This window comes from Passer domesticus, chromosome 1 (assembly GCF_036417665.1).
Source record: "Passer domesticus isolate bPasDom1 chromosome 1, bPasDom1.hap1, whole genome shotgun sequence".
NCBI lineage: Eukaryota > Metazoa > Chordata > Aves > Passeriformes > Passeridae > Passer > Passer domesticus.
In genome coordinates this window covers 83,259,252-83,403,430 of record NC_087474.1, presented here as the reverse complement: position 1 = coordinate 83,403,430, position 144,179 = coordinate 83,259,252, and the positions used below count along the sequence as shown (strand labels likewise).

General features: G+C 34.8%; 1 protein-coding gene and 2 long non-coding RNA genes across 10 annotated transcripts; 2 read left to right on the top strand and 1 right to left on the bottom strand.

Moving 5' to 3' along the window:
• The first annotated feature begins 21,030 nt into the window (after positions 1 to 21,030).
• Positions 21,031 to 27,701, top strand: LOC135304791 (uncharacterized). 2 transcript variants are annotated; one of them, XR_010366033.1, is made up of 3 exons: positions 21,031 to 21,516; positions 24,442 to 24,995; positions 27,440 to 27,701. It is a non-coding gene; the product is annotated as an uncharacterized LOC135304791 (long non-coding RNA). The 2 variants fall into 2 exon arrangements; XR_010366031.1 differs by having other exon boundaries at positions 24,442 to 26,593.
• Positions 27,702 to 36,740: 9,039 nt separating this feature from the next.
• Positions 36,741 to 131,522, bottom strand: CDH10 (cadherin 10). Of its 6 annotated transcripts, XM_064427489.1 has the most exons (13): positions 131,379 to 131,522; positions 130,958 to 131,172; positions 92,956 to 93,333; positions 70,982 to 71,276; positions 60,485 to 60,604; positions 59,697 to 59,864; positions 54,513 to 54,700; positions 51,393 to 51,646; positions 49,722 to 49,858; positions 47,329 to 47,450; positions 40,831 to 40,939; positions 38,704 to 38,955; positions 36,741 to 37,815 (listed from the first exon to the last, which is right to left on the bottom strand). In XM_064427489.1, the coding sequence occupies exons 3-13, from the start codon at positions 93,184 to 93,186 to the stop codon at positions 37,322 to 37,324; spliced, it is 2,370 nt and encodes a 789-aa protein (XP_064283559.1). In that variant the 5' UTR covers positions 93,187 to 93,333; positions 130,958 to 131,172; positions 131,379 to 131,522; the 3' UTR covers positions 36,741 to 37,321. The 6 variants fall into 6 exon arrangements, with proteins under 6 accessions (XP_064283559.1, XP_064283579.1, XP_064283570.1 ...); XM_064427509.1 differs by lacking the exon at positions 130,958 to 131,172; XM_064427500.1 differs by lacking the exon at positions 131,379 to 131,522 and having other exon boundaries at positions 130,958 to 131,361.
• On the top strand, positions 47,444 to 60,962 carry LOC135304771 (uncharacterized). 2 transcript variants are annotated; one of them, XR_010366017.1, is made up of 6 exons: positions 47,444 to 49,535; positions 51,378 to 51,481; positions 53,768 to 54,207; positions 54,623 to 54,780; positions 58,456 to 58,539; positions 60,503 to 60,962. It is a non-coding gene; the product is annotated as an uncharacterized LOC135304771 (long non-coding RNA). The 2 variants fall into 2 exon arrangements; XR_010366016.1 differs by lacking the exon at positions 53,768 to 54,207.
• Positions 131,523 to 144,179: the final 12,657 nt, after the last annotated feature.

Below are 144,179 nucleotides of genomic sequence, written 5' to 3'. Positions count from 1 at the left end.
CTTGGTAACCTGTGCCAGTGTCTCATCACTCTCACAATGTAGAGTTTCTTTCAAATATCTAACTTGAAGTCACTGGCCCTTGTTCTATCACAACATATGCTTACAAAGAGTTCCTCTTCAGACTTCTTTTGGGCCCTTGCTGGAGACCCTAGACTGGACATAGCACTCCAGGTAGGCTCTCACTGGAGCAGAGTGGAGGGGCAGAATCTCCTTCCTCACCCTGCTGGCCACAATGCTTCTGATGCAGCCCAGGATCCAATTTGCTTTCTGGGGTGAGAGTACCAGTTCCTGTCCAGCCTCTCATCCACCCGCACCACTAAGTCCTTGCAGAGCTGCTCTGGATTCATTCATCCCCCAGCCTGTGCTGACACTGCAGGTTGCCCTGACCCAGATGCTGCAGGGTGCACTTGGCCTTGTTGAAGCTCATGAGATTCCTATCAGCACAATTCTCAAGATAGGCCAGATCCCTCTGGATGGGATCTAATTCCTGAGGTGTGTCAACTGCACCCTTCAATTAGGGGTCATCTGCTGAGAGTGAACTTTGTCCCTTTGTCTATGTCATTGATGCAGCTATTAAATAGCACTGGTCAGCACTGCTGAGGGACACCTGTCATCACTGATATCCATCTGAACTGAGCCATTGTCATCAATACTTTGTATGGATGTGCACCAAGTTAGTATTTGTAGCTGATATATGGAGCCCTTTACTTCTTTGCTGCTTTTCTTTTTCTTTTCTTCCGCCAAGTCTTTAGAAGCAGCTCAGAAAGAGGATAGTTCAGAGCTAGAAGAAAAGACCTATTGCATTAAAAACTCCATTGCTGACCTCCATTCTAACCAACAAGCTGTCCCCATTTAAGGGAAAACTGTTTTGTCAAGGGGAGATTGTCAACAAATTAATTAAATCTAATAAAGATTCACTTCAGGTTGCCAATCAAGCAAAGGAAGAGGAATGACAAAAAGGACTGGAAATGGACCTGTTTGATTGTTCAGCAGTTAAGGCTGAGGAACTCCATCTGTATCCAGAAGAGAACAGAGGAAGGATCCCTAGACCAGTCACAACACCAGTGCACACACAGAAGCATGAAGCCCTTTATCTTTGAAGGGTTCTTGCATTCTTGCCATCAGGTGAAACAGAATAAACGTGTCCTTCACTAGCAACCCTTCAAATGGCTACTGCAAGATACTCCACCATATTTGCCCTGCTAGTCTTGTCTCTTTATTCATTAGGTTTCCAGGTAATACTAGGTAGTTATTTGGTTTGGATCAGAGATAGTGATGCTAGGTGCTGTTGGAAATATTTTATAATTATGTCCATTTCCAGCTGTCTTAAGCTGCTGCCTTCTTTTCTCTAATTCTCACACATAACTTGTTTTCCCACACGCATCCCCTATCCCATCATGCAACTCCTTTTGTTTTCAGTTTTCCCTCTCTATCTCCTTGATAGACTTCCTGTAAGTGTAGGATCTGCAGACTAGTATGCACCAAGCACGACATCAACTGAATGAGCACAAGTCATGTCCATCCTGGAATAATATTCTGATGGTTCATAAATAGTGGTATTGCCAGAAAAAGTGCAATTTGCATTGATTTGTCATATAGTGAGTAGTTAAATTGAGTGTATAATAAGTGAGCAAGAGATGTTTTCTCAGGAAATGCAGCTGACAGGAGGAGGTGAAATAATCTTCGGAAGGAAGTGCTAATTTTTTACACACTTATCTCCATTTTTCCATCATCTGCAACTCTAGGATCCAATTTATAGCTGACATTACTGTTTGCCATCCAAGTTTTACTATAAAAATAAGCAATTTCCATTTTTTTCTTAGCTGCTATATTAGATCAACATTAAATTCAAATGTTTTGTGGACCCATGGAAATATGAAACAGCCACAACTTTTTCTATACTGATCCCCAAGCCTTGTCCTTCCTTTTAATGCACAGATGTAGCATATTGCTTTTATGCATCTGAGTTGCTTAATTTAGTTTAATCGCAGTGAGAAATTTTTAGATATAATAGAGATGCTTGCCATTGATGATTGTAGGTTTAAACTCTACCAAATTTTGAGTTGAAGATATAGTAAATAAAAAAAAAATTAAAAAGTGATAAAACTATAAATTCTTATTTTTCCTGATTCTTATCTGAGTAGTGAGTTGAACCTGGCTAGTGCCCAAACACACTTGCCACCTCCTGATCGCTCTCCTCTCCATTGGGCTGGGATGAAAATCAAAGGAAAATGATAGGTCATGGATTGAGAAAATGACAGTTTAATAAAGAATGAAAAAGCTGTGTTTGCAAGCAAAAGAAAATAAGGAATTGATTCACTATTTACCGTCCCAGCAGGCAAATGTCCAGCCGCTGCTGGGAAGCAGGGATTCTGCATCTGTAAATGTTTCTTGGGAAAAGAGCAGACCTTTGAAAGTCCTGCCTTCCTTCCCCTTTCCCTGAGCTTTTGCTGCTGAGCACATTTTGTAGTTTGGAATATCCCCTTAGACAATTTAGATCAGCTGTCCTGCCTGTGTACCTTCCTGACATCTTGTGCCCGAGTCCGTTTGCTTTGGGTCAGAAAGTGGGAAGGCAGAAAGCCTTGATTTTGTGTAAAGACCACTGACCCAAAATACTGATGTGTTATCAACAGTTTTAGCCACAAAGCACAGCACCATATGGGCTGCTATGAAGAAACTTAACTCCATCACAGCCAGACATAGTACAGAGCATATTTTACTGCTGAAATTCTGTATACTTACTCTGTAGTTTGTGTCCATGATGACAAAAACAAGAGGATGGTGTTTCAAGGCAGCCAGGACAAGTTTACTTGCAAATTGTTTATTCCTTCCAAGTAAAGTATTCAGTAATTTTATGTAAATATGTTTCAAATGTACTAATCATACTCTTGCTATGTGTTTTGCAATGCAGGATTAGATTTTGTAAAAAACAGTGTCATTTACTACATTTCTTTATAATGCATTTCCCAATGCATGTTATATTCATTTGAGCTTGTTAGGTATGTTATTATTTGCCTACCAGTTAATGTAGAAATTGCTCAGGAATTTATTTCTATTTTGAGATTAAAGCATTTGTCTTATGTTCTTGATTTCCAATTATTATTTATCACTTTTTATCTATTTCAAATATATGAGAAGCAACATTTTGACTTCTTTTCTTAAAGACCATAACTATTTAGCTCATACTGTATGAGAATAATCCCCTTAGTAAATTGGCAGCTTCATTCTATATTAACATTCCCTCATTTGAAACTGTACATATTTTACATCTTTTAAAGCAATCTAGATGACAGTATTATTTCACAGAAATGTATCCTTTACTTCTCTGTTGTTTTCATAAAACTGTGAGCGCAAATTTGTTTCTCTGAGAAAAATCATGTACTGAATATTGTTCTCATGTTCTATAGAAAGAGGGGGGTTTCTTAAATTTGTACTTCCACTGCAAGTAAAAATAGTCATATTAAGAAAAAACTCCTTCAGTGGAGCAGGACAATGTATTATAGAGACACAGTCTAATTTTAATGTGTTCTGTGGAATATTGGAATCATTTTATCTAATAAATATTCTATTTTTTTAAAGTCAGCAATAATTACCTATAACTAGCTCTTGTGATGCTTATTTAATTTTTTTCAATTTTTACTGCCATTAAAGATACTCTGACTGAAAATATTCAGCTTTAACACAAAACAGCTTTCAATAACATACCATTCTCCCTCCTTCTCTTTCATGTTTAAGTCACCAGCACTTTATGGACTGGGCCTCATAAACTGTGTATAACTGGACCTTATTGAACAGGAACAGATTGAGGGTGAAGGGAATTTTCAGTATCAACTCTGTTGCCAAAGAAAACGTGTAATTTAATTAGCTCCATAGAATTATTATCTCCAGATAATATTTTCAAAATTCTTAATTTCAGTTCTTTCTTTCTTGAATACTTACTATTTTTATTACACAACATTTTAATTTTCTATATCCATAAAATACAAAAAATATAGAATAGATATCAGAGTGCTATATATATCTGTTACATGACAGAAGACAATATTAATCAGCTTAGAGAAACTTTAGGCAATTATGAGGACTGTGATTGGGCCATAACAGGGAGTATTCAAAAAGATGTTGATGTCTGTTTCTTTTTTCACTATTATGTCTTTTTTCGCTATTCTCTCTACAACTCCAAGTATGAGCTATGATAACAGTAGGGGTTTTTAAGCTGGATTATTTTTCTTTTTATTTATAGGTTCATACATAGGTTCATGCATATGTTTTTATAGATATATAGGTATACACATGTGTTTAAATACATAAACATCTATTTATATGTAAATGTATATGTATAGATGTATACATATACAAATACATCTGCATGTATACATATATAGATATCAAGGATAGAGTTAGGCTTTTTTACTAATAATTATATGCATATATTATAAAGACCAATTTTGGGAAAAGCATAAAGTTGTCCTTCTGAAGAGAGAAAAATGAAAATTATTTTTTATATCCATTTTTAAAATATAAAATTAGAAAGTTGTTAGGGACACTATCTATTTGCTGTGCATTTATTAGTTTAGTCAGGATTTGTTTAAAAGGTCAAAATCATAGTTATCCCTGAAATATGGTTTAGGTGCCTGAAAGTACCACAATCACTGCTCAACATTTTGATTCAACCATCTCTTGATATTCATGTCAGTTTTCTGTAGTAGCAGTAGCATCAAGACTGAACATTACTCAGTAATAATTCAGTAAGTAATTATATGTTGGTTCAGTTATACTTTTGGAGAGATTTTATTTTGTAGGAAGAAGGGTCAAAGTTCAAAAATCAAAACAGGGTGAGCTCTTGTAAGCCATTGCAACCCACTGTTCCACAGGGGATGTATACTCAGATGGGGCAGATGGGAACATTTCTAGAAACATCTGTTGTCCATCATTCTTCTGCTCAGCCACCCAGATGCTGTTGACAAGTTGTATGTAAATCATGCTGACAATTTGTTCAATGTCTGTCCTGCTGTGACTGAGGTTGTTCTGGTGATACCATCTATCAGATATACAAGACATTGTGGTCCTGAGAGAACAGCTCCAACTGTTTTGTTGGTCAATGAGCAATGGTAGTCATTAAATCAGTGAAAAACTTTCCCTACCTAGAATATGTCTCTATCTTTCAGAAGGAATTGTTATCTCTTTCCCCCATTCTGTGTGAAATTGAACATTAGTTACTGGATGTTATGCACACTAGAAAATTCTAAATTGCTTTCTCTGCCTTTTTCCTCTACCTTTTTAGTGACATTGGCAGATATTTCTCTACTCTTGTGTTTTAAAATTATTTGCATCTTAAGCATGTGACATACAAGTGGGAAATTATGCATACATTATTGTATAAATGTCAGGCTTCTTAGTTTGGAAATGCTGCTATAAAATCTTTACATTGATAGAAAGATGATTTATACTCCTTATCAGGCTTAAATTTACATCTTAATTTTTTACCCTGAATGAATCAAAAAGATTTTGATATGTGTTAGGGTCAGGGAAGGAAAGAATGTTAAATGTTTGGGGATTTTTTAAAAGTAGGTTCCCCAAATAATGAACTAAACCAGTGGATTTTAATAGCTCAATATAGAACTGCTGTAGATTGCTTAAAATCTCCTCTGTTGTGAGTGAAAAAAAAAAAAGGTGTCAAATGTTATTCTACTTAAAGACATGGGGATATATTTATGGACTTTTTATAGGATGGGTAATGCAAAGTTCTCATGTGACAAATAAAGCCTTGAAGATTAGTTTTCATTGAGTTTAGTATACTGACATTAATGGCTTGGTGGTTGGACTCCCAGGGTCAAATGGGAATAAATACAAGTTTCACAGGATGGTCTGAAGAATCACAGAAAAAAACATATAATGATCTCTGAGTGCTCCCTGAGAAGTACTACATATACTGCTAAAATTATGTAACCCTTAATGCATAAATATTCCAACAAACTTGCAGGAACATGTAGAAGAAGAAAGACAGAAAACATTTTATAACTGCAGTCAGTCTCTCTATATTGAATGAAATCTATTCTTTATAATTAAGTTAAACTTATGTCAATTGGACCATGCTTTGAATAATGTAAATTTGCAATGCTTCCCATTTAATGATATCAAAAAAAATTTGCTCCATTCAGAAAGATATTCAGAAGGCCAGAAAAAATAATCACAATGGTAACATTGTCCCTAAAACTTCACAGCAACATCCTTTAAGAATGCACATATATAGGACTAACATATATTTTAATAAATGCCTTGTAGTTATTTACAAACTTTATTTCAGTTTGTTGAAATCTTTTAAAAAGTTAAAAATTTACTCATTTTAGTCCAAGTTTCTCTATTTTTATTTCCTTTATGTACTTTTGTTACTAAAAATCTTTTTATCATCAATAGCAGATGTACTATTTCCAAATAAATATTAATCCATTCTAAAATAATTCTAATTAGAAAGGTAGAAAATAATGGTACTTATTCAGAAGCGCCACTATGTATTGGTTTTCACCATGATTCTAATGGATTTTAAATATCACTAAAATTATTTATTTTGCAAATCAAAAATCAATAATGATTTGGAGCCTAACTTGCAAGAAGATTAGAGGTAAAAAATCAGGCACTTCATATTTTGTGACAGATATTTTTCATAAATTTATCCTTTTAATAGAGTATTTCATCACACCGAATAATAATATGTATTTGTAATAAGATACACAACAGGAATAGCTCTTGAGATGGAAGATTAATGCAGCATTATGGTTCTACATCTTGGTTCTAGGTCTGAATGACATGCATTATCAGGAAACTAGTAAGACGTCTGCATTCTGCAAACTTTTCTGAAATTAGGAAACCACGATTTCCTATGTTTCCAGCTGCAATCAGAAATAATAATTAAACTACAATAATACAATAATAATAACAACAATAATTACAATAATAATTATAAAATTGCAAAGGAGATTGAAAATAAACTGCATGGAGCAATGAAGCCCTGGTTTATTAGATTTATGTATATCATATAGTGTACTTAATTTCTGTTAAATGGTGCAGAATACCATGCAATAAAAACATTCATTCATTGAAGAAAGTAGAAAGTGCAGTAGGCAGATAATAATTTGTAAACTTCTGTCCAGTAATATACCTAAAAATAATATGATAGTTATGTCTGGGACGATAAAACCCAAACATCAAAAGCTTAACCAACAAAAACAAAACAACAATAACAAAACCACAAACAAACAAACAAAAACAAGCCAGAAAAACACCCCAAAATTAGAGTTTATTAGTGTGTGCTTCTAATTAATGAAAAGTGGCTCTGAAAGATTTCACAGGTTTTTTTTTTTCTGTTCCAAAAACTGTAGTTGGCACATTTTATTTCTCTACTGCCACTCATCTAACCTCTTCAAATGACAGGGCTAACGTATTTTTACAGTCTTTTTAAGAAAGCAGCAATACCTTATGTGTGCATATTGGGTTTGTGTGGCTGGATTTTGGTAGTGGAAGGACTACAGGAGTGGCTTCTCTGAGAAGCTGCTAGAAGCTTCCCCTGTGTCCAGTACAGACAAAGCCAGAGGGCTCCCAGGCAGACCTGCCTCTGTGATAACACCTTTAAGAAGGGGAAAGTTATTGCATCAGAACAACTGGAGCCAGAGAGGAGGGGAATGAGAATATGTGACAGAAACAACTGCAGACACCAATATGTTAAAGGCGTAAAGCACGAAACAGAGAGCTCTTTCAAAGGTGATTCTGTCACTTCTGTATTCTGATGAAAGGGTACTCAATGAATGTTATCAACTGCATACATAGCACCTATAAACTCTTTGTAAATGTGGACTAAGAAAAACATTGTGATTTTATGTACCTTCAAGTAAATAAAATTCTATAGCACCTGCAGACTCTCTTGGAAATATGGACTAAGTTAAAATGTTGTAATTTTATTTACCTTCAGGCTTCTGCTAACTTTTAAACATGGCCACGAACTGTTACTTTCTGAGCTGAACAGCTGCAGTACAGGCACATCCTTCAGCAGAGTGGAGATGAATTTCACAGCAAGTACAGCAAACTTCTGGAGCCAGGGGATCTGCAGGAGAGCACTGAGACCCCCATGGAGACAGCAGCTTGCCCTAGGGTGGTGTCAATGTGAGCAGAGCCAGCCCTGATAGCGGCTGCACCCACTCTGTCATATGGGGCCCATAGGGAGTGTGAGTGCCCAGGAATGTGGTGAATGGAGCAGGCAAACAGGGCATGGTGCAGCAACTTGCTCAAGTTTGTGCAACAGGGAGGGCTCGTCTCTCACCATCTGGGAACATCTAACAGAGGCAGTGACCAGACCCAGAATTTTGTGACAAAGGGCACAAAGGAGGTCTTTTCATGACCAGTCTCATTCCTGTATTCTTTGTCAGCTCTGGTTTTGGCAGGCTGAAGGGTTCATTCTCCTGTCCACTGCACCAGCTGTGTCAGAGGCCTCCAGACAGATCTTCTGATGGTAGATGTAGCTCTCTAGATCTCAGGTTGCCCAGCAAGCCTGATGTCTCTCTGGGCTGACAATCATTCCTTTTTGCAGAAGGTGTGCTGTTGTTGCTGAGCTCTGCTGTCAGGTGAAGGAGCTACAGAAGGAAGAGAACAGGCTGTGAAGCATTCCTGAGAATGAGTAAGAGAAAGGTAGCATATCCAGGGAAATACTACAGTCTCAGGAATCTCAGACTGCCACTGGAGACACATCTAAACTTAGAAGCCTGACAAGTAGTTAGTCAAGGGTCTGTTTGAACATGAAGGCTGGAAGCTGGTCACTGCCCATACTACGAGGAGGACTCCTACTGCTGAAAACTTAGAATCATAGATTCACTTCTTTGGTACCTGCACAGAAGTGCAGTAATTTTTGTTTGAAAACTGCAAAAAACCACTGGGATCAGGATCTAAAATATAGGTCTTCCCATCAAGGTGAACAGTTAGTTACAAACTAAAATCCTTTATTTTAAATCACATAAATCTTGAATTTCTCTCTATACCATGATCAAGTTTCACTAGGCAAGGAGAAGAAGAGACTTAACCTATAACTGGTTCAAAACCAAATAAATTCTTTTTGTACCTTTGCATTTTGAAGACTTTATGTTTTCTGAGAAAATTCACTCAGTGTTGAGGAGTTGCTGTAGTTCCAAAACATATTATTGCTATTTCTTTATAACAGAAAAGGTAATGAAAATAAGTCACTGCTTGAAGCTCAGAAATCAACTAAATTTTGTTTGGAGTCTTCTAATGACTTATTTCAATTATGTTATCTAAATGTTGCCCAACTCTATGGCAATATCTATGCTACTTCCTCAGAAAGACTGAAAAGCTCCTATAAATACCCAGTTTGGGATGCACTTGTGGAGCAAGTCAGTCCTCAAGTTATTTCGAAAAAAAACACATGGCTCTTAAAATGGATTAAACTGCATAATTTCTGCCATGTTGAAAGTATTTTTGTTTCAAAAACAACAAAAAAAAGGAAACTTGAAATGTTAATATATTACTTAATATTTTTGCAAAGCAATGACAAGTTCCATTTCCTTCACCCCAAAATGTAGGGCAGTTGAATCAAGAAAACTTACCAGACATGTTAATGTCTATAAAGACATACTAATGCTGATATAAGCTAGAATGTCAGCAAGTTTATAAAGATACTGACTGGCATGAAATAGTTCCAAATTGTTATTTAATATTCAACTTTTTGGCTCATGTTTTTTTGCTAAATTCCTAACATCTCTTTTTAAAATTATTTGAAATAGCTTTCATATAGAAGTCAGAGCAATTTTATAATCTCAGGTGTTAATTTCATGTTTTTAAGATATTAATGTTAGTTCATGATTCATTTCTTCAATATAGCCAATGCCAAGAACCTTTGCAGGAGTGAGAAGCTTTGCTTGCTTTTTTTATAAGTATTTTTTCTTTTGTCCCATCATTTTATAGTTCTTACTATAATCTGTTAATGCCTTTAATGAATCAATTCTGTGTATGACACAGTAAAAATAAAACTATGCTGCAAAGGAAGAAAATATGGGAAAGAATATATACCTATGGAAAACGGGTGAAATAAGGTTACTTTTGTTTTTTAAACTTATATTTCACAGGTGATATAGACCAAAGCTTTGGAGTAATATTCCAGACTTGATTTTGGTATGTAATTCATTTGCTTACTTTTTTTCCTTCACAGTCCTTTACCTTTTAAAATTTTCTTACTATAATACCATTTAGTATTTAGGCAATTGGTCTTGCAGCTAAATTTGAACCCAGAGTGCTTCTTACTCTGCAAAGCATTTATGCCTGGATTTGAATATGATAGGTTTGAATTTGTTTTCTAGTTTAGACCAGGTCCATTACATTCAGATTACTTCATATTTCTGCTGTGACATTAAATTCTTTGCTGTAATGGTGCTCATTACTTGAAACAATTTATATAAGTATCCTTTCAGCAACACTGTTTTTAATTTCAGTAATGTATTTTTTTTCCTGGAGATGAATGCCAAAGTCTTTATTTTGGTTTGTTTTATTGTCCCTGTGAAGGAAATGAAAGCATTTGGGAAATCATTACAAGTAGCCAAACATTTGTCGTAACAGCGTGAACAACAGCAAGGTTTCCATCACTTGTTCTCTTTCTAAAATATTTAGAAGAGTTTTGGGGGGACAGTAATATTTTTAGCCCAATAGAGGACATAAATTATATAGGGCTAGTCAGAAAACACAAAATTGAGGTTATAGATCAGTACTGATGACAGTAATAAGATTCACAAAAGTGAATTTTCCAGCTTTGTATATATAAATGGGAGGAAAAAAGTACTATTTTTAGAGGCATAAGTCTATTTCCACATTTGGTAGGTACTGGAACATGAATACTTCTTATTTCAATTTGGTATGGGATTTTTATAAGTTTTCCTCTGAAAAGTTTGGTAAAAAGGATGCTCCAAATGAGTTACAGTCAGATTGTCACAACTATTCCTATCAGGCGATGTACAGTGAAAACAATTTCATGCAGATCTTCTTTCTATTATTTTTTTTTTCAGGAATGACTCTGAAGAAACAGATGGAAATATCAAAATGGATGGAAGTCCATGGACTGATTTAGTTCTGCAAGTCTTACTGCTTGATATACTGAAGTATGATTCACAATACCAAAGTTCTCCAGAAACTTGTGATATTTTTGCTGTCCTCTTGATGGGGAAGGAAATCCCTGTAGTCATGTGTAATTCAAATTGAGTGAACCTCCCACCAAATAAGCCACAAGGTCAACAGCTTTCTTAATAAAGATAACTTTTTTGTTTGTTGTAGGGTTTTTTTGTCATATTTTACTTAGGAAAGCACAATTATTGCTATAAAATGCAATGAGGTAGAAGCATGTTATTTGTGAATTATTATCTGTAAGATAAGCAGAGCAATTTTAATCCAGAAAATGGATATTTAAAACTTAGAGATAATTAAACTTATGGTATTTGTTATAAGTTCTGTTTAGAATGGTTTCAAATTAACTTTTGGTGAGAGGCTGCTATTATCAGAATTTTTTTATGAATTTCTAAAGGAAAAAGAATTAAGACATCAGTGTCAGCCTTCTTCCTTTCAGTTCCCATTATAGTTTTTTAACCTATGAACACTCAGAACCAAATTTCTCAGAGATGCAGAAGTCATAGAATTAACTTCACATGAGTTAGACAATTGGAAGACAAGTAAAAAAAAAGAGGAGAAAGCCTCTGTGACCTCCAGAATGCCTGTTACTTGGTGTCTGTTGTTCAGGAAAGAAAATGTGGATACTTTGATAGAAATGAGTCGAAGAGGTATTGGAAGAAATACAGGAAATATAAGTAGGAGGGACAAGGTCCCTGAAAAAATGAAGAAGAGAAATATGAGCAACTTTTTCATCTCTAGGAAATTAGGTTTAATTATTCCATATGCCCTTGCAACAGCTTCTTTATTGTTAGGAAAAAAATGTACTGGAGCTGCTCTGAAAAGTGAAGTCAGTTACAAGAAAGGTCAAATAAGACAGGTACCTTCCATTTCATGAGAATCATTTTATGACCCTGCCCATCCAACCATGATTTTCAGCAGTGATTATTCATGTTATGATCTTTATTCTTCTAATAGTCAATATGAGATGCAAAGGACCTAATGGTCAGCAATTACTAAACACAGCCTTTGAAATGTAGAATCTTCTTTTTTTTTAACTGAGAGATTATAGGTAGAATGCTTCTTCCTTTCAGCCACTGCCATAAGAAAATTAAAAAGGCTGGTTGCTGTCAGATGAACGATGTTGTGCTTTTGTTTTCATTCTACAACTGTCTTGTTTAGTAATTAGGATTCTTTAATTGGTGAAATATTCCCCAGAGACATGTACATTATACTACCTAGAGCTACACTTAACAGTTATCTTCACAGTGTTTTCTTCCTGATTTTTTTTTTAAATTTCTGTAATAAATAATTAAGTAGTGCTGAGATTGCCAGTGTAAGGACTCAATAGTGTAAGCTAGAAGATATAAACTTGAAATGCTGTTTGTAATATAGATGGGAAGAGAAAATAAACTAACTGGGATTTCAATATGCAAAAAAATAACAAAGACTGAAAACATTACTAGGGTCATCATACCTAGTCAATTATCTATCAGTCTATAAAACTGCATCATAATTTTCATAAATCTCATTAAGAAAAAAGATACAAAGCTATATCAAAAGTAATGCATTATTAAATGAAATGCAGTACTGTCCTAGTTTCAGCCAGAACAGGGTCCATTTTTTCAGTAGCCAGGAAGGATGCATGGTCAGACCCAAGCATTATTTAATGCCTTATCATGTGATGAGATGCAAGGGGCAGGAGTAAGGGACTTACTCCAGGTGTGAGAAATCAGGATGTGGTGGGGAAGAGCCAGTCAGTATTTTGTCACGGTTTTTCTATGTAAATAGTGTCTTACCTCTAATAACTTTGTAATAGTGTTGCTGTTTCTGATTTTATCTTATCTGATTGCTGTTTCCAGTAAATTGTTCCTGTCTCAAGCCTTAATTTTCACATTTTAGAGCTTCCAGTTCTCAACTCCATTCCTGGAGTGTGAAAGTGGGGAAGAATGGGTGAGGAATGTGCAAGCAGCATCTGGTTTGGGAGAGCCTCGATTGCAGGGGGCACTAAGATGCAAAATGCCATTCCTGAACCATGACAAGCACAAACACTGGAAGTGTCATCTTACAAGTACTGGAAGTCTAAAGTTCATGTCTACTAGTGCCATGTTTTTTGTCTGTAACAATAAATAATGAGGCAGGTTGCTAAAATGTGCTACTGCTCTCTAGTCTCACCCACTTGTCTACTTTGACTGTCAGAAAAAGTTCTCATGGAACTTCAATATTTTAATAGCTTGAGTTTTGTGTATTATTTTGTATAATATTTCATACATTACATATGTATATTTTATTTCTGCATACATACAGACTAATAGAGAGAGAAGCAAAACACTATATAAATATGTATAAAGGGAAATAAAAATTTGAAAAATCAATAAAATCAATAAAATATTAAAATTATTTAAATAATTATTAATCAGATTAGACTGATTATGCTTTTATTAATTATATAGACTTTGATCATAACTATGATGAAGCCAAACTGTTCCATATATGTTGTTGAAAAAGGTATACCCATAAGATACTTCAAGGTGTTCTGAATATCTCTATTTTATTCTTAGTCTGGTGATTGTGCTTTAATTTTCAAGTAATTTCATTTCAATATGTCATTGTTGTATAATGCATGTCTAGGAAATAAATGCATTTCCATCAAAAATCTGGTTTTGGAAACAATTACTGGAGAAAAGGATTTTTTTTTGGAGGATAGCTTTTAATGGAACTTTATGCCCTGAATACAGATCAAGTAAGTGTTTTGACCAAGCTGAGTGAAGGATATGTGCTATTCTTAGGATAATCCCTCTGTCCCCACCTTTATAAAAGGAACCTTAGAAAGAAACACATCTAGGATGTGTGATGCGGAAATCTGTTTAACACCTAGCCTTGTAATTGTGTAGCCATTATTCAATCACCCATTTTTCCTCTAGAGACACAAGAAATGGGTTCCTACACATCCATTCAGGAAGGATAATTTTGCCAGGAAGACTCTTGTGCTATATTACCATTACACTATATTACCATTACACTATATTACCATTTTATACGAAGAAATATTGCAAAAGATAGGCTTAATTCTTAGAAATCTGGAATCTAAATACTTCTAATCTGTAATAAACTAGTAGGCTTTATAGATCTGTTAAATGTTTCTCAACATTTTATTTTTGGATTTTTCACACTTAATAACAAGATTTTGTGCAACTGCAATTTTTGTTGCTCTTATTTTCTTCTCTCTGTGAGTCTTGTTCATTGCTGTCTACAAGTCTCATTTTTAAAAGCTGTTAGGGCATTAGTTATTGATGTTTGTTTTAAATTGGGCCCTTCTGGGTGCTCCCTGGATGGGGGAAACCCTCTTGTAGCAGTTCTGTGCCAGGAAAAAGGAGATGCACAGGACTTTTTCGGTCTTCAGCTTCTTGTTTGTTGTTATCTTGTCTAAAGTCTTGCATGTTGTCCACATCATGCTTAGCGCGCTGGAAAAGCACTGCAAAATGGCCCTGAAATGTACAGTTTCAAGGTCTTTTAAAGTTGTCCCATCCAATTAACTCCTAAAACATGAATTATTTCTCTTTATCTACCAATAACTCATCTCTTGACTGTTCACATAACCTTTGCACTGTGCTTCCTTTGACCAATCACCCTGTGCCACTAATACTGCAGAAAATGGAGTAGATGAAGAGGAAGACAGGGACTACACCCAAATTGCTCCATCTTGCTTCTTATCTACACCATACTAAAAATCCCAAAACATAGATTTCCCACCCAAGTGACATACTATACTACTTTCTATTATCTATTTCACACTTTGGTAAATTCTGGTCTATCTCAAAGCCTTAGAAGCCCTCTCCAGGGGTGAAGGTTAAAGGCAGCATTTCTCTGGTGGTCAGAACACCTCAGAGTAGACAGAGAAATATTCCCTGTGCCCTAGATTCCCACAAAAGCCTGCTTTTTTATTTTTTTTGTTTTGTTTGTTTGTTTGTTTGTTTGTTTGTTTTTTAAATTATTATTTAAAGCTTTTTTTTGTTGGTTTGGTTTGGTTTGGTTTTTTGTTTGTTTTTTTTATTAAAAGCATATTATATCATATTACTTTTTTACAGAAAAGAAGTTAGAACTGTATTTGAGACTGAAGAAAATGTTAAATTATTTTCTTGTTATTATGAATAAAACATGCATGAAGAAAATTATTTAAAAATTAATAGCCTAAGCATTCTTATAGTACAAATATTCAACAACTATAAGGATGCTGTATGGCTCTCATTTATTATACATAATCACTAACATCTCTATGCTGTGCTCATTGTTACAGCCTATTATGTAGTAAGAAAAGTTTATACTACCTTTCCATCATTTAAACATCTTCTATATTGTCTTGGTCACCCCATGACATATATGTCTTATTGAAATGCAATGACTCTTACAGAAATGTTGTACATCTGTTATTAATATTGTGATAATAATTTGAAATATTATTTCTATTATAGATATGTAATTAATATGTCCATAATAACACCTTTGGCCATGGACAGTCCTTCCTCTAGAAGATGGCTGCTAAGAAGACCAGCACCTATTCAGGCATCATGTAATTAGCATAACTTTAGTAGCTGTTACACATCCAACACCTTCTCTACAGGCAGTTTTGGACATGGACTGTCAATTCAAAGATTTCCTTGATGTAAAGTTTTTGAAGATGTACTGAAGAGGTGACAAGTGGAAACGTATATCCCACACAGTGGAAGAATAAGTAATATTTCGTCCTGACTTCACATTTCATACTTCTAAAGCCTGACAGAATATAAAGATGTATTGAAAAGCGCTTGCAGGTAATTGAGAACTACCTGACAGTACTGAGGAGATTAGGTCAGTGAATATTTGATTTCTAATCTAAAATATGCATTTTTGTAATAATACTAAGGAAACTGTAATCTTCCCACTCATATATATTAATATTCTGATGCTGGCAAACTGTGTGAAATATATTTTTGGCAGACAAGGGATAGTAGAGATCCCATGAATGGATAGTTGCAGAAACTTCCTTAGAAGATAATAAATGAATCTAATTTTAAAGAGATGTTGTGATGATCCTAAGTAAGGTACAAGCTTAGCCTACTTTTTCTCTCACATTTTACTTAGAATGTTTTGTGCTAGCTAATCAACTGATATTAATCATTCAAGTACCATGAAATACGTACAAGCCCTAGGGGCAGTACTGTTACATTTATCTTATTGTGACAGAACTGGTGCAGAACTGCCTTAAGATATCTGTATTCCTACAGTGTGTGTAATGTCACCTGGAGCTACCCCATGAACATGTGGCAGACTAATCAATTCTGTGAGCTTGCTCCTTCTCACTGGTGCAAGGAGGGTAGAATGGAGGCAGAAAGAGAGGAAAAATTATTACTTTAAAGTAAATGTCTCTGGAAGGGTGGAAAAACATGGAGAACTCCCATTTGTGCAGGAACTGTCATATTTCTACCCTATGTCATAAATGAAAAGCTAGAGGTCTTTCTTTCTTTCTTTCTTTCTTTCTTTCTTTCTTTCTTTCTTTCTTTCTTTCTTTCTTTCTTTCTTTCTTTCTTTCTTTCTTTCTTTCTTTCTTTCTTTCTTTCTTTCTTTCTTTCTTTCTTTCTTTCTTTCTTTCTTTCTTTCTTTCTTTCTTTCTTTCTTTCTTTCTTTCTTTCTTTTCTGTTGATCATCAAGCACTTCCTAAAATAATTGTTCTTTTTCATTTTCCACTTGATGCTTTTTTGTGAAGAACAGGCAGGTGAGAGGGGTTATATTTACTGAGTAAGGTTGGCAACGAAAGGTTTTCACTACCTGGATAATCCATTTAAAGTTTTAATGCATTTTTTACAGCCTCTTCCTCCATATTTATTGAATGGGCCAAAGTACATGGAAACCATTCCTCAGCTACAGTGTGTCAAAATGAAAAATGTAGCTTGACATAAGGCACATGAAAACTCAAATGTTAGTGGTGTTTTGATATTTGTTTGACTGTTTGCTCCATTTAATTATTATTCACAATAAAAAAATGTAGGTATGTGGTATTTCTCAGGCTTTTGCCAGATGAAAAGCTGTGGCCTTGTTCATATCAATTCTAGGTCAATACTATTTTGTTTAGAGCCTGGCAAAATATTATTTGATGTGATTTGATCTTCATGGGTTAGAACAGTGTTCTGACCCCTTGTGAAGGTTGTATATTTATTTTGTTCTTCTAGTACAACTTCTTGTTTCTAAATGTGTTTCTTCATAGACACACAACAAATTTGCCAACTTTTAAAAATTCTCAATAACATTGGAAAACTGAAGATGGATTAATCTAGAGTCTGATTTTAACATTCTTTTTTCCTTTAAATGGGACTTGAAAATCAAATTACAAGTTCTGTAACCCTCCTTCTGTTATTTGTTTGTTTGTTGGTCATAATAATATGCACTTACTGCAGAAAATTATAAGTCAAGAGAAATCTTCAGACTTGTAGCTCTAGAAATTGGTTTGTACAATGATAGAAAAATCTTGGTGAAGAAAAAAATTCAGGATTTATTTCACAAGAATGAAACATGTAGAAAAAAGCTGAAAGAAATAAGAAACTGATTTCCCTTGCAACAGGTTTATGCTACTCTTTTAATCCCTATTTTTTTAAGCTTTAGCAGAATTAATCCTGATATGTAGTAATTTAAGGGTAAGCAAAAATCATATCCTAAGATATCCTTTCAAACAATAGCCTGATGAAGGTATACTCTGGCACTCTTAGCTTCAAGCAAGTAAAGATTTGTAAACAAAAGTATCAAATTCCTTAAAAAAATATATCTATTTCATAGGGAAACTAGCATTCCTTCTTATTCAAATAATGTGCATCAATCACATGAAAATTCAAAACTCTTTTGACTGTTCTAATTACATATACTGTTCCTATTCAGATTAATGCTTCAAGGAAATATTTAGATGCTTTTGCTTTTAAATTATTTGATTTAAGTGAAAAACTGAAGGTTCTTCGCCATATAACAATCTCATTGCTATTCTTGGATCCACACAGCATAGGAAGGAGTGGTATGGTTTAGTAAAGACCTGCAGTCAGTGGAGTGGAAAAGAAAGTGCATTAGACCAAAAATAGTAGCCTCTAAAGGAATTGTGCCATCAACACAAAATGTATTAATGTCATATACAGCAGAGTATTTGAATTTCTCCAATACACTTTGTACGTACAAACATACAAAACCCGAAATATTGTGAATGTACACATATAAAAACAGAGTTTAGAATAGAATATAGCTGTTCATGAAGAGATGTTTAAAGTAAATTACATCCAAATAGCTAACACATGCTACTTTTCCCCATAGCAAAATGAAAGTTTTCCCTGCTAGGCTTAAAATGGGTAATGACTTATTTTCTAATGGTTTATGCAAATAGATTAACCATCCAAAAATTTCTCTTGATTCTTGTGATGACCTTAGTCTAAGTCAGAGCATCCTAATCCTTTTCTGCCACCTTTTCTGTTGTAATTTCAATTCACCTAATTTCTTCATACTTAAATATTTCTACAAAGTTTTTCTTTACCTACTGTAGGAGTGTAGGAGAATGCCCCCTAATGACAGAGTGGCAAACTAGCCTTTGTCCTCCAAAAAAGGAAAGAAGCCCAGAAGTTTCTCCCAACGATCAGGTGAAAAGCCACCTTATGAGACCCCAGAGACTTCACTAAAACCTTGGGGTCACCTAATTGAATAGAAGCCAAAAGGTCCCGCCTGGGCCATAAGGTAGAAAAGGAGAGAACAAAAGAACTACGAGGCTTTTGTGAATGTGTTTTCTAGAAGGAACAGACCTCTGTACCTGGCTCGGATTTTCTGTTTATTATTTTGCCTTTTATTAAACCTTTTTGTTTCAAACACTGCAGCAGAAGCCATCCTGCTCATTCTTCGCCTCCAAAGGTAACAGCTAAGCTATCCTTGGGTGTATTAGGTTCCCTTTTGAGGGCTCATAAAACCCTGGCCCAACAAAACAGAACCTAATAACCTACACCTGGATAGAAAAATTAAATACTCCAAAACATACATCAAACTCAAGACTCGTTTTGAGATTCTTCTTGAAAAGTCAGCTTCTCTTCCAAGTAAGTCTCTTTGTATTACACATATCTCAAACATTAACTGGGTATTTTTGCATTGCATTGCATCTTATGTGAGCTGCCAGATCAGGTCCTGAGTTCATCCTAATCTTCATATACCTGTTTTCAGATATAAGCTTGCTGCCATTAAAGTTGCTTTCCGACAAAAGCAAAGCACGTTTGCTTACTTCTGCTTGCTACCTTTCCAATTGTTCTATTGATCCTATGATTTTTTCTGACCCAAATAGGAAAAAAAGGTTCTGCGAGACTGCTGTGATTAATTTACTCTTTGTTTGTTGCATTCCTCAACAGTCAAGTTTAAGTGTCAGAGTTGTCATGGAAGCATAAGAATGTTGCAGAATTTCAGGAAATTTCAGGCACAAGAGAACCTTGTGAGGAATAAAACCTCTGGTTTTGGTGTCAGGAAGCTACTAAATGGACTCACCTGTATTTTTTAGCCATGATTCATTTCCCTGTTTACTAGGCAATGATTTCAATAGTCTTACATAAATAAACATTTGTGGTGTGGTTCAGACTTCTTGTTTGCTCTACCTGTGGGTTTGAAAGGTTCTCATAAACACATCTGTGATTTCATCAGACAGAAGAAAACCACACACCAAACAATTCAGTACCTTGCCTGTCTTGATAACACAATGATGATACTTATATTGACATATTTCCTGTGGTCATTATCACTGTCATTCTCCTGAAAGGTTAATGACTTCACAAACTCATTTGGACTCATTTAACACACAAAAAAAAGCATTCTTCACTTCCATCTGTGCAATAAAATTAAATCATAATATACTCAAATTATGAGGTCTGTGTTAAAAAAAAAACAAAACCCAAAACAACAACAACAAAAAAACCCCAAACAAACAAACAAAAAACCCAAACAAAAACAAACAAAAAAACCCCACCAAAAAAACCCCAAAAAACAAACCAAAACCAAAACAAACCAAAACCCTAAAACTAATTTCCATTGTTTTTCAGAGTTCTGATTTCCATTTGTGTCTGGCCATCTTCTCCAGAGTAGACTAAAAGCAGACATGTTAAGGGGAAAAAGAGGAGCAGAAGCTATTCCTGTCCAAAATCCAAACAAGAATATGCTCACTGGGTTCCAGATCATGAAAAAAGCATTGTTTAATTAAAAGCTGTATTTAAGAGAATACTTTTATTGTGGTAGCTGGAGCTGTGTGCTTTAATTCACCACCTTAAGGACTCTTCTGGTCCAGTTATTAATTTGTCAAAGAGATACAATGAAGAATGAAGAATGTACCAAAAAAAATGTGTTCATCACCTATCATGTAAAGCTGCTTTGGACTGATACATTATTTCCAAGTTTAATGCATCTAATAATGCTTTATTTCCTATTTTTAAGCATGTTAAGTTGGCATTTGGACAACTTTGAGGATACTTCTTGTATGCCTCTCATTAAGAGGATAGGTACTTTCCAAGGGTAAACACGAAAGCTGATAAAATTGACACTAGAAGCAATGTATAATGAGCTAAGAAAATTCATAGGGAATGTTAGGATTGTCTCTAGGACCCTTGAGTAAGACGTTGTCAGCTGAAAATGAGCTAAGAAAATTCTTCTAATTGCTGAAGGGATACTTTGGAGATTTGCAAGTTATCACCACAATTTCTTTTTCAATCTATGCAAAATGCATGTGTGAAGTGGTACATGCACATTAACTTGCTATATCTAACGAGAATACAATCACTATATATCTGGCTCGGAGCCCCAGCTATTTGTTCTGGGGCCAGCTATTGCTGGTCACTACCCACAGAGCAGAAGCCCAGTGGGGAGAGCCGGAGGCTGGAATAGCTCAGGGGGAGCTCAGGCAACCTAGGCAAGCTATAGTGATTTGCAGCTCTTAGTGATAATCAGCTCTTTTGTGATCTCCAGCTCTTTTAGCTTACGAGGTGCCGCGGCAGCAGACACAGGGGAGAGAGGAGAAAAAGCTGTATAGGGTTCCACAGGATTCTTTTATTCCGGTCTCCACGAAGGGTCCAGTGACAGCTCTTCTGCCGAACCGGGCAGAATTAGGGGTTTTTTATACCCTACAGGGGTTTTAAAAACTGTCCAATAGTAAGGGTCAGGGGAAAGTGACCTATGGGCTTACAGGGAGATAAGCAGGGTCCGAAAGGCGGAAGAGAGGGACTGCTGGGTCATGCTGACTTGGCATTTCCTAGCTCTTAGGCCTCTGATCGCCAAGGCCTTGCAGGCCCTGTGCCTGCTACAACTATATGGCAGTTTTCCATTACTTCCAGCCCTAAATAGGTAAGTACAATTCTACCCCTCTCTGCTGAAAGACTGCTCACAGTTGGAAAACCAAAATGATGTGAAAAGAAAGGCTGGAGAGATGGGACTCACAGCTGAAGAGCCTGAAGAGCTTGAACCTGAAGAGCTTGAAAAACACCAGGTTGAACCCAGTCAGTTTAACTACTGAGTTACCTATGTTTCATACTTGCAGAAGGTATCTTTGTATCAAGAGTGATCAATGACTTTTTATTCAGTAATAAAACCCAGAAGAAATCAAGAAAGATGGAGCATTTTTTCTTATAAATAAAACCAAATCATAGAATCATAGAACCCTTAAGTTTAGAAAAGATCTCCATGATCACTGAGTTTGACTGTACACCATAATATCAATTGAACCACAGTGCATGTCTTGTACACCTCCAGTGATGGTGGATCTACCACTTCCCTGGGAAGCCTGTTCCATTGCTTAACCACCCCTCCAGTAAAGAAATTCTTCCTGATGTCCAATCTGAACCTCCCCCTGGAACATCTTGGGACCATTTACTCTTGTCCTGTTGCTAGCTGCGACTGAAAAATGGCAACTCCCACCTGGTTATGGCCTCCTTCCAGGGAGTTGTAGAGAGTGGCAGGCCCTGAGCCTCTTTTACTCCAGGCTGAACAATCTCACCTCCCTTAGATGCTCCTCACAGGACTTCTTCTCCAGACTCTTCATCAACTCCATTGCTGTTCTCTGGACATGCTGCAGCACCTCAATGTCATTCTTTTTTTGGTGAGGGACCCGGAATTGGACATAGGACTTGAGGTTCAGCTTCAGCAGCGCTGAGTACATGGGGACAATCACTGCCCTGGTGCCGCTGGCCACACTGCTGCTGACACAGGTCAGGATGCTATTGGTCTTCCTGGTCACCTGGGCACTTGCTGGATCATGTTCAGCCAGCTGTTGACCAAGCATCCCCAGATTCTCTTCTGCTAGGCCACTTTACAGACACTCTGCCTCCAGCCTGTAGTGTTGCATGGGATCATTGTGAATCAAGAGTTGGACCTGGCACTTTCCTTATTGAACTGCACACAACTGGCCTCGGCCCATGAATTCAGCATGTCCATACCCCTCTGCAGAGCCTTCCTACCTTACAGCAGATTAACATTCCCACCAATTTAGTGCCATTCCCACCAATTTAGTGCCATCCTGTATGGATGTGCTCGATCCCATCAAACAGATCATTGACTGGCCCCAGTCCTGAGCCAATCCTGGGGTACACCACTTTTGACTGGTAGCCAGCTGCATGTAACTCCATTCACCAGGTAGACTAAAGCCACAATTTTCGTTTATCCACTGGGTGGGTCATGAAGTTTTGTTTACTTAAATTCTTCCAAATATCTATTCCAAACTTTGTCAGCTGTAAACAGTATGTTGGAACATATACTCGTTCTGTTGTTTTGCTTTGCATTTAAAAACAAAACAAAACAAAACAAAAAGCAACTCAAAAAACCCCAAGCCTGTCTACAGTGTAGTGTCTCAGAACATATTTTATGCATAAATGATAATGACCCAATTTTCACATTCCTATCTGGAAAAGTTTTTCCACCCTCACCCTGGCAAAAGAGCAAAAGTGTTAATGTGAATACCACAGAATAACAGACAGGTTTATGAGACCTCTGGTCACCAACATTTCTTGTCCATACATTTAAGACAAGGAATGTTGACCAAGCACCCCCAGACAGACACTGTATTTAATCACAAGTAAAGAAAACTTCTCACAGGAGTATTGTGGTCTAATAAAAACAAGTCTGGAGGAAACATTTCATATCAGCGTTTTATATTTTTCTCTATGCTAGCACTGTATGTTGGTGGACTCCACGTGCAATTGATCACAACTGTCTAATTCTTTGCCAAAATCCCACAAATTACCAAGAGAAAAGAAAACAGCATGCAGAGAGTCAAGTCCCGCAAGACAGCATACACAGCAGTGAGTGTTTCAGAGAGTCAGAATTCAGGTTTTGACTTTCATAGAGAACTCCTACCTCACAAGAATATGCCAATCACTTTATAGTGCAAACCCTCTCACAGTCCCTGGCAAATAAAGACCTGTGAAAAATGTGTGAAATAACTAATTAGCATGAAAGTAAGGAGCAGTTCAGAAGTTATAACATCTGCGGAAATGAGGTGTGAAACACTTTTTCAGAAGGGTTAAATGAAATAATAAATGATTTTCAAAGAAAATTGCTGGCTATTTCCCCCTACCCTGAATTTTGCCAACAAAAGATATTTTTAGAAAAAAACCCACTCAATGTTTATCTGAAAAAAAGTATGCCAAAATTTGATTTTTTTTCCTGTTAAAAACCCAAAGAAAATAATTGAAATGTGCTTCCTTTCCTTCAAAATTTGCATGGGAGGAAATTAGATCAGTTTCACTGCTGTCAATGTTATGAAGGCAGAAGCTGAATTGGTGAAATCAGGTATTTTATTGCCATATTTTAGAAAGTATTTTAGAAAATATGAAATGCTATACAAAATTGTATTTTTTCTCAGCCTGAAAAATGTGTTCCATAGCCTGCAACAGCTGATGTAGCTTCCTTAGAGAAATAATATATCCTAACTTTAGTATTGCAAATGCCATAGTAAAGCATGCTTCACATTTAATCAGAAAAGAATAAGACTTCAGAAAAGCTTTGAAATCATTGCATCTTCATACTTTGTTGTTTAAAAAAGCAATATAGGTCCTTTAGACATTAAATGAACCTGCCCAAAGGTTTTCCATGGAAAGAATGAATAGTTACAGCCTCTGGCATTGTTATGAATAAAAAGTTATCTATTTTTTTTTAAGGTTGTAGAGTTAAAACAAGTTGGACCTGTTGCTGTTATGTTAGCTTAATTGTTAAGAGTTCTTCTTCAATTACCTGTTAATGGTTGGTGATTAACCATTGTCTCCCTGATGCTTGCAGGGAATGACACCCGGACCCTGCAGGTACCAGGAGAATGGGAGTGGCATCAGAGCTAGTATGCAGATGAGAAATACATTGCACCAAATTTTGCAGTTTTCCAGGAAAACTCCTAAAAATAACGAGCCAACATAGAACTAGGGGACCTAAGTGATGTCTAAGGATGAGAGTATAGTCCAGTGCCTGCTTGGATCCTTTTTGCTTCTCATCCTAACCTCAAAAGATGTTGACTAGAAAGAGGACCAGAGATGTTGGACCGAAAAGGTGGAATCTCCTAATCTCTCGTGAGGACAGAATCCCCAGCTCTGCCTGCAGACCAGCGGACAAAGCTGCATCCTCCTCCTCCTCCTCCGTGCGTCGTGGGGGCGACCCGTCGATTTCTCCCCACCTGAGCTGATTCTTTTTAATAAAGGCATTAAAAAGGAGAAAGATCTCCTGCCCATTTATTTCAGGCATCAGACATTGAATTTGACCAAGAATGAACAGCCAAGTCATGAGCAGGATAACATGCCAAAAAAGAGCTAAAAGTGTTCTGAGACTTCAACCCAGAAGAGATGGTATAGACCCACTTTATTTTTTTTTTTTTTGCCATATTTACAATGGTGGTTCTTAATAGAACATCACTCAAAGTTGTAGTATGGGGTTGAGATATGAGATTTATTTTCTATGAAGATAGTATTATGTAATATGAACAACAACAAGCAGAAAAAATGAAGACCATTCTAACAGATATTTCTTTAGTATGTAAAACCACTAAACGGACACCTGGATTCATCTTTTTCTAACTCTTCCTAATGTTTTAGGTTTTGCATTGATAACATTACTACAGGACATCTAGTTTTGAGTATATTTTAAATAAAAATCTTAAAATAATAGAATTGAAAAAAAACCAATTATTACAGCAATATAATCTTCCATGAGGGTTCAGTTTATGCCATCATTATGTGATTGAGTCCAAAACATTAAGGTGAAAGAAGTTTGGCAGCATTTTTGCATAATATGCCTCTGTTTGAAGCATCAATCCAGTTGAAAAAAGATGATGTTTGAAGGGGGTGGGAAATGGGGGAAGGCAGATTAAAGGCACAAAAATCAGAATAGGAGGATTTGAAGCCCATTAAAAAAAAAAAAAAAAAGCTTTTCATTTCCAAATATAGAGCATCAGATTTATTTCTTTTCAGTTGGCACATCCTACTGAAAAGCACTAGAAATGTTTCACCATGTACTGATGCATTATCCTAAAGCAAAGCCTCACTAAATTAATAAAATGTACAATAACAGTTTTGAATATGTTAACATAAACATATTTTAATTCTCAATGTAACTCACTTTTTTCTCCCACAAAACAGTGTTGAAGGCAAATATTCTATATGGGAAGTTGTTCACTTGGGCATGAGGATTAGTTGTCATTAATTCAAATAATGGCTGATTTTGTATTTGTAAAACAAGTTTGTCTAGAGAAGAAATTTCAAATACTCTAATTTACAGTTTGTGAGCCATTTCCTATTGATCTATTAGTGAGATAACAATATGCATGTCCTGTGTAGTCAGAAATCTACATGACGTTACTTGAGCTGTTCCATCTTTGTGAAATTGATACTTCTAATGATGTGCTGAAATGTGTCAGATATGTTTCAACAGAGAGACATAATCAGAGCTCTTTCATCAGAGAGGAATGATACACCTTCATTGTGAAAATGTTATGAAATATACTAATACTTGTGAAAAATTATTTCTTTTATTCCTGTACACTTTTAAAATGTATCTTCCTAAAACAAAATGTGCAGTTAACATGGGAGTCAGGAGTTCAGTTTATACAAGCTCTTGGTGATATCATAAGACCTAATTTTAAGTAGCTTTATTTTTTTCATGCTGTAAAAATATCATTGTTGCTTGCTGAATATTTGGCTTTCTATTTAAGTATACTCAAGATGATATAACTGAAATATGCTGATATTTGCATATCATCAAGAAAACAGATGACAACTTGCAGAGACATTAGAAATATAGAGCTTGTCATTGAAAGTCAGAAGTATTTGGTTGTATAGAATGTGTTTTAGACAGCTGTACCTTGAATCCCTCCTGAATGGCTTAGGTGATATTTTTGAAATGCATACATTTCAGCAGGAGCACCAGCAAAGTTCAAAAAATGGAGCAGGTTTGTATAATTCTTGCTGTTCTTCATAAGTCTTCTGGTTAAGAAGAACATGTAACCAAATATGTTAGAATCAAGTAATAGCTGTGCTCTGCTATTAACATATATCTGATTCTCAAAGTTACTGTGAAATATTAACAACAGAATTTCCCTGAAATATAGAAATAACAGGAAAAGATACGGGTCATCTTCAGTCACAGTAATGCCAGGCAGAGATATAGAAAATTTTAGGTCTCAGTTTTCTGAAAGTAATAAGTAAAAAGAAGAAAAAAAAAAAAACTCAAAATATTTATATTGCTCCTAGTTGTTTTTATGAATCAGGGAAGGGTCATAGACTTTGGACTTGAAATTGTCTTTTCCCTAGACCCATTTTGCTCCTTATGCATCTGGAACTCAGGCCTTTAAAGGAAATTAATGATGCTTCTCTCTAGAACTGCACCAGGATATAGTAGTAGAATCTACTACAGCTTCTTTTCAAATGCAATCCCCTTCATGCCCAGTACACAGCTTAGTTTATGCCCATGTCCAATGAAGAAGAAAGTTAAAAAATCCATAGCCCATTGTTTTTCTTTTTAAAACTCAGTGACTGTTCTTCTTTACTGAAGTACTAATGAGGGAAAAGTAGACTTTTAGAATTAATAAATAAGCTGATTTTACTAGTACATACTGGTTTCTCAAAACAAATTTGTTTTAATAGATGGTTTTATTTATTCATATGTTTTTATCTTTGCAAGTTCTACTTCCTTGATTGTGCATGATAAATCCCACAATAGTTATGAAAGAGATGAAACACTCAGAAGTCATAAAGTAAATGGTCCTGACTAACTCAAACTGGATGCTTCACTTTAGGGTTCTACTTTCTTTAACATCAGCAAGGAATATCAAGGTGCCAACAGGGACAAAGACCTAAAAATATTCAGTTAGGCTGTGAATGGATCATTTGTGCTTATCTGAACAGAACTGAACCTGTTAGAGGTACATTCACTGGAAGAAATAAAGGTAAGCTAATGATAGCAGGAAATTCACGATTTTTTCAAGTAATACAACAATATTTTATTGCTACATTATTTTAATACTTTTTCCTGTAATAACACTAAAAAAAAAAAAAAACCAAAACACACCCAAAACATATTTATCTTTCACTATTTTATAAATAAAAATTAATTTATATTCAACTTCTGTGGCAGCATGAATTGCTGTTAATTCATTTCACAGAATTTGGGTGCTAGAAAAAAACTAGACTGCTTCCCTCTCCTGACATTTTACTTTTAAACATAAAATGTTTTTCCTTTAATATCTTATGTAAGATAATTGTGCATTAAATGGCTTAGATATATATAAATAGCTGACAGTGGCCAGGAGTAGTTATTTTCAGGAGGCTTAAAGATATTTTATCTGCACTTATGAATGTTGATTGCTATTGCTTTTACTTATATTAATTAAATTAAGGGATGTAATCACAAAAATATTTTTGTTTTCATTGAAATGGACAGACCTGACAAATAGCTACGAAGCTGAATCTTAACTGTGCAGATTCTCGTAAGCTGTGTAGGTTGATTTGTTTTTCCTTATATGAACTTTGAGAAAGGTTTCCTCTGTTTTTCAGTTACAGGTCTTCAAACTTATTCTCAGTTCTGGTTTTAGGCACCTTCAATGAAGATTACTGGTATTCATTTTAATAGCGTTAAGGCATTCTTTGTGTGGTTCGTAACATGATGTACTTGATGCTGAAAGAAATGACATCCTTCTGTAATAAGCATAATCAGGCAGGTTTGTAGCTCTGGAACTACAAAGATTTGAATTTAGAAAGCAGATACACAGGACTGCTTGCATGCTGTCTCAGTAAAAAAAAGCAGTTTCAGTTAGCAAACATGTATTACATCTACAAAAATGTGTATTGAACCAAAGGTAGAAGACTAGAGCAATTTATAAGAGCAATTTCACATTACATATTTGATTTTATTCTGACAGTTCTTAGGAGTAGGGGTAAGGCCTATGGTATTAATCAGACCATGCCTGTGAATAAATATGACAGCAATAAGTCATACTTGAGGGTTTCTTAATGTGTTATCCGAAAGCACCAAATACTGAAAAGATTGTTAAATCTACTTTATAGAATGTTTACAATTTATTATTCAATCATGTTTTATCCTATGAACTGGAATTTTGGGGAAATAGAATTTGCTTTTATGTCTCTGCTGATAAAAAGGCTTTTAAAAAAATGCTTTATTGTTGAAGGTTTAGGGTGTGTTTTTTCTATTTTCCTATATGACAGATAAGAACTCTGAAGTTTTACTAATATTAATAAAAGATTCTATTTTTTGCAGGAAAAAATAATCTGGCAGGCCCTTATTTACAGTAAGAAAAACAAACAAAAAACAACTTTTCCTTACATTTTAAATAAGCTAAAACTAAAGGGAATTTTAAACCAGTCACAATTTCCAATTTTATGTATGAAATGTTTCCTCATACATTACAATACCAGTATAACTGAATTTGTAAGGAAAAATCTGATTAACTTTATCACATAGTAATGGAAATAAAACTCCAACTTATTATTAGTTAACAAAATTAAGGCTGTAAAAGCAGCTCAGAAAATTATTTTCTGTTATTGAGGCTGTGCTTCTTCCTTTGTTTTATGTGTGTGTTTGTGTGTTATAGGTGAGTTTTAACCATGTGGTGGTTTTTTCAGGTTGCTTTTTCTCTGCTGAAGGAAAGCTGGCTTGCAATTCATAAGTCAATTTCAAAGTCAACTATTGACTTTGTCCAATGAGTAGCCAAATATTTAACTTGCCTTATTCTCCTTGGGAGGGGCCAGCAAGTATTTTGCTTTGTTTTGGTTGGTTTTTTGATTTCTTTTTTTTTTTTTTTTTTTTTGGAGGGGCAGTGGGGTGGTTTGTTTGTTTGTTTGTTTATTTTAGCACACTTATTGTGCTTGCCACTACAGAAGATCAGTGTTAGACAATTAATTGAACAATAAAAATCCTCATGGTCTAAAAGGCTTATTTATATGCCTTTTACAAATAAGACCTGAGGAATAACTATTAAAGTAAGAAAATACCTCCCAGCTGAGATATGTAGCTGTGAATTCCAGGTTTGAAGGACTGATGGTTTTGTCACAAGCTTGGAGCTCAGAAGTTCAAAACTATATAGGTTATGGTTCTCAATATTTATTTTATTTTAAGACTCTCCAGTAGAAGTAGAAATAGAAGACTGCTTCCTTGGGAAGTGGTATTTTGTTGGAATATTTTTACTACAAATGACAATCTCTGTGTGAAATGAGGCAAATCTCTACAGAAAATAGTCATTTTACAGTAGCCTCTAACTATTCCCAAAACAATTTTACCCAGTGTGGAACTGTGGAAAATAGAGCAAGCAGAACTAAAATAGGGGAGCATAAGAGTTACCATAATACTTGGAGTACATGGAAATTTGCAATAAGGGAGAAGATTTTTCTCTCTCTCTCTAGTGCACTAGTATGGAAGAAGGCCAGACCGAGGCCTTAGCTACAAAGGAATATTTCTTTACAATAACTATTTTTATATTATATAATTAAAGGTCAGAAGACAACCTTCATTATTTTCTTTTTTTCTGTCATCCAGCCTCATTTGTGCCAAGGCTGCTCAGGTCACTGTTTTGAGTTGGTGATGCAGGAAGGTTTATATATCCTTGGTATAATAGTGCATAGCAGTTTCCTAAAGTTTCTCTGCTGGGAGTGTCATTCAGAAAGGTTACTGTGACATTTCCAAAACTGTGTCTTATTAATAGGAATGAAACATGGTTGTTTCCTTTTTCATGCATCAGTATTGTATATACATTTATCTATGTTGTGATATGTTTATCTAGAACATTAATACATACTTGTATATATATATATATGGAATATTGATGTTAGAAATAGTATTTTCTTTGGGTTATATTTTGCTTTGAATGTAACATAAAGAGTAGTAAGCAAAACTATTTCTCAAACATGAATAATTTGGAGAGGAGAAAGAAGTTGGGCAACAGTTTCCTTCAAATAATACTTTTCAGTAGTGCCTGAGGTATGAACAAGGTTTACCAACTTCCATTATTAAATAAAGTCATGCTTATGGCAGCTCAATTAACTATAATATCCTTGACTATGCCTGACGGAATTTCATGTAGAGGGAAATATTTTAAATTGCAATTTATATATCATCTCATTAAACCTACTATTTGCTAGCTGTTATGCCAGCCATGTCTTAGAAAAGTACCCACTAAATTTTCTTAGAATAAATTTATATTTTGGCTCCGCTTATATTAAAGTGCAACTATAGTGAAGGAAAGGTGAGTTTAGCTGAGTAAAGGTAAAACAGAGCTCTTCTGTCAATGCCATCTAGCATTTTCCTGGTCTACTCCTCTTCTGCATACACTTTGCGGCATGACAATTTAGCAGCAGTTCGAGTTGTATTGAAAGAATTTCAAGGCTTTTTGATCCATTTGATCCATTGAGAATTATATGGTGGGATTTGTTTCTGGGGACAGAGGGAAGGTCATAAAAATGAGACTATGTAAAAGAAAACCAAATGTCTAGGTCATCAAAGCCTGTCTTTGGTGGTGGCCAGCCGTGGATGTTCAGGAAGAGTGAAACCATAAAGAAAGCATGTAGTGATAATTACATACAGAAGTTTCTTCTAGGATCACTTGCAGTGTAAAATTGTGGGGCTTCTTGGTTGATTATAACTTACATGGAGGGGCTTTTGAAATATTTCCTTCAACACTTTTGTAATCCATTTAAGCAGCTGGCATCTACAAAATCTTGCAGCATGGAAATGCACAGTTTAAAGTGTGTTTTGTATCTGAAAAATAACCTCCTTTTTTTTTTTAATTTCAAAGCTGGTATTTTTTGTTTTTATTACAGAATTCCTGATTGTGTTATTGAAAAACACAGTGAATATTAGATCCTGCATATAATTCATGTTTTCATAGACATCAATTTCATCAGCTGGAAAATCCCAGCCTGCCTTCTCCTTCATAGAGAAACCATTTTCTGACTTTGATCACTGCTTGTCCTCTTCTTTATTTTTGCTAGATGGAGAATACCTTGTCTGAGGGAGGACATGCTAATGACAACAAAACCTTCACTATAAGGACATGACAGTTAGTAGCATAACATTTTTTTCTTCTTTTCCTAATAATTCTTAATACATTATTCCCTTTATTTACTTAGCACTGAGGTAATACTTTCCCACAATTAGCTATTACAACTACAGGATCTCATTTGTGAGTAATCATGTTGTACCACTTCATCAGTTCACATTCTTTTGAATGGCCTTTTTATTTACTCATCTTAATAACAATCTCAAATAAGCTCTCATACCAATTATTCATTTCCTTTGCCAGATCAAAAGATCGGATCTAGAAGAATTCTACTTTTGCCTATCCTCTATTAGGATCATTGAATATTTACTTTAATTAATTTTTTCTGTATTTTGTTGAGGAGAAGATTTTCTAGCTTAATTTCTTTAGAAATGTTGATCATAGATCCTGTCAAATATTTTCTGGAAAGCTCAGCAGAAACTCCCTGTTCAGATGTAAGAAGTGTAACTGCCTTGATTCATAGCATGCTAATGAAATTCCTGAGAGTGGTCAAATCTTAATTTCTGTCCTTGTGAACAAGCAGGATACCACACGATCCAGAAACCAGCCAAAATTAAGAAAGTTCATTGATTCTGTAATGTTTTACAATTCTGAAATTAGTAGGATGAGACAAACAATAGCAACATGCAATATGATGGAGATATTTCTTATGCACCTATGTTAAATACACTGAAGTAAATTAAAGTTTTTTAACAGCGTCATGACTTCCAAATCTTTTCAGGTGTTACTGATCAATTAATTTGTATTTTCTGAACTTTCTGTGATGGCAAAGTTGGAAATCATGCTACCTGTTTGGAACATAAAAGATACTTTCTAGATTCAGCTACTGACTTTCCTCTGACCTTTTAGTGAATATAATAAATTAGAATTTGTTCTGCTTCCCTCAAAAAGTTTTTATAAAAATTTCCACACACAGTAGCTAGACATGGGTGAAAAAATACTTATAAAGTGCTTACCTTCCAAAACTTAATTAATAAACAAAATACCATTCAGCAAACATTAATGGAAATGTACAAAATTATTTTGCCAATATAAGTTCAAAATGTATATGATTTCTGGTTTGTAGTCAAAAAAGAAAGGAATATTTCATATTTCTTTCTAAATATATATTTTAGTTTTTCCTTGTTGATCAGTGTTTACATCAATTTAAAGACAATGAATTTTCTCAAAAATTAAATTCTTGTTTTGATTTTTTTGGTGGGAAAAAAATCAAGAGAAACTGACATTCTGAAAAAAAAATTGGTTTAAAGACTGTCATTTTGATTTCATGTTTGACTATATTCGTTTAAAATGAAAATAAAAATATCTGTGAAGAAGGAAAAACAAAAGAATTTAAAAAAATAAATTCTGCCTGGCTTATTTTATTTGTGAATTCCCATGTTACTAGTTCTGTCATGTAGAAAGTGACTTTTCATCCAGCTTAACCTTATTAGAATAGAGTTTAAATAAGCCTCTCAAAAACTGGAGAGACAATAGAGAAGCCCAGAATACTTTGTTGGAAAAATAAAAGTTGTATTCACATGTCTCCTTATATTTCCAATTATCTCCTTATGTTTACTATTTATAGGATGGCTTTGAATGTAATAGAAAACACTATCATGAATGAGTGAAATTGTTTTAGATTGAACATCTATTTGTGCATCTTGCTATGAACAGATTACAGCTGAGTGATTTCTGTGCTGTTCAAGTGAGCTGGATAATGATAACACAGTGTTTGAAGACTTCTGATAACTTTTATTTCCTGATCTCCAGTTCAACTTACTTGACACAAAGTAAGGAGACCTAAACTCTTTATATTCTTATATAACATGTATGTCACTAACCAGCTTCTTGACAGGTTCATAAGTTGTTCTTTTTTTTGGTTTGAGTAGTTAGTGATGGGCCAAAAGAGAGTATTTGCTTTTTACTCAATATTGGACAAACTTAGATGAACATTGTAAAAAATTTTAATTCTGAGAGAATAAGGGCAAACCAGTCTGAAACAACCTAGAGAAATTATTCCATTTCATTTTCTCCATCATTCATGATTATTCTTGTGGATCCCTTCCAACTCAGAATATTCTGTTAATAGCATAACAAGCAGGTCTGTAGCCATTAACAAATGTTTATGTACTTAACCCAGTAGGAGCAAATTATAATAACAGGTTTGAAGGGAAATAATGTAGCAAAATTGGTCCTCTTTCTTCCAACTCTGTGTGACAGGTAGCACAGGAGGAATTTAAGAAGTCATAGGAACATGTGATTCAAAGGCAAAAGAGTCACACTGGACAATGAATGAGAGGAATGAAGGGTAAACTCTTGACAGGCAGTAATGTAATTGATAACTAGTTTGACCTGGGAACATTATTACATATGATTGAAGGAGAAATTATGGAAATATGATATGCTGTAAGAGTGAAAAACATCTGCATATACAGAGATGGAAGTGGGTGGATATTACCCGATGTTTGCAATGTGAGGATTTTGTTGGTTTAAGTGCTTGTTTCGTACTCTGGTGTTTTTTTACTTTCCTTAGACTGTTCTTCCTATCAACTACTTTCCTGAAGGCCCTATGAAATACTACTCTTTACATTGTTGTCATTAACACAAGGTCTTGTGCACATCTGTTTCCATAAAATCCCTTTAAATGTACTTTTTTTGCTACAGACTCTAAGAACTCACCGTCAATTGCATGTCCAGTGGCTACAATAGTTTTTATATACTTCTGACTTTTTAAACATTCTTAAGGTGTCTTGTTGTAAATAACTTGTAAGCTCCAACTGAAATGCAATATCAGTGTATTTTCTTTGTTTCTGTGGTCGGGTGGCAATTTTGTCTGAAGAACACACAGAAAATTCATTCAGACTAAACAATACCATGATTTTGTTTACTACATGTTGGTATGTTTTGTTAATTTTAATCCGATTTCATGTGGCTAAGCTTAGCAGGTACTGCTTGGGAAGCAGGTATCCTGCTTTACAATTTTTCCACTTTGAGTTGTCTAGGAGTTTCACTTTCCAATTCCTCACTATTTTATGCATGCAAGAAGACATTGTAATAGTGCCCTTGATTCATAAAATTTCCTAAAATGTACTGAGAAATAAATGTCCAAGGATATGGTAACAAATAAAAAAAATATATACTATTGATATAATAATATTAGTAGCATGTTTATATATGGTTATATACTTTCACAATGTATAATAATATTTTATTTAATAACACACACAGGATTAAATTTTAAACATCAGATTCAGATTCTGCTGAACAGTTATAAAATAACTTCCTCCAACACAGTAATAGAAAAATATTTCCTTATAGTTACTACTTGGAAATTAGTACTGTAATGTAAATCAAGGTCATAGAGTCTTACATGATGTTTACTGATATAGGAAGATGTGTGTATTTGTTTTTTCTTTGTGGAAACAAACCAGAGATTTTTACTGAGTTATATGTAGAAGTGTTCTCTGGACCTGTTCAACCTTTTTTTTTTTTTTTTTTGTAAGCAAAGAGGTAAAAAATCCAGATGTTTTGCAGCCTACTTCATCTCCTGCCCTAGTATGTACTCAGTGAAATACATACCATATCACTGATCTCAGTGTTGCTGTAGACAAAATTAGTTTTGGAAGAGTGCCTTTTGTCTATTGCTATATTTAATGGCTGGATATTATTTGTTTGTTTCCTCTTATTGCATGCTGTTGAAGGATTAATGGGGATTTGGAAGAAAAAAATTTGGTCCTCTTCACTAAGTGATCATAAAGAAGATCAACTGTTTGCATCACCTGTAAGACTTTTAAAAAACTTTGTAATGCTGATTATGTAAAACATTTCTCAATATTCTTAGATTAATATTCTACAAAGGAATATAAAAATTCATTAGTTAATTAAAGTACTATTGGTTGACATGAATAAAATTCCATAATATTCACAGTTTGCTAATAGATCAAATAGTTTAACTTGATATCAAGTCAATAAAAATTTGGTCTCCATTGCACCAAAATAGTGTTTAATGGTAGTGTATTCAGCTTTCAACTTCATTGGGTTTTATCAGCCCATTAAGGAGAAGAAATATCCAACTAAAATTGAATGCAGCATTTCACTTTTCAAAGGACTAATATATTTCCAATATCTCTTGGTGTTATGCCAATAATTAGCTAAGAGAAAGTGAGGAGAAATAAACCTTCAGGTGTTTTTCTCCCACAGTAGCTAATACAGACCTTTTAACATACTGCTTTGGCTCTGAAAATATTTAATCTCAGCAGTATTTCAAAATTGTCTTCAGTGCTTGTCTAGTACAAAACTTGTGTAACCTAAAGATTAAGGGAAAAGATGAAGCATTTCAAAATGTTTTCAGATACCTAGTCTGTTTTGTGATAGCTAAAGTATATTTTGGTTACAGTTCACTAGTTGCTCAGGTTTCTTTTTACTAGACTTGAGAAAACTCAGTAAATTGAGGGGAGGAGATGCTAGTTTTTGTGACACTTTCTCAGTCTTCAGATTGACAGCTTTAAAAGCAGTTGAAAAACAACACATAGTGCTTGTCAGCAAATTATTTGTCTTTGGAAAAATAGAGCTTAAAATGGATTGAGCATCTTTTTATGCTTTATCTGCTGCACTTACAGATCACTTCTGATAACGTAAGTATGATTCAAAATGGAGAACTATAGAACAAATAAACTGAGATTTTGAAACTAATGTTATGTGTTCGGATAGATAAATTGTGCCAACATGTTTTTAGAATAAGGCTGTTCGAGGTGACACAAGATAGTATTTCATCTTTCTAGACCAGAATATGATTAGTTTAGTTAAAAAATAAAACCAAAAAAATTCTTATAAACATTGAACTGCCGAAAAGTAGCACTTCTGAGCAAGCAGGTGACTGTGTAACTTGCTCCTGTCTCAGTGAGCATAAGCACTTCAGATTGTGTTGCATGTATGGAGAATACTTCAGCACAGAACTATTAGCAATCGGTTGTGATGTCACTGGAGAAATTCCATTTTATCCTCAAGCATGAAACTCATGGCGAGAACAGGCAGGCAATCATTAACATAGTTGTAAAAACTGGTTTATTTTTTAAAAATAAATACAAAAATATAAATATAAAACATTGGCAGATAGAATTTGATGAAATGAAGTTGCACAAACTTTTTTTTTAAACCAGCTGCATATTACACTTATTAACACCACATGTACATTTTGTTTTATTTTAATGTACAGAACAGGACATATTGGATTTTTTTCTTCTTCGCCATCTTAAAAGCTGAACTTGCAGGAATAGGACATGTACCTAACAGAAGCGGCTTGTACATGAGGTTGCTTAAGGGATTATCACCCTGTTCAAATTTCCGAAGGTAAGATATTTTTTATTTTACTTACTAAAATGTACAACACTGAATTTCCATAGCTTTGGCTCTTGGAAGTTTGATTAAATAAAATGTTGTATATATTCCAAGTGGCATCCTACTAGAAAGAATGAATGACATTAATGGACAAGTTTAAAACAAATTTTAAAAGGAAACCATTGTGCTGAGTGGCAGGAAAATTTTCCTGAATGTTAAATACTGTTGAGTGCAGAAGGTGTCTGTAAAATTACTTCCGCTCAAAGGAAAAGAAAAGTAGCCTACTGTAGGTTAAGAAGTGTCTTTGTCACTTTCTCCTCCACCGTACATCTCAGCTAGCTTATTAAACCGAGGGCCCCACTCTCGGAGGTAATCATAGTTTTGGTCTCCTTCGGTAGTACCTGACTCCAAGGAGCTCAAGGATTCAGCTATGGAATCATTTCCTTCATAGGCATAGGTTGCAAGTGAGTCGTACGGCGGTGCAGAGGGATCAGTGTCGTGCTCTTTTAGCCTTTGGTTAATGAAATCTCGGACATCCGTGTTGTCTGGTGCCGAAGGAGTCCTCCGTGGCACAAATAATGTTTCAGGGATAATGTCTCGCCGAAGCTTCTTATCTTCGATAGCTGCAGGATTCCTCAGCGTGCCGATATCAAAGGCTTGGGTGTCTTCCTCTCCACCGCCTTCGTCATTGTAACTCACAATGTTGTCTCTGATGTCCTCTTTAGAAAGGATCAAAGGCTCCTTCTTTCGTTGCCTCTTTAGAGCAGCAAATAGCACCACTATAACTTAAAGAGGGAAACAAAGAATGGGTAAAAATCTCTATTTAACAATTTCTTAGCAGCAAATCCACCGGGTGCAAGAACTATATTTCAGCTACATTTCACCAACTCATTTTTTTTGATAACTGGATAAACACCTCTATCTGTATAATGGTAGTACAATAAAGTCTGTATCAAAAACCTATTTTGCACACATTGTGTGTTCTGCCTTACAGGACCATGAGCTTGTCTGCATGCTCCTTCTGTAGCTGTAATGAGCATTAAAAGAGCCAGGTCTATTCTGAAGATATTTTTCCTTTTTCAAGCTCAAAGGATATTGTTAAAAAGTGGGTTTGAGTTGAATTATAGGTCATTAAGTGTTATTCTGAAAACCACAAAATGGAGGTATTGCAAAATTTTCCTTTTTTTTTATATTATAGCCCTGAAACCACTGCATAGATAGGGCTTTGATGTAGTAAAATTGCTGCTTACTGTTATACTGTTGTATTATATGTGAAATATATACTGCATATTGATTTTTAGTAGTTATTCAAATGAAAAAGGGACTTTTCCTCAAAAAAAAAAAATTAAATGAAAGATATAAAAGCAATTTTTGATTATACTATTCATCCTCTCTGAACTTTCTTTTTTTGCATAACTTAACAGAAGAACATAAATGAGCTTCTGGTTGCACAGTGATAGTTTAACAGTCTGGGAGCTGAATTCTTACTTACAGTGTTAAATTAGCAGATAACGAGGGTTTGCCTTTGTTTTTTCCTTTGTATTTTAAGCTGCAGTTATAGTCTTCTTGCAAAATCCAGGATCATTAACTCTATCAACCTGCATAACTTTGTGAAATGAGTCGGGCCTTAAATATTTGCTCCTGGGTAGAGGAAGATGCGTTTCTCTTCTTACCTAGCAGTATGATGATGCAGAGGAGAATGGCCACCAGTGCCCCGGTGCTGAGGCCGGCAGGGAGCAGCAAGGCCTCGGCACTGCAGGACTGCATGTTGCCCCGGCTGTCACAGGCACACACGCGGATGGTCAGCGTGCCCGTGCTGCTCTGGATTGGGTAGTCGTTGTCCGAGATCACCACTGGGAGAAGGTAAGTACTTATTTCATGTCGACTAAAGCCATTCCTCCTCGTCAAAATCCTGGCAGTGTTATCTAGATCGATTAAAAGATACTGTTGTAGGCTATACAAACAGAAACCATATCATTTATAGTAGATGCAAATTATCATATTTTATATGACTTCAAAATAGATCCTGATATCATAGTGATATCTGTTTTTCTAACAACATTCCCATTTGATCTGAAAGCTATTTATAAGATTTTAGGTACATCTGGCCTGCTTCTCTGTGCCTCTGCACCACTTTGGCATGTGATTTGAAAAGAGGATTTCTCAAAGCTTAAAATGTTTTATAGATTCATGCATGCAGTGTGTGACACAGGTAGAGTTCAGGGCCGAAACCCTGAAATGCAGAAACCAACCGAGGAAAAATAACCTTCCACTTCGTGCAGTTCAACAAGTACTCTGTTCTAGAAGATTCTTTCTATGCATCATCTGTGACAACACCCACAGGAATGCTGTCAACTCAGTATGAGATTTGCTAAACCAAACCACTTTCAACACACTGTAGAACAATGAATTATGTACCTTAGCACATGAAGTAGGGCTTTTTTTGGATTGAAATTGTCATAGGAATTCAGAAAATGTGAAAGATGGTAGGTATTCCTGCACATTATTGAGAAGTGAACTTACTAAACTGTATTTGTAGCAGATAAATCTTAGTGTGTGCAGGATACGTCAGCATCAAAAGCTGTCCACTGAGTGGCCAGAGGGAAGGGAAAGAATGAGTAACAGGGAAAGACTACTTCTTCTACTGCTAGAGCCACAATGCTAGAGTGGCAGCCAACACCAGAGTTGATAACTGTTTAGTCCAAAAGAAACAAAATACAGTTTTAGTGTGTACTAGAAGGAAAATTTAATTTTCATAATGTTTGAGGGTTGCCTGAACTATGTGGTCAGCTCTCTTGACAGCTAACTTCAGGCATGTGCATAAGGAAAGAAAATTACAAAGAATAAGAAAATATTAAGATCTATACCTCTCTGTACTCAGGACCTAATCACCAAGATATAACCTTTGTTTAAAATATTAAATAATGTATTTTTTCAGACTTCAAGATGTGAAGCACAAAGATTTTCTTTCTTGCTTCCCTTCACTGGTTTTATGTATTTTAACATTATTTGATTTCACTCAACATCAAAAATTAAGTGCCTTTAGGATCTTTAAATACCTCTTCTGCAAGGATTTTATAAGGTATGCAAAATATTTTATTTAATTACTCCACTTTCACTACCATTAGAAGTTTTGGTTTTTTTTTTTTTTTCTGCTGTTGTTTGTAGTCTACTACATCCTGAAAATTCATCAGGAACAGAGGATTATTCCCTTTGCCTTTGTGCGTTTGACACATTTGAAGGCTGATACCACATCCCCTCTCATTTATGTCTTCTCTAATCTAGAGTCCTCTCATTTAGTCATACTAATAATGAAAGCCAAAATTCATAGTCTCACTTCCCCAACAGAAGCTTCTGAAAATTTTCTCTGATAAGACAGATTGAGAAAGGATCAAAAGAAAATCCAAAGTGGCTCTCAGAACCATTATTTTCATTAATTGTTAGAAAGAAGCAAAACAGAAGGCCAGGGGAATCAAAACTATGTCACAAAAGCCTAAATTGAAAAATCTCAACTTGTCAGATGAAGGCATTTTTGAAAGCTTTTTTTCTTTCGTAGTCAAGTATTTCATCTGTCTCTTACCCCAAGCCAACACTTTTCTGATTTTCTTTATAACTTTTTTTTTTTTTATCACATTGTTGTTTTATCTACACAGATACAAGTGTAGAAGTCCTAAACCTCATTCAGGTAAAGTATTCTTGATAGTAGTAACCTTCACAACTTCTCTACATATTGATAGACATCAAAAGCAAATATATTTTAGGAATGTAAACTCCTTCCTTGGAACAGGCATGCATTTTACCTTCGTTATCCTGAACAGTGAAGTTAGGGTTAACGGCAGCTAAACTGAAGAAAAATTTTTGTCCACCAAGAGGGTCATCTTTGTCTACAGCACTTATGGTCTGAATAAGCTGCAGGAATAAAAGCAAGCAAACAAACAACAACAACAAAGAGACCAAATGCACCTAGGTTTTTGATAGAGCTATCTGATCAAAGAAGATGAAAAGCATTGGAATCACAGAGCATTCACACATATTGACTTAATATTTATTCTGTAAAATATAAAAACGAAACAAATGCTCAACAAGTGTTTTGTATAAGTTTTCTTGAAAGAAAACACCTGTATTTTTCATGTGATAGTACATGTGCACCTATATTTTTGTAGCTACATAGTGGACAAAACTTGCCAAAATAGTTTTAGCTGTAGCTGGTACTTTTTATACTTCATCTTTGATTCACCATTTTAAATTCAAACCAACACCTAAGACAGTAATTAACATGAAGTTTTCTGGTTTTGTGATAAAAATATCATTTTATCAAACAAATATTTTTTGAAAGAGAAGTTAACATTTCAAATTACATTGCAACATTAAAGAATTTTATCTTAAACATGTTATTTCTATTTATTAGTATAGTATATATATTTTTCTTTATATTAGTATAGAAGAAGAAACTAACATGATTCCTGAGATTAAAAATGCCAGTTATATTTTATATGTATTTCTACTCTTGTAAAAAGTGTAGCACACCCTAGAGATGCACAAGTTTGGAGTGGAATGAGAATCAGGAGTCATAATTCTCAGAGTATGCTGCACCAGGTCAATTCCATACTCAGTGCTTTCTTCAATGCCTACAACAAATTTTGGGTATTTTTGGGGAAAGTAATGGTAGCCCCTTTATCAGTACTTATTTTCCTGTCAGGTAGGTGAATATGTGGCTTTTTGACTGAAATTTCTATACCTAAGAGTGGCTAAATATTGTTTCCCAAGCAAAATGAATTTCTTTACTTTTATTTTTGACTTTATTGCCTAACTTCAGTCTGGGGATTTTTTTATACCATGGCATATAAACTGAATTTAAGTCTGGATTTTTGTGCATCCATGCTTGAAGGTTCAGTTATGTTCTTAAGTTTAACTTCCAAATATAGATTATCTTTAGTCTAGGTCATTTTTATTCTTAATTTCTTATCCATCAATTTAAATTGCACTGCTCTTTCAACCATGGAAATATCTAATTTTTAACACTATTCCTTCCCTGTGGTGTACTTGTTAAACCCTGTTTGTTTTTCCTCTTCCAGTTCTTCCAAATACAGCCATTTCTCTTAATATCATAGCTTTTGTCAGGTCTGATCATCTTTCACATCAACTGCAGTGCACTCCTGTTTGCCTTAAAAAATGCATGACTAACTCCCAACTTCTCTCTTGTCCATTCAGAAAAATAGCAGTAAATATATTGATGAGGCAAGGATGGGATTTCTTTTAATATAGCAGCTTCCTTGCCTTTTCAGCAGGAGTTTGGTCTTTCTCTAAATCTGTTTTCTTACATAATCATCCAATAACTTTTTAAATGAATAAAACTGATAAAGCAAGCATAGAATATTATTTGTTTTTGAAGAATGAATATTTTAATTATTTAGTGGGCAATTAGCATATGAGTTTTCATAGATATTTACTAAATGAAATAAAAAAACCCCACTAGTTTATTTTACTTAACAACTAGAGACCATGAATACGGTTAATTGTAGGTGTTAGGCTGTTGAAAATCAACTGATTTTCTGAGTGTTCATTATCATAGTTTTTTTAAAAGAGTGAGTAGAATTGAAAGCATTATATTGCAGTTCGAAATCTGTTTCCTGATAATCTTGATTACTATTTTAACGTGATAAATCCTGTTTTACATGTGGTTTCAAACAGATTTTTTTCTTTTAGACCTGGCCAGCCATGGGAAACCCCAATTACCTTGTAAATAGGGGTATAACACTCTAAGTTGCCGCCACAAAGCAGTAACTGGGAAGCCAAGGACGTTACTCTGTCTGGTAACAGGAAATTAAGGGCACAGTAGCAATCATGAGGGTCCTTAGCCACTAAAAAACTGACAAACCACTGTAAACAAGTTTGCTGTATGGTCTGTTCCAACAAAATCCATCTTTCTGCTTGGTAGGACTTCTGCAAGCATCAGTTCAATCAACTGTTTAGGTAGATATTTTCTTCTTAAATATACCATTCATTTGCTTTTAAATTCAGGACAAAGAAAATATAATCTGCTATTTAGAAAAAGAAAGCAGAACTCTTTAGAAACCCTACATCAATTTGCAGTTCAAAAACCTTCTTGGCCAAGTGAAAAAAAATAAACCTTTGAGAGTTTTCTGAAAAAGTAAAGCAAAGACAAAATTCTGATACTCGTAAAACCACTGGAAGGTATGAAATCTATGGCTATATAGTGAAGAAACTAAAGTAAGAATGAATAAGGGGAATTGGGAAAAAAAGAGAACAAAATTTCAAGTAAATTGATCACAAATTGTCATTTGTCAAAAGAAATGAAAGATGCAATAAACACAGATAAAATAACACTTCAGATTAAAAGATTTAAGAAATTTTTATAGAAGTATCTGAAAAATAGGAGGGAAAATTGAAAGCTAGAACAAAAAAAACTTCAGGGATTTTTGTTTTTCAAAAGATATGAATTTTAGCTATTTACAATTTTTAGAAAGACACTTGGTGAATATAACAAGGATGGAAATATGAACATCCCAGAAGCCATGTTTAAGCAAGATTATGGTGAGAAAAGGATATCCTTTTCCTGATAGGGATTGTCATATGGGTCAAATGAGCTGATAACATGAAGAGCAGCATAAAAATAATTGGTTCAAGAAACCTAGTGTGTTTATATAATCTATATTGAATTAAATTACAGGAAAAAGGAAAATAGACCCCATGATTCAAATTTTAAAATGTTTTTGAAAGAGAATCCATTACAAGCTAGACCTATTTACTTAACATTTGGCCATGAAAAGGATGGATTGGGTAAAATGAAGGCTACTAACAGCAAGATGATAACAAGCCATTTGTTATGTTATTTGTGTTTCATTGGCAGACAATAACTTTTACTTTGTAAGACCTGTATTCAGTTGTAAATTCTAGAAACTACGTGTTCTAGAAACATCACAGTGGACTTGAGTCAGTTGACGGTGACACAGTGCTGCCTCCGGGGCTGTGCCGGCGCTGCCCGGGCCGGCCCCAGCGCAGGGCACGGCTGAGCCCCTCAGCCCCGGGGAAAGCCTGGCCAAGGGAGGGCAAAACGCTGCCCGGCAGCCAGGGCTGAGCCAGGGGAAGCGAGCGAGAAACAGCGCTGCGAGCCCCGAGGGGACAGCGGGAGCAGGGCCGGGGCAGGAGAGGCCCGGCAGGGATGGCCCTGCGGCCTGGCACAGAGCCCGGCCCGGCTGCGCTGTCCCTGCGGACCTGAAGGCGATCCCATGCTGCAGAGTTATCCTGAAGGAATGCAGTCCGTGAGGAATACTCACACGGGGGCAGGGGGAAGTGTGAGGAGGAAGGGGTGTCCGAGAAAAGAAAATCAGTAGTGAAGGGGGAAGGTGAACCTGGGAAGAACGGGGGTATTAAGGGAAGTTGTTTTAGTTGTTTCTTACAGTCCTACCCCATGTTTAATGGACAGCATATTAAGTTACTTTTCCCGAAGTTGAGTTTGTTTTGCCAGTGATGGTAATTTGTAAGTTTGTCTTAAGCCATTTATTTTTCATCTTTTCTCCCCCTATACTTTTGAGGGGGAAGGAAGTGGCTCGTTGGGCACTTGGCTCCCAACCAAGGTCAACTCCTGCCTTCTTTTCTTTTGGCAGATCATTTACAAATAGAGAAGAAGGGCCTCTCTTCTGCCATCTACTATAGGGAAAATGAATATATAGAAAAGTTATACTCAGCTTCCATGCAAGATCTCTCTAAAGCAGGACTGACTTCTGCTTTCTAAACTGATTCTTATCCTTTATATTAGCGGATCTTTGGAGGCTGGCAGCTGAGCTGCCAGACATGTGGCAGCTGGGAGCTGACAAAACCAGTGGGATTCCATCTGTCCAGATGCCCAGCTCCTGGCTCTTCTCACCTGGGGGCAGAGGACAGCTGAACTTCTTTGGTTGCAGGGCTGCAGCAGTCTTAGCATTTTGCTGCTTTATTTCCCTGAACTCCTATTGAGTCAGCCTTGCGTAGGTCACATGGATGCCTGTGTCCTCTTTATGCCATCATACCAAGACTGTCGTCATTTTTGGGAGGGGTCAAAAGAACAGCAACCACCAAAATAGCATTCTGCCAGAGGTGCTGCTTGTGTATAGCTTCAGATTTTTGAGATAGGGTATTTGCATAGTTTGTAAGTTCACAGTACGATCTGACATCAGCAGTAATAGCAAGCAGGAAAACCATGACAGGCTCTTTGAGTCATTCAGACTACAAAAGTCACATTTCTCTCTTGCTATATATTTGCATATATATGTATATTTGTATACATGGATTTATGTGCACCTCCATAGGTATCATATGTAGTATGTGTATGTTTATATATATGTATGTATAAAATTTAGGCTTCTGTACAAATTAAGTAAATGGAAAAGTATAATATTCATTATAATATCTGTCTTAGTAGATGGGAAATGCTGAAATGAATACTACAGAATTTGTGACTGATGAAGCATCATTACTTTCAGTTACCTAATAGATATAAATTTCATGGATCAAATGCAATTATGAAAACCTGAAATGGAAGAAAAATAGCAGAAATGTGGGAGGAATCAAGCTCAGAGAACCATGTTCAGTTTGGATTGATTGCATTCTCTCAGGACAGACTGAATTCGAAAAATAAAAAGTCTTATTTATGAGCTGCTGGTAAACAAGGAGAATATAATTACATTCAAATAGATTATTCATGTTATCCTGCATTTAATTTTTTCTCTTCTTGCAAATTGTTTTCTTTAGTAATCATTTGCAACTCAGATTTCTTAAAAAACGTTTATATTTATGGCCTTCTCAATAACCTTGGCAGGTTTTTTCTGATAAAGACACTATTGAGCCCTATAACAATTTAAATAAGCGTTTGTGGATATATAAACTCATTTAGTATCTCATTTAATAGTTATAAGTGATTAGTGCTATTTTATTCAACCTTTTAACTGACAGCCTATTCTGACTGTAAGCAATAAAACAATGCAATGTCAAAATACTTTTATATATACTTTTAAATTATACTGACTTTTATAGTCTAGATAGCACAGAAAAAACTGTTCCATAATATACATTTACATGGAAATTTAACTGCTTTCTTAACATTTCCTGTGTCTAGACCTAGTAACCTGCACAGAAAAAAATCTGAAACTTTAGATGAGTAAAAGTTGCAGATTCATGTTTTTGGGGGGTTTTTTTGGTATTTTTTTTTTTAACACAGGAAGGTTTTTTGTGAAACTGGAAGAGGAAAATTCAATGTTTTTCTTTTACAAGTCTTAATCCACACATCATATTAAAAATTATTAAAATATTATTTTAGCATTTATAGTAAACACTTCAACTGTCCAAAATTCTACATTTTTAGCCAGTGGTTTCTCTTTATCTAACACCTTGAATTGTCTTGTGACTGCCACAGCAGACAAATGCACTTGCTCAGTACCTTTAGATATATTATGCATTATAAATTTGGGCCTCAAATTCTTTGTTATAAGTTCAAACTGATGTCACTTTGGAAGGAAGAATGGCAAGCTCAATGTGAAATTTGCAGTACAACCTAAGTGTTATCCCTGTGGGACTCCAAGAGTTAAAACAAGCTGGCACTCTTACCACATTCTGTTCAAATGTACTGAAAGGGTTGCACTGAGGTACTACTGCTACCATTTTAAAGGCTTTATTATGCTCTGGGATGGGTAATAGGAAAACATTTTTTAAACAGTTCTAATAAACCGCCTATTAGACATTAGGTATTACGCAGTACAGTCTTTTCACTTAAATTGAAGTACACACTGTAGCCTCTAAGAAGCAAAAGAAAATAATTATGTTGCCTTTAAAAATGTATGTCTTTACAGAAATTTCTGGTGTGATAATGAAAGATGAATCTAACAATTGAAAAAAAAAGTGACAGATTTTTGGTTTGTAATCACTGTCAGCATGAATTGAAATACATCTGATTTTTGCTATTGGAGAATTACTAAAAAATACAGATCAAACTTTTTAGTTACATATAATGTTCTACTTTGTGAAATTAAAGGCAAAATGAATCATGACCATGTCATGGACATGTCTCATCGGGATTTACCAGCAGTATAAGGTTCGTAAGGAAAAGTGGTCATTGAAAAACTGATGCACTTGTAACATATTGACATTTGACTCTAAGCTTCACTTATAGAGCTTCTTTGCTTTCATTTTTACCATTTCAAAAACTAATTTAGATATGATATTTCTTAAGCAATATGCAGGAATGATCTACAATTGAGTTCTGTAGCAAAACTGGATAGTGGAAGTGTTTATCAAAGGCATACCTGTCCAGCTCTTGCATTTTCACAGACAAAAGTGTCGTAGAATACTGCAAACTGTGGGGCATTGTCATTAACATCCAAAATTCTTACATAGACAGGAACACGAGTAGTATCTTTGGGGTTGTCTGACAGTAGAAGACAAAAGAAACATGAGATTATTTTCTTATTAAGAGTTTTCTGTTTTCTTCCAAATTTCATGAGCAATACACATGCAAGATGAAGTTTGAATCTAATTAATATTTAATGTGCAAACCAGTAACAAGTCAGAATCAAGCCTTCTGAATAATAAGGAAATTTTTTGTATGGAGTAAAAAAAAAACCAACAAAATATTGACATCTAGTGAGCAATTAAGTTTTGCATGAAGATAGGGGGCTGCAAATGTTAATAATATATTCAAATATTGTATATAAAAAGTATGTCCACTACTACAATAGCAAATTTGATCACTTGGTGGGCTCAAAGTTTTGTAAGGTTTTGATCTTTAATTTTAAAATTATTTGTATATCTAGTTTATTTTACAGAGAAAAGGTATCAAGTACATAATTTGTGAATTGTGTTTGTTTTGGCTGGGATAGAGTTAATTTAATTGAGGACATGCATACATATTTTGAAAAATTTTCAAGTCAGACTTTTCTCTCTTGCCCCTCAAAGAAATTCCATAAAACAAACTCCTCCAAATATTTGGTAAAGAATTTATTAGAGTAAGATTTTTTTATGTTTCAATTGCCTTAAAAAATATGAATGTAGATTTTCAGACCTTAGGTTCGGAAACAAGAATAACCTCCTCCTTGCGAAGTTCCAAGATACTACTATTATTTAGAGTGCTCTTTTGTTACTATATGTTAATTCAGGAATACAAGTGTCCGTGTTCTCACTTGCTGATCTTGTTGCCATATAAAAAATAATAAATAATAAATAACACCTGGGTGTAAAAAGTACAGATGTTTCTTGGAATTCTGCTGCATGGCAGCTAAGCAGCATATGATTTTTTAACATTAATGGAACTAGATAAGTAACAACAGTAACAGATTGTTCCAAATTATTGATTTTTTCCCCCTTTTCTTCTGCTTTCAATAAAACAAAAGACATTTAGGAGCAGCTGGATTACATTGGCTTGTTATTAGTAACACCTCTGCTAAAGAGCATGATGTGGATCTTTTTTGACATCCTGAATTATTTAAATTTCCAGGTTTAGGATGTAGTTTTTCATAGACTTCTGTATCTTTGTACTAACTTTTCAAATGAATTCTAACACTGCTTTCATTCTGTCATGCTACACGGGTAGCATTTTAAAATATTTAAAGATCTAAATATCCCTTTTCACTTCTTTATCCAAAATTCACATCTTTGTGGAGAATGCTAGCTACTCCAGATACGTCCACAATGTAAATTGCTCTGAATTCCTGTCAAGGAGATAAGTTTAGCACTAAGATCTAGTTCATGCAAGGATGCTAAGTTTCATCATTATAAAAACCTGAAAATAATTTGTACAGCATTGGACAGCACTCTGAATGGTTGCAAGCTCAGGACAAAGCAGAAAAAAAAATGTTTTTGAAAAAAAAACCAAACCTCTACTCTTTTTTTTTTACTAAACACAGAATGTTTGATTGGCAGGACACAATGTTCCTTTCATTTAGTCCTCTGCAGTGTAGCTCTTGCCAGCCACGTTTCACTGCTGACCAGTATTTTTTCCTTACTTTTTTTAAACTGATACAGAATTAGCCCTAAAAAAATTAGTGACTTTGAGAGGAAGTGATTCTTAGATGCTGGTTTCAAAGAGCAGACCTTTGTCCCTTAGAAAATTTTCTGTCCATTGATTAAAGCACAGTAACTCAATAATGTAGTAAGTTTAGGAGGACATCTGCTCTTCTCTTTATAGTCTTAACATGAAAATATCCACAGACAGGTATTTTAAATGGTCCAAGAAATGCTACAGCTTCAGGATGAAGCTGAATGGAACTTGTAAGATATATTGATTCTAAGAGCTGTAGGTGTAGATACCATAGGAAGAGATAATGAAAGTATTTCTAAGGAAATGAAAGAAATAATAGAGACAAAACTGTAGATTACTACGCTAAACTCGGCTATTTTAACAGCAAAATCATGTTGTTGTCCTCCAAGAAAAGGAATAAAAAGAATTACTCCAGTCTTATAATTCAACTGGCTAACACTTCAGAAGTAACTTGGACATTAAAAGTCAGTGTTGGAGGTAGGTGAGCAAAAGAACAATGAGGAGACAGCTGCTGTTAGCTACCCCAGAGTTCACTTTTCCAGAACATCTAGTATAAAGGGACAGGGGGAAAATAAAGGAGAGATGTTTTCATCACAAAGCTGCAGCTGTAACTTTACAGGCTAAGGAAAACTGAAAAGAGAAAGAAAACCCAAATTAGCTTACTTATCTCAGCTGCTATAACACTAAGATTGTGCCATTGGGATATCTCACGGTCAAGTGGCTTAGAAGTATAGATGGACCCATTTCCAGAATGAATGTTAAATATCCTGTCAAGGTCAGTGTGACGATCCAGAGAAAACCTAAATATGACAACAAAATAAAAAGTATCATCAAAATTATAAAAAGTCAAAACAACCCATGTATTTCACAAGTCACTACATGTTTTATGTTCTATATTACAAAGGTTAGTTTTGCAAAGACATATATTTAGTTTCTATAAATACTTCTGAAAATTCTGAAGGTTAGTTCCATAGAACAAGGAATTAAAATTTGGACTTTAAGAATGTGATACAATAGTGTAATATTTGATAATTGGAGCTTTTACAATATAGGAGAATTATTTTAAAAAATCAGAATTTCAGTGTCTACTTAAATAATTAATTTAATCCTGAAAGGAAAATGGTCTTTGATATACTGTTTCTTCAGACTGAGACTGACAGCTAATTTATAAGCTGTTCAAAAGTACTGCTATAAGCTCAGCTTCTACTATTCAGGATGTATTAATTGACTAAGGATCAAGATTAAAAAAAAACCAAACTTGTATAAAAATAAGTCGAAACTTTTGCGAAACTTTCATGTATAGATGTTAAAGGACCTTCTATATTTCTATAGTTGCTATACTTCTGGCAGGCATGATGTCCACTAACTTGCTATGGTAATGTCAAACTAGTATCAGAAAATTTCTCTCTCCTCTTTTTTTTTTTTTAATATTTAACATTACCTTCAAATTATAATTAAGCCTTTGATTTGGAACTAAATGTAGGATTTTGCCAAATACAGAATAATTTTTAGAATATGTGTCAGAATTGGACCAATTTTTTTTAAAAGTTGAATAGCACACTTGTATAGTACAACAGAAAAATGCTTATGTTTCTATGAAAATTTATGAGTGATCTAAACTGTTCATCAAGTGCGTCTGGTTTCATTTACAGTACTTAACTAAATTAAGCCAAATAAAAAAATGCTGTCGTATGAAAATAGCATCTCCGCAGTTTTGGTGGCTGTTGTTTGCTCACTCCACTACACACAACTGCAGTAAATATAAAAGACAAATAAAACCCCAATAAACAAGTCAACGCCAAAATGAAACAACATAATAAAAACAACCAAAAAAAGGAAATTAGAACAGCCAATGAAAACTTCTGATAGTGTAATAAAGGCTTACTCAAAAGTTTTCGGTTTTTTTTTTACTACTCACTGATTTTAATAACTCCTAACTAGAATAAAATAAAATCCTGCTATTTTCTAGAGAAATTATATTTAAGACTGTTTGGCTTATATACATGATGCTAGTTTTATTGAAGATTGAACTTGTTTCATCAGCACTCTAAAAGCTTTTCACAGTGCGAAGTAAAAAGTAATCCTGATGGGCCTACTTGAAATCAAGTTTTTATGAATTGTGGCACTGGAAAATATTTTGAGTGTCTCTTGTGTGCAAGTAAATTGCTGTTGCCTGACATATTTTTAGGTTTACAGATAGCACCATTCTCAATTCTGTCTATCTCTGGGACACTAATAAATAATAGAAAAAACCTCTATGTGAAATTAATGTTGTATTACTATTTATCTTAATTTCTTTAGCAAATAATGTATTTACAGACACTGAAGTACTACCTTATTGGACTTGAGGCAGAATCAGGATCCCGTGCCATTACTGTTCCTATTATTGTCCCCAACTCAATATCTTCATGCACCTCAAAAAGGTAAGAAGACCTGCTGAAAACAGGAGGTTCATCTACATCTTCTACAGAGATTTTCACAATAATTGTGTCTTTGAAAGGCCCAAGGTAATAGAAACGGGGATCTACATGGGTATTTTCAGCTTCTACTTTCAAAGTATAAAGTCGTCTTGTCTCATAGTCCAGTGGCTGAAAATGAAAATTGTGATAAATTTTATTAAATTAGATATACATATTGGCAGATGTCGACGTATGTACATAATGGAAACTGAAGAGGGCTCAAGCCTTATCAGATCCTGCCCCTGCATTGTGGGAACACCAACACAGTTAATATTTTCCCCACCACAGGAGCCACTTTGTCTAATAAGAAATAACATTGTTTTTAGAAGAAGTATCTTTTCCTGTATATTAGTTAAATTATCTGAGCATGAATGACAACAAGATTTTCAGTGAAAATTAACCAATTATTCAGAGAATTCTGCAGCTGTTTCACAAGAATATGGATTTAAAACAATCATATAACCATGCAAAACACATGAGATCCTGACTAGAAATACAAACATTCCAGAACAAGGTATTTAACACTAATGGTTCATGAAATTCTGTAAACTCTTGGATAATCAAAATAACCAGAGTATTCTTATTGTCAAACCCATATAGCGGGCCTTAAATATCAGGAATATTTTAGATGTCTTTTGAGGAAGGTGTATGTGTCAAAGCTCTCTATATTTAGAGAAACAGTGGGGTTTAATCTTGTTCTATTTCATTTAATTTAATGAATCCGACATCAGAGGGTTTTTTTTTTTTTTATTAATATATTTGACATTTTTGTCAGCAGTTCCTTTTTAAAATGGGAGGAGGAACAGTTCACAGTTATAATTAGAAATCATTTTGGATAGAAAATAATTCTATTCCTTCAAATTTTTCTAGCTGTCATAGATGAAAAGTGTTAGCTAATTAATGATTCTAAGGAACTGAGCAAGCTGAAAATCTACCTTTCTGACACAAAGAAGACTTTATTAACTCCCACAGATTCTTAGAGAGATATAGAACTGGTGGTTTTCATTCATCAAAATGGGTGGTTGATGGCTTATTTTTTTCTGCCCAGCTGCTTTTAAACACTAATTAATGTTCACTAAAGATGCCAAAGTGACAGGTTAGATATTTAAATACACTATTCAAAAGCAGAAAGATGCAGTCCAGCAAAAGAATGAGTTTCCCCACTGCGCCAGACTTGTTTTAAAAAAGTAGTCAGAGCAGATGGGAGAGTATCTATGAATACAAATGAGAAAAGCAACTATTTAACCTAGATCCGAGGCTATTGCTGTGTCTGTAAAATGTATCACTCAGCTGTTAAGGGACACTGGCTTCAATCCTAAAAGCAAAGAAGACATGCTAGTCCTGATTTATTCTAATTGGTTTAATCTGGCAGAATGTGCACCATGAATATGTAAACTTGCTACTATAACATTCACATCCATTTCGGGCATCTCTTCCACCTACAGTGCAAAACATGTTTATGAAACCTGTGGATTATACAGGCATTCAGCACATCCACAGTAATGAAGAAAAGTCTTGCCCAAATATATGAAATTGTGGAAAATCAATTATTTTGTCTGTGACAAATTGTATAGAAAAATTTGTATAGAAAAAGTTATTTTACAGTACATAATAAATTCAGACTTAATAACTTGCAGGCTTTGTAAAGGAACACAAGCTATTTGGAGTTATTCACCACTGAAAACAGAAATTACAATCAAAGTGGATAAATAACAACAAAAAAAGGGACTATTTTAATGAATCAATGAACTCAGCATTCTCATCTCCTTCCTTGCTTGTTAGTGCTGTTGTCTGTGGTATTGAATAAGCTACTTATTCATGACTGAGAGAGCATCCTGAAAAATGCAAATTCTGTCAGACTGTTAATAACAAAATCAGAAGATCTTGTTCATTAGTATTTATTGACGTTTTTGGAATCGCTGTATTATAATTTAGGAAATTTCTTGTGCTTGATTCAGCTACTAGACTTGTTTTTCAAGATGCTATTGATTTAATATAATTGTGTAAAAATCTGAAGCAAGCAAGAAAAGAGCATCTCAAGAGAAGCCTTCACAAACTAGAAAAAGAAAAAAATATAAGACCTCAAACTTTGGGGTTTTTTTCCCAGATAAAAAACTACACTGACTATGAACACAATAAAACACAGAAATTAAAAAGGAACACTCTTTGCAGAACTTCTCTCTTCCTTGGTTGCCATTATCAAGAGATGTGAAGGTATCTTTTATATCACTATTTATTTCATTTTTCTAGGCTTACGGACATTTGTTTGGAAAGCTAATATAAACAGTGATTTATCTTAAAAATGGTGCCTGAACTCTTTGAAGTTCATATCAAAGTCCCGAAGACAAGGACCAAGGGACTTCTGGAAGGGCAATTTTTGAGTAGGAGAGTGGCATCTCTACTTGTGAGATCTTGAAGACAAGCATCTGAAAATGTTCTGACAATGCAAGACAGGGGCAGAACTGAAGCTAGTTCCGGACCAAGAACAACACCTTCCATACATACACATTGCTCATGTGGCAGCCCTCTCTCACATTGGAAACAGGAACAAAACCATATCATTTGCAACTCATATCTGTGTTCTGGCACACAGATCTCATTTCACTCAAGTAGATGAGAATCTCACAGAGAAGGAAAATCTGTGTCTCTCATTAGTGAGTGAGCTGCTGGTTGCTTGCTGAAGAAAACAGGTAATAGAAATATATAAGAAGTCTGCATTTGAAATAACAGAGATAATTAGTGATAACACATTGGGGCTGGTCCACTTTTTCAGACTTTGCTTACAACAATGCTTTGGACCTATGATGCATCTTAGATATGGTCACCACCTTTTATTTCCAGTTCATCTTAAAAGGAAATACTACCTTTCAGTCACTGATGGGGGTTGCTTGCAAATGTTAAGCAATTAGCATGTGTTACCACATAATGTAAGCAACGAATGCTTGTGACATAACATTGACATCAAAATTATTTAGTGAATGCTGTTAATAGACACCTTTCGCACAGTGATGATGCCCTCCTGCGTGTCCTTCTGTGTCACAATATCAAACATATCGGTCCCATCACCATCTATGATTCTGTACTCTACTTCTGCATTTTTCCCAGTGTCCGCATCTGTGGCTTTAACACTGCCAACGGCTGTCCCAACTGGGGAGGACTCAGGAATGCGGAGATGGATGGTACCTGTCAAAGACAAAGAGCCATTCAGGGCCCCCACAAGCTGGTACACGCGCATGAAGTAACACTGTGTGACACAACAGCTGGTAACATAATTTTGTGTATTCTTTTGTTCTAGACAACTTGCCATTTAATACCGAGACAATGGACAAAATATGAGGCAGAGAACTATCCAGAGGAAAGTTTTATATAGAAGACTGAAAACAAAATTGTAGAAAACACATTCATAGAAAATAGGGTTGAGAATGACCTTTATTCTGTCTCAGAGAAGAATCAACTACATCTGCACTCATCTTGCCTTTCTTTTCCTTTTAAGTTTCTTGTCCTCTTTTTTCTTTCATTTCTGAAATATCACCTGGAAAGACTGGTTAGTGCGCTTGCCAGGTTTCACACTTCTTTTTTACCCCTTAATATCTAAGGGCAATCTTTGAGATATGTTATATGTATTTTATCATGGAAACAATAACAAGAATACAATTCCTTGATTTTGCTGGCCAATTCTATGCAACAGGCTGTCAAAATTAGATAGTAAGATATCATATTAAATAAATTTGAATAACACATTAATGCAGGGGGAGGTGTTCTAGAAATCTAGGAGCAGAAATTGTGCCTATACTGTTAAAGCAGTTAATTCAGACTTAAATAGGCTTATGAATATTACAATTCTTAGGTTGTGCTACTTTTCTTATCTCAGTTATATCCCTTTATGGTAGTGTCATACAGCTGATAAAATACATAGGAATAAAACTGTCATCACTCAGACATGCTGCAGTAAATTGAAATAAGTATCTTACCATATATTTTAGCATTCTATGTCCTAGCTCTAGTGTGAAAACTGTAAATAAGCATTGAGATATTTGATCCCATCTGTTGGAACATACGCTAGAAAAACACAGGGGGGACATAATGCGCTATGAAGAATTCTCAGAAAAAGTATTTCAAAATTAATGTATCTACAGTTGTCATTCCAAAGATGAAAGTGAATTAATCAAATCTCTCTTGGAAAACATTTTCTTCTATGGCCTTTGTTAAGTTTTCCAAGATTTTCTGTTCTACTGAGAGACTACCTAAGTTAAAGGAGTTAGAGGTATGCTTGAAATAACACAAAAATGGAAATAATAAAGGGCAGCAACCACAACAGTAAAAAGCTGAACAGGCTGCACAAAAAGTGCAACACATAAATACATTCCCCAAATAAGTAGTACAGAAAAGTCCATTAAGGGCATATTAGTTTTGTGCAATCAAGAAGAATCATGGGGAGAGATTGGCATGGCTGTATGGGAAGGTCACTGGCAATGTGATTTTATCATAACTCAGGAAAGCATGAGTCATTTGAGGATTATTGGTGTATTATAAGCCTGCTACAGAGTGACGCTTACTACAAAAATACCCTATTATTTATTGGGTCATTAGAGATTTTTTCTGCTTCTACAGAGTTTTTTTTTTCTGTTCTATTATGTTATTATGTTCCCACTTGACTAAACCTAAAAAAGCAAAAATTCAAAAATTGAAAAATAAATGCATTGATATTTAGTTTGTAATTAAACATTGAATGAAAAATATTGAAATATTTAAATGTAATTTCTTAATGTAATTTTACTTAAGCATATTTTATTATAAAACAGACCTATAGCCGCTGAATGATTTTTTTTATGGCCATGTACACCCCACATTCTATTTATATGTTTATTTTGTCTCAGTTACATTTTGATGTTCAACTGAGTATTTTATCCTGCTTTTCTCTAATATTTTCATTACCTTTCTCTAATATCTAAACCTGTGTACTTCACTAGAAGAGAATCTGTAATCACCTAATCAAAAAAAAAGGCAAAAGAGAAATTATCCCCAGTTTAGTACTTAAGCAGCACTGTAGGACACTATGGTAAAAGACTTTTTTTTATCCCCAATTAATATTTATATATTATAAGTATTATTATGAGGTGTCAACTACTCTTCCACATTTCTTTTCCTCAGCACTCAAAACTATATCCCTATGCCTTGTGGACACTACTTTGACTCCCAATTTAATACCCAGTCATTATCTAGTCTACAAAGTGGTAAGAGCTCATGTCAGGAATTGCTAATAAGGTGGTGGAAACAGAGAAGGAAAATAACCAGAAACTTATAATCTAAAAGATAATTTTTAATCTAGCCTATGCGTTTCTAGAAATCTCCACCACAATATGAAGCACTTCATTTTATTCCTTTTGTCACTGTATACATTTAATGCATTAACTAAGTATGGGATGCAGTGCTGCTTTGGACATTGTATCAGAATACAAAGTACACCAAAGTAGACTCATCCTTGCAAAACTCTGTTGTCAATCTTATTACCCTTTTCTCAAGGAAAGTAGTTTACTCTTTGCATTTACTGCAGTGAATGATGTTCTTTCATTTGTCTGTCAGGAAAAGAAATGGGAGGATCAAGGAAAGGAATACTTTTCCATATACTAAGGAGAGCAGAAATCAGCTTGAGGATTAAAGTCTACACACTTGGGATTGCAAATACTTCAGCCAGTCATAAAGAATGAAAAACCAATCTCATTTTTCCATTTACCCTTCTTCCCATTTACTCTTGAATAGGCATATAATGTAAGGGCAAATATTATAAAGTACTACAGGCTGTAGTCCCACAGGATACATGGGCTGCCATAATTCAGGTCCACTGAGATTCATTCAGACTCAGGCTTCTAAGTCCATAAATCACATTTTCCATTTATCACTGATCAACACTATCTCCTTACTTCTGAGAACACCTGAAAATATGACAGTTGAAACAAAGATCCAATGTCTGAGGTCTCTGAAGACCATTCTGTAGCACCTTGAAAAAGTTTAAAATCTCATCACCACTGTTATCTATGTGGGTTTTAGTATATTTTTTAGAAGAGAAAATATTCTGAAGAATCATCCTTGCTTCATAATGTAAACAATACAGGAATCAGGGGTTCTTCTATATTTATTTTTTTGGAAGGTATGATACAATACATTATGTTAATTTTTCCACAATTTTCATATGAGTTTCTTGTGAGTGACAAATAAACTGATTTTAAACATTTTATTGAAACATATAGCTGTAATATGCTGAATCCTGTGGAAATATAATGGGCATTCTAATACTTAGCCTGATAATTTATAAATCAGATATAAATATTATTGTTTCATTAACCTAATATGTCTGATTTTTTATTATTGGAATAGAATAAGAATGATTTAACTTTATCAGTTTCAATTCCAGCTGTCTCATTGAACTCTGTTAAAATAATGAATCATTATAATGTCTATTTCCATTCTGAGGTTAAATATATGTTTTTTTAAAGTCAATAGCTATTTTTACTTTCATGTATCTAGCAAAATATGTCATCTTTATAAATGTTTTAGTTTTCATCTCCAATAAAACATGCATTTATATCTAACAAAGAAATTGGCAGAGAGAAAGTAGAGAGAAAAATCAAACAACAACAACAAAAGCCCATGAGAGCAAAATTAAGTTTCTTTAAAGCAAATGACACATTTGATTTAAACTGACATTAAAGAAAAATGCAGAGATGCTACATCAAATCCTTCTCTATCTCAAATATTGTGTTGGAATCCCAGATAAGTCATGTTAAAATGGTCTAGAAAGTTGATTCCATCATTCTAACTTCTAATTTAACACGCTGTTTAAGAAACAAGAAAAAAGAGAAAAAGAAAAGTATAAATATACACTTTTGAAGCTTCTATGCTGTCTTAAGTTTAACTGTTTTGGTTTTTTTTCCTGTAAGGCTTTGAACATGACACCTCTTTGAATAGTCTTCTTCAGTGTGTCCAGAGAGGAGTAATACAGCATTCCTGTCCTACACAACAATGTAAATACCATAATCTTCAATATACAAATGGAAACAATAAAAACAATAAATTAAAAAATTGTGGAAAAATGAAAAAAAATAAAACTATAAATTAAAAATAAATTCTGTTCAGAATACGACCTTTGTAGAAATGCACAAATTCTACTTACTCAACGATGTATGACTTTTTTTGATTTCAAGTGTGTATACGAAATTACATGCTGATAAACATCTTAGCTGAACACATATATATTAACTTCAATATTAAATTGAGCATAATTAGGTACTCCAGTTCTGCCATAAAGAGCATAATTTGAAGCTGATTCTGTTATTTTGATCAAGAAGAGTGCATCAATAACTACTGGATTGAGTAGAATTATACAGAGTGTATAAAATGTGTGGTGAGGATACTCTAAATCCTTTACGTATTAAGTAAATCTAAATCATCGTGCAAATATTGCAACTTCAATTTATGCAAAAGGCTTCAAATGTATTTAAAATGCTTAGCTGTTACAAGTTCAATGCTACATAGTTTCATATTTCCATATCAGCTAGAGATCAAGAATATTTTTATATTTTGGTTTGAGGATACAAAGATTTGACAGCAGTATTATCAAAAGGCAAAATGCATTATAAAAACCTTCACTAAAGCTGTAAAAAACCCTAAAAAAGTTAAATGTAATTTGCTTTAATTTGGGAAATTTTCTATGTTGTTTTGTAGCTCTGTAGCTGGAAAAGTACAAATCTGTCTGATTCCCTTTGAGTAATTTCTTTTCCACATTCATCATGATTAAATATTTAAGCAGATACCTCAATTCAAACATTTCTGTGTATCTAGAATTACAACATGTTTTATTCTCCAGTGGGAGAGCATGCAGGATTTAAGCAATAGGTAAGGAAAGCAAAAACATTGCTCTAATGCTCTTATGAGTCCACCTACTATTTGCTCCCCATATTCCTGGGAGGAATTCCAGGTTTACTGCAGTTATATGTCATCATGTAACTGTTTCTTAACCAAAACTAAAATGCTTTAACATTTAATATACTGCTTTAATAACTATAATCAGCACATAAGCCTTTTGTTTATGTGTCTCCCATAATCTAGATTTACTCTAAATTAAACCAGATGGTGATTGCTTAACTCTTACTGCACAAGTCAACTATTAAATGCAGCTTACTCTGGGGGAAGCGAGGTGGATTGTCGTTGACATCAGTCAGTGTGATGTTCACGGTGGTGGTCCCTGATAATCCACCCATCTGGCCTCCCATGTCCTTTGCCTGAATAACTACTTGGTATTGCTCCCTGTTTTCTCTGTTCATGTTCGGCAATGCAGTCCTGATGATGCCTAAAAGAAATAAATTGGAAAACAGAATTGCTAATAATGTATTTGTTGCTTATGTGCAGCAATCTGCTGCATCTTTTTTTATATTAGTCTTTAAATAAATCTCGAAAATAGTCACTTAATATTTCAAAGTACAAATTTCTATCCATAAGTTTTACTGTTGTCTTATAGTTATAGTACTCTTTGTTACAGGCTATTTCTTGGTTGAGTAATTGTTTAACATCACAGGTACTTTTCCAGTTTCATGCAAAAAATGCTTCAAGATATTTGTGCCAAAGGTTTAGGAGAAAGAACACCTTTTACTAATCTAAGTACAATCATTAGGGGAAAAAACCCCAATATTTTCTAAAGAAAAAAACTTTTATTCCTGCCTTTATCAGAAATCTTGTTATTTAAATCTTAAGGAATAAATAGTCCCACTGTGAAATTACTTATACTTCATAATTTCAGATGTCTTGAGTTTTTATATGTGTTATAAAAGTTATAAATCACGAGAAAAGGCAAGAAATGCTCTTTCATTTCAGTTAGTTTTTAATTACATTTTTTATGTGATCTACAGTCTTTTAAATGAAAGAAAAATTTTAAAGTTTATGGTAAATGAAAATGATGAAATTTTTCATTACCTGTTTCTGGTTCCACAGAGAAATATGGCTGCCCTTGAAGTATGCTGTAAATTATTCGGGCACTGTTTCCATATGAAGGGTCATCAGCATCAGTAGCTGTAACTTGGACCACAGAAGTACCTGAAACATCCAAAGCCAACTTAGTTGCATGCGACACTATATGGAGGTGTCAGAGCATCAATTTCCATTCCAAAAGACACCATAGAAAATTTAAGCTCACACTGATTGGATTTTCCAAATACATTTGTGATCTTCTAGTCAACATTAGGTACATTCTTCTTTATTCCAGGTCTCCTTCTGCATAAATTGAAAATAAAACTTCCCAAATCCCACAAATATGATTAAGATTTAATAAGAAAATGTAAACAATAGCTATGTCTGAGCTGAATTCTTATTTTACCTAGCTACAATAATTTCATGTATTCATATCCTCTTTGGAGAATATGTTGTTTTTAGTGGAATAAATACCTTAATTCCATTGCCTAGAATGGATTTGGGGTGTTTTGTGGTTTGTTTTATTTTTCTTATCTTTTGTTCAATGGTATCAAGATGATATGAAACTACACATGCAGGAACATGACAGAAAAAGATGATTAAACCGGTAACTGGAACGTGTGAAAAACAAGTCATCCGTTCTCCCTGCTTTCTAAGTGTTACTATAGATATATATTACCAGAAGAAACACTGTCATATGAACTTTGAAATCTGCTGCTTATTTAGATTACAGAAAATTTCCTAACCTTAAAAACCTTCTATTAATTTTAGTAGAATATACCAATACTTTAAAACATGAAATGTTAAGGCTGAAATAAGATTTTAAGGAAGGAAAAGAAAACATTATCTATTGCCAAGGACTGAGGGCACGTTTTAATCCCACACCTCACATTGCAGGGGATGGGTAATGCAGAGACACCCCAAAGACACGGAGAACACTGGGCAGAAGGCAGTGCTGGGTGTTCTCCTCCCCATCCCAGCTCTGTGCTGGGACAGTTCTGAGATCTGGTCCTACTGTGAAGACATTGAATTTTATGGTTTATTCATAAAAATCCTGATTTGATCCACAGCTAAGTGCAGTGAGTCCTGTAAATGCTGGACAGGGAAATAGTTTATGAGTAAGGCCCCAGTTGTGAAGCTTTTATGAACAGTGGAAATCTTTTGGGCTGATAGTCTAGTGTTCAAAAACTGTTACCATGAATAACAAATCTTAGAAACATTCTAAATTTGTGACACTATTTTCCAAATCCATTTTTTCTTATTTTAAAGTACTTTTTACTTGACTGAGATATTGCCATTGCCACTGATAGTGCTTCCACAATCAAAACATTTTCTACATCTTGTTCAACTTTTCCATTACAGAAACAAAGTATGAACAAAGATCCCCCTATTGTGCATCCACAAATTGCAGACACTATTTTAATTATATAGGAATAATTGGAAAAAAAAAAAAAAGGAAAAACAATCACCATAAGCACATGACTAGCTAGCCATGGGCTAATCTGAGGATCAGAAGACTTCAAAACTTGTTTCTCCTTTTATCCTAATTCTTTCAAAATTCTTTTCCCCACCAAATATGAAAAAGGCACCTGTAAATCCAGGACCCTTGGCACAACTATTTACTCCCTTGCATTATCTGCATTGTCTGTCTATATTACATAGTTATTCTAAAATACATAGAAAAACAAGTAAAATTAAATGCAGTTTCTCCATTTATTTGGGATTTTAGGTCATGACAACAAACACGCTTTTTACAAGTAAATTTTTCAATTATAGCACCAATATATGAGCATGTGCCTAACTGTTGAAACAGAGATGAGTTCTCTGAAATGTTCAGTTTTCAACTTCTACAGAATCAAAATACTTGTTTCAGTGAGTCCCTGAAAGTACTGGCTTCTCATTAAGAAGGAAAAACGGGCATATTCCGGGTTATATTATTCCTATTAAAATTGAGTGAATCATGAATTGGAATGAATCATGAACAGACAAAAGACTCAAACATAAAATAAAATTTAAAGAATAAAAATTGCTATACAAGTAAAAAGAAATTAAGAGAAAATAACTTTCTATTGTATTAAAGATTGTTTTGGTAACCATCTAGAATATGGCTGAATCCAAAAATCTCAACTTTTTAAAAAAAATAAAAATATGGGGATGATGGGTCTGTTCTAAAAGCTTTGTCTCTATGATTCACAAATGTCTCATATCCTCAGCCACACTGAACCCCATGTCTGTATAACTATTCTGCAAAAAGGTGAATAGGCCTTTCTGTTTAATATATTTAAGTTCTGAAGAGTGTTGTCTTGATTCTGAAATGCACTTTCCATCCTACTACTATAGAGAAACTTCAGTGCTGGAATGTGTACTTGTCCTAAAGAATACCTTATCTGAAGTAGCAGTTGTGTAAAAGAAGGACAAGACAAATCATGTTCAGTAACTGAAATGCTGCAAGTTAAAAAAAGGCAAAAAATCCCCAAGCCACTGAGTACACTAACCAACATGGAATTGTGCAAGTAGTTTACAGCTCCTCTATTTCATATCCATAACAACAGAGAAAGTCATAATCAAGACATCTGTCACAACAACATGATGTGTTAATCAGAAACTTCTACATTGTAAAAACATGAAAATAAATACTTTGTCTGTATAACATGTAACTGAATAATTTCTTTTTTATAGTTTACACATTTCCTTCATCTGTGAAACTAGACATATCTATTAATAGGTCACTTGTATGAGAGCTTCATTTTAGTTTAAAAATATAAGGAAAATCAATTTTGAAGAATGATTTGGAAGGAAACGAAAGTAAATGTTTAATAAATTTAAAATAGATTTAAACCAATTAAATTTTAAATGTAATAATATGTGTCTAACAGTTACTGTTTTATTTGGGTGTCATAATGAATATATTAATTAATACTCTCAGTGCACATGCACATGAAACAGAACAAATTATATCATCTATGCTTCTCTCCAGCTGGAACGAACATGGCTGCATACATACACCCCCAAAAAAACCAAACTATCAGAAACTTCTGAAAAGTGTAGATTTGTACTTATTCCCTTTAAAGTCTGTGAAAAGAGACTTTTGCTCTTTAATTTCATCAATATCACACTGTTCAATTGGTGGGTTATGATCAGGACAATGTACACTCTATTACCCAAATGCAGAAAGGATGAACTTTACTTTTTAATGTTACCTTAGCTCTTTGTCTTTTATGGGTCAGGTATCTGGGAGGAGAAGTGCAAGGGCACTATTACACTTATTACACTTTCAAGTGCCATTCAGGATGCAGAATTCCCCTTTGATCTCAGCCCTTGCTATGAGAGGAAAATACACGCGCTCCCTAGGCTTCCACAGGGGGATCAGCAATTCCTTTAAAAACCTGACAGAAGCCACATCAAGGAGTGAACAGGAGTAATGCTATCAGTGTATCAATTACATTCTGCACATCAGCTGTCAAAGCACCAGCTGGTTTTTCTTTGCTTCAGTACACTGAAGACCACTGATGCTCAATAAAACAAATGAATTGTTTGTTCTGGTTTGAAACCTAGACCAGAAATCCAAAGGCACTGAAGATGATCAGTTATGTCAGGGCTTAAAAACTTCAGTGTACGGATCACTTAATGATAATCACTTGGTCTAGATCTTGCTCTGTCTTTTACATAGTCACAGGGTGGTTCTGATGAAGCTGGTCTTTGACCTTCAGAATTTAAAGCCTAATCCAAACTCTATATCAGTGCATAAAGGAGGCAGTGATAACATACAGGAGAGATGGAGATGAACATTTTACAAGGCCATGTAATAGGACAAGTGCTTCAAACTGAAAGAGACCGGGTTTAGATTAGATATAAAGAACAAATTTACTGTGAGGGTGGTGAGGCATTGGAACAGCTTTCCCAGAGAAGCTTTAGGTGTCCCATCCTTGGCAGTGTTCAAGGCCTGGTTGGATGGGGTTCTCAGCAATGAGGTCAGTAGGTGACATCCCAGCCATGGCAGGGGGGTTGGAACTAGAAGACTTTTAAGGTCCTTTCCAACTGAAGCCATTCTATGAATCTATGAATAAGGCACCATCTATGTTATTAATAACACACTAGTGAATTCTGTTATTTTCTGCTTGCATAATTGCCTATTTTACATAACACGAACTAGAAATCAACAGTGGTAAACTTGGCCCAGAAACAAAGTCTTTTGTCAGATTATTGTAGTTCTCAGAAGGCACATTTTAACATAACTTTAATTATGGTGTTTGACTTTCCCTAGAGTCTAGGGCTATAACAGTAATTAATATATTTGGCCCCTGCTGCTGTTTTCTGCAAGCATCTTCAAGCACAATACAAGTATTAATGACTTTGACCTCACAATTCATTTATGATGCATACATATTAGATCAAAACCACTGGAAATAATTATCTAGGAAAAGGAATCCACAAAATATCCACGGTAGAGCTGGATTCTAAACTTAGGTTTTATTTTCTTTACTCCCAGCTGAGTTATGTGATACTTAACTAGAGCAAGTACCCTCTACAGTAAATTATCCATACAAATAACAAGCCAAATTAATAGAAATTTTCTGCTGTTTTTAGTGGAAAAGACAGGAAATAATGACACCTATTTTGCCCAGAAATAATGACACATGTTTTCCTCTGAAATAATCTATTTCAAGCTGCAAATACAGAAAAGAACTGAAAAGGGCTGCGTGTTAAGAGACCTCAATGTCAGAAAGATCTCTGACTACAAGGTAGTCCTGTAACTTAGAAAACAATAAGTTGCAAACAAGCACAGGAAGGAGTGGACAATTTCAATTATTTTAAGATGTCCTTTATAAGTAAAAATAATATTTTAGCTTGGTGGGGTTTTTTTTGTTTGTTTTTGTTTTTGTATGTTTGTTTGTTTGTTTGTTTGGGAGTTTTTTTGCTTTGTTTTGTTTTTTTTTTTTACTTTTTGATTAATCTCCTAATGGCAGGCTTTGTGTACAGAGTGAAATAAAACTCTGGAAAAAAAATTTCAAAAATCCTGATTTGGGTTTTTGAAATGTCCTAAGTCAGAAGATGCAAACGGGTTTGCTGAGAGAACTTTATTTTAAAAAAGAAGATTTTGAAATCTCTTTGTTAGTAGGAAACCAGAAGGAAATTCGTAAGATGAATCCCATGGCAGAGAGGATAAGTATTGGGAACTGGTGAATAGCACTAATGAGGGAGTATAGAAGAAGGCAAGGTAAAAACTTAAGCAGCTGTAACTGCTGTCTAAAGAGAAAGAAAAACATATAACAGGAGGTAGACATGACAGGCCAACCTGTACATCACATCTAAACCCAAAAGGAGGTTACATCTTCTGAATCATATATTGATATCCCTAATTTAGAAGCAGAAAAGTTACAAGATGCAATAAGGATAAGGAATGATTATAGAATATATAGGCTGTGAAGATGTATAAATATAGAAAAAAGAGATCTAAATAGAAAGTTCTGAAAACTTTTCTAAAATACACTAATAGGCAAAATCCACAGGAAAATCCGTCTAGAGGAAAATAGACTATCTGCAGTTCTGAAAAGAAATCTCCAAATGAGCAGAAAGAGATGGGTAAAAAATATGATGGACAAGAGCAGCAGACTGTCATAAAAACCGAAAGAATATTCTGGGTCACAAACTCTGAAAGTAAGGAAAGGAAGAAGTGAAAGAAGATGAAAATCCAGTAATCAGTACAAAGACTTTAGGAGAATAAGTTGTCTTCTCGGATATCAACCCAGCTGCGAGCTCCTGAAGTTGGCCCATTTATGTCTGCCTTTTCAATGTTTAATAAGCAACAAAAGAAAGATGAACAAGACAACAAAGAATTTATGGGCCTTTGTCAAGACATTCTATTTGATAATAGAAATAGCCATATCCTCCGGTGTCTGTCTGGTTAGTACCACAGCTGGAGGAAGAAATCAAAATCGCTGTTGTGGTCTGAAAGAGGCTGATGTATGGCTACATCATGATGGGATAACGTTTATGGATGGAGGCATATGGAGTAGATAAAGCCTAAATAGTGTTTTTTCTGACATCCTGATCACCTGTTCCTTCTAGTACAGGGAACTTCAGGATGGAGCAAACCCTGTACTCCAAGGGTGCACAGATTTCAATCACTTCAAGTTTTTGGTATATTAGTATTTAATTCTTTTCTTTGTGTTATGTGATACCATGTTTGTCTTCTTTCTGGTATCCAGATAAGTGCATACAAGGTTCATATGAACACCTCGCCATTGTAGCTGCAGTACAGATGTGTAGAAGTAGACAACACAGTGGCAAACTGCAGAATAATTGACTTTTTGGGGTTTTTTGACTTCTTAAAGTGGACATAAGATTAAGCCCATTTGAAACATTGATATTCAGTACCAGGACAGAGAATCCAGTCACCAGGTGACAGCCAAGGTTTTGAGAACACAGTCACAGCATAACATAAATACAAGGCACAGGTACAAGTTGTAAGTTAGTAGTCATATTAAAGACTGATATGGATTCAAAGTATAACAAAGAAAAAAAGTAAATATTTACTATCAAACATCACTTGTGTGGTGAAAATACATATAAAAGATTATGACAACTTCCACAAGAATTGGAAACAATGAACAAAGATAATTGTTTCAGTGTTGTGTCCTCCAATAAGAGGCATCACATGTGATTTCCATCTGCACCATCTATATGCACAAGATAGTGCACACCTTTGATAGTGAAAGTGGCATGTATTTAATTTTTCTTTTCATCCCATTTTACTATTGCTTCTCGCCAATCCTGCTTTTATATATATAGATCTTTCTCAGTGCAGTTGGTTTGCATAAATGGGTATCTTAAAAAACACTGTTTGGGTATGTTTATGTATCTGTCTAGTGGTCCAGTCTTCACATCTGATTGACAGTAAATTATTGAACTTGGATGTACCAATAGCAGCAGGAGTGCAAGTCATTCTCTAAAAATATCAATGTATTTTTGGTGGAAAATTCTACATGGAATAATATCATATACTGGGTTGGAAAGGACCCATAAGGATCATCAAGTCCAACTTCCTGCTTCTCATAGGACTACCTTAAACTAGACCATATGACTAAGAGAAGCATTCAGCACAATCTGACACTTTCCTGGGGAGCCTGCTCCAGTGACTGACCAATCTCTTGATGAAGAACCATTTCCTAATGTCTAATCAGAGCTTCCCTTGACAGTTTCATTCCATTTTCTTGTGTCCTGTTGCAAATCAGCAGAGAGGGGAGATCAGCACCTCCCCTGCAAGGGCACCTGTGACAGCAAAGTAGTCATGGAACAGATGCACCTGCAAGACTGGGCACGAACTTGTCACCGTTCTCCCCTATCCCTGAAGTCACGACATTCAGCGAAGTGGAACAGAGTGAGGATAGGGAATCCTTCACATGGTGTTCTGTCTGTTTGGCAGGTCTGACCCAGGAAAGGCAGAGTGTGGTTCCAGCAATATCTCTCTTTTTCAGACTACCAATATATAGCATAGTGCCACACCATGCTGACTATCCTGGGTTAGATAATGAAAATATTACAGTCCTGATAGTACCACACTTTTTATAGAAACATATAACTCATCTGTATTCAGGTAAGGGCCATAGTAATTTAGCTTTGTAATTTCTCTTTCTGGTACCCATCACTGTGAAAATATTAGTGTCATAAACTCCTCTTAATGTTTGCAGACATTTACAGAAAAATTTACTGTTTCTACTTTATCACAGAAGTGACTACTACAGGGGACACTCAATAGAATGTGTAATTACATCCAAGACTGCAATTTCTATCTGCATTCCTTACGTCAAGCCTGACAATTTCTTAGCCCATGGCCAACAGCACTGGGGAAGTAATGGGCTGCTCACAATACTATAAGTAAAAAAAAAAAAAAAAAAAAAAAAAAAAAAAAAAAAAAAAAAAATCCAGAGGGCAAAAAATAGAGAAATGTAGGAATTTCTTCCTATTTTCCTTTGAATGGGGAAGTGAAATTGTAATAAAAAAATGTAAAAAATGTAATTGTTCATTTTTTCATAAATTTCTCATGTAAGTTGCAGTATTAAAAATTCTTGAATTGTATGATGCCAGAAAAAACACTAATTTAAAAATATTTTGTAATAAGGATGTGATATATTGGTGTACCAAAATGTGAAGAATTTTAATATAATGACTTCACAATTTCTGATTAATTTCCTATTTTCTCTAAAGTGAGAAATAAGCAGCTTATTCTTTTAGATGTCTCCCCTTCTTCACTTAGCCTTTAGTTTTCAGATTACTGAGCAGCTTTTTTTAAGTTAGAGAATTAAATTAGCATTATGAAGAAATGAATCAACTTTGATGAATACTTTATAAAATCACATCATTCTCTCATGGACCACAGATGAATATAAACCTCTAGGGAGCAGACATAAAGCTGAAAGTAATAAAGCTAGAAGAAATGCTACCTGTCAGGTAGACAGTCACGCTAGCAGCTGAATGACTGCATTTTTAAAATCCAGGAACATGATAGATTTGAACTGAGTTATAATTCTCCTAATTATTACAATTTTCTTGACAAAATGAAGTCCATTTGTTTCAGCACAGCTATTTATGTAAGATACAAGGTTAACACACTAAGTAGACCCAAGTTGGTGTTTTTGTTGCTCTTTGTTTTTCTATAAATTATTGATTTCTAATTATTTTTTTATCATGTTATCTCATTTTTTTGTTGTTTTAATGCTGACATTTTTCAGTTTCAAAATTTTATGATCTATGTACAGCAGTACATATACACTGGAACCTTGCAATCTGAATACTTCAGAACCATTGAAATAATGCCATGAATGTTTGAGAATACTTAAAGAAAAAAAGTTATTTATGAAATTGAGACTGATGAAGAAACAATAGCTTATAACTTAGTATTATATAATAGCATAATATTTAATGAAAACACTAAGTAATTTTCTTATATTTTTCCAATCATGTTTTAAACAATGCATTTTGGAATTTACAGACAGAACATGAAAAATAAAGTTGAAACTCTGAGACTTACTTTTTCAGCCCTCCTGTTATCTTGACAAATGCTTCTCTAGAAAAAGCTCCAGAAATGTTCTTTCAGGATGCACTTTCAAGATGCTCTGACTAAAGCTGTATATGTTTATGGAAATTTAGAAAACTGACCAGTACATTAGTAAATTGATAGTACATTTTGTCAGATTTTGGAACAGTAAAGGTGCAAGATTTTTTAGTTCTCCTCTTTATGTGGGCTGATTTGATGAGATTTCAGTACAGGCCTAGACAATCATCTGTCAGATTTCATTATCTTTCTTTTTAAAATTTATTTTTCTTTACCTTGCTGAATGCTGGAATTTTAAAAACTGATTGAAATATTGAAATATTTAAAAAACAGATTGAAATATTACAACCAAAAAGCTATAAATATGCTTCCATACATTGCTGCACAGATTTGCTGAGGCCATTCTCTTTCAATAATTATCTATTTATTTCTCTTTTAGCATTTTCCATGGTCCTGGAAATTAAATACTAAATCATCAATATCTGTATATATAAAATATCTTAAAAACTTGTCATCTTAGCATGCGAATTTAGTCATCTAAAATACCTGTTTGACCTATTCAAGCAGAAGTGATTAAAATGGTAATAGTAGCCTAAAATTATATTGAATGCATTGTTTTCTGATTATTTAGAATTTAATATTATAGTAGCTACACTTATACAATTAATTAATTAATATTATTTTTTTTAAAAAAACATAATATATTTTTAAGTTTTTAAAAAATTGTTCTTAATTAATTGTATGCGCTAATATCAATAATAGCTCGTATTCGAAAATGTTATTGGTTATAAAATTCACCAGCTGGCATGATCCAGACCACAACTTTGTAGTTAAGATAGGACCCGAAAATACATTGCAAAGAGAAGAAAGATTAATTCAAACAGCTGTTTGACATTCATGAAGGTGTGACTCGTGGATGGAGTTAAAGGAGGAAGTGAAAGCACAAGAGGATTTGTCTATACAGTAAAAAAGTGAAAGAAAAGAAAATAAAGAGGGTGTCTACCTTCAGACAATGCATCAACATGAATGAGTCAATATATAATTCTCCTCACCCACAGAGGGAGTGGAGACAGCTCTCCATTCAGTGTTTATCACCACTGGGAACTTCCAATGAAAATGAAAGAAAAAAAATACTGAGCTTTCAACAGGCTAATTTAGTCATCTTATTCTAACAGTTCCTAAGGAGGAGGATGATTCACCATTGTCTACTATCTATAATATTTATATTCCAAAGAACTGTAAAGCTAATAATTTGGATATTCCAAGTAGAAACAGATCATAAAAAACTGGTTCTGAATGCCATTCCAGTATTTGAACAAATATGTCAAAATGAAAAATACTTAACTCATCAGGTAGAATTCTGCACATGACTGACTTTTGAAAAGATGGGGAAATAAGTTGTCAAGTAATGAAGAAAAGGCACTTGTGCCTCAGTACAGAGAACTCACCTACTACTGACATTTCAGGAACACTAGCAGTGTAAACTTCTTCTGGAAATGTTGGTTCATTGTCATTGATGTCATGGATCTTGATGACAAACTCAGACTCAGGTTCCACTGGTCTCAAAGTTCTTCTGTTGATAGCTTGGGCACGCAGAGTGTAAAATGCTTTCTCTTCCCTGTCAATTCTCCGAGTTGCATGAATATCTCCTGTTTTCTCATCAATTATAAAAAGAGTACCAGCCCCATCTCCTGACAAAATGTATTTGAGGGATCCATCTCCCTTATCCTGGTCAGAATGAAGCTGAAATGGAAGAAGACAGTATTTTTTTTAGAAGCAATGAAAATAATGGTTGTTTTTAAATGTTATTACTATATTTTAAGTTATTCTGTATGTAACATATGTGGTTGATACCATTAAGAAAGTAATTTTTATTCACCACTGACTGACAGCCAGTTTCCTAACTTAGCTCCAAGAATCTTTCAACTTGGCTGTTCTGGAAGATTTTGCTTTTGCAGGAACACCTGTTCTCTGCTAAGAAAGCTCTACACCACATTCTTAAAGAAGATTTTTATGTTAATACTGACCTTTTCTTTCCTTGAAGAGATGCTATTAAAAATTCACAACTGCTGTGCTAGTTGTAAATTCACTAAACAGATAAAGAACATGGCTAAATACAAGACAATTAAGGAAAACAGAACCATTGGTTTCACGAAATAATTTTTTTAAAAATTTTATTTTGTATTATTTATACTCCTCCCAAATTGGGGAACATTTCATTTTAAGTCATTATCACTTGCACTCCATCAACTAATGTAATTAGACTAAAGGAAAAACACCCACATTTATTAAGCACTCAGTATTATTTAAGTTGTATAAATCTTAACTTCACATATATAACTTGCAGTCCTGACTTCCTTTATATGAAAAAATATTTAATTATGCTTTGCTGTTCAGCACAGCAATGTGGATGATGGCTTATTTGATCTTTTGGAAACATTTAGCGTGATTTCTCTAAACTCCTTCTTGGAAAGGTCCTTCCAATCTCATTGCTTCCATAATTAACTGAAAGAATCTGGCACTCATATTTATTTTCACCATGAAATGGATTCTTTTTAGTAAACTTATTTTTGAGTTCAGCAGAAGCATCAAATAAAGTAGAAACTCTTATTACAAAACTGAAGTGCAAATATATTTTTTTTAAATCACACCCAAGATATATCAGAATATTCCAGTTTAAGAACTGGTGCATTTTTTTCCTTCTAAAATAGTTATTTGCACATGTAATAACAGCATCAATTAGATCACCAGGAAGATTATAACTAGTCATGTGAAGAGCTTTTGTTAATTAAGCCACTATTTCAGATAATGAAAAATGTTATACATGCAGCATAGTATAAATACCCCCCTTGCTATGCAGCCATGAAAATATTCCTCTTTTTCATCTATGATGCCCTTGTATTGTCTTTCATAGCATGTTTCATGTATTAGAAGTAAAAATATTTAATTATTCTGGTTTTGAATTTTTCTTTTCTTGTCTTTTGTGCTGAAACCAAACATATAGAATGGAATGGTGGGATAAATCAAAGTCAAACAGTAGACTTCTATGTTGTGAAAAATTTTCAAACACTGGTTATTTCCCACAGATTTGATGTTGTGAAAAATTTTCAAACACTGAGTATTTCCCACAGACTTGATATATGTGGAACAGACAGAACTCACCAGGCATCTTGGATGAAAGCCTTCACGGTAGAAAGTTGAATACTATCATGTTCTGAACTTTGATTTTCTACATGAAAGTATTTAGACCTATTAAACTTTGCTTACACTACACAAGTGCATGTTTACTTTACAAAGTGAGTATTTTCTTAGTGTTTCTTTTCATTCTACAACAAATTAAAAAATATGAAACTCCACCAAACATAAAGAATAGGAAGGTAGATGTTAAGAAAAATCCTTTGCAAATAATATTTTTCTTTCTTTGTTACTCTTGATGACTTCAAACTGAAGGTTGCAAGCCATTCTCACACCTTTTTTGAGGAACGAATTTTTAAAGTGAACTTTAATCCCTCATGCTCCTCACCTGATGGCCCGCAAAAATGGTGACCTTTCATGCCTCCAATTAACCCTTTCACCCTTCTTTTTAAGGGACTCAACAGCATCTTCCAAGCTGTGTTCCATTTTAAAAGGTCATAGTGTAAGTAGTCCTTGAGTGTTTTCTTCTCCATGTCTTCCTACAATATAATTTCCCTTCAAAAACATTTTGGTCCTAGGAACTCACTGCTGGTCCATGACCACTCTATGAAACATTTTAATAGCAGAATGATGAACAACATGATAAGAGCCTGCTCTTCCTTAGACCTGTGACAGAAGTATAAAATAAGGTCCTGCTTGAGTGGTATCTTTAAATGAGCACATTGCACTTTTCCCAGATGCCTTCCAAACCCCGGTCTGGTATTATTAATTCTTGCAAAAGTTTACAATATTGTATTGGTGCTGCAGTGCCTGTCCTTTGACTCAGAAACCAGTAAGCAGCCTGGCAAATTCCATTTTAACACATTATCTCCAGAACAGAGTAACTCCATGCAAACAGTTCCCAGCAAGAGTGTCTGGCCAAATTTAACATACAGATGATGCACGGAAATTGTTTTGGAGAGTGATATTAGGAAAACCATCCCAGCAACTTGTAAAATAAATTAGCAATCCCAATAATCATATTCTAGTGCCTTAAAATATTGCTTGGCACTTGAAGCCTGAACAGTGGGATGAAGAAAACTAAATCAGAAAACTAAGAAAATCCCTGCACTAAAAAATATGAAGTTTTTGAACAAGTACATTTAGATCCAATTTAGCATGTAAAGATCTTTTAACATAGTTATTTGTCTAATATGTAAGGTACTATCATTGCTGATGATTTTCCATTGCCTCTCCCATAGCTCTGTGTAAATCTTAGAAAAGTGATTTGAAAATTGTTTTTATGCCCACAAAATTATCAACCTTTGCCAAATCCAAACTTCCTACTTGTGTGGTTCTTTTTGTTTGTGTGGTTTGGGGATTTCAACTTTGTTTGTTTGTTTTTTCCCACATATATTAGCCAAAAGTCTGGAAAAAGTTGATTATAGGACTTTGAGATATCCACAAAAAGAGTTGTAGGGAGCTGAGATCTGACCTTCACAGTAACATGATTTAAAGGAATACCAGCCTACATAGTTAGAAGAACACTTCAAACTACAGCACTTTGTTCTCTAAAAAAATATTAATAATTTCTTTTGTATGATAATCCAATTTAAATTATGTGTATATACATAAGAGTTCAGAGTTGTGGTAGAAAAACTACAAATTCAGAATAACCTTTCAGGTCTTTTTGGGTCATCAGGAAACACAAAACTATAGATAAAATGAGCATGTCTTCCAGACATAATTCAAGGGATGAAAATGTGTAGTACAGATAAACAACAAAAGATAATATCTCCCATTTTGGTTTTTTAGCTTTTAATTCAATCCAGATGTTACTAGCGGAATCAAGAAGACTAAAGACTCCCCAAGGTGCTTCACAGCTCTCTATGGTGAATCCTTACTCAACTCTGAAATGCATGAGCAGTTTGTCAATGAGTGCTGCAGAGTTTTTTTTCATTTTACTCAATACTAAAAAAAATGTTCTGTAAAATATTTCTCTGCTACTTTTAGCATAAAGTGTTTCCTATAGTTATTTTAGCTAATGGACATCTGTGATTCATGTCAGCCAAGCTGAGAAATGGAAAGACATCTGTTTCATTTAGCAATTTCATCGCACAAAATGATCAGCTGTGAAGATGTGGTTTTGTTTTCATATCTGTCACTGGTATTTTGCAAACTCCTGAATTTCTTGCTGTTCTTCCGCAGAAATACTTCCCTTTTCAGCTGCACTGGTATACCTATTTTATGCATATTTTTTGTCACTTCATAGGAAATCAGAACGTCAGTTGGTATTATTTTATATAGCCCTTTTTCATCATAAGTAATTGCAATTACCATGAAAGGTACTTTTGCATATCTTCTATCTAAATTGGTTGAACGACCTTTTTAATCCAGAAGGATTTCACATAAATAAAAAAGGAAGATCTTGTTAAACAGAAGATAATATTTACAGAGGGCCACATAGTGGATTGTTTGGTGAATACTTAACAATGAAACTGAATTACCAATCCAAGATGGAGACTAAATCAGGTTTTAAGAGACAGATTTATTTTTCTTCAATTGTGGGAAAAATACAGAATTAATGAACATATTACATCCTTCTTTAGAGTAAATCCAACCATAAATAAATGACCTCATGAAAAGATGCTCCAATCAAATTCAACTCAATAACTTTTTAGATCTGTAAAAGACCATTGTAAAAATACTTTCAGAAGACTTTAGCAGAACAACATAAAAATTCAGCTTAAAAAAATTACAACACATTAATTAACATGGATTTCCACCAATGGTTCAAATCATACCTGCCCACTCAGGATTTTGGGATTGCTCCCCACCTTCCCCCGTGAAATCCATGCAATTCTGAAATCTCCTAAAATGAGCATGAAGTAGGTGGATTTTTTTTTTCTAATAGCATACACAGTGTTAATCCTATTTTCACCAAAAAATGACAGGATGCTACAGTGAAAACCAGAGAGAAGACTGGGCTAGTCAGATCTATTTTATCATGCAAGCTACTTCTGGAATTCAAAATTATTTATGACAATGACAGATAAAGGCTTTAAGATTTGTAACACATATTTCTATTTGAATTTCTGATTCAGAAGTCTTGCTGTGATTTTTCAGTGATTGGTATTCAAATAACTAGACACCAGATATGAGTGCATTAAGAAACTTCCCTCTAGATATAAAATTTACTGTAGGCATTAATGCAGTTCAAGTTATTTTTAATCTTAATTTAATATACTATAATGTATAGGAAACTTTTCAATACAGTTTAAAGTTTTTGTTGTCTTTGCAAAATCACAGACCATTTTAATATTAACTTACTAAATGGACTCTTACTCTCTTATTTTATAATAGCCATTTTTAATTTTGTAATGCAGCAAATTTTTTTCTGTTTTCTTCAGCAATGTGTCAATATTTCAATTTAATCCTGGTATCATAGGAACAATGAGACCTCAGGACACTCTTAAATTACTCTATCTTTAAGATTTTATACAAATAAGTCCAGAGTGTCTCCTTATTCTGAGGATAAATTTCAGGTCAAACTGTAATGTATTAGCTTTTTTCCTAAATAATTATATTAGCAATGTGAAGCCAAAATACACCATAGAAGCATTTGCCATTTCATTCAGTGTTCTAGTACACATTTAGTATTAGCAACTTGACTGGATAATTAGTTGAATAATAATGACTGTGTCTCTAAACACAATCAAAACAGTGGGCAGACTTTACATGAAGTCAGCAGAAAATAATTGATACAGAATTCCCACAATACAGATATTTAGTTTAAGCATCATGAATAAACTATTAAATGATGCAGTTGTTTAACAGCAGCTGCACTTACTGTTAAAGATTTTCAGAGCAGCTCACATCCCGAGCAGTATTCTCACAGTCGACAGCATTCTCTTGCCTTTAAGACACATTTTACTCACCAAAGAAGTTAACTTATTTAAATGTATCAAAAAGATAACATTTTAAGCAACTCTTTTCAGCGATTCCATAATTTGCACTAAGTTTTATTCAGACATGTCACACATTAATTTTTTTCACTCAGTTATACTGTCAGTTTGCCAGGACTGTGCTATTTTGTATTATTTAAGAGGAGACGGGCAGAAAGGAAAAAGATTTCAAAAAGAATGCTTTGTGAAACTGGAAAGGATAAGGGATGAACAAACTAAAGTGTACAAGTAATGTAAGATGAGGAGTACTCTGAAATTCTTTTGCAGGAAATGGAAATGAAAAACTCCAGTCTGCAGTGCAGACTGTTTTCAGACTGTGTTTGCTTAACTTGATTCATTATCAAAAGGAAAGATAAAAAATATTTTCCACCATTTTTACTGATAAATTTCACAGTAGTTCCCTGATGTCCAAAGTTTTTGCTTGTTCTTAACAATGTTTTAAAATGGTAAGACATAAATCAAAATTAATATACTTTTTAGCATTTCTTTCCACATCTCTGAGTGAAATACTATCTATCACAAAGATGGAATTATAATTTTCACAGCTCCCTATAATTTTCATTACTGATATAATCTTGAAGATTCTCAATTTCCAGAAAATAACCATACAACAATCATATTTTTTCATCACTAGATTTGTATCTTTTTCCTCTTACTGTAGATTATTTTTAAGGTAAGAGTCAAGTCCAGAGAAGATAAATAGTCTTGTCACTGACAAAATATTCTAGGATTTCAGGTGAGAAAGGCTGGATTTTTTTTTTTAAGACACATCACATGAGCAGCAGCAAAAGGTCTTTCATAGATTCAGTAAGTCAATATGCCAATACCCAATCTCCCTCCTCAAGCCAAGGTCTTTAGCTGATGTTCAGAGAGTTAGAACAAGAAAGTTTCAGCTTCATTAGGTTGTTGGAGCTTCCACTCCAGAAGACACACAATCATTGAGCTAAGATGAGAGTCTAATTGAATTTCATACACCAAAAAGTTCTTGCATAAGCCAATATGCATACTGTCTTCCAATTTTCATGTAATAAATAAAATCTGTACATCAGGTAAAGACAGAAAGCAGAAAAGTGCCAGTAGACCTGAAGTGCCCTTACTTCCTGGCACCTCCAATAAATGTCTGGCTATGAGTAAGCAGAAGGGAATTTTTGTGTTAAAGAGAAGAAAAAAAATCCTGACCCATGGCAGTTGTTCAGGTCCCCATTCATTAAAATGCTGGACTGAACAAAGAAACATTGTTTGGCTCTCCTCCTACTGAAATCGATATGGCACAAGCCTACATTCCTACTTCTGCAAGTAGTCTCTGTACATTGTCCTGTGGTCTCAGAATTAAAACATATCGGGTAAGATTTTCCTCAGACTTGGTTAGAGATTTGTTTAATGTCCATGGTTTTTATGTGCAATGTTTTTTGACTAAAATAAAAATCAGCACTAAAAATTATATAAAGGAATAAGTAGCTTCCAGAACAATCTCTCTATTCCACCAAGGAACAGTCTAAGAAGACATATATGCTGAAACAGCACGTATTTTTCTTTCACTGAATTCACAATAGCTTCATATATGTTAAAACATAGGGGTTTTTCTGTTTAGGTTGAGGGTTTTTTAAAGGAAAAGTCACCACTTATTCCTATGCTCTCTGGATTAATCACAACAGAGTGGTTGTAAGAAGCAATTGTAGGTTTGGGGGTACTGGTAAACAAGAATTATTTTATTACATATATGCTCATATTCGTTTTCCTAAAGTAGCCTAGTTATTAACAAAATAACCATTGTTAATAACCTAGTTATTAACAAAATAACCAAATAACGGTTGGTTTGTTTTATATCCTAATGTGTAATTTGCACTATACATATAAAGTACTGTATTTTTTTAAAACAAAAAACAGAACACATTTAAAATATTGATGCTTGGTTTATTTTGCCTACTGCTGGAGGCCATTTAAAAACACGTTACACAAGATTGTCTTTGTTTCCATCTAAAATCACTGTAACATGCCAATTGGTAAGAGCTTTGAAGGTTTTCTACCATTGTGATCTATTTTTTTCTCTTCATGTATACTCTGTATTTATGACACAGAAATGAATAACAATCTCTGTCATCCCAGGAAGTGGAAAATGTCAACTTAAGTGGAGACTGTATATCAAAATTATGGAATAAAAAATAAAAAAATAAAAAAATAATAATCTACAAAACAATTATGTCCACAATAATAGAGTTTTATTGTTAAATTCAATACTAAGGAAGGGAAGAGAGAGAAATTACATATGTTTTTGTATGTTTCAGGAGACTTCTGATGAATGTGAATTGATACTATATTTAATCATGGCAACTAAAACAATGAGAGATAAAGACGTCCAGTATCAATTCTGACCTCATTTGTATCATAGTGAAATCAGTGTGACTATGTATCCAGGAGAGAAATCCTACAACCCTAAACAGGTAGGTAAGGCACTAAATGAGTATCAGTGATAAAAAAGAGATAGAATATGTATAAACTCTTAAATGCAACTCACATTTTTATTTTTCCATCAAGTTTGTCTCTTCTATTAGTAAATTATGAAATCTGTTTTTCTAGGGAACACTACTCTCAAGAACAATCCTATGTACATACCAGTTACTAAATAAAGAAGTTGTAATTTAAATCATTACATAAAATTACATTGCATTGCATTGAATTACTGGCAGCGCTATTCACCCTCACAGGACAAAAACGTTTCCTGATGTTCAGAGGAATCTCTTGCTTTTTGGTTTGTGCCCATTGCCTCTGGTCCTGTCACTGGGCATCTCAGGAAAGAGCCCGGCTCTGTTCTCTTTGTCCCCTCCCCTCAGGTATTTGTGTACATTGGTAAGATCTCCCTGAGCTCTCTCTCTTCTGGTGCAAAGAGCTGCTCCTTCCTCAGCCTCTCTTCATATGTGAGATGCTCCAGTGCCTTAAGCATTTTTGCTGTACTCTCTCCAGTGTGTCCATCTCTCGTGCTGGGATGCCTAGAACTGGACACGGCACTCCAGGCATGGCCTTTCCATGGAGCAGAGAGGAAGGATCTCCTATCTTGGCCTGCTGTGAATGTGAGGCCACTTTAATCTGTTTCTAAGCAGCCTCATCCACTTGTTCTTCTTGGTCAATTGGACTATACCAGGCACCCATTACAATGTCATCTTTGCCTGTCCTCCCTTTAATCCTCATATATAAACTCCCCATTGGCTCCTCTCCCATCCCCAAGCAGAGCTTCACATGCTCTAGCTGCTCTGTCACATATAGGGCAACTCCCTCTCTTTGTCTTCCCTTCCCATCCTTCCGAAAGAGTCTGTATCCCTCCATTTCAGTGCTTCAGTCAAGCAAGTCATTCCACCAAATATCCATGTTCCCAACAAAATCAGAGTACTGCAGCTGCATGCAGGTCTTTAACTCATTGTGTTTATTACCCACACCTCATGCTTTACACCATACAAGCATTTAGGTGTGGAATCCTAGCATGCTAAGTTCCTGGAGACAGTTTAGGGATTTATCCAAAATGGTTCCTTGTAGACACCTTGTAGGCACCCCAATTATGTCGGGAATTACAATCACATAATGAAATTTAATTGAATTTAATAATGTTTCTATAAATATTAGCTGTATACGTAGCTATAATTACAATTAAAACTTTTTCTACCAAAGCAGCATATTTTATTCCACTACCAGAGTGCAAAATACCAAAATAACCAGCTTTGGGTGTAAGTCTTGGCACAAATCATACAGAGAATTACATGTTATGTTGTATACAAAAGGACAGCATCATCAGCCCCAGTGAACTCTGTTCCTCAAATACTTCTACTGGGGACAAAAAGCCCATCGTGATCTTGAGTGATACAAATTAAGAACTGTATTCCATAGTAATTATTCTCCCTTGCAATGTTAATTGCTGGTTTCAAAATATGTGTTCTGTGGACTATAGCACTCACTGATGAAAAATTATTTCTGACTTATGTGAACTCTGGTAATCAGCTGATAGGCCTAGCCAGTATTTCCATAAAGCTTCTGTGACATTTCCTGACATTTGTAAGACATCAAAAGCACCCTTTACTTAATCTCCCTTTTCCTAATTACAAATAAAGTACACTGCATTACTTATGCTGCTGGTGTTTCATTTTCTTTGTGTGGGGTTTTATGTTTTGTCTATAGAACAAAAGAAATCTTTTACATTCTCTTTTTTCCCCCCCAGAATTAGTTCACTTCTGTGAAACTTTAGCTCTTGCCTTGTGTATTATTTGCTCCTACTTTCTTCTTTCAATAGTAAAAAGAATTTTAAACTATCCATAGAAAACTTCTTAATTCTCTTTTATGATTCACAGACTTTTACATCGCACTTGAAATAGTATTCTTTATTCCTTTAATGACTTTGTTTTCTATAGCATGTTATTATCCTTTCCTAGGAAATGTATCAGTATTACTGAATCTTCTGCCATTATTCTTAAATGACAAGCCTTGATTAATCCTATGCAGCTCTTTCCAGTGTCACAGCCATCAGCAGTCCTCTAGCTATTCCATTTATTTTACTTAGCTTTTCATAGACAACATGCCACTCCTGACACATAGAGAATGGTCTGTCACATAACCTGACCCAACTAAATAGGTAATTAAGCAGTTTCCTTATATTCCAACTGTATTATTTATACAGCAGTCTCATTATCCTTTTTGAATGACCTAAGACATCCTGCTGATTGCTAGAGGTATTTCTAAGTCCTCTGTGGCATCTTCAGTAGCAAAAATGTGTAAAAATTTGGCTGTATTTCTGCATAGCAGTTCTCACAAGGGAGAGGCATTTTAAAAGTACAGAAGTGTATTGTAAAAGATTTAATTTTTTTTTAAAAAATTATATAAATTAACAGGAGTTATTTTTTTTCTGTCTCCTCATAGATGTATTTATTTGCTGTATGGCTCTACCCAAGTGGCCTCTCCTGAAGCTCATATACTATTCTACTAGCCTCATTATATTCACTTTTTACAAGTACTTTCACTTCATTAAAACTTTTCTTAAATTTTAGTAACATGGCTTGGAACACTGCCTTACTCTATTTTTCCTGTTTGCTTTTTCAAAATGGATTTTCATGGCATTTCTTTAAATTCCCACTGGTTAAAACAAAAATTTAAAAATATAACACTCTTTTTCTCTCCCCATTTACTTCACCTCTCACAGAGTTGCATTAATCAATTTTCTCACTGCCAAAACTTAAAATATCCATGTAATTTTAAAAATTTAGTATTAAGATAGATAATTTCTATCCAAGATTGCCTAGGTACTAATAGTTGTTAATTATTATATTCACTCTAAAATAATATTTCTTAATTCCTAAATATTCCTTAATATTTCTAATTTCTAAAGATACCATTTATAATGAAATTTACAATCATCAACATGGAGACTCAGAAATTTGAATTTATGCACACTTCACAGCAAATGTCATACATCAAAATGGATATGCAAATGCTGTCATTAGAAGATGGAGTTCTTAATATAGAAAAAAGAAATCTGTATTACTAGTTCATGTTTCTGCATATCAAATGTAATTTATTCTATTAATTCCTATATTGTAACATATGCACTTCTAAATTACATATGATTACTAAGAAAACTATTAAAACATTTTAGGAATAAAATCAAGAAAAGCGCTTTTGTAACATAAACCAGCTTCTAAACCAAATGGTCAGAAAGAGTAGTTGTTCTTGAGTGTGGAAGAGACAAAGTATCCCATATTATCATCTCTAATGCATCATACAGTCTTCCAAACTTTTTAAAAAAGTAGGTTTTTCTGTGGGTGTCCGTTTCTTTGTCTTTGTACTTCTTTTTCCCACCAGTTTCACCCAGAAATATTCCAAATCATCATTCCTGTTTCTTGTTGTGTTAATAAATGTTATTTGCTTGAGAATTATTAAGAAAGTACAAACATTCTCAACAAATAAACAAAAAAAAAAGAACAAAAAAAACCCCAACCAAACAAACAAACAAAAAAAAAAAACCAAAACCAAAAACACAACCCCAAAAACCAAACAAACCCAAAAAACCAACCAAACAAAAAACCCAACAGGAATCTCAAAAAACCTCAGATTAGCAAACCACTGGCAGTGAAGGACAGTGTGATTACTCCTAACTTTATAACAAGAGTAAGTTTAATTTGCTTATGTCTTCCCCCCAACTGCTTTGAGATACATACTTAGGCAAGTATGAAAGGAAAGGTGGGACTGAAGGAATATAATTTCAGAGGCAGGGAGAGCATCTACACTACTAAATGAAAATCACCAGAAAAGTTAATTTGGTATAGGTTTGCATTGTGTGTGTGTAAGACAATAACTCTACATCCAGGTAGCATAACTGGACTTTAGACCACAGATCTAGGAAACAGCTGAAAGGCACAGCCACTATGAAGAAGCAAGGCTTTTCTACAAGCTTGATAAGTGGAACAGAAGAGATGATCAGAATTGCTGTTGAGCACCAAGGTTTTCTTCAGCTGTTACATGTTCTTGCAAGTCTGCAGTCTTTTCCCATTCAAATTTTGCACTCCCAGTCATCTGAGTATACATTGCAGGCAGCAATCTTTGTAACTTCTTAGTTTCAGAAACTACCATACCATGAATATCCCAGAACATTTTCTTTGTTCAGTGCATATTTTCCACCTAGCTCTTTGCATAAATCTGTTTATGCATGTCTTTTTAGGATACCAAGCCTCCTAACTTTCACTCATAATTTTTTAAGCTCTGACATGTGTTCAGATGTGTAAGGTACCTTTGTACTTTCCTTTCAAGCATTTGGGTGGTCTGCGAATTCAATCTTTGAAACAAAAACAAGACAGCTTCTGTTCTCAGGCTTTAAGAGATTAGGAACTCATCTAGGGTTATATGTTAAAAATTACTACAGACCAAAATATTGTAAAATTAAAGGATAATTTTTTCCTCAGTGGTCCTGTCCTCCTTTAATGCTCTGAAGTAAATAGCTGTTGAAAAAACTCAGGAATCAGAAATAACTGATTGAGAAATAACACTGATGAGTTGGACAATGATGTTAATTTACTCCTGCAAGCAAATCCCACTCTGTCTTCAGGGACTTCAGATACTTACTGCCTCAAAACAAAAGGTATTAGAGACTTTGGAAGAACTTAGCAAGTTCTTCCAGTCTTTTTGTTTCAGCTTATTTTAATTATCTTGAGAGACAAAACCACTCATAAATATAAGGAAAACCTTCTAGTAGGAAGACATTTTAAAAGGGTAAACATCAACTTTTAACTTCTTAGAACTCTCTCCCTCATGGGTATTTTGTTGCAAGTCACCAATTTTTCCACAGTATTACTCCCAGATCTTACTTGCTATCTGTGCATACAGGATATTTAAAAGGTCATCTGCATCTGATTTAACAAAAAAAAAAAAAAAAAAAAAAAAAAAAAATCAAGAGAAGGAAAAGAAAAAAAGAAACCCCTAAGGAGAATCAGACTTTGAATTACTGCTGTAACTATTGGCTATTTACACATTTATAATTTCAAATAAGGTATAGGTCAAAAATTTGTAATGCTCTCTTTTATATTATGTTTTTTAATTCCTTGAGTGAATGAATGTACTGTGATGAAGCAGACTCTTCCTTTCCTGAGTTGTGGCTTTGAATACAAATTATTTCACTTTTATCAGTTCTTTCCCTTTTCGACTTTTTTTGTGACAAGCAGATAAATTTCTAAAACCAAAAGATAAATTGAACTGAAAGGAACTGGAGAATTCAGATTAAATTATTTCCCAGTTTCTTATACTATTTTGAATCATGATGTTGTTTTAAGTACAGTGCATAATCAGATACAAACTCTAAATAAAAACCACCCAAGAGAGCTATAGGTGTTCTTCATAAAGGCACCAAAATTGGTGATTTTACACCTGCTGGAAGTATGTCCATAATTTAGACTATCTTCCTTCTAAATATTCCTGACAACTGGTAGATGTTATTTCCCTTTGTGCTTACACAGATGAGAATTATCTATTTTATAAATTATTTTCAAAACTGCAGAATACTGCTACTGGGATTACTAACATAAATATTAAAATCTACCATTTAAAAATAGTTTTCTCAGATATTGAGAAAAGGAGTTTCAGGAAACCCACCTCCATGTCTACCAGAACCGTATTAACTCCTCAGACTCATTTACCAGCTCTCATCAAATTGATAAATGGCTTGGACTCAAGTATCAATATACAAAAGAAAAATTGAGAAGTCAAATAATATTATTAATTCTTCCATCAAAACCAGATAGTTTTCATTAAATTATTTAGGTAAAGCTAGCCTGCCAGAATTCAAGAAAGACTGGACAATGCACTCAGGCACATGGTATGTTTCTTGAGGTTCTGTGCAGGGCCAGGAGTTGAACTCAATCCTTGTGGATCCCTTCCAGCTCAGGAGATTCTGTGGTTGTGTGATTCATACATTCCCAGTGTTTTTCATTTATCATGCTACCTCGAAGCAATCAATAACATTAGACAAGCAGCTTCCATTTACTTGACAGAAGAGGAGGAAAAAATATTTAGCTACTTGTCCCTACTCATATTTTCATTTATGAGTAGACTTGCAAAGTATTTGCATAAGGGTAAAGCACTTGCAAGCAATTAGATGGATGGACTTGGAGACACATGAAGTGAAACACCCACACTGTTTTGAAAGTGGTATTGGTGAAGCACTCATAGCAGATTAAGTATGAACATAGCATGTAATTCTGCAATACTGAGAACTATTGACACATGGACAAGGAAATAATAAAAAGCTATTTTAATATACATGAGGTAAGCATGTTATCATATATAGAGCAGGTGCCTGGGCAGTGGCAGCGGCAGCACTGGGGGCTCTGACGGGCGTTCCCTGCGCCGGGCTGGAGCTGTGCCGGGGCTGCCCTGCCCGGCCCCAGGTGGTGCCAGCGGCTGCAGCGACTCCAGAGCAAGGCATGGCTGAGCCCCTCAGGGAGCAGCAAAACACTCCTCCTGACATATGACAGCAAACAAGAAATACTTCTTAGTTCTTTACCTCAAAAGTTCGACATACCAGTTTTAGTATGCAAAAGATGTGCTTGAAAGAGAAAGCTTTAAAATGCCTGCAAAGGGTCATAGGGTCATTTTGATCAGGAAGAACAATTAAGTTCATTTAATTTTCAATTGATTCATAACTTTTTTCAGTAGAACTTAAAATTTCCATTAGTATCTTCCTCTAGTTTGCACGTCCTACATTCAGTTTTAGTTTGTTTTTCTTAGGGGTGGGAAAAAATAAAACCACCTTGTTTTTGTGAAGATCTATTGCAGATTCCAATTAAAGACCATTAAAAGTATTAAACTTGGTAAGTAAAATGCTTAAGGTCCTATAGAGGCCAAAGAGATATAAGAACATATTACAAAATTAGTATTTGCTTGAAAGCTGAGCAAATACAATTTTAGAAATGATATCCCACTTCTTTGACTGTAACTCCTTCAGTTATCATGACCTTTAAAACTGCAAAGTATGCCTAAACTACTCATGGAAGTGAAACAGGTCATCTACTGCGCTTAGTTTTTAACTTCAAGCTGTTGAATATAAGCACATTTACATGTGTCTACCTGAGATACAGATATGTCTACCTAAGCAATTTAGTGTCTTACTGTTCTTTTTCCATGTATTTTGCCTTGCTTCTCTTTTTGAAATTGCAAGGAGTTGAAGAGCACAGTTGCCTGTGTTGAACACTGCTCAGCCCACAGAAGGAATTTGCCATGAAATAAGAACAGAATGAAGAAACAGGATGGAGTGAACTCCAGGCCTCACAGAGGTGAAGTCTGGTTAGCTCATCCTGGTTAACACATCCAGGCAAAATTCTTCCTACGGGAAACTGTGTAAGGAAGCAACTGCTTGTACACATACCACTGATCAAACAAAGATCACCCCAAGTTATGGGCCAGATGGCATCTGTGACCACCAATGAACACCTAGGTCCACCCAAACATCCTTCGATGCATACCCAGCACCTGGACTGTAAGAGAAGACCCCATAGCAGGAACTGGGGATAAGATAAAGGTTGTACTATTTTCCAGGTGTTACCTCAGATGCAGGGCGAGGTTAAAAAAAACTGAAGGAGAAGAACACATCCCTGATATTGGACACAAATAATACAGAATTTATGGATTACAAGGAAAGCCAAAGCAGCAACTGTGCTGAATCAGCTCTGATTGGGTAAAAAGGTCATTCTGGCCAGGGGGACATCATGACCCACTAACTTAAAAAACTCACTTGGTGCAAAAGAAAGGAAAGTCTCAAGAGGCAACTGGGAGTGTTCATTTCGGTCTTATCATTTAGTGTCAGATAATTTGGATACTGGGAATCATCCTCTTAAGCAGCTGGGTTAAATATGCCCTCAGTATGCCCTACTCAAGTGATTTAACTTCTCTTCTGAGCAGACAACACTTTAAAGAAACCTATACACACAGACATCTGCCCAAGGCTGTGAAGCCACAGTCTTTGAAAAAATGTATCTGGCTTCAAATTCAAGCACACAACTGTGGCCATTTTGGTCATCACTAAAAGACTTGTGGACACTACAAAGCCTTTGCATTCTTCAACAGTTGCAAATTGTATTGTGTCATCCAGGACAGTACCTAACAAACAATTCATTATTTATGAGAATAAAACCTAAGTATTCAGCCTGGTTAGCTTTTTGCCACCAGCACCTTCTGCTGCTGTTTCCTGAAGCAAGAAATCGGAGCCTCCAGCATACACTGAGGTTTCCAAAGGAATAATCCTTTTGCAAACAGAAAATATCAACCCTCTGCACACTTAACAATTTAGAGTAAGTGATGAATCTAAGCATTTTAAGTCATAAACTTCCACTAAGCTGAGACTCAACAGACTATGAGAATGAACCTTTCCCAGACTCACTGAGAATCAATCAGCCCTCAGGACAATCCTACAGGAAGCGTTTAATGTCTCTGATGTTATAGGAAAACAATATTACACTCTGACACTGTTGACCTGTTCTTAAATTTCTAGGAGGCCACACGTGTACCCCCAAAAGCAATCTTTCATATGCTTGAAATGAACTGGTGCCTTAAATAACCCTCTACACATTCAATATTTTAAGTCTTGCTGAGAAATAAATAAATTTCTAAATGTTCTTGTGTCTCAAATGTCAATTTCATCACACTGCAGTATCTTCAATAAGATAAGGTTTTTGAAGATACACAGCTGTGAATAACTTGGACTTTGCTTCCAGTAGAATTATACCAAAACCACCTCACATGGAAACTGTTAAAAGACTAGCTGCCCTCTTTCACCTTGACAGATCACTATTCATTTATACAGTTTGCAGAATATCTTCCATCCCTTTCCATTCTTTTTTATTGATCTCTGTCATGAGAATCTGCTCTAGCTGAAAATTCAACCTCTACAGAACTTCAGTGCCACAGAGCTGATTACCTTCACTGGAAGGAAAAGGCATTTTATATCTCTCAGTCAGATCTCCACACCAAATATTAAGCCTGCACATTAGCACTTGCAATTCAAAACCCTACTCTTCAGTCTCTCATAGCAGCAGAAAGGTCTTCAAAATAGAAAGAACTATGGTAGAAACATCTTCAGAAACAAAAATGCAGAGATTTTTAGAAGGGTTTGGTAAGTCTTCACCTTACCACTACAATAACATCACTTCACTGGGACTTTTTATTATATAAGTCACACCTGGTGATGAATCCTTTGAAATCAAAACATGGTATTTTGTGCTACCCTCTTCAAACCAGTACTTTTGGTAGCTGCTTCATGAGAAAGAAAAACACAAACAACATCTGAGGTGTCACTGCCTTATGTCTTTCTGAGTGCTATGTGGTACATCATCCACAGCATCAACAGTTACTGAAACTGTAACTGCTGCCCTTGAAAACGCGTCATGCTCACACAGCTTGCTAAGACACTCCCTCAGAATCACGTCTGGGTTGGGATTCTCGAAGTGAAAGGAACTAAGTGAGGTTGACATGTTCTGCTCTTTACACCATCAAAGAGAACGACTACACTTACAAGCACGGGAAAGTGAATACTGCCAGGATAATCCTTTCTGGTAACAGTTCTAATATGACACACACAAATGTTATACACATTTATGTGCAAATATATGATTAATTATCCCTTGAGATACTGAAAGGCATTGTACTAAGTGTAACACAGTGTTCAGTCTCTCAAAGTGCTGAAATATTTGTCAGTTGATCATTTATGCAATAAAACTACTGTAATGGAAATTGCTAGAAAAAGTCAGTATCTATCTCAGAAAGCTAAGTTGGGAAAATATCTGCAAAAATAAACAACTGACAAGATCTGTTGAGATAGTAAGAGGGGAAATGAACTTTAATATGGATAAATAATTATTTGAAAATTTATTTTTAATGACTCTGTACTATGATATTGTTGGTACACAGTAGTGCTTCCTTTAGGTGACAACTACTAGAAAACAAAATTTTGTTTTAAAAGCATTTTTTTTACTGGACATACTTAAAGTACATTGAAGTTTTTCAGCACAGGTCTGAAAATGCATAATATTTTATAATTTCAGCACTTAATTTGAAAAACAGAAAATGGGCCTTGAAACTGTATACTAAGAAAAGAAATAAAAATTATGACCCAACTTTCCATAATATTAATGAAGTGGTTTTCTGACATGAGGCTTACACTTCTTTTAGAATATTCCTGTATTGTTTAGCTGAAACTCGGAGGACCACTGTTGCTCAGATTTTCTTCTAGTAGGAAATTTCTTCTAAATTTCTTCAGATTTTCTTCTATCTTTTGTAAAGATACCTCAAAGACAAATTGTATTTCATATATATATATATATATAGAGAGAGAGAGAGAGAGAGAGAGAGAGAGAGAGGGAGAGGTTTGGTTTTCCACATGGTTCCACTTTGTGACTTCAGCCTTTAGTAGAAATCCAGGTGGAACCATTATTTGAGGTTCTGTATGTACAAAAATCACTTACATAATTTTGATTTCTGTTCTAAGGATGCTCTGTATTACATGAAGAAAAGGATGACCATCCTCTTTCTTGTGATAATAATAAATACTGATCTAAAGAAACCTGGGAAAGCCCAGGCAATAACCAGCTAATATGCACTCTGCCACCATTTCACATAGATTAAAGAAGGCATGCTTCAGTTGTTATGGGATTATGTATCTCATTAATTCAGTGAACCCCATTTCCATCGTATTATTGTAGTTGAACATTCTCAAGATGACCCAAACAGTTAATAAATGAGTGTATAAATTGCATTGTGAATTGTAGACACTTGTTTCATATTTGTCAGTTATTAAGTTTCCCTGATAGATATTTACATGGAGGTTATGAAACAAGAAAAAATATATCAGTCCTGAGATCAGAAAGCAAAAGATGTAAACCATAAACCCAGACGAATCAGCATTGGAAGTTCTGCTGATTTGTCCACTGGCACTGCACAAAAATTCTCTCATTGTCCTGGGCCATGAATCATTCAGTTCTCTTATTATCTCCCAAAATTTCCAAACACACTGCAGAGAAATTAACAAGGAAGTGGCATTTCATGCCACCCACCTATCAAAATAATTTTGTCTCTGGATAAAATCAGATAAAGGGAAACATCCAGAAATGTTTTGAGTATAGAACTGAGATGGTCGTTGGAAAGGTAAGTGCAAAAACAAGAGAAAGGAGATAGGTACTATAAAATTCATACAGAAAAATTTTATCACTAATTCTTTATTTACCTAATCATTTGAGATTTTGGACTATCAGAATAAAACATTATTGATGTAACAATCATTTTTTTATTCCACATATAATTATATTTCATTTCATTAGCTTCCTTTGTGTAAAACTCTCCCTGAACAAATACCATGCTATGATACTCTTCATTTTATATGTGTTTTCTATCCTTTTCCCAAACTTGTAACAAAATTACTACTGGAAAATTTTATATGCTGTTTAATTTTAAATTTGCTTTTGCAAATTAACAACTCTTTTATTCTAAGCAGAAAAAACTAGATGAAAGCGCTGTCTTAACAGCTCATCAAGTTTCTTCTCAGTGCTGTACTCTGAATCCATCATCTTACTTATCTTTACTTACCACTACATTTTTGCAAACACTTATTTTCTCACAGCCAAAGCAGTTCAATGTTTATCAACAGCTTTTCTAATGCAGGTGAGTTAGTCTAAAAAATGTTAACCCTTTCCTCTCTAATGAGTTTTCCTTCAATTATTTATGATTGGAAGAAAAACTTTAAGTAACACCACTCCCTCTTCATTATTTGAAATCATAAATATTCAAAAATAATACAATAGGAAAAAAGTAATCAGCATGCTTATGAAGGTCCTTAAATATGATGTTCTGGGTGCCCTGGAAAGCTATTTATTTCCTAGAACTGTTGTAAGCAATATACTTTCAACACAATAATAAAGTTTTGATATAGTGACCCTTCTTACTTTGTGGGCAAGGTCAATTTTCATAACCTATCAACCTGACCCCGACTGAGGACCTGACCTACTTGCTTTAAAACACTTGGTAGTCATCACTTTACAGCTGAGAACTGGATGAAATAAATATAGGAACTATTTACAAGACTCTCAATATGCTTTGGAAATAGCTGCATTATTTAAATGCTAATATTACAGACTCAAGGCAACAAATAAAAAATGGCTTACTCATCCATAAGCCTGCACTCCTAAATTTTTCCTTAGTGTTTAAATTTCAAAAGTTTTAATAAGCATTTCCTGTCACAAATCCTCCAGTGTCCTTAATTCCTCCAAGAAACGTTTTATAACATAATGCTCCCGTACACCAATACAGGCTGGGGCCCAGCTGGCTGGATAGCAGTTTTGCAGAGTGACCTTGGGGTCCTTTTGAGCAACAAGCTGACCAGGAGCCAGAAACGTGCAGCAAAGGGCATCAGCACCCTGGGCTCCATTTGGAAGAGATCACCTGGAGATCATGAGATGATCATTCCTCTCTCCTCTGCCTCAGTGAGATACATCTGTCCTCTTGTGTCAAGGTCTGGGCTGCCCATGTGAAGAGAGGTAGAGAACTACTGGAAGGGACTCCAGGAAATAGCCAGAGAGTTGAGAAGGGATTTAGGGCATTTTTCATATGAGGAGATGCTGAGAGAGCTGAGACTGTTCAGCCTGCCAAAGAGAAGGCTCAGCACAGACCTTATTAATGTATATAAATACTTGTTGGGAAGAAGTGAGGGAGACAGGCCCAGTTTCTTTTCAGTGGTGCTCAGTGACATGACAAGAGACAAAAGGCACAATGTGATATACAAGAACTTCCCTTTAAATACAGGAACAACTCTTTTACTGACTGGATGGTCAAACACTTGAATAGTTTGACCAGTGAGATTGTGGAGTCTCTATCTCTGGAGCTATTTAAAATCTGACAGGACACAGACATGAGGAAAATCAAGCTTGCCCTGCTTTGAGCATGGGGTTTGGACTAGTTGATTTCCAAACATGCCTTACAATCTTAGCTTCTCTGTGACTCAATGATTTTCAGTCAGTATTTCACTGTGGTATTTTGCAAGTTCAAAATCATGTAAATACTGAAAATATGCTTTATAGAAAATTGAATTTCTTTGTTTAGAACCAACATTGGTGCTAAGTTGTACCCATTACTGCTGACACTATATTTCATTTTTAAGAAAATTACTTTGAATTAACATCTGGTACCTGTTTAAATGTTATTGTGGCATTATGCATTATATATATTTTTGATAAATTCCTTGGGAAAACCTAAACATCAACAGAAAATTATTTAAAGGACACCTCCAGTGTAATTTATGTAGACCTCTAGTAAGCTACACCGTCACATGTACCAGTCTGCTGTCTTCTATTGCAGTTTACTTCCTAACCACGTGATTTCTATCACATGGTTTGCAAATAAACTTTACTCCCTGCAGTTAATTGATTTTCAGGAAGAGGTAAAGAGGAAGAATATTTTTTTCTTCAAAATAGGTTGCACTCCTCAAAGATAAGCATAGAAAAAGAATGCAATATCTTGTATAAAACATGAAATATTCACAGACAAAGCTGGAAAATTATTTTATAATGATTTATACAATATTATGCTTTGACAATGAAGACATACTGAGTGGGCTGCTGGAAGGTATGATGTTCTTAAACAAACAAGTCTGTCAAAAATATTTTCATTTGTTTCTTTCAAGTATTTCTCAGTAGCTCTAACTAGCAACACTTAGTGATTCTAGTAGGAGAAACATACTGGAAATCTGCTTCTTACAAATTAGATTAAAACACAGAATGTAGGACTGTGGAAAGAAAGAACACTTGAAAATTATACCGAAAACCTTATGAGAAACCTACCTTGCCTACATACTGATAGTCAGATCCTGTGTATTCCTCTAAAAGAAAAAACTGATTCCACATCCAGCCTCGCTTCTGGCGGTGCATTGCTTTCCCATCATTCCCTAAAGCACGTCCTCCAAAGCTTTTGGGTCTGAGATCAGGAGTCCTTCTGAAGAGCATTTCTGTATGGCAAGGATGTGGCAGCCACATCCAGAGCAGCAGAAGTAATAGGACTTGCTGTATTGTCATAGTTCTCCACTGCTGATGCTCTTCAAGCCGGTCGGCAGTGGAGCGTAAAGTTTTGTTTTTCTTGGCTTGTTTTTTATGTATCTAGTCTCTGATTCTGCCAAGCAGTTTCCAGCAGCTCATCTCTGAACTGTACACAGTAACTAAATCCTGAAAATAAACAGAGAAGAGACAATGTAAGTTGAAATGCATTCACTCCTTACTGTCCAACATCACTGCTATTGTACCCTTCACATAAAAAACATGATGACATAGAAAGCAATCTGGTCAGAAATATAAAGGTTATCCATATAGGAGGAACACTGAATCTATCAAGTAGCTGCTGTAAGAATACTTCCTTAAAAAATGTAATAGTGCCATTTAAAAAAAAATCAATTTAGAAACTTCTGAGAGTGTTCTTTATTTAGACTGGTGGATAAATATTGCCGAAACTTACACATTAAATACTGATGCCTTTGCTTCAAATGTTTTCCACCCAATTTCATTTACAAGAATTTCAGTGTTTTATTAATCTTAGTATCAAGAGACATGAAACTCTAACACAAAGTAGTTTTAGAAAATTACAAATGGTAAAACACCAGTTCTCCAGGGTATTTTAAATGGTAAAAGGAAATATCATATGCATCAGAAGAACTACAACATGATACAAAGCAAACTTTTAAACAGAAAACCTTCTTGAGATGGTCTTGCAATATGGAGTGATGCAAGCTTAGACTTAAAATATAGGAAACATTTTTATGTTAGCCTGTTTTCCAAGTATCTTGAAATACTGAATTTAATCTCGTTGTGGGAAATTATATTACAGAGAGAGAGCAAGCCTCTCCCAAATCACCCCTTTTTTGTCTCCACTTTTGTTTTTTTCACTTTGCTTTATTTGATTTCTTTCTTCATCTAACAGAACCATGAGATGTTATTTCAGCAAGAGAAATTCAGTCAAGTCCTCCTTACTTCTATACAAGCATTTAAAGAATAACATTTTTTGTTAGTGAGATCATATGGTAATTTTTTCCTCCAGTAAATAATAAAAACCTTTGATTTGTCATCTTAATAGCATGTAGCTTCTGCAAACTTTAATCAGGATGGTTTTGCTATTTTTCCTAGCATACCCATAAAAAACAATGGTGTTTGTTGCACTTCCTAGAATATTCTACCAGATGTGGCAAAAAACTCAAGTAATAATAAGCTTGGGTATTTTTTTTCTCATCTTTTCTGATTTTAATAGGTAAGTAATGTGTTCTTCTTTCAATAACTTTACAGTATATTTCACTATAATCTTAAATATTTTATTTTTCAAAGAAGAGCTATGTAAAAAATTCAGAAAATCTTCCTGTATTTCAATTTGATATTGATATGTTACTCAAGTAACTGTCCCAGGAAGCCTGTGTTGATTAAAAGAGCTTGTAATAAAATGTCAGGATTTTTAAAGTGGGTACACTATGAAATATAGTGACAAAGTTTAAAAACTGTGTGTCTGTGGGCAGGCATGTTAATACCTGAACAGATACTTTTCAGGAACCCATTATTGTCTTCAAGTTATATTCACTCAGGAGAACATTTTCCCCACTCTCCAAGTATTTGGAAGTCCAAAAAACTTCTCAAAGCCACTGCTTTGATGCATCCACATTAAGGATGTTGGCCCCTGTTCTCAGTAACTCACAGACACCCATTTTCATTGGTCTAAACAAACACCAAGTTATATATAATTTCATTTACCCCTTTTCCCTTTCTCCTAAAATTTTGACATTTACCTCATTTGTGAACTCTGATTAATAGACAGAACAATCTGTTCTAATATAAGCTACTAATGATGAATATGTTACATATGCTGAATTATATTAGCATGTACAAACTGGAGATGTGGCCCTCCACCTTGGAAATTATTTATCACAACTCATACTTTCTTTTAAGACAAAGGTATAATGAGTGAGAGAAGAAGGCAAAGATTTATTCTACGATAACGAGAAATATGTCTTCTCAAAGACCATAAGAAAGTCAAAGTTGAAATTCTCTCTCTCAATTTCCCTAAAATTTTGACAATTATTTCCCTAGAATTTTCAAAACTATTGCGTTTTCCTGAAAAGGATATGCAGAATTTTCTTCTCTCACTCTCTCTTTTTGTGTGTGTATGTGTATGGGAGAGAGTGTTTCCTTTCTTTTTTTCACTTTTTCACTTTCTTGTTGCCCTCAGTATATGTATTCCATTATCCACACATTATTATTTGATGTAGAAGTGTTGTTAAATGCCTCTTGGGAAATAATGCTTCAATATTAGGGGTTGTTATTGAATTTCCTTCTTGTTAAATTAGGTCAGCAGAATGAAAGCTCAGATGAAATTTGTTAAACTCACAAAAGTAGCTAATGTACTTGGCAAGCACAGCTGCTTAATGGATGTACATACCAGCAAGGACTTTTCTCTCCTTTGAGAGTCCTGTTGGAGTTCAGTTTCCTGCTTTAAATGGGATGAGTTTGATAGTAGTCTACTCTAAAGTAATAATATTTACCTTTTAAAATGAGCTAGCAAAAAAGAAAGAACAGACTAAACTAATAAAAAGCATTATATAAAGGTAAAATTTGAACACAATTAGATGAAGGAAATCTTTTAATCCATAACTACAGAAAGTAAACAGAAATCTGAGTTCTGTATTAGATTGCTTATCTGGATTCTGTGCTGGAAGAGTGAATGGAGGAAGAAACATTTTTCATTTTGTTTTTTGGTGTTTGGAATTTTTTTGTGGTTTTCTTCATTGTTTGTTGTTTGTGTGGTTGTTTTTTTTTTCTTTTTAGTTCCCTGGAAATCAAGTTGGATAACTGTCAAACTTTTGACAAAAAAATATCTTAGGGGAGGGTTTGAGAACTCAGAAGAGTTTAAATAGCTTTGCTGGCTTAAAGTATTTATTTTTAAAAGAATTTAACGATTTTAAAATAGTTTTAAGTAATTTTAAACTGTTTGACCAATCTTTCTCATAAAATCTATCTCTACCTCTTTTTCTAGATAACTTCTTGAATTTTTGTCACAATAGAAAAGATACAAAAAAAAAAATTAAATAATTTTTAGTTCTATCAGATATATCCAACTTTTGTGTAATATCCTCCTGTGTAAAACCCATATTTTTGTGTAATATCCTTTTAAATTACATTAAAATTACTACAGAAGAACATTGTTCCCAACTGTGTTCTTGTTTATACAGGTTTGTGGATTTGTATTATTTATAATGAGTTTTCTTGGAACAATTTCTAGTATGCAAAACATGGATCAATCATCACTGAAGCTGTTAAATCACCATTAACTTTCAGGTAACAGTTTTGAAACCATTAGGCAGTATTTTCCATGTTTTAATGCTGCTCAAAATGTATTCAGGTGATTTTCAACTCCTACAAAATTCGAAAAACACTATATATAGCTTCTCATTCATGAAACCCCTCCCTCCAATACTAAAACATACTTCATGCCATTTTAAAACTTGTAAGATTTAACATCCCTATAAGATGGGCCGTGAATGCTTTCAACTGATGCATATGTCGAAGGTCCACTTACTTCAGGAGATGGAACTTTTACACCAGGGATTTTATTTCTATATTAAATTATGCCTTCCTTTTGTCTGTTTTTTGGCATTCATATATAGTTACTTTCGGAATTCAACAGAATGAAATTTAAAATAGAAAATTTAATACAGCTCAAAAAACTTTAATTTTTTCTAATAAAGAAATTTTAGTAAATTTCTCTTGTGAGGAGCAAATTTGAACAACAAAAAATTTACTTGGGATACCTACCATTTAAGAATTTTGTTCTGTAGTTGACCTTGGTCAAACTTGAACTGAGTTTTAATTATGTGACATTTCAAAAAGCTTGTTTAAGGAAAGATATTTATGCAATGCTGGTCCTATTTTCTCAATTTCTCTTTCACATGGGAGCCATTTGCAGCTCTAATCTTGTCTTTCAATCCTTTTTGCTATGTTTGTACAAAACAAAGAAATCTTTGGAACAAAGATGCTTTCTGAAAATTAGATTAAACTGTGTTGGAATCTCATGAGGAGAATAATATTTAATTTTATTATACTGGAAGCAAGCAGAGCATATTTTGTTCTTGTTTTGTTCTTGCTCTGCAGAGCTGATGCCAACAGTGCCATTCTTATATACAGCCACATTGAGAAACTTTTCTTACTTTCTGTCTTCTCCAAAGTTTTGGACCAGCCACTGGTAGAGAGCTACCACCATAGTCTGCAGACCTTCTATCACAGTTCCTCCAGCCTTCAGCCCACTGCCAAAGTTCCTATGGCCATCAGCCATGAGCCATAATTCCTACCATTTTGGGTCTTCCCTGAACTAGTCAACTTGCTAAGGTGCTAAGGTTTCATTGCAACTCTGATTCCTGGCTTATGGTATCAGAAATTAAAGTCAAACCTCTGGCTAGGATTTGAAGTAATAGGGACTATTTAACAAGTTAGTAAAAGTAGAAGTAATGTAGAAGCTAAGTGCAGAAAAAATCTGTATTTTCACTGAGCCTCAGAAAAGCTCAGATAATTTAGTTGTGTCTATTTATCTGCCATCTCTATCAAAATCAGAAATTCTTATGCTTTAGAGCATAGTGCAATGAAGCAAGGACTTTAAACAGACAGCTTTGCAAGAGCCTGCAACTCAAAACACAGCAAATCTTTCTCTCTGTATGTGTAACCCATTGGTGTAAGATATCAAGGTAAAAGAAGACAATGCATTTTTATATATTAAGAATATTTGAAACAGACAAATTAAGTCTGTCAAATGATCAATTTGTAATGGATTCTAATATCATCATTCCTTGTATTATTGATTTATGTTCATTCCTTTATGTATTATATTCCAATGAAGTCAACTGATGTCATTCATAATTTAATTGCTTGATTCTGAACTACGAAGATAATCGGTAAATTGTCAATAAGCTGCTTATTTCATAGCTTGTAGCAGAACCCTTGCACACCAGTGACCACACTTCAAGTTATTAAATTATAACAGGAATTTGTGAAGTAGTCAGTTATACCTTTGAACCTTATAATTCAGTCTTTATGAAGTCCTGCAAACATTAATCTGCTTAGGAAATTGAGTTGAATGTACATAGTTCAAGGCTAAACTAAAACAAACCCCAACAACTAACATTTCAGCTACTAGGTATTATAATTTTTAATACTAATAATATTTCATAATCATCAAAACAGCTTCATTTAAAGGAGACTTTGGGGGGAAAGGTACTGAAAAACAAGCAGAGAAAAGAAAGGAAAAAGAAATACTGAACATTACAACTTTTGCTAGAGAAATTTATTTTTTGGGCTATGAGAGATTATATATAAGCATACCTTACATATTTTTAAGTATATTTATGTACTAAAAATTCTGGTTTTTTTTGTTTTTTTTTTTTTTTTTTAAACAAGTAAATATGCACTATACGAAATTCAAAGTGGAAGGTTAAGGATGCAATCCATGTTCCACTGGTAGCTCAGTAACTGGATACCCACAACAATAGTTAAGCGAACAGAAATCCAAAACATGGAAAATACAACTCCAAACTGCTGTTAAACTGAAAAGGAAAAAGGTATCAAAACCCACTTCCCTTCTAGTTCCTCTGCTGTGAAGGATATAGTCCTCCACCCTCTCAAAATCTCTGTATGCCTCACCAAAACCTCTCCCTTGTCTTCTAACAGAAGAGTGAAACCCTCAGGCTTAAGACAGAGCGGGACATTCAAAGGCTGAGCAAAAGACCGGATGAAAGGCAGAAGATATTAGTAACTTATCTTGCGTAACAATTTTGACTGTTTATTAATGACGATTTTTTGTGTTAATTAGATTACCTGGATAGCTAACAATAATTGTTAGCTCTCTACATACAGTGAATATACCTTTTCTGACAGTAAGACATTGAGAATGCCACACTATTATAGCAGTTTTCTACATAGATAGTTAAATTTACTGCTGTCGCTGAAGTTTTGTGGGAGATATTATACAGTATACATATACATTATACATGCAGCAGTGACTAAATGGTGGGAGACTTGTGAACATGAAAACGTTATTTGAATCTTTTAAGTTTCTGTAAATTGTGAGGTACCCACAGCAGGTTACATGTGGCACTCTACTCTCTCTTCTGGATTACTCTTTCTCATCTGATTGTATATACTGAGTTAAAGTTCCAGAGGGTAGCCACCCAGTATTCTTCTGCATGATCAGGATGAACAAGTATAGTTAATTTATTACATTTATAGAGTGTATATGCCCTCTCTGCTGAATTAAAGAAAAAAATCAAAGTATTTAAAAAAATAAATAAAGACACTATGTGAAATTTGCAGGATGTAGCAAAAAAGTGGAAAGATCATAATCGGTTGCACAGAATAACAATAAACTACTGTGTTGAGTTGACACAGGCAGGCAGCCAGAACAACCACAAACCTATGTGTGAAATGAAAAGAGTAAAATCATTTTGTTACTCACTACCCAGAGTATCCTGAAGCAGCACTGGGCAGAGACAGCCAAGAGGGAATGCAGGCACCATCAGGCTCAGTCCACCCTGATGGACAGCAGCCCTGCTGTTTGCACACATTTGTCAAGGGCCAGTGTACATGTAGTTTACCACCATGCTCTGATCTCCTCCGTGGCTTTTATGATCTTTGCTTTGATCTCTCTCCCAAAGCAGGGAGCTCAAGCACGTCTGTGAGACTGCCTCCAAATCTCTCAAAACAATGACATCATCAGCAGTAGCTGTACTATGTGAGGTATCCCATATTGTTATTCTCCAGGCCTTGGCATTCCCAGATGCACAGTCACCTGAGCGATTCTACCGCCCCCCCTTGCCATTCTTCTGCTTTTAACCCTGTCCTCCCACCTACCGAGGCACAGTTCTGGAGAAAATAATGCAGAAGTACAATAGTTCTGAACAATCTCAATATAGTGGATTTTTTATCACTTATTTAAAAAAAAAAAAAAAGAAGAAAAAAAATGGGAAAGAAGATATGTGGACAGGAATATTATTTTTAAGAAGTATGAAATAATCCTTCCTCTCCACTCAAGTCTCATTGTAAATTCAGCATTCAGTTTTGAACACACACCTAATTATTTATAACATGTAAATTATTAGACATCAGGCTAGCAACAAAACATTTAGATTAAAAAAAATATTTTTAAGGGAAGAACAACTACACGTAGTTATCCAGTCTACAAAAAGAAAAGAAGAGGAGGAAATGGCTATGGTTGTAGCTTTTAGAACCACTTCTTGAAATTCAGAAATTATTTTTAATGCACGCTACAGACAGTCTAAGGAATTTATTTTATTCACAGTCACAGTGATTTAGGTTAAGTGTTAACGAAAGCTTCCTATATATTTGCAGGGATACTTGGCAGCTGAAATGAGATATGACTGAAGGATCTGAAGGACAGTCTGAGCAAACTCCTTTCTGAAATGGGCTGCCTGCAGCTGGTATGACCAGAGTATTTCTCAAGATATTTTCAAGCTAGATCCCACTGAATTCTTTCCCTTCTTTTTCCATGCCATTATTTATTTTCATAATGTCTTCCTGTGTCTGGTGCCACTGCTACCAGTGACCACTGCAACCACTATTCTCCCCTATTCTCCTGTATGAGTATGGATTGCTCATTCCAGATCAACTACATCCTTTTCCATTTATCTGATTTAATCTCTAAAGTAGCTTTAGATTTGCTTTTGTGGGTTGAAAGCAACTGAAATTCTCTTGCTTGCCAGCCAGCATAACATGGCTTTTCCACATCAAATGATACAGTCCTAGACACATGGTTTAGAGAAAGTCTTGCTAGTCCTCTGAATTTCCCTCCATAATATTTTGTAGTTGTATTTATCCCATAAATTTTCTGCTATAGTCTCCCCGATAGTGAATTTAGCTCTTTCTTCCTCTGATGAGAATTTATCCCACTTATATCTTCCTAAATTATTGTCCTTTCCTTTCCTTTCCTTTCCTTTCCTTTCCTTTCCTTTCCTTTCCTTTCCTTTCCTTTCCTTTCCTTTCCTTTCCTTTCCTTTCCTTTCCTTTCCTTTCCTCTCCTCTCCTCTCCTCTCCTCTCCTCTCCTCTCCTCTCCTCTCCTCTCCTCTCCTCTCCTCTCCTCTCCTCTCCTCTCCTCTCCTCTCCTCTCCTCTCCTCTCCTCTCCTCTCCTCTCCTCTCCTCTCCTCTCCTCTCCTCTCCTCTCCTCTCCTCTCCTCTCCTCTCCTCTCCTCTCCTCTCCTCTCCTCTCCTCTCCTCTCCTCTCCTCTCCTCTCCTCTCCTCTCCTCTCCTCTCCTCTCCTCTCCTCTCCTCTCCTCTCCTCTCCTCTCCTCTCCTCTCCTCTCCTCTCCTCTCCTTTCCTTTCCTTTCCTTTCCTTTCCTTTCCTTTCCTTTCCTTTCCTTTCCTTTTTCCTTTCCTTTTTCCTTTCCTTTCCTTTCCTTTCCTTTTTCCTTTCCTTTTTCCTTTCCCTTTTTTCTCTTATTCCTCACATGTCATCTTTGACAGACCATGGCTTTTCTGGAAATAAATATATCAGAAAATTCCACATTAATTTTGCCAAGAATGAAATCTGAGAGATCACTGAGTATCTAGACCTGGTGAATATTCCTTCTTCATGTACTGAAGTGTTTGCCTGAGCAGGGTGAATTAAAATGAATAATGCTGAACAGTTCAGAGAAAGACATTCTTTTCCTTCTGGGCAGGTGGAATTTTAAATCTCCCAGCCTTTGCTATCCAATGCTTTCACCTGCCAGCAAACTCTAAGCCTTATTAGGGAAATAGAATAAGCACAGAAGCGTGCCAAATATCTAAAAACTCACTCTAATCTCATCAGGAGTTTATATCTTCAGCTCAGGCTGAAACCTTACAGCTTTAGAGAGCAGAGGCAGTTCACTAATGCGTAAAGAATTGGGGCATTGAGAGCTGTGCCTGCTTAGAAAACTGTGTAATTTAATAAAGTGTTCATTGATGTCTACACAGTGGCTCCTCAAACTTGTGTTAGTGCCTGTGCCTGCAGCATGGACATTCACATTCCTGCTAATTAGATGATAGCAGAAGGATTACATTCTTTCTTAGCAGTCAGGAAGAAACAGAAGGAACCATTTCTCACGAAAAATCGCAGTTGAAATTAACAAGAGGATCAAATTTTAAGAAAGTTTGTAAAATATATGATTTTATTTCCCAAGCTTATTTGAATAAAAGTGTAAGTATTGAAAAATTCATTCAGTTATTGACAAATTTCATAAAACTCATATTTGGAAGAAAAATAAAATCTTGAATGACAAGAAGGTACATTTGCAATGCATTTGATTTTTTTTTTCCTATAAATGTTTCTTAAAGTGCCTGAAGTTTCACCTTGTGCTCAATTACTTTATAATTATTTTAGCATGCTAAAATTCTGCTATGGCTTTTTGTATTGTTCTCAGTTAATCTAGCAAAGCAAAAGTCTCCTTATGCAGTTTGTTGGAGCATGGTGATCTGATATTATGGAAAAAAAAAATTGTAGGGAGTGTTAATATTCATTATACTACTTTGCTGTGGCTGGATGAAATGATCAAAATTTCTTCACTTTCAGTGAGTCAGAATTATAGATCCTCTTTTATAAGCTTGTTCATAAGCTGTTACAAATGTCAAACTATGACAGGAAATCTCTTAAGAATATACCAGATACATGTAGACAGTATAACAGTCTGTAGCCTTTTGTGCCTTACCTTAGACAATCTGCAGTACATTGCAGCATGATGAAATGTTTTCAATTTAGGCAATATAATATTTTCTGTTGCCTATGCAATGTGAAACTATCTGTTGAATGAGGTATGCAAGAAGAGCTCCTTCTTCCCAAATGGTTCTTGTTTTAAACCAGTACACAGCAGGCTGCATCTGACATTTTTCAAAATTAGTTTTACAGAGGGATTACATGAAAAAAAACCTGTAAATCATATAATAAAATTTACTTTTTTTTTGCATATCTTAATAATGAAAAGGATGTGTCTTGACTGGGATTGTGAAAGGATATCTGCTCTTAAGTAGCACATAAGCATGGGCATTATAAACTGATGATGGATACAGGTCAATTAGAAACTTTGGAGGCAAGTAAATTTTCACTTAATGTTTCTGTGTATGTAAAACTGTACTATAGTTACACTGGCATTCAAGAGTGCTTTTCATGCTCAGAAAACATAATTTATACATATACTAACACTGCTGTATATAAACAGAGAGGCAAACATTGATATAATAAATTAAGCATAGTCTGACTCTGGGTTCCATACTTGGATCAAGTGTGTTCTGAATGCCTTCTGTAGTATCTGTGTAATTCTGTGCTTCACAGAATCTCTGTTTATGTCTAAGCCTTCAAGGTACAAGAGGTCAGGACAATGCAATAGATTCTGTTGGGACTACCAAACTGAACTGGAAACATCAGTTAAACCTGTGGCTTTCGGAAATATTCACTAGACAAATCTGTTGACATTAAAGAACATATTTGTATTGTACAACTTCTTTTGACACATCTGTTATGTTTGATGGTTATACAGAGATATATATGTTAGTTTGCTTGCCTTCTATATGTTGTCATTTTTTGAGGTTGACTATAGCATCTGAGGAGACAGTAGTAATATTGGACTATTGCAGAGATAGTCTGAAGAGAGACACTAAATTTGTGATAAAAGTCAAATAAGGACATGCCTACTTTTTCCTGCTCAGGTGTCATCTAGGTAGAACACTTCCTGAAAAACAACAAATACTTGAAAATTATTTCAGGAAAAAAATCAATGTGCTAAAAAACACTTGTAAGACCCACATCAATAATGTGAGGAGAAACTTTTCTCAACATCACTTCTCTGGAGAAGTAAATCACTGAATTCTACTTTCATCCTTTTTTTTCCTTCCATAATGCTACACATTTCACACTCTTTGCTGTGTGCTTTTCTGAGAAATACGAGTGGAAATCAGCAATCACTTGCACTGGAAATGACCTTTCGTAGGTAATTGGTAAGGGCTACATCTAGCTGCCACTAGAGAGATTTTATTCAAAACAGTTACTTCATCTCTGATCACTCTCTCCTGATTTTCAAGGGTAACCAACAAAACACCTTTCAAAGATAAACCGGAACAGAACTTCAAAACTCATCCAGGAAACAAAAACAATGAACTCAAATGAGTGACTCTTTTTACTGTGCATCATATTCTCTCTCCCTTCCTTTTTAACCTCTGTATGTCTGCAGGTTATAAACTAAATCTCTCTTTCCCTTGAGAGCTAAATATCTCTTGTTATTCTCTACAACAATATTTTCATACCAGTCTATTTCATTGGTGGCAAATATATATGTATATACATTTTTTCTTTACAGAATTAATGCAATTGATAGCTATCTAATTAAAATTAGAGAAATTTCTTCAACTTCTGTATAAACTCCACTTTTTTTATTTCAGGTAGAAAGGGTTTCTACACCTGAAAGAATATTTTGGATTATGATTTTCTTTTTTTCCAAATACATCCAGATAGGCTAGCAAAATATTTTGACATTATTAAAAGAGCTATAATACCTCATCTGTAACATCTTGGATCATTAGTTACAGCAACACTAGCAATCTTTATGACATTCACTACTGCTTTATCTATGATACAGAAAAGAAATATACTCTTTTCTATTGACTCTACAGAATGCAGTAATAAAATATTATTGTTATTCTAGATCACCTGAGATTGCAGAGAAAGTAGGTGATAGACAAGAAGGCAAATTGCACCTTTTGAACTCTCAGCATACAATACTGAGTAGTCTTCCATGTAACCTCTTCTGAGAGGCTTTTATTCTGTATCCTATACTCATGTATCGCATTCCAAGCCTGCCTGGTAAGGTCATTCATATATGACTAGCAATAGACTTACTGTTAGTCAAGTGAAATTATTTGCCTCCTCAGTAAGGAGGATGTGTGGTAGAAAAGAAAACAACAGTAAGCTCCTACCTGTAGGATAAAGCTGTGCTCTGGAGAGCGATAAATACACTGAACTTATTATAGCTGCAAAATGCAAGTAATAGAATATTATGTTTAAAATCCATGTATTCTGTGGGGGTCAGTGGTTGGAGACAGAGACAACACACACACACACACACCAAAGCTTCCTGTGCCAAACAGCCTCGAGTTTATTCCTGCAGCTCCGTTTATAGGAGCTCCAGTTACACATGTGATTGGCTGAGGTCTTAGCCCCATCCAGCTCTCTAGCCAGTGACACATCTGCATTTAGTACTGGATGACATTGGCTGAGAGTCCCCGTGTAGACTGAATCCAACCTACCCTTGCTCACCCAGGGACTCCAATGCCACAACAGAACACTGACATAATTGAGTGTGGACTAATGAGCAACTACAAAATGGAATAACAAGCAGAATCTCCTTAGTCCATAGGGAAAATATCTGCTTTGCTGCACCAAATGAAGAAACAAAACTGCCTGTCAATGGAGTATTAAATGAAGTTATGTGGGTAAGCATAAGCAGCCCTTTTCTTCAAAACATGCAAGAAATAAGGCAAACTCAGGAGGACTTTTGTAACTTCTGCATGAGGGGACTGCAACTTGAAGATTTGTTTCACAATTTCACTTTCTGGACAATCACTAACTTCAACAGCACTCATACTGACAAACAGGACAAAGTGGAGAGTGAGAAGAAAAATAAAGACTGAAGAGAATCAGCACCCTGCATCTCCTTTCCTACAACCAAATCTTGCTTAGCAGCAAGTAATGAAGTAGCAACACCAATGGTGTAAAGTGTAAAGATATTCCAAAGTAATGACTTTTGCAAGGAGAGGGACTAAGTAGCAACCAAAAAAGTCTGACTCGTGGTATAAAGAAAAAAGGAATGATTAGCCCATAGTGGTGTGTGTGCAGATATATTTGCTTAAACTCAGAAACTAGAGATCTTCCAGAACAACTCAAAATGAATGGACACAGTGATTTGACTTAAGAAAGCCTGGAATAATCCCATGTAATTACAGATGAACATGTTCTTAAAAGAGCTGTAAAAAGGAAAAAAACTGGAGAATGCCTGGTAAACTACCCAGACCTTGGCATTTATCTGAGACATTGTCTTGTGGTATGCAGAGATTGCCTGAAGGAGTATAGAAGCCAGACCAACTTTTTTACCTAATAACTTTCTGCTATTTTGGGGGAGGTTTTTTTTGTTGTTGTTGTTGTTGTTGTTGTTGTTTTTTGGTTTGTTTTTGTTGCTGTTGCTGTTGTTGTTGTTTGCTTGTTTGTTTTGGCTGGGTTTTTTGGTTTGGTTTGGTTTGTTGTTGATTTTGGTTAGCTGGTTGATTTTGGTTTTGGTATTCATAAAGCAATGATCTGCAAGTGAGAACTTATGTAAGGTTTACTTTGACAACATGTTACTTTTTAAAAACATAACAGTTTTTGGCCAACCAGTCTTCTAAGTTGGAACACTGGAATAGAGTGGATTGGCAATTGGCAGGTAATATACAGCACGTACATTGTTTATTGGTGTATTATTTAAAATGAACATCGGATGTTTTTGTCCTTTTCAGCCAAGAGAAATAAGAAATTTTTCTTTTGGATAAAACTGAAGTCTGGATGAAAATGAAGCAGTCATACAAGCAAATTAATCGTCTGTAATTATTTGCTAAAATAACCAGGATCTAGGACTAAAAGAAGACCAAGATAGAAAATAAAAAAGTTTGAGGAGCACAGAGAGAATTAGACTTTTTGACAGATTTTTAGTGTTAGCTAGTTTCTTTTACAACTGAATTCTGTTAGACAATTCCATTAATGGTTTTGGAATTGGGATTACAATACTGGAGCTCTTTAGACAGTAAATGCTTTATTGTAAGTACCATCTGAAAGGTGGTTGGATAGCTGATAAAGTTTCAAGTTTCCAGTTCTCGGTACCGTTGCTTATTTGTTTTGTTTCAGTATATATAAGCATGTGTACATGTATAAATTTTGCAGCTGTAGGGATGCTTATTCAGCAAAGCATACATTAGCAGGAATATTATATGAAGATAGAAAATATATTCTGAAGAGAAAACAAGTGAAAACTAACAAGATGTTCTTTTGCTTTTAATTTGTATTTTATTGTTCATTCTTTTCAATATTGTGTTTCAAGGAAACTCATGTCTGTTTCTCTGGTAAGTCCCCTCCAATAACCTCTGCTAATTTTTTCTGTGTTTTTTCCTTTCTTCCTTTCTTTTTCTTTTTTTCCTCTATCACTACAAATTCCTTCTACATGGCCGCTGACACTCATAAAACAGCAACCAATATTGGCTGTTCAACCAATACTGACCAGCCCTCCATGTCCCATGTAACACCAAGCAAGACTATTTTTTACCTAACAGCTCTTTTTAGTACAAACTGAAAATACAAACCTGCAAGAGACTCTGCTAGGCAGTCTTGGCCTGTCCACACCATATCCAAAGTGACAATGATTCTTGATATTTTGGTCCAATACAACAACAAAAAAAAAAAAAAATCCAGAAAACAAAATCCGAACAGTGCTTATGTTGTCACATTTTGGTAGCTAGCAAGCTCACAAGAAGCTGTCTGACAGTTTAGGAATACAGCATTAGAATAGCAAGGTAACTGTTATGGTCAAAGGGAAGATGGATTCATACTTTACAGGTTTATCCAATTACTTCCTTTGTTAAACAACAAATAGTCCTAATTAAAATGATACATTTCCACAAATAGGTAGAAAATCAATATTTTTCCTAACAGATGCCTGTAGAATTACATTTATGCCAGTAAAACTTAGTCATTTCTAGCAGTATACCTGATGTACTGTGAATTCTGTGGTTTTAAATAAGTAATTCATGCACACAGTATTTACAACAGTTTCTAATTACCTCTTTTTTTTTTTTCTATTTTGGATCTAAGATGAATAAAATACTATTACAATTGTAAAACAAATGTTTATAGTTTAATTGCAATTGGAAGTCAGTAAGAATACAAAACATATTTCCATGTGTAAAAAACATCTCATTTATTGGTATTTAATGTGACTGAACAAAGATTTTACACAATAAATACAAGGAATTTAGTATATAGAAATAACTTATGCCTGTCAATTATCATCTGGTCTCTGAGTTTTGGGTTTTTAAGATTTTGTTTTTTTAGAACAAGGGACTGTTCCACTAAAATATCTACAGCTAATAATTCAACTTCAAATACTGTTGTTTCTTAAACAACAGTATTTTTTTTAATGGAAAAAAATTACAAGTGATTAATGATATATTGTTCTTTGCAGTTAAAGACTTCTTAAAGGGTTACAATGTGTTACAGAAACTTATTCCTACCTTGTCCTATATTATATGCAATATTTTGATATCATTTCTGAATGAGTGATGCTGTCCTAGGCAGTATCTATACATTTTTCTCTAAATAATATTCCTCGGTAAATTTACCAAATCTCAAGAACAGCAAGTGAAATCTCCCTTGTAGAGATCACAAATGAGTAACCACAAGAAGACAGAAAAAAAAAATCTCTAATTTCAATTCTCAGAATTAAAAACATTCTCAAAGTGTCTGTTCAGTTATATACTTCCATCCCAGCCTCATGACTGAAATGATAATGATGTATATACCACCCAGATACCTTAAAACAAACAATCTGGGAAAAAAAAAGCTGTTCTTCTTAGGACAACAGAATTTTGGTAATTCTGTGATTGAAGGCAAACCCTTTCAAAATGTGAAATATATAGAAATATATGCAGCATACACCTGAGATATTTTTCATATAGTTTTTTTTCACTAAAAAGTAAAAGTTTGAACAAACACGAAGTATTTCTCTAAAATAATTAATACCTTAAAATTTTATTAAACTAAGGCAAAAAGAAATTTCACCACTTAATCCCACTAGGTGCATAAAATACTAGAATCCCTTGATTCATTTCCTCATTGTACTGATTTTGTCTGTGGTAGAGTTAATTTTCTTTACAGTATCTTTTATTGTGCCATGTTTGGGATGTTTGTTGGGAACTGTGTGGATACCACAGGGATGTTTTCCTTATTGTTTAGCATCACTTGCCTGGGGTTGAGGCCTTTTTCTGGTCCATATCCCACCCCTCCAGTGAGTAGACTGGGGGTGCACAAGAAGATGGGAGGGGACACAACCAGGACAGGCCACCCTGACTCATCAGAGGGATGTCCCATGTCGTGTTACATCATGCTCAGCAATAAATCTGGGGGGAAAAAAGGAAGTGGTAGACATCAGAAGCAATACAGTTTGTCTTCCCACATCACCTTTAACACGTGATGGATCCCTGCTTTCCTGGCAATGGTTGAACACCTGCCTGCCCATGGGAAATGATGAATTAATTGCCTTCTTTTCCTTTGCTTGTGTGAATAGCTTTTGCTTTCCCTATTAAACTGTTTTTATGAGTTTTCTCACTTTTAGCCTTCCCTTTCTCACCCTTATCCCACAGGAGGGGGAGTGACAGAGCAGCTCTGTGATGTTTACTCCCTACCAGGTTTAAGCCAGAAAATCCATGCTTTTGAAAGTTATCTTCAATAAAGTTACTCTTTTCGGATATCAAGAACCAGATGATCTGTCCATTTTTATCAGCAGATTTCTTCATCATTTACAAGGAGGAAAACACCATAGAAGATCACAAAATGTGACAGAACATCTATATGTGATAGAGTCTCCTTACAATTCTTGAGTTACAAATTCAAGAGAAAAATCTGAATCTCCCATCTTCTATTAATACTAATGTCTAAAAGCTGGCTAAGAAATAAATCCATAAAGACAAAGCTACAAGAGTACACATACTCCAATATATTCAGACACTTTCTGCACAACAAAATTCCAGAAATTGTCAGTATAGGAAATGTTGACCATCTGTTATCAAAATCACTCCAGGGGAAGGAAGTCCATTTCTATCTAATGCATATCATGACTGAACTAGTAGATAAAGAATTACTATTTTATCCAATCTGCTTTGATATTTTTACAGGGTGGCATCCAGCTTCTCACTTCTGAGAAGTTTATGTCAGACTGGATCTCTGTCATATTGCTACAAACATAATTTGTCGCATCTGGCAAGAAAAAGAAAGCAATGGCCCAATGGTATTGTCAGCATGGAAGAAGCAATGCTGAATATTTTAGATTTCCTATTTTCATTTATATCTTGCTTTACAGTAAAGCAAGCAATTACAAGAACATTAGGACTTTAGACAAATATAGGAGGAAGGTTACTTGAGGTCCTACATCAATTTCTTAACATCCAATGGATTAATGGCTCCAAATAGCAAGTAAAGGTGATTCTTAGGAGGCTGTAAAGGTCACATAAATTAAATGGTAATACATCACATTGAATGTTTTCATACTTATGACTCATTGTGTTCACTTTTCCAATTTCCATCCAGTGTCACTCACAAGTTGCTACTTGCTCTAGCCTGAATTTTGAAAATGGATTTTCATTGGCATGTTGACAACTATCCTTTCTTTTCCCCACAGCTTCTTTTTTATCTCTGTGTTTTTTTTACTCCTCTTCCAAACACCTATTTGAGAAAGGCAGACTAGCATAAGAATCTAATGTCAATGACAGTATTATCCTTATGTTACTACAAGAATGTCAAGGATTTGTTCTCAGTTTCAGCAACAAAAAGCCATCTACTTCAGTGAATGAAGTGTACTTGCTAAAGATATTCACTGATGCTACTCAAAGGAAAATGTGATATGTAATTAAAGTGTATATTATGATTCTGAAATAAACTATGGGGATTTTTTTCCCTGAGTGTTGAGAAGCACAGAACTACAATATTATGAAATATATATACATACACATTAGCAAAGCTTAGTGAAAATGTCAAGCAATGATTTCCTCCCTCTTCTTAAAACATTATTTTAGAGTAAAACAGATATTTTTTGTCTAATAGCTGAAGAACTCAAGTGTCATTTCTTCCAGTGCCTATAAACAAACCTTCCAGCTTGCAATCCCTCTTCATGTTACTCAGTGGAACTCTTTAAGACAGACAGCTCTATGACAGCAAAAAAAAAATAAATACCAAACCTAAAAAAAGTACATCCATTTTGAGAGAGAAAGGTGTTTAATGTCCATACACTGAATATGATAGAAAGTCACTCTCACACTGTTGCAAATTTTGCGCCTTTCTGGAAACTAGTGTGGTGAGATGCTAAACACCACTGACAGACAATGAGGTCAGCAAGAAGTCATGTCACAGAGCAACCAGATCAGCAGCAGCACTGCTGCTGTCATTTCTATCCTCAGTCCTGACAGATGCTGCATGTGAGTCCCTTCTGCTCTGCAACTGGACAGAAGCTTCTTCAATGGTTCTGTGCCTTGGGGTTTTTCCAAATCCTGTTCCATAACCTTTTCCAATTTAATTTCCCCTCCAAAAGCTTTACTTATGTAAATTGTTGAGATCTGCTACAGATGCTCCTCCCTGCCAAGGTTTGCAAGCGTTTTCCACAGTATCAACATTTGCAAAAACACCTTACTCTTTTTACTTATTACCTTACAGACAATATTCTCGTAAGAAAAAAACTCCAGTTCTATGGAACAATATTCTGGAAATAAATCTGTGACTGATTGTGTCACCTGGACTTCTTTGCCTTTATCACTTAGGGGATATTTTTCACTGAGTTATTACATACAGATGATTTTTTTTGTCTTAGGGTACCTGGAGGGGAATAAGGAAGGAAAAAATATGTACTAGCTTAGTGAAAAGGATTCTAGAGATGAAATATGTGTATGCTAACACAAACATGTTAGTTAGGTAGGGATAAAGAAAAAAAAAAGAATGTAAGACTGAATAAATAAGAGTTGAGGGGCAAGAAGGATAAAAAAAAACAACGGGGGATAGTAAGTCAGGGTGAAGAAGATACCACATTAGGGATCTAATCAGATGTCTTTGGCATCTGTACATTAATACAAAAAGCACAGTGAGTAAACCTAGAAAATGGCACCATTTTTTGGTTTGAAAGTTCAAAACCATATAATAAGCATCTTAGAGAGCTGGTGCAGTATCCCAAATGCCTGGAAGATTATGATAATATTATGTTCAGGAAAGACAAGAAGAACAAAGGAGGAGTAACTTTTGAAAGAAACTGTATGGCACAAACAAAAGCTTTTGTAGTGTAAAAGGGGAATAGAAAATGCAATAAAGAATAGACTTTGGCTAAGACACTGTAATTTCATTCAAAACATAGTGAAACAAACACCTCAAAAATATAATATATATTGTGTTTTTAAATATGAATATAAAGGAATAACAGGGAAAGAAGAAGGTAAAATACACAACATCAAGGCACAAAATAGAAAAGTCAGAGATGTCTAAGATGAAATAATTCTCTAAGAGAATTAGGAACAGAAGCAAGATTGAACATTTTGATTCAATACTCATTGGGGGAGCAGTATTTTACAGATAAATTGAACGAAGCTGGAGAATGCTGTCTTAGCACAGCAGCATTCTTTTTACAAATCAGTGTAGGACAGGTAGCTAATACAATTTATATTGGCAGCAAGATGTTATGATCTCTGCATTAAACAGGAAAGAGTAATTTAAGAATTCAGATGTGAATGGGCACCTTTTGCAATCCTATTAGCTGGGTTACAATATGTTTTACAACCAAGAGATGTAACATACTGAAGAAATCCACAAACACTTTCTAGGTGAGAAGCGATATAAACTCCCCCTGAAGGGGACAGAGCAACACTGGACAAGGTGTGCAGCTGTAAGCAAGGCAACTGCTAAGCTATGGGATGACTCAGTTAGAAGACATTTAGAAAACCCAGCAGCAGCACATTCACATGTTGATAAAATAAAACCAGCTCAGCAGGAGAATCAGGGATTCTCAAGGACCACACACTGTTCACTGCAATTTGCAGGTTTTCAAAGCATGGGCTTAATGAATTTACTACTAGTATAGAACATGAATTGGCTGAAGCAGCTTCAGAATAATTAGTCATTCTCTGATTAAAAGTATACATTTTCCACTCCAGTTCCTCTCTTAATTCTTCCTGTGATTGAATAATTATCATGCCTGGTGGACAGAGAAAAATTACTAAATGTCAACCATCTTAATGCTTGTGAGGCAAAGATCACTGAATATGATTTAACGGCAGGCATCATCTGGATTTAAAAAAATAAACTGATATATAAGGAGAATTATTACCTCTAAGAAAAATAAAGTATATCTTCTCTTCTCAAGCAGCAATGGGAAGGGCTCAGCTAAAATAATAAATTCATTTTGAACACCACATTTTAAGAGAGGTGTGGAGGAGAGAAACTCTCATGACTGTCATGGCACATGGAACAAACTGGTGCTGCTACACTACAGAAAAAAAGCATGTGAGAGGGAAGAACAAGTTACAACTTAGAAATATGAAAGACTTGGAAAAAGGTTAATCTGTTATCCATATCTACTGAATGTGCAAGAACTAATGTTTAAAATTATTTGTAGCTGAGAAGAACTACTAAAAAAACCAAACCACAAACCTCAGCCCAGTGATTTTTTTTTAATTTTTATTTTTATGATAATCACATCCACAGACAGAACTAGCACACATTAACATAGTACAATTAATCTCTTAAGACTGTCTTGGAGATTAACTTCCTTCTCCACCTCTATCCATCCTTAATCTTGTAAGTGCTATACCCAAAAGACCAACCCTTCATTTTATTTAGACTGAACAAAGTAATAAAAGGCTATTACATAATGTATGCTTTCACATCTACACAACTGAACAAAGGAGAACCAAGCTTTTTGAGCCAATCTTAATCATACTGGCCCCATTTTGTGAAAGCAAAAATAATGAAATGTTCCATTAATGTAGATTCCCCATAAAATGGGTACTATTTGCAGGCTGGCTTTCACAGCTGTTCAGGGATTAAACGTAATTTGAAAAACTAAATGCTTACTCATATTTTGTTGACTAGTATCTCACCTTATGTTTGCTTTTTTACAGATGTCCCTTTGGACTACTGGATTTTCAGAAGTGCTTCATAACCTCACTGGAAACAGGAAACAGCCCAGGGGCCTGAACACAAAATGGTTAATGCTTATGTGCCCACTGTGTCTTCAAGGTAAGAAAGATGGAATGATTCTAAGCAGAAGAAAGGCTGTCTGAAAGAGGAAAAATCCTATGAAAACTGTAATCACATTGCTATTAAGAATGGCCTGTCTCCAATATAACATTTGATTCAAACAGCTATTTCAGCTGTTTCAAATCACACTAAGCTCTAATGCGACACGTCATTCAGCATTCAACATAAAATGTTATGTTTCCAAAGAGACCATGGAAAGAAGCAGAGGAAATAAATCAATATTGTTTACAGAAAACTTCTTAAAAAATAAAATCATTTTATTAAAATGAAGTAGTTTATTGGAAACTACTTCATCAGACTGAAAGTTCCCAGATTTATCTTATTGTATATTGCCATGTTATTTTACTTAAGTGTACTAACACAATCCATATCCAGCAGACAGGGATGAACCTGAGTTAGGCCAAGTTATTTCCAAACTCTGTGAACTATTCCCCACTCTTAGTTTTATAAATGCCTTATCTTTGTGACAGTCTCTAACATGCCACAATATTTCCATACAATGGATTCCATAGAAAGACTTCCAAAAGTACCAGAAAATCCAAGCACCTAAACCTGGCAGTTTACATAGGTCTGCCTTCATGCTGGAAACCCAACACCAACACACTGTAGAAAGATTTTGTTTGCTTTTCACTCCTGTGTAGTGAAAAATGGGTAAAGCTGCATATCTTCAGAGAACTGTACATCATGTGTACCCTGGGTTATGTTTCACCTCCCAACACACAGCTCAGACATCCTGGTTCTTCTCTCCCCCATGAACATTTCTTTTTTCTCAAAGCTTACGCAAGGACATGGAAGTCTTTTGAAGAGGATAAGCAAATCCCACCAGGATGTGTTTACAAAGAAGGGCCCAGAGATTATATGCAAAGCAGCCAAATTATTAGGAAAAATTCCCAAGATGAAACTGATACAGTATGCTGTTTTCAACAACTATACACTTATAACTGTATTTCATAATTTTTGATAATCTCAAGTGATCAAGGAGACTTGATTTTAAGTTTTATTTGCTATACAGTGGTAATTTCAGTGCTCCTCTCTAGGCTAAATACTGATTGTTAGTTTAGAGTTCAAAAGAAAAAAGCAGTTATGGAATAGTAATTTAATTCAAATTTCACTAAATAATTTTAATGTGTTACTCAAGCATCCATATAACATTTTTAGGAGGTAACAGGACTACAGACTAAGCAGAGTGGATATAGTCTGGGGGTGGCAGTGGCTGTATTCTTTAATTATATTATATTGAATGGACAAAACATAGCCTAAAGCTCTTCAGCAATTCTGAAGCCATTGCTGTTTTGCAAACAACCAGGCAGTGCACAAATAGATAGATAAGAGGTCCGTGCCTTTGCACAAACACTGTTGCAGCCTAATAACCCCCATTACTTCACACACCTATTAGCAGCTAATAACTGATACACGATAAAAACTGACTTTTCTTTATCGTTAATTAAATCTTCATAAATAATAGCCTTTATACACTGAAAATTATCTAGGAATTCTAGCTGTACATCATGAAGACCTTTGAGAGCATTGAATATTTTTAAAAGCACCAAAGTACACCATAAATCAATGTTTAAAAACTAGCAGAAGGCTGAAAAACCATTCCAAAAAGTATATTTGTAAGCATATGCAAAGTATCATAGTGTCTCCAAGAATAATCTGCATGTGTGTGCACAAAGACTCTCTCTTTTCTTACGGATAGATGTAAAGGGACTTATCATATGATTGTTGATGTCTGAACAATTTCTTAATTTTTCTCCTTGCTACTGTGCCATATGGTCCCTTACATGGTTTCAGGGCATTGCTGCACCAAGTAGGCCTGTTCAAGTTTAACCAATTTTTGTGGATCCTGGTGATACAGCCCAAGAAGGGTATACCTGGAAGAGGTATGACATTACTTAGCAGCCCACTACAATAGAAGTTTTGTATGCCCAAATTAATATATTTTGATGCTAAAAAAATCATGTGTTCTATGTTTTAGCTACACAATGAAGTTTCTCACACAGGACTTCAGACTCCTTTTAACCTGTCACAGTAAACCTTTTGTTCACAAGCACCAATTGCTTCGACACACCCAATTGTTAATTGAATTTCAAATCATTCAGTTGTTAATTTGCCATATTACATCACACAAATGAAAGATAAACATCTGTGATTGACAGGAAATGTGAAGTGGGAAGCAATGAACAAAAGAAGGATGTCCCAGGCAAAGAACATGACACATACAAGAAACTTTGAAATACCAGTACTCACACAGCACAGAAAGCCAGGGATCGAGAACTGAATGAGAGCTGGGCCACATTGGAATAAAAGTAACATTACAAAAACATTGTTTATAATTTTGGAAATTTTATGAACAGAAACACATAAAGGATAATGCAACAATCATTAAAATTCTAGGAGTAAAATACGTGTATTGAAAAGGGTTGTAATTTGATTTCCCTAATAATTTTATATTATAGTCTTATGTGGAAGATTTAATAATTCTAAAATACTTGGCAGTGTTTGACTTACCACCCTGTAGTATTTCAGTGAGGTAACTTATTAGTATTCTATTAACTGTATAATTCCATATATTGCTTTGGATGTGAAAATTTCTGCTCAATATACCCTGAAGCAAAAGTGCAATTGAGCACTTCCTAGGCAATAAGAATGTTCAGCTCAGTGCAAGTTCTCATTTTGCACTTCTCTTCCAGGACAAGCTCTGATCATGCAAATTCTCTATAAAATTTAATCATTCCCACAGTCCTCTTCATTTCAATACTAAAGCAGGCTGCTCATTGTGGTCCTTAAATCAATTAAATCAACTTCCTGACACATACTTATTGGACATCATTGAAAGGCTATGAAAAAAGTCACTGCCTTCTAAGAATTATGTGAGCAATTAAAATTACCCTTTCATTAAAATGAAGGTGGAAACCAATGAAGTGTCAGAAAAATTATAAGTTCTGAACATAGTAATACTAAGCACTACCTGAGACAAATACGTAATGTTGATGGTTAACTGGAAGTTAGAAAAAGTTAACCGCGGAAATACAGAGCTGTTTTATTCTTATTTTCTGCTAGAAAATTAGTCTCAGAACAAGGCACAGCTTTGTAGAAGGACGAAGTTGCCCAAAGCACAAGTGTGTACATATCTGGAAAGAATTTAAAAAAAAAAAAAAGTGCTGAACTTTGTACATCTGACAAAACCTTGTCAACAGCATTGGAAATTAAACACAAGCTTAAATAATTTTTGAACTGCTGGGGTCTCCCCTGCAAAGAAGCACTTCAGTTTATCAACATAACCCGGCCTCAAAATTCTGTTGTTTCCTCCATATAAACTCCAGGTTTGAAATATATAGTAGGAGGTGGCTTTCAGTCCTTCCTGGAGGCAAACTCCTTCCCTGTTACCGCAAAGAGGGCATCAGAAATCCACTGACAGTGAGGAGCTTCTGCAGCGCTGTCCAGCCCTGAGTCTCCTGGTTCTTCACATGCATGACTCTTCCGCCTGAACAAGCCCCAGTTCTTCAAGCGTGGCCTAATTGACACGAGCACCTGACTGTTGCTGTTAACCAAAATGCCTTTCAGAGAAGTACCAAAACATACAGAAAGGGGCAGATTAATTCTTACTTAATCTCTTGCAGGATGTTTGGTGGTTTTTTTTGTTTTGTTTTTCTTTTGTTTTTTTAATGAGTGGCAAAACAGACTAGTATGGTCTTTTAAAAGCGCAAAATCTGTGCAGTCCTTGTGGACAGCAATGTGGACTCATAAAAAAGAAGTAGGAGAGCTGATCATTGTCACCATTCCTTTCCCATGTAAATCAGTTGTCACAAACACCTAAGGAGCTAGAAAAGAGCTGTAGACTGGTCTAAAACCATCGCAAAGGCTTCTGGAATATCTGGACATAAAGGTGTTTTTTTCCTTAGCTTGAGGAGAACTTAATTGAATGAGAGACACTTTTACAGAAAAAAGGTTTAGTTTCTCTGAAAATGTTTCTATCCTGCACAAGACATTGTGAGGCTATTAAAAATCATGGTTAAATTCGGGAAAAATACATTTTAAAATTTCTTAAGGCTGGACATTTTTTCTCATTTTTAAGGAACAACAGTTCCTTTTGCCTTTTGCTTCCTCAATTCTCTTAACAATACTAAAAAGTGACAGCTATTCCCATGACAGTCTGTCATAATGCTTTACATCAGACTGGATGGATATAAATCCATTGCAGGAAAACACATTTTTATTTCTGAAGCATGTTGACTTCATCCCATCAGATAATTTTTTTCTTATTTCTATATTCATACTTCATACAAATTTATTATTATTACTATTATTATTAATTTAAAATATTTCTACTCTGTAAAAGGTAGGGAAGGGAAAAAGCACATCATTTGCAGGTAATACATACCTAGGTTTCTCTGTTTATCTCCACAAGAAAACAACCAAATTTACTTTGATAAAGGTAAGTTTAACTAAATGCCAAAAATCACATATCAGTGTCACTACTTCTAATTTTGCAGCTCTCTTTTCTATCGAAAAAGCCCTTCCCAGTTTGTCCTAAGAATTGCGATCTCCGAAGGACAAAGTCACAGCTACAAACTCATTCAGACTGTTTCTACAGGAGTCTGAAAAGATGGCACAGCTACATTGTGCACAGCAATAACAGCACCCATGATTGTCAGGAACCTGTGCTTTTGTGACCTTTATGTCTTGTTTAAAATTTCTGTAGGCGTGTGGGCCCTGAAACATGTCAGTTATTTACTACTGCAATTGTACAGCAGGATGATGTTTTTTTTCTTTCACTGCCACAGCTTAGGTGTGTGTTGCTTAGACTAACTGGTTGTCACACCAGATATAAACAATTTTGACAGTCAGGAGAACACACCAAATACACAAGCTCCTCAGCTCAGTTATCTGACAGACGAACCCCCTAAACAGTTTTAAAAAGCATTTTTTCCTTTTGATCATCTAGACAAGTTCAGTGACAGACACTTTTCAGTCTCCCCTTTACATACAGGATCCAGTAGTTTCCAGCATAAATAATGTATTTACTTACCTAAAATTCTAACTAAATTATGCACACTGGGATTGAAAGAGCAAAATCTACTGTTCAACAGGTGCCATTTGAAGAAAGGGAATACAAGGAACTTTACAGGAGAAATGAGGAGATTCTAACATTTTTTTCAAAAATTTATTCTGAAATTGTGCTATACATATTTCCAGGCTTTTCTGAAGACAATCGCAAAATCATTAACTTTTCACCTCCAGAAGCCCCACAAATAGGAAGAATGACTTAAATTTACTATGTTTCCTCTTCCCTCCCTAACTTCAAAGAAGACATGGATAGACTGAATCATTTCATCTTTCTAATGCATTTGCCTACCTACATATTCTTTTTAGCCCTTAAACTGATTTTACCTCCCTCTTATCCACATAATACTGTCTGCAAATTTTCTTAATCTCATTGGAGACTTTCTCTTTGGTGACTTATGGCATGCTGCAGCATCTTTCTGTACCTGTACTTGCTCTTTTGCCCATCTCATTCCACGTTTCATGGGAAGCACACTGCCTGACTTTTTTGAAGCTTTTAGAAGAAAGTACATTTTAAAAATGACTTCAACTAAAAGTTTAAAAAAAAAAATCTGTCCAAAACGGATAACAGAATTCTACTTTCCTCCTCTTTTAATAATCTTTAAAATATTCTGTACTAAGTTTGTATTAAATGTATTAATCCAGAATAAGAAGACAGGAAGATATTGGCAAATATCTATCTAGAAAAATTTTTAACATTTAGTTTGTGAGGCCTTAAGCATTACACTTTTCTGTCTGTGTTTCTATCAAAACTTTGACACATATTTAGATTTGTCGTTCTTTTAAGAGCACATACATCTCATCAATTCACTGGAATGAGCAATTACAACTCTTTCTTTAGTCTCTTACCACTTTAGTTTTGCATTCTATTACAGGAGGCAGATATAGAAAGAGACAGAAGTATTCAATACTTAACTGTTAAGGGACTTTTACTGGGATGAGGAGGAAATAATCACATTATCACATAACTGTACAAAACTGTTGAAATTCTGTATCTTATTACATTACTGTTATGATTCTTCTTTTCATTCCAGCTGCCAGGCAAAAGAGTTTTATACCTAGCTAATCTTAATCAGAGAAATCACACAATCTCTAACCAACCAAAATGAAGGCTTTACCTGTTGACAGACTTATCATAGTACACAGAACTTATCACAGTGGTATCTCAGCTACTGACTGATTACTAAAAATCACATTCTAGTGACTAACATTTTAATATTTACCATATAATTGCCAGAAAAATATATATTGAATTTTTATCCTTCTAATATTATTTTCTGTACAAATATAGAAAGCATATAGTACACAGAGAATAATAGTCATGTGTACAGAAAGTAATGATAACGTGTGACATGAAAAGAACAGATGGGATCTTACAACAGTGTTCTCATTTGGTACTAATTCTGATTGATAGTATTTCCTTCTTCAGCTGGGAGGATATTATAATAACTCACAAAGTAAAAACCTGACAACTATTTTCAATAACTACAACATATTTGGATGTTATTTGGACAGGACTATAAATTTCTTTTTTTTAAGAATAAAAACATCCTTGCTTTTGAAAGAATGAGAACCCACCACCATAAGTAAAAGCAGGACAGACATCTCGATTTTCTTTCCAGCTCTTTACAGAGAATAGTATATTTGCATCTGGAAACTTTGATCAGGCTGGAAGTTAGAGATAAGTAAGCAAATATGGACTATTGTAATGAAAACTCCTTCAGAAACTGAGCAAGAATGTGATCTGTACTGATTACAGATACCTACAAGCATTATCTTTAAAACCTCCCGGTATTAAGCCAGTATTTATTTAGCACAGAACCAAAACTACTCATTTTTCTGAATCCCAATGAAAATACCAAAAAAATATACAGCACTCTTGTGCTGTTCTTGCTCTTGTTTTTGGATGCAGGCTGGTATGAATTTTCCCAAGCCAAAACCAGAAAATAAAATGAAACACAAGAATGCTATCACAGATCCTGGCTTTCTGTTAAACATTACAGGATGCTGAAGTGAATATAGCCTTGAGCTAGCTAAGTATTAAAGTATTCTACAGAGATGTAATGCACTGCTACAATAAAAATATATTGACAATTGCCTTGAACCAGTTAAGTATGTTACAGAGATCTAATGCAGCAGACTAAAAATCTATTTCTATGCACTAATGACAGTCAATTTTTGTGAGATTTCTCAAATCGATACTTATAGGCTCTTAAAAAGCAAGAAAGCCAAAAATCAAAGATAGTTTTGTGCTATGCATGAATTAGTTTGTTATTTTACAGTCACTATTAAAATTCATACGTACATATCTATCACCAAACCAAGGTACATTTTTGCTAAGCTTAGAAAATACGTTCTGAAAAGACTACTTCTTTGTTTCATATAATTATCGTCTTGCCACAAGATGGCACCAAAAGATTAAAAATATCTGCATTCCTAAGGTTCCCATCTGAAAAAAGGAACACTTTTCAGGGAATTGCACAAGAAATGTCTTCAATATTTGACTTTCAATTTGGTTAGCAATTTATGAATATCATTCTGCTTACTTTGACAAACTACCAAAATGTAGAGACTTACCATAGAGTTAAAGGAGAAAAAAATTGTTATACTAAAGCTTAGGTTTCCTACAAATTGCAAAGAACTAGCTGTGGACATTCAGAATTATATATTTCCTCTATAGGACAGGGAAGTAAAAACCTATCTAGTATATTAATAAAAACTGAACAGACACAATTAAAAAAAAAAAAAAAAAAAAAAAAAAAAAAAAAAAACCCTCCGTTTATTCCGTTTATGAATTATGAATTATTCCTTTACTCCACTCAACTATCCCTCCCAAATGGAATTTTAAAAAAATTATCTCAAATTTTTGTGCTCTTTAAAAAGCTGTGTCATATATAAAATGAAAAGTGAAGAAACTGTTTCTATCTTGTAGGATATCATATTGTCAAATGAATGCTTTTCTATTCCCACAACAAAACCTCATCCTGTATGAAGGGCATTACTTTATGACATGAACAGCCTGGAGTGCACTAACTGCATAAAACCAAACCAAAACCAGACCCCACAGTCCCATCCATGCAGGACAAAAAAATTCAAACCATAATCACTTCACTGGCAATTATTTCATGTAACACGTGCCTAATAAAATTCCAGCAAAACTACTATTAAAAATTGTTTCATAACCTCTAACCAGAAAGAAAGCAAGCATCTCAGAAAATAAAACTACAAATTTCAGAGCTGATTTCAAGTGACTATAGGTTTTTCCTTTAAAGAAAAACGTTAAGATTATAAAATAAATATGTTTGTGTCAGTATTGTCCTGTTCATTATCAGTATTTCTGATTGTACAGAAACACATTAAGCTACCTTCAAACATTTTTTTCTGCAAATCACTTCATTTTAGCTCATATATTTTAAATGCTAATGGATTACCCTTGAGAAGTCAGCACTTGATTAAACATCAGATCATTGAGATGAATTCTGTTTACTTAGATAGAATTGAATACTTTGAAGTATACTATTTTTGCTGTATACTTATTTTGCTGTCTACTTTTTTTGCTATCATCATGCCATTATGACATCACATTTTTTTTCATTTTGTCTTCCTCATAACTAATAGCCCAGGCTTAATCCACTGTAATGATAACTAAATCTAAACTTCTAAACTTTCTAAACTTATTCAGGGATGTTTTTGTGTTGTACTTTTTTTTTTTTTTCCCCTGGGAAAAGAAGGATTTTAATACACTAGAAGTAGAAATATACTCCAACCAGCATACCCAGAGTAACAAGGAACCAGTCACATCACTAAAATGATGCAATAGTCACGGATACCTCTAAGGCAAAACCGCCTATGTGGTTTTCCAGAAATTCAGCAGGAATCACATAACTGGCAGCTGTGGGACTGATCCACCTAGGCTGCTTTCATCCCATCAGCCCTGACTTTCACAGCCTGTCCAAGTGGCAAAACGACCTCAGACCCCACATGGACAAGCACTTACTAGTTGGATCTTGACAGCTGCAGCCATGGAGAAAGGAAATGGCAGGTATTTTCTCTCCTGAATGTACATAAGCTGAAATTTAACAAGAACTCACTGCTCTGTTAACTTAGGGGGTCCGGTCCTGTAATTTAGAAGGCTGAACTACTTTGAGCTTTACCACTGGTTTGTAACTCCAGCTAAGTGGCTGTTGCTAGAAGTAAAAACTTAAAAGCTCATTTCTAAGTTCTGTTCTAAAGCACAATATAGCGAATACCATTTAATAACCCTGAAAGCAGTGAAATGTATTTATACTGGTATGAAAAATAAAAAAAAACTTCTGATTTCATAGATCAAATAATTGGTTTTTCATTGTCACAAAATTTTAGGCATCCAGTTTAGAATATCTCAAGCCTAGTGACCTTTTTTAGTCACATTATAGATCCTTAAATTCTTGAGAAGATTTATACTCATCAAAACTTTAATGGGATTATTAATATAATGCACTATGTCTTAGTTATTTTTTCTTTCCTAATTCTCATTATTCTGGCCTGAAATAAAAAACTGAAGAAAACCAACCATATATCCAGGATATATTCACTAATAGCACATGTGTTTCAGAGTGATTCAGATGCTTTGTTAAACAAGGATAGAAAGAATAAATGTATCATTTTATCTTAACTTTCCATCCTGTACAAATATTCCACATATGTGCTTAAATTTTAGAGAAGAGCTCAGTTTTTTTCTGGTGATCAGAATGATTAAGTACTCTCTAAATAGTATAAACTAATAAACAAGAAAAAAAAATATTTTACTACCTTAAGAAAGGTTTTCTCAAATTAATTAGACTAATCCAAATACTGTTTGGTTTGAACCCACCTAAGAAGGGAAATTTGAAGGAACAGCATAAACTATTCGATAAAGTAGTACTATTAGAGAGGAAAATCCATCTACCTCTATCTGTTCATATTCCATTCAGCTGTGACTACCAGAAAACAAAGTAATTCCAGTAACACGTGGTACAATTGCTTTTCACTTCTTATCAGAAACTTAATAAAATGCCCCTAAGTCATGAAGGTACCAAATGTACCTAACATGCCTGGGACTCTGTTCACCCATTTTAATCAAGATTCCAGCATGAGTGCTATCTTCACCATGAGGGCCACACTCTCGCTCAAGGAAAAGAGCGCATCTCAGCACACTAATGTCAGAAAATAATCTTTGTCCAACAGAGGGGGGAAAAAATCACACTTCCCTAAAATGATTCTCACGATAGTGAGATCCCACTCTTCCACTTACCCTAGAAATTTCTGCCAAAAGACTGTGGAAACTATCCCTGAGAGAAACAGAATTAGAAGACTATTTATTTATGACTATACTATTTAAAACTTGGCCATGGGAAGTGGAAAGCAAAAGTATATTTAGGGAACTTTGATGTAACATGCTTAAGTAGATATTAAAATATATTTCATGCCATAATGAAATGTCTTGCTTCTGCAGTCTCAGAAGCAAGGAAATTTTTTGATTTGGCTGCAAAGTAATTAGGAGCTCCCCATTAACACATTCATAAATTGAGGTCTACACTTACTTATACTATTACTTACTGCTTAATATAAGACTTTTCTAATTAACAGCGCTTTTATTTTTTAGCAAAAAGTCAGGAGAGCGGGTAGTAGCTCTACATAGATTATGCCACAGAATCAAACTTATAATGCATGAAAAAACAATATAGCATGAAATGGTAAAAATATTTAAAAATTGTGTCCCATATTAAATAAAAACCCCAAAAATTAGAAGGTATCTCTACTCTTAACAAAAATATTATCTATAACATGATGTAAACTTTTTGTAAAAGATTATTTGCATAATTTGTTATCAAAATTTATTTTTACAGGTGGAAAGAAAGTAAGAACTGAAATATTGTCATTCTCTTGCTTCAATTCATCATGTTTGGTGATTTTTTGTGTTAAACACATTCAGTTGGGTTTGTTTCTTTCTATGCTTTCTATTTTTCTTGGGTTTTGTCTCGCAATTATTTCTAAAAACTGAAAGTCCAGATCATCTTCTGAACAATCTCAACATTTAAAAAACAAACATGCAAATATACACCCAACAGTAGCTTATGAATTAGCACATGTAAGCTTTTAGAAAATGTATTACCTATAATTTTACTGACATACAGAAACAATGACATTTTATCATAGAGTCATAGGAAGGGTGGGGCTGGAATGGACCTGAGAGATCTTCAGCATTAGGGAGTTTCAAGCCCCTCCTACCATGAGTTATGATGCCACCCATTAGTGTGGGTAGGATATCCATAGCTTCCCTGGGCATCCTGTTCCAGTGCCCCACTACCCTACGAGTAAAGAATTTATTCCTAATATCTAATCTAATTGTCTATTTTTAAGTAATTTTCTGGTGACACAGAGGTAAAATGGATGTGCATTTATGATTCCCAGTTCCATACACCATGGAAAAGGCATCAGGGAAATGACAGCTCACCACCTCAAAGAGAAAGGAAGGAAATGATGCATTTATGGGATAATTTTTCTTGGAATTCTTAGAATCAGAATAAACCAAATCACCCTCCCTCTATTCTCAATATTAATTCCAAATAATTACACATGGTTCGGGTTCATCTACATTTTCTCACTCTCACTTAAAATCTCATAGATTTACTCCACGTATTTTGTCTTTTGTGTAAGATACAAAATGTCTGAAACTCTCTTGATTAAGTCTTTGATACTTAAAGGAACTAATGACAAAATGCACAGCTTCTAAGTTTTCTAGACACAGGTATATCTCTATTTGTGATTGCTATTAGGAGAGTATGACAATTAGGAAGATAATCTTTGCATACATTAAACAGATGGAAAATGTGGTAGACACATGAACTAAAAAGTTCAGTTTTATATATTTAATGTTAGTTTGGGGAACAAAAGTTAACAGTCCTCTAGGACACTGAATTTGGAGTCTTCCTAATAATACTGCAAATTACATTGTTATACATTCTTCATGTTCATAAAATCTGGATATTATAGCATTGCAGAGTTCATGAGGATTGCAGTCATCTTTAAGGATGACGTTCTGGTCTGGATAAGTGGTGTTATATCATGTTCTTTATGTTGTAATGCAAAGCATTGCACCAGGGTGATACAATGAACACAATCTGTAATGTGGTAGGTGATGGAATATTAACAATAAAATATATATGTACATACATTTATATATATCATACCATATACAGTTCCTCATGAGAAAATATTTGAAGAGGGTTTTTTTTTGTTTTCTAAGAAAATAGAAGAATACAGCTGTAGCTTTGAAGCAACTGAATTCTGGAAACATCTAGTTTCAAGTAATTTCTTTAATCATTACATAAACACACACACATGAACTCTTCATTACATGATTCCCTACTGTTTTAAATATGGTTCAATATTCACTTTGAGTTACAATTGAGACCATAATAAGTTACAAATAAAAACTTCAAGTGAAGAATGATGTACATGTGGGAATAATATTAAAACGGACACCTCCCATGTTGCTTTTCATTATATCCAATTAACTTCCTAAATCTTTGTACTTCCCTGATGCAGCCTGGTGGTACATGTTACGTATTTCCAGGTAGCAGACCTGAGTTTGCACCCCAGGGCAGATCCCCTGTGACAAGCTAGGAAGTACCTGTGAGATGCTACTAGAGCTTTATGCCTCCTGCTGGACACACTCCTATAACAAAATAATGATAAACATTATATATTTCATCAAAGTTAATAATGACTAGAAACGGTAGTGGGACTCGCAGAAAAAGTCAAGTAATAAAAGGCTGAATTAAATTAATAAAGAAACTTTACAGTATTCTGCTTCCTAGAATGCAAGCCATGTTTAAAATAAAGGTTGTCCCTGTTTTACCTCTACTGTAAACACACACACACATTTGAGGTAATTGTCTCTGACATTAAATAATCAGGAAGGCTGCATGTAAAAATAAATGTGTATAAGGCTTCAACTGGCAATTTTTTGCCAGATAGCCCACATATTAAAAAATAGACTGATAGGCCAGTAGAGAGAACACAAAAGCTCAATAGCCTTTGGCTGGATGGTGTTCTGGCTTCCCTTCAGATGAAAACAGAGCAAAAGAAAAAAAGTGTTCAGGTTCAGCTGATACCTGTTGTTTTTTGGGGTTTTTTTTCTGTGTGCAGTAATGCAGTCTGGTGACTATAATAAACACAGCTCCCAGAGAGGATAATTTTTTTTCTGTTGTTCTCTTGTAGAGTCATTAACCCAGAGAAAGAGGCATGTTAAGGAAGTCACCATGCCAATGATTCAAAGCTGAAGACATGTAAATCCAGGGAGCAAAACACAAGCAACTTTTAATATAGGAGTTCCTCTTGGCCTAAAGAGAGATATGGAGAACATTTAGAGCTCACAATACCATTGCTGCTTCTTTTATTTCTTTTTGCTTTTAAGATTTCCCAGAAGTTAGACAATAGAGGAATTATGGGTTTTTTTCTCAAAAGGCAAGTTCACATCAGCATATTTGAAAGTGCAGAATGTGCAGCATGTGTGCTTTTTAATCACCTAATGTTTCAGTGAATTGCACCTTTAGTTTCTATGAGCTTTCATTGATAGTTACATACTGTTCAGAGCAAATGAAAGTGTGCTGTGATGTGGCATCCTTGTGGCATCACTACCCTGTATGTAGTGAAGTTACCCTTCATAATATTTTACTCAGGCATATTTAAACTGTTTTTTTACAAGATGGTTTTTACTTTTCTAATTTCAGTTTTTCCTCCTTTACAAAAACCAATGTATCAAATAGTATGTTAGTAAAAAAGCTCATAGCAAATGCAGTGGTAATATAGAACAAATAGTGATGTGGTTCACTGAAGTCACTCACAAAATGTTTCTTACACCCTTATATTCTGCCCACATAGTTAGTGGGGTTTTTTCTATTTCTGTCAGTCACATAATTAATAATAATGTCAAAGAATTAGCCATAGAGCAGGTTTTTTTCAAATATATGAAGGACAATGTGTGAAGTCCAGTTACAACACCTTGGTGTTCACAAACATGAGTTCAGGTGATAATAATGAATGAATTAAAAATCATGTTGTCATAACCCCATATTCACCCCATTACTACTATTCAACAATAGTTCAATCTTACTTTGACCCCCTGTACCAGTGCTGCAACCTAGTGGAACAAAATTATACTCCTTTTCAATCAGCCTGTAAGTATGGTTAGCAGACCTAAAAAAAAAAATAAAAAAATTGCTTGCACAGAATTATTCAGATGAGACAGGGTCTATTTCATTTATTTCTTTCCTTGGAAAATCACGTTGAGATCAGGAAATTACTCTCTCAGAATCAGAGGCGGATATTATCTTCAAATTAACCTTTTCTGACTTTTACATTTAATGATTTAACAAGGGAAAAAACTTACATCACTTAGCTGAAATTTGTATACTGCTTTGTATGTCTAGATGTGTATTTTTTTAATCTCTCTTTACATTTAATTAATTCTATGCTCATTTTCCTTCATATATAACATTTTTTCTGCATTTGAACTATTGCTAAGCACAGAAAAGAACAGTAGAGCCAGTGTCTACTGTGAGCACATTTCAGTATTTCATCATTCTTTAAAGACCCTTTGTCTATTGAGAGCATGCAAGTGTGAAATTTTAGTATATCCATACTCATTTATTCTAATGCAAAGCCAAAAAGATAATTTAGGAATAGATAAGATTCTACATACAGTCTTTTAAAGCTGTATTTTGCTATTTTCTTTTCCACAAACTGTTTAAAGTATTAAAAATGTAAATGGTTGGTAAGGAAAGTAGCCAAGATATATTTTCCAATGCTACTCAAAGTAACAAAAAAATCAAATAATCAGGATCAGTTTTCTGCTTAAATATATGCATTATAATCAACATTCTTGAGACATTTCAGTGTTCCTATTTAAGTGTACATCATTGTCTTTACACCACACATAAAAAACCACAGAAATAAATATAAATTAAAATTAACAGAAACTGCTGCAGAAATTATTACCTATTCATTCAAACTTTTATATAACAAAGTATATAAAAATATGAGCCCTCAGGCCCAAACTAGATTGAGTTGATAATCCAAGAAGTATTCTTCTCTTGACATAAACCCATAGTGACTCTAAATATGCTGGTTTGCAACTCTTGAGGAAGATAACCTGTTTCCTTCTTGCTTTCCTTAGTTCTCTTAAGTTCCTTCTTTCATTTCCTCCTCTAAAAGAGCATAGACTGCTATTACATTCAGAAGGTAAGCAATTAATATAAAAGTTTGTGTACCTGTAAAAATCTCAATAAATCCTAGTACCAGACTCGTAATATTGCTAGTAAATGGCATATGTGAAAAGGATTTAGTGATTCACAAGTGTGTTTCAGTCTCTCACTCTCTGCCTTTCCCCTCCAGTAATATCACCATGTAAATTTAAAGCCTACTGCCTTTAAAAGAAGAAGAAAAAAAGCAAGAAAAGAAAAAAAGCCCCACACTATTTTTTACAGACCTGCTTCCTCACTCTGTGCACATACACACTCACACACGCATCCACACATACATGCACAACAAGTTGTACAATTAAAAAATACCTTCAAAGCAACGGGAGTGCTGTTGGGATAATACAGAGGCTTTTACTGAAATGAAGGATGAAGATTATAGGCAACAGCTCCATTTGTGTGGAAGCAACAGAGATGATAGGTCCGTTTCCAAATGCTGGTTGCTATTTGTCACTGATTGCACGTGTAGATGCATTCTCCTAAGCTGAAGGGCTGTCAGATTTTTACAGCTGCAACTAGTATCATGTACAGTATGAGCCTATTGAAAATTTCTTATGCAGCTGAAAATGCCATCACTAGTTAGTAGTTGGGAGCATGGATTTAGATTTGTATTGTGCTGAATTAATTTAACACCACATCAAATATGGATTTTATTGCAGCATTGACAATAAATGCTCACACAGGTGCAGACTGAATTTTTCCCCCCTCCACCTTTTCCCTTCTACCCCCTGTTTTTTCCTTCTCCCTCCACTCCCCCATTCCTGAAACGTCAAACCAGGCAATTTTATCCCCATCTGTGCATTATAGCTCTGTACAGATATTTGAAATATTGCTTGTATCCACTTTGCTATCCCTCTCCACAGGGATTTCCTTCATAAGAAGCATTTTCTGTGAGTGTAGGTAATTATTCTGAAATTCAATCCAGGGCAGAACGATTAACAGTGAAAGCTGCAACAGACTTGCACAGGTATACAGAAAGTGAGGGCACGTATGTGTATGTTTCATGCTATGTTCATAACTGTTACACTATGAAACGTGTTTTTTTTCAATTCAATTAGACTTGTTCCCCCATACTGAATTTTCAAGAACTGACTGTAGATGGAAACTGGTGCTCAAAAGACAGGCTGTGTACTAAGAAAAAAAAAAAAAATATAAAATGCTTAGTGTTTCAATCCTGAATGCATATGATATCAGTTTACTTTGAGAAGAGATATTTCCTATCCCTTGTCTCATTACTCCTGACACATATTTATAAAATGCAGAAAGTTGTATACAGTAGAACAAATATAGGAATCTCATTAAACAACATACTGCTCTAATACAATAACTGTATAATAGCAACAGAAAGAAAACGAGAACGGTTCCTACCTTTTATTCTGCTGAGAAAGTGGTGTCCACCCCAACCAAACTGAGAAACGAGCTATTAGAGTCCTTTCCTTGGTCAGTTTTCTCCTGTTATTTTTTGAGACTGATTCTACTTGGATCTAACTCAGGCTTTTTCTCCCAGCATCACTTAACTCTGGACAGTCCGGAACCAAAGCTAAGGGGGAGCTCTCCCTCCGACTGGCTTTCATTCAGAGCTTCTGATTTACGAGCGGAAAAAAAAAAAAAAAAAAAAAAAAAAAAAAAAAAAAAAAAAAAAAAAAAAAGAGCCACCACCAAAAATCAAGAACACACTCACGCGCGGCGTGCACAGACACACAGACACGCAGACACACAGACACCTCTCAGTCTCCCTCCTCCTCGGGGAGCGGGAGAGAGGCGCTGCTGCTGGAGCCGCAGCACTTACCCTGGGAAGGCTGGAGCCCGGGGAAGTGCAGGCTTCCCGAGCACACAGTGATTTGCAAGTGAATGCGGTGGGAGGGTACAGCAAACGGAAAGCTTTTTTTTTGTGAAAGCCTGTCGCCCTCCCTTCGCTGCCAGAATGGTTCTCTGGTTTTGAAGCCTAAGCCTCATCTGCTTAGCTTGTCGTAATAATGAATACTGAAAACACGTCCCCTTTTTGTGGTGTGTTTTTCAAAATTAAATGTAACCACTTCATTGTACCACCAGTGGTCTTACAGCAGTGTTTATAAAAGATATATCTATTTTAAAAAGCAGCATGCTGCCAAGTTAAAGGAAAACCTTTCAGGGCTGAGATGAAACCAGAGACTAATTATTTTCTTCACTGAACTGCTTTTTTTATTAGATTAGTAATTTTTCCTCACACCTCACTATTTTGCCTTATGATTAATACAAAACAGGACAGGTTCATATAAAATTAGGTATTTTCACATTTCCAAAGGTTCCAAAAGAAATTTAGCATCACTACTAATTCCCCATTAATATTTTCCCCCTGGTTGGTACTTGTGATGCCTGCTTTTATTTTAGTCATTGTATTTGGACTTCATATTTTGCAATGTGTTTCTTTTCATTGAGTAATCTGTATTGGTTTCATGTTTCTAATACAGCAAATTGGACTTAGCACAATCCTCCTTGGATCATATCAAGTTCAATCCTTTCATTGTGATACTGTAGAGAGTTATGTGTACATTAGTTAGAAGAGATTTAACAAATAGTCACATAAGATTAAACCAATGGATGTCAGTATTGCTCTATTTAAGAAGTGTCATAAGAGGCTTTCTCTGGTTGCAAAAAAAGTCTTCAATAAAAAAAAGGGAAAGCCAAATTCTCTTAAAACAGGGGTTGAAAAATGTATTTGAGAGTGAGGAGGAAAGTAACAATGAAAACTATTTCACTATTAAGAAATTTAATACTAAAATATGTAGTTCAATGGGTGTTGTTAGGCTACTCAGTTTTAACAGTTCTGCTTGTTTTTAGCTGCTTTCAGGAGAAAAGACAATTTAAATTTAAAAAAAGGGCAAGATCCTTACCCCAATTTACCATAATTTGCTAGTGTAACCACCAGCTGTTGCTTCCCCTTATTTGTAATCATCAGTAGGAACAGAAATGACCCATCACCTAAGCACAACCTTTTGGCAGATGAGCAAGTCAGCATTTTAGTAACATATTATACTAGCATGTGAAGATATCATCTGGAGATAGAAACAAGCAAAATGCCAAGTTGTGGGGGCAGAGGGAATCTCTTTTTACTCCCATACATGAAATGATTTTGTTTTGAAAAATTCATCTACCCTGACAGTTTTTTAATCTTTCAAGGAAAGCAATTAATTTTATTGGCTTTCATTGTATTTGGGCTCAGAAATACACAGTGCCATGTATAACGCCTCTGTAGAAAAAAAAATCCTTCCTTCTCCCTTTCCCATTCTTTAATCAATATAAAAATCAGAACTGCCATGTGCCCCTCTGCTCCTGGTTTCCAAAGACTGTAATTCTCAGATCCTTGTCTTTTCCTTTCCTGTCAAAGGACTAACTCAAGCTTCCTAGTCTCTACCACCATTTGACACTACACTATGTAAATATACATTCACAGTTTCCATTGATCCATGTGGAACTGGCAATATTATTGAGGCACGTGTGCTATCTTCCAAGTTTGCACATTTATTTGTGATAAACTGGAAGCATAAGATTTTTTTTATTTTAGGCAAATCCTCTCATATCAATCTGGAGGTAAAGTTCATGGAACTTCATTTTCGGACTGTACCAACTGTGCTTCTGTCTCCTAACATATTAGATTTAGGTTTTGATCCTGTAGCAGAATGCTAAGGATTATGTTAGAATAAAAGTCGCACTTTCAATTTAGTAATACTAACAAATTAAATTATGATGAAGGGAGGCGCAAATATGTGCAAATGTATATACATGGATGCAAAATAGCTTTTTAAAGCTGGACTACTTTTTGGATGATGAACAGAATGTTAAGTATTTTATACTAAGGTAAAAACCTCATCTCTTTTTCGCATTTTTCTCATTTGCAGCCATGAAGTTGGTAATAAATGACAATTTGTGTAAATGCACAAGAATCTATTCTACACATGCACACACACATACACACAGAGATCTATGCCAAATTTTGAAATCAAGAAAATTAATTGAATAATTCAGGAAAAAGGAGGTTAGAGACCCTGACTGTGTGCTTACTCCCTTTTCTGAGCAGTATTTTGGTACATTTCTTCTAGGGTTTTATTCAGCTGAAATGAACCTATCTTATCCTAGAGAGATATTAATTTATTCAGGCATAGTTACTGCAAGTCACACTTGTACCCTTAAACTGGACTGACTTTTGGAGTTGAGGTTTAACTCTAGAAAAGCCATACTTTGTCTCAAACTACTGCTTCTGTTGGTATGGTCAGCTGCTTAAAATTCAGTGCCTATGAATACTGATAGCATATGGTCATCTAAGGAAAAACATTTATTCAACCATATACTTATTCATACACATGACAGTAACATTAAAACAAGGTGGCATCATAACCTATTTTTAACACTGCCTAATACTTCCCATTAGAACAGTCCATTTTTAGTTGCTTATAAATTTACCAAACAAATTATATAGGATTACATTTTCTACACTGATGGTCTGCCTTGGGCAGAAATAATTTAAAAACATTTCAGCCAAAATGACACCGAAATTTCAGAGAATCGGAAAAAAGCTCTACAGCTGAAATTTTCTCACAGTAGTGAAACAACCTGCATGTTTTGAAGGCAGAATGTGAAACTCCACAGGGTACAGCTGGCCTTTGAGTCACAGAGGCTTAACAATGGGGACAGATTAGGTCAAGGAGCATGAAAATAAAGGGTGGTAGAAGCAGGAGTGGAGGCTGGAGGACTCATTCTTCTTGGACAGCAAAGGGAGAGAAAAACAACAACGTATTTCTGATAAAGAAGCAAGAAGGAAGAAGTAGTGGCAGAATAGGGGCAAAGAAATAAATTCACAGAAACTGAACAAGGAAACCTGAGCTGGGAAAAAAAGAAAAAGAAGCACACAAGATGAAAAGCCAGACAGATAAAGATCTTACCAGAGACTGTGGGGTTGCTTTTTGCCATCTCTGTCTTCAGTTTTATCATCTGAAATGAAATATCTACTACCACACTACCATGGATATGCTTTCCTTTTTTTTCATTTCTGGTTACAATATTGGCAGGGATACCATAGGCCAACACTTTTTTGCATTTTTAGCAAGATGAAAAGGTATAAGAAAGATGATAAAGAAATATCTGGAATTAGACCCCATTTTCCTAAGCATTGCTACTGGCAAATATATGTCCTACCCACTGGAATTCTCTCCACTCAGTGTTGGCCCACACGGAACATGACAGTGCATTAGTAGCCTCATGAGCCCTTGAAATATTGATCAATGTGGTGCTTGTAAAGACTCTAAACCTAGCAATGGCCTGTATGGAACCTAATGATCCTATTTCTCCATGATTTCCACATTTGGTACATTTTTTATCCCTGTAATATTGTATACAGAAACCTAATGATAAAAGTCAAGTGCTCCAAAATCAACAAAAGCCAGAATTGTTTTTTATAAATAAAGAAAACTAAACTAAAATATTGTTGAGCATATATGAAAATAAATCAATTTATTACACATATATCTTAATTATTTTACATGTCTCTTCACACAATCCAAAAAGTACATTTCCTTGCTGCACAAGATGGATTGGTTTATGGCTAAATCACAGTCTGGCAACAGTTATCAAGAAAAAAATTTGTCTTTTATGGTGGCCAGAAAAGTTTTAGGGAATGGAACCAAATGGAGGGGAAAAGAGAAGTTTTCACAATGAAAACATTCTTCTTTGAATGAGACCATATCTAATCCTCTGCCACTTACACCTGCTTGATGCTGAACACATTACTTGAACTAGATATCTTTAGTGGTTACTCTCCTGTTATGTCTGATTGTTTCCAAGTATCTGATTGAAGTGCCAGGTCTGATATAAAGAAGTGCTGAACACACAGTTTCATGTGCTGAAGTAACAGCAAAAAGTGTGAAAGTGAAGTCTGTGTGTTTTCACTCAGTCTGCCACTATTTCTGATCATGGCTTCTCTCTGTCTTAAATTCTGTTTTTTTGGAAAAGGTTAAATATCATGGCCCCAGGTTAGACATTTGGTAAGAGGACAGGCTAATGTTTGTAAAACATTAATGCTGGGAACTACAGAAGTTCTTAAGAATTATGTAAAAAAGCAGGATTTGAAAAGTGTGCCCCAAACAAAGTCATAAACTACATTGGATAATCACAATGAAGCAGAATTTTTTAAAAAGAGAATATGTGCCTTTAAGACAATAATCTAGGAAAATATAATGATCATTATGCACCACATTGTAGCTGCAAGATAAGCAAATAATTTTAATATTTCTCAAATTTCTGTAATTTTGTGTCTGAAGTTGTAGCTGTTTTCTTCTACAATGACTACATGTTCATCTGTAATGCTGATTATTTATTTGTGAAATGCCCATGAATGTACTTAGGTATGGAGTCTAGTTGGAGGCCACTTGTTAGCATTGTATCCCAAGAATGGGCATCAGGGACAACACTGTTTAACACTTTCATTAATTATTTGGATGATAGGGCAGAGTATGCCCTCATACAGTTTGCTGATGACACCAAACTGGGAGGAGTGGCTGATGGGCCATGCTGCCATGCAGAGGCACCTCAACAGGCTGGAGAAACAGCTGATGGGAACCTCATGAAGTTCAACAAGGCGAAATGCAAAGTCCTGTATTTGGGGAGGAACAACCCCACATACCAGTATATTCCAGAAATTGACCAGTTAGAAAGCAGCTTGGCAGAAAAGGACCTGGTTCTGCTGGACACAAGGCTGAACAAGAGCCAGAAACGTGCCCTTTCTGCAAAGCAGGCTGATGGCTACATTAGGCATAATACTGCCAGCAGGTCCAAGGAGGGGATCCTTCTCCCTGCTCAACACTGGCAAGGCCATGCCTGGTGTCCTTTGTCCAGTTCTAGGCATCCCAGTACAAGAGAGAATCCAGCAAAGAGCATCTCACATATTAGCAAAGACTGGGAGAACTGCAGCTGTTTGCACCAGAAAAGGCTCTTATCAGCCTGAGAGGATGTTGCAACAAGAACAGACCCAGGCACTTTCCTGAGTTGCCCTATGGTAGGACCAGAGACAATGAGCACAAACAAAAAAGCAAGAGGTTCCTCTCAATATCAGGAAACACTTTTGTCCTGTGGGGGTGACTGAGCACTGGCACAGGTTGTCCAGATGGTTGTGGATTCTCCATCCTTGTAGATATTCAAAAGCTGTCTAGGCATGGTCCTGGGCAACCAGTTCTGGATGGCCTTTTGTGAGAAGGGCTGGGTTGGATAGGACAACCTCCAGAGGTCTCTTAGAACTATAAAACTAGAACAATAAATAGTGAAGAGAGGTGATGGTAATAAAGGAACAGAGGTTCCAATGTCAAACTAAAGTGTAAGTACTCTGGAGGAACACACTGGTAGTACTAGGAACAAAAAGAAGGAGGAGCAAAATATCTCACAGTGCATGCATTAAGAAAAAAATCCAACACAGCAGTACACTATTACTCTTCTAAAAGTAGCATCGCCTCTCCATTCCATCCATCCAGTAGTGTTCATACCAGCTGCTGCTCTGACAATACCACTATTTCCTTTAACTCTCCATGCAGTCTCAGCAATGTCTTCCAATGCCCTGACTTCTGTTATAAATTCCCCTTGATCTATTGTCATAGTTAAAAAAACCCCAAAAACAAAACAAAAAAACCAAAAAAAACCCAAAACAAAACAACAAAATGGTTGTTTGATTTCTTTGAATTTCTGGCATCTCATTTTAACCAAAGCAATGGGGTTTTTTTGCAGTTTTTGAAAGCTAAAGCCAAGTATCTGTCTCCAAAGAATCAGTCCAACATCCAGTCTTTCATTAATTGCATTTATTTCAGAATGTACACATCCTGATATGTGCTAAAACTCTTTTTCTTTTATAAATCATCTGCATTCCTAGTCCTCTATCTTAAGAGTCTGGATGTTCTGATGCTACAAGTGAATTTTAGTAGAATAAACTAAAAAAGTTCATACTTACATGGAAACCATCTACAAACATGGAATTATGGGCCATTTATAAATGAAACATAATTTGTACAGAAGTCTACACACATAAAATATTAAATTTTCTAAGAAAGGTGTAAAAAAATCTATATTGTATAAAAACTTGTCTTTGGTTTACTTAATAATTATGGAAATAAATTTATAGCAACCAGCAGGACAAATCTATATGGATTGTTGGTAGCAGTCATCAAAGAGCCTATTATTTCTTTAGCAGTTAGAATATACAGTGCTTTTATAAAATAATGCTTTATTAATACAAAAGCAAGCAGAAGCCTTTTGATAGAACAGCTATCCTCTGATTTGGACAAAAATTATTTCTGTATAATACTATGAAAATAAATATGAAAAAAAGACATCTTGACTTGACTTCACCAAAATTGCTCTGTAGATTTCCCTTTTTCAAGGTAGCCAGTTCATTATTTTTTTGTTAGTACTAGTTCAAGCCTTGTTAAAGTTAATTTGCAGGTATAAGACATTGCATGGTGTAAAAGACCCACTACACACCAAATTGTTCTTAGTAATAGTTATCTGAAGGTTGCCAGATCTCTCTTTTCCTTGATCTATTCAGTGATAACTGCACCAGAAATGTTACAAACAATTCCAAAAATTTCTTCTTTGATTTCCATTAATATGTCTCTCTGCATTCCTAAGTAAATTGTATTTTTTTATACTTCAGGCTTATTTACATGTTTGCTTTAGATGCATGGTTTTGATTTAATATCATATAGCAATGCTGTTACACATAAATCTGTCTTTGCAGGTTTATAAGGAGGTTTAGTGTCATTTTATTCCATTCCATTTAAATAAGAATGTGCATGCAAATGAAATAGAAAATAAATTAACAAATACACAAGAAATCCTTCCTCCCTTGATAACATAGCATATCTGGAAGAACACAGATTAAATGTATCAATTTTTCGTTTGGCAAGTGTGATGGTGATACATTAAGAACAGCTAAAACTGCTAACCATCTTTAGATCAATTGCTCACGATTGAAAGAAACTATATTCCCTCAGAGAACAAAATCAAATTCAGCATACATTTTCAGTCTAAATAATACAGGAATTACATTTATAGACAAAAGCAGACAGTAAATCATCACCCTGCTTAGTAGAAAACACAAAAATACAAAAAAACCCAAAAAAACAAACCAACATTTCAACATGTGTATAATGTTTTTGCTATATTACATTTGAATTCAGAGACTTAGGGGCATTTTAAGCTCTTTAGTCATTGAACAGTTCATATGCAATTAGCAGGAACCACATTGACTCTTCTCAGCTTTAACAGATTATGAAAAGTGCTACCCTTGTGCTATCATCTACTTGTCAAGAAGTACACCTTCAAGTTAGTCTAGCATATAAGAAATGAAATAAGAAGTGAAATAAAGAAAGGACCTGTTATTTCTTATGCTGTCACTGTTATGGGTCAAGTTGCCAATGTACACCTGAGGAAATGTCTTTTTCCACAGAACCTGTCTCACAGAGAATGACCTGTAGCAGGCACAAGTCAGACAAAGAAAAAAAACATTTAAAGAACAACAACAACAAAAACTTCCCCAATTCTTTCTTAGCAGGTCTTAGGTGATTTGCAAGTCAAGCTGCAATTAGCAGATCTGGAAATTCCATTAATAGTCTTTCCTATTCCTCCTAAATTTTACCTATAGATTCTCCTACAGGAATTGGCCATGTGCTTGTACTCCAGCTTTACTTTGAAACACCTCCTTAGGAGAGATTTTACTAGGATCTGGATAAGAATTTGTGTTCTGACTGAGAACACAAAACTACATAACAGCAGAGGTTATAAAATATTTTATATTTTCTTATATTAGAAATGGATTTATATTAGAATTGATTCAGATATCTTTTCTTTTACAAGTTCTATTCACAAAAGCATGTGGTGACAGGACAAGGGGAAATGACTTCAAACTGAATGAGGGCAGATTTATATTAGATGGTAGGAAAACATTCTTTACTGTGAGGATAGTGATGCACTGGAACATGTCCCAAGAGGCTGTAGATGATCCATCCCTGGAAGTGTACAATACCAGGTTGGATGAAGCTCTTTGCAACCTGGTCTAGTGTCCCTGCCTATGGGAGGGGGCTAGAATGAGATCATTTTTAAGGTCTCTTCCAACCTAAACTATTCTATGACTCTGTGGTTCTTGATTAGCAAGCCTAAGTATATTCAGTCTCTTCTATCGATAACTGGACAAGGATAAACTCATTGGTTAGAGAGGGGGAAGTTGTCTTACAGCAGAAAAGTGATGTGGCATTGAATGTTTCACATCCTATTTACCCATCAAAACTAACGGTAATAAGTCCCCTATTAAATATCAACCTGGTGTCTTCCAAATAGTTCAGACAATATTTATTTCTATTCCAGATAGTCTGAACAATAATCTCGTCTAGCCTTGTGACTAGGTAGAGGGTGACTTCTCTATAATTTCTTACTCAGTACCAAAACTCAGATAGAAAACCAAGAGTTCATATGCTGAAATACATGCATTTAAATACTACAGAAGTGGTAAGACAGAACCCAAGATTTTTGCAGAAAAGCAAATCAGATTAAAAACATGCAAATCAAATACTTCCAGATTCTGGTTATAGTTGTTTTATGCAAGATTTTTTAGGGGCATCAAATACAAACCAGCAACTCATCTGTACATCTAAAATACTTTGTGTATATACATGACCAAGAAGTAGTCTGATATCCAGAGAGCTTTAGTGATACTGACGTATTTTTGACTAGAAGTGAAGGAAAATAAACAGTGAGAAAAAATTAAGGTGCCTTTGTAAAACAAAAAAGTTATAACTTGTATAGGTGGATGTTAAAAGAAGTGTTCCAAGGAGCAGAAGGCAGTCTTATTATTCTTGTAACAAAGGAACAAGACATTGAAATAACAAATGTTAGCACCTTTTCTTAACATCAGAGTTTACCCTGAACTCCCAATCACAAAGCTGAATCTCTTAACTGTATGTTTTCCATTGAATTAAGGGGTAAAAGCCCCCAAACAGGCTCCCATAAAATAGAAGGATTACACTTTGAAACAAACAAAAATCTGATAATTGTCTGAAACTCTGCATCTGTGCATAAGCATTGTAGCTGTTGCATAATGTTGCACATGGCATATTTTTCTTTTTTTAACTCCTCCCAGTATGCCTAACTTTCTTGCCTTAAACTTTCCTGACTGCTACAGGAATAGCAGTATGTTTCTCTGAGGAAGGTGTAAAAATACAAGGAGTAGAAATGCAAGGAGTAAAAAATTTACAAGGAGTAAAAATATGAAGTCAACTCATTGTAGTTTGTAAAACCATCATCAATATCTGTGAGCAAAATTGTTTTCTAACCTCTGTATTCATGTGTTACAGATTTTTTTTTCCCCCCTGGAAAATTTAGTGAAATCATCATATTGTGTATTCAAAATACAATACCAGAGTTACCAGTCAGGAGACTTGTAGGAATTTAGGTATTAAGTAGCACCCTTGATTAGATTTCATGCTCTTTATATTTCAGTGGAGTGCCAAACAGACACAGAACTCACAGACTGCAGAAAAAAGACTGTCCTCATCTGACAGGAAAGACTTCAGAGTGCAGAGTGCTCAACTCTAACACCAGGGGCAAGTTACATGAAGTCAACAAATGCTCCTATCCATGTTTGCATGACACAGTTGTTCCTCCTTGAACCTTAATCTGATCTTTCTGTATTGAGAAAAGAATCCTACTGAAGTGTCACTGAAGGAATGTCTCATTTTCAAGTCAGTCTGTCCTTTACCAATTCCTGCAAAAATATCAGCACTTACATTGTGTGCAGAACTGTCATCATTAAGGTTTCTGAAAAAGAGACATGTTAATTGTCAAAAGGAAAATTTTAGCTGAATAGCAACATACTTAATTGCAATTCAAAATCATCTGATAGCTACAGGCAAATCTCCTTTTAGAAGTGGATGTTTCCAGAGTAGACAAATATATACGTAACCAAGGACATGACTATGCACATACCTTACATGAAAATTTAGTCTGTAGTTAATATAAGAAGTCATCATCATTTAATGTCCATTTAGTGGTTTAAATAAAATCACTTTATTGCTTGGACAACCACCCAACGAATAAGGACCCACATCATAAATATGCACACATAAAAATCACCATCAGTACTCATTAGAGTGGCAACCTTGTTGGCAGACCCAACAAAAGTGGAAAGGAGATTTGCTTAGGTAACAGCATAACATCTGATGCTAAAAATAAAACTGGATGGACAAACACAAGGAAGCACAAGCAAAGAAAACTGCCTATGAAGTCAGATGAGTTTAAAATGGATGAATGAATGAATGAATGAATGAATGAATGAATGAATCAATCAATCAATCAATCAATCACATTTGATTGAATCAAAATCAAGTGAAACTAATACATAGAGCAAGTTGCTTTGTTATTGATTTTCATGGCTTAGTCAAAATAAGGCAAGGGAAAATTCTTGCAAACAGTAAAAAAAAAAACACAGTCAAACCAATACATACAAGACATTATATATTACTCTTGTGTATAACTTTATATTTCTTTCTGTAATATTGTACACTTCCTGGCAAAAGCAAGAATTAAAGTGTTATTTCTGTGTTTCGTTAGATATTTTAATAGCAACAGATATGATTTTTTTCACAACTTGTAATTTAAAAATTGTTACATTTATATTAATTCAAATGTAAATGTAAAACTGTTCTGAAGATTTATACGTGTATTACGACAATAATATCACCAACTGTTTCTTGTCTTCTGAAAAATATAGTGATACATAAATGGAATATACTGGATAAAGTTAAATAAATACCATTCTAGAAAAATATTCCTCTGTGACTAGATATTTTTATGCAGGAGTCAGGAAGTGACCTAAAAAAGTTACCAAAAAGTAATTTACCTTCAAACTCTGACTCTTCATCATTTTAGCAAATATGGCCTTTAATAACATAGTAACATAATAATAAATTAAACCTCTAAACAATGATTCACCATTCAATCATTTAATACTTTCTCTTTTTCAAAAATGTCACAACACAGCACAAAATTAATTTCCCATACAGCTTTCTAAAAGACCATAATATTTTAGCCTCAAGACAATAGTGTTACAAAAGAAAAAAAATCAAACAAACCCATACCAAACAAACCAAGAAAAAAAGAAACTCAGTCAAAGAGGACACAAATGAGCCATTTTATAGCTTATCTTCGAACTGAACATCACATTAGAAGCCTGGATATGCTCTCTTGCTAGGCCATTTATTGTTCTACATTCTTAATTCTTATCCCAAAAAGCATATATTCAAGACTTCCAACTTCTGGCATTTTTAAATTATGCTTCTGTGCAGTATAACATGAAGTTATAAGGTATAATGAAGGCCTACGGGAGACTATTAGCACAGTTTTTTTGGGACTTAGCAAATTTTAATATTTATTTTGTCATAAATGCCATATGCAGAATTAGTAATTAAGAGATGCAGCCAAAATAACAGAACCCTGAAAACCAGACTACTATTGTTTAACATTTTTCACTTAATATTGCCCTTGTTTAGTATACCATTTTAAGTAAAAACAGTTAATAAAAAAATTATTAAAAGATAACTGGTCTCTTAGGTCTCAAGACAGTTAAATTGTATAGAAAATACAATGCACAGTGTGCTCAGAAAAAACACCATGACAGCCTCCTAGGTTTCATCACGAAGAAAAGAACATTCCTCAATTTTTGAAAAAGTGACATAACTTACATGAATCAAAACCCATAAAATTTAACATTAAACTGTGAAAGCTGTAAGATGATGCATGGAACATAACTCACTATTAATAGATACTAGGATGAAGATGATAACTGCAGAAAATCCCTTCTATAAGTATTATAAAACAGCTTATAAACTACAAATGCTGTCTAGTCTAACTGTAATGACATATGTCATGTTCTAAAGATAATAACCTCTATTATAACTTCTGTCATAAATTCTTTTTGTGAATTTTGGCCAATCACTTATCTGTGTTCATCACTACAATGGAGATAATCACTAAAATGGAGATATTAATTACAAAATTAATATATTTCACCTTCAATTTGCAAATTGCTCATACAAAGCTTACAGTTTCTTTGCATTTCTTCTGCATAATTAATCATTTAATTACCAGATGACAATGGGTTTTTTTTCTTCCACTGAAACTTACACAATGCTGGCTAATTTTTCTTGACACATATGTGATACTGTGTTTTTTCCTAATTGTGTAAGTCTAAATTTTAACCAACTAAAATTCTGTTACCAGCCACAAAATATTGGTGACATATATTGGGAAAGAATGTCTCAGTTGTCATTAAAGAATGAGAAATAACTTCACTAAAAGCTACCATAAAATAATTGTATTTATTTAATTTTTATTCATTGGCTTTCCCCAGAGTTGTACGAAGTATCATATTAATGTCCATACAATGTTAGAAAGCAATTGGATATTAACAGTAATGGCAATTAATAATAATTGTTTACATGTTTTCTACAAAGGGTATTAAAACACATTATATTTTTTTAAGAATATTTGAGGATATTTGTTTTATTTTGATACAGAAGAACAA

Excerpts from the sequence above, each read along its gene's own strand:
- CDH10 (XM_064427489.1), bottom strand. The coding sequence starts at position 93,186 with ATGACAATACAGCAAGTCCTATTACTTCTGCTGCTCTGGATGTGGCTG. Across the intron at positions 60,605-70,981 it reads TCCTGAAATGTCAGTAGTAG|GTACTTCTGTGGTCCAAGTT; the intron begins GTGAGTTCTCTG and ends TGGATGTTTCAG. Across the intron at positions 37,816-38,703 it reads CTGCATCATCATACTGCTAG|TTATAGTGGTGCTATTTGCT; the intron begins GTAAGAAGAGAA and ends TCCCTCTTTAAG.